Source organism: Pristiophorus japonicus, chromosome 22 (genome assembly GCF_044704955.1).
Source record: "Pristiophorus japonicus isolate sPriJap1 chromosome 22, sPriJap1.hap1, whole genome shotgun sequence".
NCBI lineage: Eukaryota > Metazoa > Chordata > Chondrichthyes > Pristiophoridae > Pristiophorus > Pristiophorus japonicus.
In genome coordinates this window covers 34,025,054-34,138,510 of record NC_091998.1, presented here as the reverse complement: position 1 = coordinate 34,138,510, position 113,457 = coordinate 34,025,054, and the positions used below count along the sequence as shown (strand labels likewise).

General features: G+C 45.5%; 2 protein-coding genes and 1 non-coding gene across 7 annotated transcripts in view; 2 read left to right on the top strand and 1 right to left on the bottom strand.

Moving 5' to 3' along the window:
- The first annotated feature begins 1,318 nt into the window (after positions 1-1,318).
- LOC139234942 (serine/threonine-protein phosphatase 2B catalytic subunit beta isoform) lies at positions 1,319-84,846 on the top strand. 4 transcript variants are annotated; one of them, XR_011588368.1, is made up of 14 exons: positions 1,319-1,576; positions 37,125-37,325; positions 41,567-41,691; positions 48,049-48,160; positions 49,933-50,078; positions 51,266-51,405; positions 51,505-51,582; positions 58,690-58,784; positions 60,072-60,197; positions 60,317-60,394; positions 61,902-61,983; positions 64,167-64,264; positions 81,816-82,000; positions 83,259-83,345. XR_011588368.1 is itself a non-coding variant. In XM_070865913.1 (14 exons), the coding sequence occupies exons 1-14, from the start codon at positions 1,528-1,530 to the stop codon at positions 83,435-83,437; spliced, it is 1,539 nt and encodes a 512-aa protein (XP_070722014.1). In that variant the 5' UTR covers positions 1,320-1,527; the 3' UTR covers positions 83,438-84,846. The 4 variants fall into 4 exon arrangements, 3 of the variants coding, with proteins under 3 accessions (XP_070722014.1, XP_070722015.1, XP_070722016.1); XM_070865913.1 differs by lacking the exon at positions 81,816-82,000 and adding an exon at positions 81,001-81,030 and having other exon boundaries at positions 1,320-1,576; positions 83,259-84,846; XM_070865915.1 differs by lacking the exons at positions 1,319-1,576; positions 81,816-82,000 and adding exons at positions 40,991-41,101; positions 81,001-81,030 and having other exon boundaries at positions 37,238-37,325; positions 83,259-84,846.
- On the top strand, positions 48,276-48,413 carry LOC139235223 (small nucleolar RNA SNORA84). The gene has a single exon (XR_011588439.1). It is a non-coding gene; the product is annotated as a small nucleolar RNA SNORA84 (small nucleolar RNA).
- Positions 84,847-106,921: 22,075 nt separating the features above from the next.
- LOC139234941 (annexin A7-like) overlaps positions 106,922-113,457 on the bottom strand; it is a 64,083-nt gene continuing 57,547 nt past the window's right edge. For both annotated transcript variants that reach the window (XM_070865911.1, XM_070865912.1), the window contains exons 12-13: positions 112,395-112,507; positions 106,922-110,119 (exon numbers count right to left, since the gene is read on the bottom strand). In XM_070865911.1, coding sequence (XP_070722012.1) covers positions 109,997-110,119; positions 112,395-112,507 — 236 coding nt within the window. In that variant the 3' untranslated portion in view covers positions 106,922-109,996. The remainder of the gene's footprint in view (positions 110,120-112,394; positions 112,508-113,457) is intronic.

Here is a 113,457-nt window from a genome sequence, read left to right as displayed (position 1 = left end):
CCTCCCTCTCTCCCCCATCACGCCTCCTCACCCCTATACCTGTCCCTCTCTCCCCCATACCCCTCCCTCTCTCCTTTCATATCCCTCCCCCTCATCTTGCCCCCATACCACTCCCCTTCTCCCAGCCAGAGGCCCCTCCCCAGTTACTGAGGCCCCACTCCTCATCACTGAGGCCCCTCCCCCAGTCATTCAGAACCCTCCCTCGTCACTGACGCTCCTCCACAGTACCTGAGGCCACTCCACCAGTCCCTGAGACCCCTCCCCAGTCACAGGCCCCTCCCGCAGCAACTAAGGCCCCTCCCCCAGTCACAGGCCCCTCCCCCAGCCACTGAGGCCCTCCCCCCAGTCATTCAGGCCTTACACCCAGTCACTGAGGCCCCTCACCCTCAGTCACTCAGGCCCCTCCCCCGTCACTGAGGCCCTCCCCTCAGTCACTCAGCCCCCTCCCCCCAGTCCCTGTGGCCCCTCCCCAGTCCCTGAGGCCCCTCCCCCAGTGCCTGTGGCCTCTCTCCCTCAGTCACTCATGCCCCTCCACGTCACTGAGGCCCTCCCCGTCAGTCACTCAGCCCCCTCCCCCAGTCCCTGTGGCCCCACCCCCAGTCACTGAGGCCCCTCCCCTCCACTCAGGCCCTCCCCTAGTCACTTAGGTCCCGCCCCCAATCCCTCCCCCCAGTCACTCAGGTCCCTCCCTCAGTCAGAGTCTCTTCTCCCAGTCACTGAGGCCGCTCCCCCAATCACTGAGGCCCCTCCCCCAGTCACTGAGTCTCCTCTCCGAGTCACTGAGGCCCCTCCCCCAGTCGCTGAGGCCCCTTCCCTCCAGTCACTGAGGCCCCTCCCCCAGTCACAGGGCCCTCCCCCCAGTCACTCAGGCCCCTCCCCACTCACTGAGGCCCCTCCCCTCCAGTCACTGAGGCCCCTCCCGCAGTCACAGGCCCTGCCCCAGTCAGGCCACGCCCCAGTCACTCAGGCCTCCCAGTCACTGAGGCCACGCCCCCAGTCGCTTGCCCCATCCCCTAGTCACTGAGGCCACTCCTCCCAGTCGCTGAGGCCCCTCCCCACTCACTGAGACCCTTCCCCCCAGTCACTCAGGCCCCTCCCCCGCAGGCGCTGAGGTCCCTCCCCTCACTCAGGCCCCTCCCCAGTCAGTCCCCTCTCCAAGTCACAGGCCGCTCCCCTCGGCACTGAGGTCCCGCCCCTCACTGAGGCCCCTCCCTCAGTCAGTCCCCGCCCCCAGTCACAGACCCCTCCCCCAGGCACTGAGGCCCCTCCCTCAGTCAGTCCCCGCCCCCAGGCACTCAGGCCCCGCCCCGGGCGGGCGAGCGAGCGCGGTGCAGGTTGGGCCGGGCCGGGCGCCATGTTGCGGGGAGCGCGCTGCCGCCGCCGTCAGTAGGAGCCGAGTCGGCGGGTAGTGAGCGAGCGGGAGCGCGGGCCTGAGCTCCACACTCGGACAGCCGGAGCCGGAGCCGGAGCCCGAGCGCAGAGCGGGCCTGGGCCTGACCCAGCGGCCCGGACACTTGGAGTGGCGCCATGGCGGATCGGGACGGGAAGCTGCCGACCGCCGAGCGGGTGGTGAAGTGTGAGTACCCCGGGCGGTGGCTGAGGGAGCGGGGAACCCCGGGGGCAGTCTGTAGGGGGGAGACCCGAGGCTGCGGGCCCAAGCTATGAGTGTGCTGCCTCCTGCAGCTCCCGAGGCCGGCCTGTGGTGCCGCTGCCGGGGCCTCGTCCTCTCCTGTCACCGCCGTGCCCTGAGCTTGGGGATCCCGCGGGAGGGAGAGCTGTCGCCCGGTGCCCTGTGGGTGCGACGCCTCCCATAGTCAAATAGTCCCTTTAGTAAGGTACCCTGGGGGTTAGAATTGTCCAGGGCATGGTGAGTGGTTTAGGGGAGCAATTTAAACCCAGAGATACTCTTAGTGCATCATATTCTATTCGGTGTTCTCCTCAAGTTAATGTTTTTGAGGGTGCAAGAGTCAGGCAATTAAAGAGTTCACTTGACCTTAACACTCAAGGTTCCTCATCCAACAGTAGGATGATTTTTTCTGACATTACAACATAGAAACATAGAAAATAGGTGCAGGAGCAGGCCATTCAGTTTATAAGTCCTTCATTGGTTGGGTTTGGGGGGGCAATTTTATCCCGGAGATTATCTCAGTGAAACATTATCTGTTTGGTTTTATCCTCGGGTTAATGTTTTTGGGATGCAAGGGTCAGACAATTAAAAAGTTCACTTGACCTTAACTCGATTCCTCATCCCACAGTGGGATGATTTTTTTTCCTGGTTCAGAAGTCCTTCATTAACCTGGGGATAAAACCGAATAGAATATGTTGCACTGAGAATGGTTGTACAGTGTTTGTTTATCCTGTGTCTGTGAAAAGCGCTGTTAAGTTCTTTTTAATTCACTGGCAGCCATTTGGTTTCTCACTGAGCACCGAGTTACATTATCCCATGAAAATCAGCACCCAAGGGCAGAGGAGGTGTGTAAGGGTCGGTGTGTACAGTGGAGCCTCCAGGCCACGGAAAAACGTTGTGACAACTTGGCTCAGTGCGAAGCACACTTGTGTCTCCGCCAGAAGTTGCCTACTTATATTGCTGGCTGGCACTGCAGTGTAGTACTTGGAGTGTTAGGTTGTCGGATGTGCCTGTCTTTTAGCTGAGATGTCCCCTCGGGTGGATCGAAAAGAATCCATGGCACAGGTGTTTTCTTTTGATGTCCTGGCCAACATTTATCCGTCAATCACAAAACAGATTGCTTATTAATCTTACTGCTGATTGTGGAGCCTTGCTGTATGTAAAATTGGCTGCTGTGCTTACCTACATTACACAGTGACTACATATCAGAAGTACTTCATTGTCTGAAGTATTTTGGCATACACACTATATAAGTATATGTAAACGCTTTATTTCAATCCTTGTTTCCATTAATCTGCATTTCGAGTTGCTGGTAATAACATATCTTGGATGTTCTGATTGAGGTTTCCCCACCATTGAGTGAACAACACTAACTACAGCCTTTCCAAACCTCAAATCCACAAAATTCAAGGAGTAAACCCGAAGAATAAGAAATATAAATGGGGGAAAGTGTTTTTATGGGCTGAATGCGGGGTTGATGCAATGTCCTCGCTCAGGCCAATATCCCCAGCATCAAAATGCTGACCACGCTCAATCAGCTCCGCTGGACGTGGCACGTCGCCCGCATGCCTGACACGAGACTCCCAAAACAAGCGCTCTACTCGGAGCTCCGACACAGCAAGCGAGCCCCAGGTGGACAGAAGAAAACCTCAACGCCTCCTTGAAAAAAATGTAACATCCCCACCGACACCTGGGAAATCCCTGGCTCAAGACCGCCTAAAGTGGAGGAAAAGCATCTGGGAAGGCGCTGAACACCTTGAGTCTCTTCGCCGAGAGCAAGCTGAAGCCAAGCGTCGACAGCGGAAGGAGCGCACGGCAATCCAGGCTCCCCACCCACCCGTTCCTTCAACCACCATTTGCCCCACTGTGACAGAGACTGTAGGTTCCAAATTGGACTCTATAGTCACCTGAGAACTCATTTCTAGTGTGGAAGCAAGTTATCCTTGACTCCGAGGGACTGCCAATGATGATGATGATTAGTGTCCGGAAATGGTCACTGGAAATTACATGGACCTCTGCCTTGAGACCTTGAAGAAAAGGGATGAAATTTGCAGCAGTTGTGTTGAACATGGAGAGCTTCTGTAGCAGGCGCACATGCTTTAAGAATCTGTTTACTTTTAATTCTATAATTATAGTTTGGTAATGCTGCTCCTGTCGTACAACATTTGTAGTGAATTACACGTGCTGAGCGCTGAAGCAGAGCTCTTGTTTACGAAGCACCAAATGATCACAATGGCCCCATGCTTGTGGGTCTGTTGTGGGACTATGCCATAGACTTGAAAGTTAATGAATATTTGATCGCAGCATTCCAAGTGGTTTTCAGCTTTGACCAGTTCTTACTCGTTTATTTTACAGATTAGGAAAATCTGGAGGGCATGAGGCTCGGATGTTTTCACACAAGAAAATAATACTCCTTTAAAACTGATCTTGTTTTGCTAAAATTGCTAGTTCTGTAGCCCAGAATGGAGCCCCTTTGTTCAGCTGTCCCCCTTGCTAGGCTGGCACTGGAAAGGCCTTGGAGCAGCTTCTAACTGGATTCAGAACACCCCCAGAGCGGTGCAGATCGTGCCGTTGCCTGGGAGATTTGCATGTTAATTCTGTCGAGTGGCTCTCGGTCGGGTTTGGAGTCACGGCCTGTGCTTCCCGACGAGAAGCTGCAGAACCCTTCCCATAAGTGACACTTGAGGACAGGCCAACGATGAGGAAGCCATGTTTGATGGCCTCTGTCCCGGCAATTTACGGCTCCAAATTGAGGGAGAGTCCGTTACTTTTATTCCATACAAAGAGGGAGTCGTTTGAAACCTTTTATCACCTACAGATTGTCCGTGCTTTGGTCGACTGTAGTGAAAGCACTTGTGATCCTGAAAATATCATTGAGCTAGTAGAGGCATACCTGAGCGAGGGTCTGTACTTTCAGGAGAGATAGGATGATTTTAGAGGGAGGAGGGATAATACTGAGAATATATGATTATGTATTTCCAGAAACGTAGACTGCAAACATTTTAATCCCTCAATTTTAAGTTTCTGCAAAACTCGCATACCCCAGACACCCGCAGTACTGTATTCAGTGCCCAAATGTTTTGCATTACTTCACATAAATGGTCTGTCGATATTATGTATTTTTCCTTTCGTACATACTAAATGCTGACTCCAATTTTCGAATATCTTCTTGTGCTTGTTTCAGAGAAGCAAGTATATCACACGCCAACTGTGCTTAAAATATAAAGTGGGCGGCTCATAATTGCTGTAATGGGAGGCAGATGAACCACTGGATCTTGCACGCCTACACAGTTTAGTATTTTTTTTCTGAATTTCACTCATCCATCATCTATAACTTTTTTTTCAAAGTCACTTTGCTGTGCTCTCAAACAGTTTAAATTCGAATTTGAGATATTTCATAGTTTGACATATTTGAAACTTTCTTGTCTGTGTCCCTGAAGTCATTCAAATTAAGCCCCAGCAGGCGGCAAGAAATGCTGTGGGCTTCCCGGTGAAGTTCACGGCACTAAGCCACAAAGGCCAGACATTCCCGAGTCTGATTCGAGCCCTGCTGAGTTAGCTAATCACAAGCTGGGGCAGCAGGTGAGACGCTACTATTAGCCTCCACATCCCTGGGCCAGGAAAGGGGCAAATGACGTAGCGTTGCAGCTTCTCCTGGCTGTCCAGTGACCCTGCTGGAAAATCTGTGTTGCCACAGGATTAGGTTTTGCTGTAATCGATTGGCTTTGCTAATTGTCCATGATCAGAGGTTGTCTAGCACCCATGGCGGAGCACCGGAACCAGAACTCGCAGGTTCGCAGGCAATTCATTTGTTAAAAAACAAAGGAGTTTACCTAAGTCGACTGTCGGACATGCATTTCCTGCCCATCACTTCAGTTGTCTGTCACGCTGCCTGATGCAAGTTTTGGTGTCTCTCTTGCCAAATGTGATCTGGGATCCGATTGTAAACCGAGGCTCCCTCTGTTCAGGATGATTTAAAAGATCCCATGGGCACTATCCACAAAAGAGTAGTGAGTTCTCGTGTTGTCCTGGCCAATATTCCTCCCTCAACCAGCACCTAAACAGATTTACCTGCTTTTCAACACGTCTCTGGGATCTTGCTGTGTACAGATTGCCCGCCATGTTGCCCGCATAACAATTCAAAAGTTCCCCATTGGCTGAAAAGTGCTTTGGAACATCATGAAGCCATGAATGATCCTTACCAAATGTCTGCCTGTCTTCTCAATTCAAATTTGTTCCACTGATATGAAAATATATCTAATGATTTGAATTTATGAATTGAAATGCAATCATATGCAAATCATTCAGAAAGGAGAAAGAAGATTAATCAAATAGTGCACTTTTTGGGGGAAAAATAAGGTTGCCATCTTATTCTGGGCTTACTAGCAAAAGGTTTGTGGCAAGATAAAAACAATGTAATATACAAGAACATAAGAAATAGGAACAGGAGTCGGCCATTCGGCCTCTCGAGCCTGCTCCACCATTCAATAAGATCATGGCTGATCTGATCTTGGCCTCAATTCCACTTCCCTGCCCACTCCCCATAACCCTTGACTCCCTTATCACTCAAAATCTGTCTATCTTCACCTTAACTATATTCAATGACCCAGCCTCCACAGCTCTCTAGGGCAGAGAATTCCACAGATTCACAACCCTCAGAGAAGAAATTCCTCCTCATTTCCATTTTAAATGGGCGACCCCTTATTCTGAAACTATGGCCCCTAGTTCTAGATTCCCCCACAAGGGGAAACATCCTCTCTGCATCTACCCTCAGAATCTTATATTTCAATAAGATCACCTCTCATTCTTCTAAACACCCAATGAGTGTAGGCCCAACCTGCTCAACCTTTCCTCATAAGACAACCGCGTCATCTCAGGAATCAACCGTGTGGACATGACTGAACTTGACCATAACATTGTGATTTTGAATGCCTTCATTGATGTACTTAGCTGAAGGCCTTATCCTCTCTTCAACCCTGGACTTGCCTTGATCGTCCCCCCGTCCCCCCCGAGTCATTCAGCTGAAGGGAGATACAACCGTGACTTGCGGAAGGGTGCACCTCGTCTGGGTGTAAAAGGATTTCTTTATTTAGCTACAAATTGAATTACTCGGCTGTTAATTTCTCATTAATTTTTAGTTCACAGTGACAGAATAAGTTAGAGATGGGAAAAAATGATTTCTGAGCTGTTTGTCCCAACACAAAGCTAACTGCAATAGCATTCTGAAAGATAAACATTACACAAAGACACAGGATAATTACAGACAACAAAGTGTTCTTTGTTTATACCTTGTTTAAACATGTAATTAATACAGCCCTGTGAGTAAGGGCTTGCAGTTTTCACACAAAGAATGGACAGAATTGTGAAACCTAATGTTGGGTGGGGTGGGGAGCAGGAACCTCTGCTTGGAAGAGTTAACACCCCAAACGGGTGTCCTTGTGGTTTAAAAGATCATCTCGCTCTCGGAGTTGTGTTGCCTTGGTAACTTGTTGCTGTTCTTTGTATTCTTTCCAGAGCACGCTCACAGAATAGCTTTGAGGGAAGTTATTTGACAACAGTCCCTCAATCACACACACCAACAATACCAGTTAGATTGACAGATCTTTGCAATTTTTCCAAATAAGTAATCGATATCATAAATCAGAATAATAGCAATTTACAGCACAGAAGCAGGTCATTCGGCCCATTGTGTCTGCGCATATACAAATGATTGCACAAAGAAAAGCATTAAGATAAGTACTACAGCCATATGGGTGACCAAATTGCAAGAGCCATTAAGAACATAAGAAATGGGAGTAGGAGTCGGCCATTTGGCCCCTCGAGCCTGTTCCACCATTCAATAAGATCATGGCTGATCTGATCTTCGCCTCAACTTCATTTCACTACCCGCTCCCCATAACCCTTGACTGCTTCACGTTTCCAAGAAATAAATCTATATTTTCTTTCCACTCCCTTCAGGTTTCTAGCATGACTGCTTGCGCTGGATGCAATGTGGGCTGGGAGTTGAGACAGCTTGTCGGGTCTTCGCTTCTGAGGACTAGTTAGTCTCAGAGACCAGAGGAGGTCCTTCGGGCTGGTGGTCATGTTGGTTGGGGACGTTGTCCTTCATGGTCAGTGGATTTGTTGGGGGCCCGGGGCAGTTTGTGCTGAGTGAATCTCCCAGGACTGGAGGCTGATTGCCCACTGTTCTGATGAGCTTCAGCTGCATGCTCTCTGTGGGAAGGGCCACACTTTGGCTGCTTCACGTCATTAAAGACCTAAAGTCCGATGGGTGGGGCGTTACTCCACAGTATGCAGTGGAGGGATGTGCAGAATGTCAGACAGTTGCCGATCAGTATTGTACAAATCAGTTCAATGGAAATGCTGGAAGGAGGTGAAGATAAGTATATTCAGTTTGAGGTAATCCTTCCATGAATGTGGTAGAAACAAAATGATTTAAATTTTCCCCAATCTGTAAGGTTAACTTCACCCTCAGCAACTTCCTGCCTGCGGAGTCCTGAACGTTTCTGATTGAGTGGGGATTGGCTTAGTTTTCCGCACTCGCTGCCAATCCCAACTCTCCGAACCAGTTAAAAATGTCATTACATGTTAGGGGATAGAGTCTCTCTCATTTTGTGTATGTCTGTGTGTGTGTGTGTGTGACAGGAGCAGGTTTGTACAGACTCGGCGTGCGTTTGGAAGAGCTGCAATTCAGTCTGGAGTTGGCAAGTCATTAAAGTCGCCTTGAAGCTGGACACTCCCTTTCTCAGTCCTTGCATAGTGCTTTAGTCTTGGCCTTTAATCCCTCCCGCAGTCAAGAGGCAGGAGAACAGTGGCAAACAATATGGGAGTGATTACTGTCTTCGTAGCTTCTGGCTTCCCCCAGAATGACGATGGGAGATTACTATCTACCCACTTAGCTTTCCAAATATACCTTTCAGATTTGTTTCAGGACCTCTATCAGCGAAGTGTATCAGTGCTTGGGATGATGTTTGAATTTTGTGGAGGTTGTGACAGATTCTGACCCTCTAGTGTTGTACCCCACATCCTGCAGCGGACAGCTTTGTGAGATGTATGTGTGACTGCTCAGAAAAGTTATGAAAATATTAGTTTTGTTCAGATATTTATTGAAGGGATGAAAGAATTCGTATTTACACGGGACCTCCCATGTTCTTGAAGCCTCGAAGCACTCACTGGTTTAGTTTTTGAAGTGCAGTCACTGTTCTGTAGGCGAACGTGGCGGCCCATGTACAAACCTCAGGGTCACACAAACAACAGATGAGATGAATGGCCAGTTAATCTGTTTTTGGCAGTGCTGGTTGAGGAAGGAATATTGGCCAGGGCACTGGGAGTACTCCCTGCTCCTGAGGCTTGAGCCCATAAACTTGTGACTCGGTGACTCAGCAGCGAGCCCCGAGCCAAGCTAACACTTGTAAAGGAGCTTTGTGTATTTTGGATGCCTGTGGTATTTCAGTCCTCTACGCATTATATATGATGGACTGCATTATCCCTGCGTCTCAATTAAAGTTTAATATATAACCGGCTCCATTGATTTCAATGGCCTTCAAAAGGGAATTGGATAAGTACCTGAAGGAAAATAAATTTGCAAGGCTATGGGAGAGTGGGATTCGCTGAAGTGCTCTTCCAGAGAGCTGGCATGGGCTAAATGGCCGCCTATGATATGATTTGATTTGATTGGTTCGTGTTGAGCTCAAATTAATTCTTTCAGTATCAGATCTTTAGTCTTAGTATTGTGGGATTTGAGATGATTAATCTTTAAGGTTTGCTTTACTCAGTTTTTCTTATTCCTGTTACGATGCAAGTTGTAACCTCTCCAACCTTTTTTGGTGTTTCCCCGAGTACAACTCCCCAATATCATTGAAGTATGTATGCTCCCCTAATTTCTCCTGGAGGGGATTCGCTCAGTCTGTTCCAGGTTTAGTGGATGAGAGGCGGGTTAAATGTTCGTGCAATTAGACACTTGATGTTGCTAGGAAAAAGCACAGTGGTGGGCGTGTGAATTTTTTGAAATTCTATCTACTTGAAGTATTAAAACAACACCCACTGTTAGAATTCTAGATTTTGTTCTGTCAAATGTAGGTTGTGCCCGGAGGGAGCACTTTTGCATTGTGTGACACTGTCACAGTACTGGTGCATACAGTTTGCCAGTCGCATTGGTACTGATGGGAGCAATTTGAGGCAGTGAATACAGAGCATCAACCAAGGAACATATCCCACAGTATTGATTCCTGACATGAGGGCTGCCTTATGTTGAGAGATTGTGTAGAATGAGCCGATATTCTCTGGAGTTTAGAAGAATGAGAGGTGATATCGTTGAAACCTACAAGATTCTGAAGGGGATTGACAGGGTGTATGCTGAGAGGTTGTTTCCCCCTGGGCTGGAGAGTCTAGAACTAGGGGGCACAGTCTCAGGATAAGGGGGTCGGCCATTTAAGACAGAGATGAGGAGGAATTTCTTCACTGAGGGTTGTGAATCTTTGGAATTCTCTGCCACAGAGAGTTATTGATGCCAGTTCATTGGATATATTCAAGAGGGAGTTAGACATGGCCCTTACGGCTAAAGGGATTAAGGGGTATGGAGAGAAAGCAGGAAAGGGGTACTGAAGGAATTATCATATTGAATGGTGGTGCAGGCTTGAAGGGCCGAATGGCCTACTCCTGCACCTACTTTCTATGTTTCTATCGAGCGGGAAAGTGGAGTTGAGGTCAATGATCAGCCATGATCTTATTGAATGTTGGAGCAAGCTCGAGGGGCCGTAGGGCCTACTCCTGCTCCTGCTCCTATTTCTTATGTTCTTGTGTATTAACATGTATTTGTTGCAGTGAGACTTAGCCCAGACCTTGCCTGCCCGAATCTCAATACTGTGTGCAGGAATTTACAAGCCGGTACTCCCTAGTCAGCTCCATTTCTATTTCTGTTCCTATTGCACAGGCTTGCCATCTTGAAATTGCTGGGACTGGCAGGCTAGAAAGGCGTGCTGTCACGGTGCTGCTTCCTCATTGGTGGATACATCTTCAGTTCACCATCAATGAAGCAGCAGTGAGAGCAGACTTTCCAAACTGCCAGCCCTGCCACGCTCTCAACCCTGTGCATGTGAGCACCTTGCAATAGAAGACTGCAACGTTGGAAGAGTCACAGTCTCAGAATAAGGGGTCGGCCATTTAAGACTGAGATGAGGAGAAACTTCTTCACTCAGAGGGTGGTGAATCTTTGGAATTCTCTACCCCAGAGGGCTGTGGAGGTTCAGTCTTTGAGTATATTCAAGGCAGAGATCAATAGATTTTTGGACATTAAGGGAATCGAGGGATATGGGAACAGTGCAGGAAAGTGGAGTTGAGGGAGATCAGCCATGGTCTTATTGAATGGTGGAACAGGCTCAAGGGGCTGAATGGCCGACTCCTCCTAATTATGTTCTTATGTTAACTAGGTTTCCAGTCCCCTGAGCCACACTCCACACAAGGCAACAGAAATATTTCAGATTGAGGGTGCATTGTAACTTAAATGCTAACTTTGGGGTGAAGCTGCCTTTCGGCCTCATCACCACCTACGAACGGCACAATTCCCCGGAGTTTTACTCCCACTGGGGAGTCTCAAAACATTACTAAATGCACTTTATGCTGTGCAGTTTGGGAGTTTTTTCTTCGTCAGTAGCAGCAGCAGAATATTCTGTCGATCTGTAGTAATTAAAGCACGTGCCGATAACGTAAACACCACGGCAGCAGTTAAGTCTTCATCCTTGTTCTGATGTGCAACCTTGCATTTCTGATGTCGCGACAAGTGACTTTCATAGGTGGTCCCTCGAGCGAGGATGACTTGCTTCCACAAGAGTTCACAGATGTTTCAATGAAGGACCTGATGTTCCAATCTTGAACTCCAATTGAGGGGCTGGAAGATGCCTGTGCGTGGATTTTTTTAGCACATCAGCCACCACATGGGCTTGACAGAGCTAGGCCTTTATCCAGTGGCAAGGGTTAACCAGGACGACTGGAGACCTGCTCTGCTGCACGGACCTAGTGCGCACACATATCGCAGTGTGGGCTGGCCCGTGCTGCCCCTGGGCCCTCAGCTGTTATGGGCCCTGTACCCTCATTCGCCGCACCTTCACCCACGATGTTCCAGGGCCCAGCACATAGCAGTAACCTCACAGCCCTGCCTGATCCTGTCCTCCCCTGATGTCTACACATGCACTCACTTTCCAGGGAGGCCCATTAAATAGCAGTCAGCAGTGTGAGTCTTGCCTGATCTCTGACCCTTTTGGGGTTTGCGCTAGTATTCTCGGGTGCAGCATCACGAATCACTAAACAGAATGCATGCCTGTTGCAATCTGGATTGACATTTATTGCCCCATAATAGTGACCCAGAGATTGTAACATTATCCTTATTGCACATACCCTTACTGCCAATCCTACCGCACTCTCAAACCTGTGCAATAGAAGACTAACTGTAGCTTTCCAGTCCCCGAGCCACACAAGGCAACGGAAATATTTTAGATTGAGGATGCATTGTAACTTAAATGCTAACTTTGGGGTGAAGTACCCTTATTGCGCATACAGCGATTGTAATTTTGCATATCCCATCACAGGCATTCTCCTGTCTTTATGGAAGGTAGACTGAAAAGCATTTGTGAAACAAGGCAGAATTGTAAATCAACAAATGGGTTTATTTTACTTGACCATATTCTGTTCCTTCATGTATTTTATCACAGAGACCCGTCCTTGAAAGTAATAAAAGCTCACATTCAACCGACACTTTCAGGGAGGCTAATTTTGAAGTTAAGCAGCACTGGTTCACTTTACCATTGTAGCGTCTGAGAAACGAGCCCTATTAGAATGGGGTGAGGGGTTGGTCCACGAAGCAGTCAGTCAAAATGACCACCTTGATTGAAATGCCTGCCCTTTGATATAGGAACCACAGACATCCAAATGTCTATTAAGCTAAGCCCCCTGCTAGGTACATTGAATGAACCAATGCATGACTGTTGGGTGCCATGAGGAAATCATTGCCACAATTATGCGAAATGCTTACACTGATACTGAATCATTCCCATTGTTTGGATTCATGTCTGGTTTAATATTAAAATAAAATGCCGTTTTTAGTATTCTAAGAAGCACTATAAGCTGAGGCCCAAAATATTACAGTGGAGTTACCCTCCATTATGATCGACAAGGGAGATCCCGCTTTGTTCCGAAATTAGTTACACTTAAATAACTCTCAGGTCTCTGCATGTTACTAAGTTTACATTTTGTGCTAGTTTTGGTTCTGATGGTAGAAAATAAAATTTACTAGTGACCAGTGTTCGACGTAATTTTATTTTGGGCCGGGTGGCCCCTTCAAAAGTCCACACATGCACGTTTTTTCAATTTAAAAGCTGGCTTGCCGGCTCCACGGAGCCTCCTAGTGTGCTGTGCAGCTTAAAGGGAACAAACATTACTAGTTAAAAATTGTGGGCCTTGAATAAATGGGGATCCCTCAATTTTTGCTTACATTAATGTAAAAAGAATTGTGCCTATAATTTAAGTGCTTTTTAGTCACTTTTCTCCCATTTGGAAGACATTGACTTCAGTTGCATGGCACCCTCACAAAGCCTTTCTTCATAGAATTTTACAGCACAGAACAAGGCTTTTGATCTATTACACCTCAGAAACAACTATCTACTTAGTCCCTTTCCAGTTCTCCTATTTATTCACTTCCCTGTTTAAAAAAACCTGTTACTGATGCTGCTTCTACAATTTCCATGAACCACTACACTGTTCTCTGTCCTTTAACCAACTTCCTATCCATGCCCCCGGACTCCGCTTAATATTATGTACCTTAATTTTATCAATAGGCCTTCGATGCGGCATATTATCAAACACTGCTGAAAATCCAGACACAATATCCATGGTATTTCCTGAAAGAACCCCATTAACATTTTTTTAGACATAATTTGCCTTTTATAAATCTGTTGATTTTCCTTGCTTAAACCAGGTCTTTCTAAGTGAGTATTAATTTTATTGTTTATTATGCTCTCTGGAAACTTACCCACTACTGATATTGGGCTGTCTGGTTTGCAGTTGCTTGATTTGGCAATTTGTATGTCAGCCGTGGCTCAGTGGGCAGCACACGCACCTCTGAGCCAAAAGGTTGTGGGCTCAAGTCCCACTCCAGGGACTTGAGCACAAAAATCTAGGCTACTACTCCAGTGCAGTACTGAGGGCGCGCTGCACTGTTGGAGGTGCCGTCTTTCAGATGAGACATTAAACCGAGGCCCTGTCTGCCCCCTCGGGTGGATGTAAAAGATCCCATGGCACTGTTTTGAAGAAGAGCAGGGGATCTTATTGTCTTGGCCAATATTTATCCCTCAATCAACATCACTAAAAAAACTGGTCATCATCACATTATTGTTTGTGGGAGCTTGCTGTGCGCAAATTGGCTGCCGCGTTTCCTCCATTGCAACAGTGGCTTCACTCTTTTTTTTTTTAAGTACTTCATTGGCTGTAAAGCGCTTTGGTATGTTTGGTGGTCATGAAAGGCGCTATATAAATGCAAGTCTTTACTTTCTAGTCCTGTATAACTTTCAAACCTCCTTGGAAGATAATGGAAGATTGTAGTCAGAGCACGTGCTATTTCCCCTCCTGCTTCCCTCAGCATTCTAGGTTGCATGTCATTAAGGTCCATTGTCATTCCACTAAAGTCTATCAAATTTTTGTACACAACTTCCTTATGTATGCTTAGCTGGTTGAACTACTGCACTTCATCCTTTTGTACTCTTTCATTCCCACAACCACAAAGCTCTGTGGAAAATGAGCAAGGCTGGACTTTGACTGTCAGCAGGCTCTTGTACTGTGGGGTCTGCATCCTGCACGATCTTGTTGTCACCTGATGCTTGTGTGCACCTGCTCATGCTTTCTCTTTCACCCAAGCATGCAGCCCAGTTAGGATCATCGGATAGCTCCAGGGGTTAGCTAATGGCCTCCCCTGGGCTGGGGAGAGGAAATCAGCCAGGCTTCCTGCTCCGTATCACAAACCAATTTGTGTAGCTTAAAGACTCTTTTTCTGTTTAATCTTGAGCTCCCCGTGTGCTCGTCCTCGTCTCTCCCCACCGCCCTCCTTTCAGAGGTGATTCTCATCCTTATTTTCAAATCCCTCCATGGCCTCGCCCCTCCCTATCTCTGTAATCTCCACCAACCCCAGAACAGAACACCACTACCCCCCCCCCCCCCTCCTCCTGAGCACCCCTGATTATAATCACTCAACCATTGGTGGCCGTGCCTTCAGCTGCCTGGGCCCCAAGCTCTGGAACTCCCTGCCCAGACCTCGCTGCCTCTCTACCTCTTTTTCCTCCTTCAAGACGTTCCTTAAAACCTACCTCTTTGACCAAGCTTTTGGTCACCTGCACTAATTTCTTATGTGACTTGGAGTCAAATTTTTATCACACCATATTCTTGTGAAACGCGTTGGGATGATTCACTACGTTAAAGGCACTATATAAACACAAGTTGTTGCTGCTGCAGTCACACGTCACAGCAGTAACCTAGCTGGCAGCAATTTTCCCTTTAAGCAGCGTGACAACGCAGTGGTCTGGAACTCCTGCGCAGCCGGCTCAATGGTTTTTAAATGCAAAATAACGCACATGCGCAGCTTTTTGAATGGGCCGCGCAGATCATCGCATTCATTGCACAGTTTGGTGGGAAAGGGTTAACCATTGGGAAATAGCTCTCAACAGACTGGACTGGGAGAACGTCAATTATGTAATAAACTGGTAATGCAGCAAATTAAATATTCAGATGTTGCAGAAACTTTCCAGTAACCCACTCCGTTTTCCAGGACAAACTCTTCTGATTACCTTTTTTGGGAGTTAATTATTGTGCTCGTCAAGGTGAACAATGTCCGTGCTGAGGAATAGAATATTGACAGTACTAAAGTAGTACATTGCCAGTTTATTCTGCCATTGGGGCTTCCCCAGTCTATTTCTGGATTCGATACAAAATAGATGCAGCCACTTCGACTTTGCTTAACAATGATTGTAGGGCACTTTGGCATTACGGGCCCTTGCTCAATAGGAGCTGAACTACTACCCTGATTTGTCCGAACAACCAATTTATAGCATAGACTTTCACCCAGTGGTCCCTCTAATTTTTGGGGGGTTGTACAGCCCCTTTTACAGGCTGCGCGGCCCATTCAAAAAGCTGCGCATGCGCGTTTTTTGCATTTAAAAGCCAGTGAGCTGGCTGCGCGGGAGCTCCAGACCACTGCGTTGTCACGCCGCTTAAAGAGAAAATTGTTTTCACCCCCGTCCGGCTGGCCTGGATTTTGAACCCATAGGTGAAAGGCCAATGCCTTGTTCATTCTATTGTCTGGTTCCCCTGGACAAATACTTAAGTTATACAAATAAACTTGTTGGTACTGGGTTCCCTGATCTCAGCTGGTTCAGGATTAGACCGTTATAGTTTTCTTCAGTGCTTTGTCTCTCCCTCACCAGCCCAATCATCCAGGGTTCCTTTCGTGCTTGACCACTATCCAGTGACCTATACATGCACTTTGCCCCCTGCCCCCATCCAGTTCTCCTGCATGAGAAGAATAGAGGTGTTATTGGGCTGCATGAAGGTGTAGATGAGGAATGGAGTGGTAAAAGCTGTAATAGGTTAGAGGGAGCAGCGTGCGGCGGTAGCATACCACTGCAGGAGGGTGACGGCTGTGAAGCCAGGTCGCTGATTGCAGTGCAGGCAGACACAGCAGGAGGGGCGAAGGAGTGACGAGAGTTTGTAGAAGGAAGTGACCGGGGCCCAGGAGAGGAGTGAGTCTGGGGCCCAGAAAAGGCGAGGGCCCAGGGGCAGCACAGGCCAGCCGACACTGCGATATGTGTGCGCACGAGATCCGTGCAGCAGAACAGGTCTCCAGTTGTCTTGGGTAATCCTTGCCACTGGACCAAGACCGAGCTCTGTCAAGCCCGTGTGGTGGCTGGTGTACAACGGCCACCACACGTTTAAAAAAAAATCCACGCACAGATGTAGTTTGGGATCATTGAAATACCTGTGAACTCATTCCTTTTTGGCGTGGAAGCAAGTCATCCTCGTTTCGAGGGACTGCCTATGATGATGATGATGATGATGAATTGGCCTCAAATAATCAAATATAAGATGAAGAACACAAGCTCGTTAGGATCGATGTAAGTGCTTTACCACTGGGCTCTTTTAATATGTTGATGCCAATAAGCTACAGGAAAACAATTGTACTTCAGCAAAAGTGCTTTAATGTTGTATGCACTTTTGGGATCTCTTGATTCTTTACCTCAAGTTGCTCGTACCACTAGTGACAGACCTATAACTTCTATTGCTTCACCGGAGTATCGGAGCTGTAATACACTACCACCATGGCTTTCAAACTTTTCTGTGTGGAGGACGCCTTGTAAATGTTGCCGCACACCATCTGATCCTCCTGTCCTAAATTCTGAAAGACTGTTAACTATCTAAAGGAAACAGTGTCATTGTTGCAGGATGCACTTTATAATTAGTCTACAGCAATAGGAAATAGTGTGGTTGTACTCCACAAATACTAAAAAAAAATAGATAGATTTGACACATTTGATGGCCTTGGAAACCTCCCTGGGATCCTCTCTGACTGCAGGATCTAGAGCCCCCAATCAAAGGGTGGCGTACTAGTGGGCAATGCTCCCTTTAATATTTCTGGGGGTGGGGGAGGGCCGCGGCCCTTTTAAGGGGCTGCCTGGGAGCTGCAGAGCGCTGCTCGGCCACACAGCTTAAAGGGAAGATTGCTAGTGGGTCGCTCAAATTCAGTGTGCAGTTGCAACCCAATATTGCAAAGACAAAATCTGTAATTATTCTCCTGGATGTTTCATTTCAAGTAGACATATAGCAGGAAAATTTTGCACATCAACTATTGCACTTCACTGAAATCTTGGTGATAATACTGGATATGATTTATACACCAGTGGAAGTGTTTAGGCTTGTGTAAGTGATCACTTGTGGCTTGCAATGTAGGCACCAATGACATGCCCAGGCTAAACATTTGTAATTAAAAAAAAAATCCCACTTCTGTCGGCACATGCACGAAGTTGAACTTGTATCATTTTCACTCTGACCTTGGTCCTTCCCTGATATGTGGGGTAGGCTGCCGTGTGAAATTCACACTGCTGTGCTGAAAGCTCGGCTCATGCAGGGCTAGAATAGAATGGTCCCTTGAAGACACTGCCAGCTCAGACACTTGGCTTTGTCAGAGGTTGTGTTCTGCATCTTGAGGCAGGGAATCACCACTTGAGGGAACGGGGGGTGGGGGGGCGCGATGGACATGTAGGTTTCAGCATTCATATTGCAGCACTGCAATGTAAATCGGGACTATATGCATAAGTGTGATGAGAAAACTGAGTAGAGTCCCATGTTCTCGCTCTGCTTATGCCAGGGTTGACAGAACAGAGTCTGCACCATCGAAACTGGCCATTCGGCCCAACTGGACCATTCTATTCTAGCCCTGGTTGAGCCAAGCTTTCAGCCCAGCAGTGTGAATTTCGCTCTGCAGCCTGCCCTGACCTCCCCCAGATACCAGGGAAGGACCACGGTCAGAGAAAATGATGCAGGTTCGACTTTGTGCATGTGCCGACAGAAGTGGGATTTTATTTTCAATTGGGCCGTTAGCGTTTATGCTCCACATGAGCCTCCTCACACTCCTTCATCTGTAGCCCAGTGGGTAGCACACTCGCCTCTGAGTCAGAAGGTTGTGGGCTCAGTGGATGTGGTGTATTTGGATTTCCAGAAGGCATTCGATAAGGTGCCACATAAAAAGTTATAGCACAAGATAAAAGTTCATGGGGTTGGCGGTAATATATTAGTTAGCCAATCCTCTATCCATGCTAACAGAAAACAGCGAGTCGGGATAAATGGGTCATTTTCCGGTTGGCAAACAGTAACTAGTGGGATGCCGCAGGGATCGGTGCTGGGGCCTCAACTATTTACAATCAATATTAATGACTTGGATGAACAGACAGAGTGTAATGTAGTCAAGTTTGCTGATGATACAAAAATGGGTGGGAAAGCAAATTGTGAGGTGGACACAAAGAATCTGCAAAGAAATATAGACAGGCTAAGTGAGTGGGCAAAAATCTGGCAGATGGAGTATAATGTGGGAAAGTGAGGTTATCCACTTTGGCAGAAAAAAATAGAAAAACAAATTATAATTTAAATGGAGAAAAATTGCAAAGTGCTGCAGTCCAGAGAGACCTGGGAGCCCTTGTGCATGAAACACAAAAGGTTAGTATGCAGTTAATCAGGAAGACAAGTGGAATCTTTATTGTAAGGAGGATAGAGTATGAAAGCAGAGAAGTCCTGTATTGGTGAGGCCACACCTGGAGTACTACATACAGTTTTGGTCTCCGTATTTAAGGAAGGATATATTTGCATTGGAGGTTGTTCAGAGAAGGTTCACTAGATTGATTCCGGAGATGAGGGGGTTGACTTATGAAGATAGTTTGGGCCTATACGCATTGGAGTTCAGAAAAATGAGAGGTGATCTTATCGAAACATATAAGATAATGAGGGGGCTCGACAAGGTGGATGCAGAGAGGATAGTTTCACTCCTAGGAGAAACTAAAACTAGGGGGCAAGGTCTTAGAGTAAGGGGCTGCCCATTTAAACCAGATGAGGAGGAATTTCTTCTGAGGGTTGTAAATTTGTGGAATTCTCTGCCCCAGAGAGCTGTGGAGGCTGGGTCATTGAATATATTTAAGGCGGAGATGGACAGATTTTTGAGCGATAAGGGAATAAAGGGTTATGGGGAGCGGGCAGGAAAGTGGAGCTGAGTCCATGATCAGATCAGCCATGATATTAAATGGCGGAGTTGGCTCGAGGGGCCAAATGGCCTACTCCTGCTCCTATATCTTGTTATATTCAAAACCCACTCCAGAGACTTGAGCACATAAATCTAGTCTAGGCTGACAGTCCAGCGCAGTGCTGAGGGAGTGCTGCGCTGTCGGAGGTGCGGTCTTTCGGGTCAGACATTAAACTGAGGCCCCGTCTGCTCTGAGGTGAATGTAAAAGATCCCATGGCACTATTTTAAAGAAGCGCAGGGGAGTTTTCCCTGTTGTCCTGGCCAATACTTATCCCTCAATCAAAACAAAAATAGATTATCTGGTCATTGCTATTTGTGGGAGCTTGCTGTGCGCATATTGGCTGTCATGTTTCCCACATTACAACAGTGACTACACTCCAAAAGTAATTCATTGGCTATAAAGCGATTTGAAACGTCCGGTGGTTGTGAAAGATGCAAGTCTTTCTTTAACCCTATCAGCATATCCTTCTATTCCTTTCATCCTCACGTGCTTATCGAGCTTCCCCTTAAATGGATCTACTATTCACCTCAACCACTCCCTGTGGTAGCATGTTCCCCATTCTCACCACTATCTGGGTGAAGACGTTTCTCCTGAATTTCCGATTGGATTTATTAGTCTTATGACTTAATGATTCCAAACTGTGTGTCAGAAAAATAATTCTGGAAGAGCTAGCAATAATAGTGTGAAAATACACTTGGGAGATGTTGACAGTCGCATCCTTGAGTTTTGAAAGCATCAAAATGGTGAATAGCAACACAACAGCATTTCCCTGTTAGCAATTTACACACAACACTGAAGTCCCATGAGCAAGTTTGGCACCAAACACATTCAATCTGGACAGGTCAGAGTTTGATAGTGTGCAGTACTGTATTACCACTACATTGTTTTGTGCTTTAGATGGGTACAATGTGTAACAGAGACTTAGACAAAGTGCAGGCTTGGGAGTAGGTTGGCAAGGATCCAACTTGTGACTTTTCCAGAATCGATCGTGCATTGCAGCTTAAACTTGCCGTCCTGCGTATAGCCATGGCAGCGCGTTCGAATTAGATTTTACTTTCATTGTACCGACTTTGTATGTATAGATTATTTTGCAGGGGTGGGTGGGGTGTTTTGTTTAGGAAGGTGCTTTTGTTTAGGAATTGCTGATATTAGCACCAGCTAATTGTCTTTGTCTGCTAGCCATTAATGTCCTTCATGAATCGAGTTTGGGCAGTCTCGATCCAGTTGCTAGTGAATAGCATGAGCCCAAAGTCCAAACCGTAATTCACTAATTCACACTGGGAATGGAAAAGTGTCGTCCTGGTGCAGTCAGTGCTCGACTGAACTTGGGGCTGAGAAAGGAAGAAAGACTTGCATTTATATAGCACCTTTCACGACCACTGGATGTCTCAAAGCACTTTACAGCCAATTAAGTACTTTGGAGTGTAGTCACTGTTGTAATGTGGGAAATGTGGCAGCCAATTTGTGCACAGCAAATTCCTACAAACAGCAATGTAATAATGACCAGATAATCTGTTTTTATTATGTTGACTGAGGGATAAATATTGGCCAGGACACTGGGGACAAATTTGCTGGAATTCTTTGAGGATGTAGCGAGCAGGGTGGATAAAGGGGAACCAATGGATGTGGTGTATTTGGACTTCCAGAAGGCATTTGACAAGGTGCCACATAAAAGGTTACTGCACAAGATAAAAGTTCACGGGGTTGGGGGTAATATATTAGCATGGATAGAGGATTGGCTAACTAACAGAAAACAGAGAGTCGGGATAAATGGTTCATTCTCTAGTTGGCAATCAATAACTAGTGGGGTGCCTCAGGGATCAGTGCTGGGGACCCCAACTATTTACAATCTATATTAACGACTTGGAAGAAGGGACTGAGTGTAACGTAGCCAAGTTTGCCGCTGATACAAAGATGGGAGGAAAAGCAATGTATGAGGACGACACAAAAAATCTGCAAAAGGACATAGACAGGGCAAAAATTTGGCAGATGGAGTATAATGTTGGAAAGTGTGAGGTCATGCACTTCGGCAAAAAAAAATCAAAGAGCAAGTTATTAATTAAATGGAGAAAGATTGCAAAGTGCTACTGTACAGCGGGACCTGGGGGTACTTGTGCATGAAACACAAAAGGTTAGTATGCAGGTACAGCAAGTGATCAGGCAGGCCAATGGAATCTTCGCCTTTATTGCAAAGGGAATGGAGTATAAAAGCAAGGAAGTCTTGCTACAGTTATGTAGGGTATTGGTGAGGCCACATCTGGAATACTGCATGCAGTTTTGGTTTCCATATTTACGAAAGGATATACGGGTTGAGCGTCCGAAATCCGGAGTTCCAAAATTCGGAATGTTCCGGAATCCAGGCACCAGGCCGATCCGTGGTGGGGTCATCCGGAAAATGTTATGAAAGGATATATTTCCTTTGGAGGCAGTTCAGAGAAGGTTCACTAGGTCGATCCTGGGGATGAGGGGTTTGACCTATGAGGAAAGGTTGAGTCGGTTGAGCCTCTACTCATTTGATAAGATCACCTCTCATTCTTCTGAATTCCAAACGTATAAGAGAGGGAGTTTGACAAGGTGGATGCAGAGAAAATGTTTCCACTAATGTGGGAGACTAGAACTAGGGGGCATAATCTTAGAATAATGGGACACCCATTTAAAACTGAGATGAGGAGGAATTTCTTCTGAATATTGTAAATCTGTGGAATTCGCTGCCTCAGAGAGCTGTGGAAGCTGGAACATTGACTAAATTTAAGACAGAAATAAATAGTTTCTCAACCGATAAGGGATTATGGGGAGTGGGCGGGGAAGTGGACCTGTGTCCATGATTGGATCAGCCAAGATCGTATAAAATGGCGGGGCAGGCTCGAGGGGCCGTATGACCTACTCGTGCTTCTATTTCTTATGTTCTTATATAATTCCCCTGCTCTTTTTGAAATAGTGCCGTGGGATCTTTTACGTCCACCTGAGAGAGCAAACGGGGCCTCAGCTTAACTTCTCATCTGAAAGGAGGCATGTTATTGGGATGAGGCAGATTTACCCTGCTACACCTAATCCAGGAGTGCATTCCATTTATTAGCACAAATATCCTGCACCTTGATCAGCTCAAAACTCTTATTTTTTTAAATCGTGATACCCATTAACAGAACAGGTTCAGATTGAATTCTTTCACCAGATAGAGGACCAATCAAGAGCGTAGCTGGGAGAAACATTTTTCTGCAGCATTCAGCATGAATTTTACATTTAAAAACTCAGATACACGCATGCCCTGTTGGATAGATGGACCAAAGTAGGGTGTGCAGTTTGCCAGCTCGTAACTCTGTCCTTTTATGTTGCCATCTAAAGTTTTCAGTCAACTCTGAAATATAGCAAACTTTTTGAAAGCTTGCACATAAGCTTTTAATAGGATTAGCATCAGATTTTGTGTTTACAGTACTTTAGGCAGACTAGTGCATTAATCTCCTGGCCAACCTTCATCCCTCAACTAATACACATCACTGGTCATTGCTCTTGTTTGCTACTTGTGTTTTGGTCAAATTGGTTCCCATGTTTGCCTGCAAAAACAGCAGCAACTGCACTTCAAAACTGAGTAGTTCGCCGTGAAGCGCTTTGCGATATCTTGAAGGCGCAAGAGATGCTACATAAATACCATTTTTTTCTCTCTCTCTTCACCTTGGGACCAGCCTCTCTGCCGGTCGTGAGCAATCAGGACTGGCTTCAGTGTAAAGTTTAGTGCATGCGCAAAACCGCAAATGGGCCACGCAGCATCTTAAAGGGGTTAAAGGGGCCGCACCCCCCCCCCCCCCCCCCCCGGCCAAAAATGTAAGAGGGAACATTGCTTGGGACACTAAGTGGTGCAGTACATTAGACACTGGCATGAAACTCTCCAACTCCTGTATGTGCAGGTCCCATGCAAAATCAATTGCTCAAGTGCCCACAGCGCAAGACAGCTCCAAATCCAGGACTAAATTGTCACCATAATGCGGGAGGTCATAAAATGGCTCGTCTAAGAAATGGAAATAAGTGTCCCAGCGATGGATTGGGGTTCAGGTACATCATTGTTGGAGGATAATAAGTGGGTGGAGAACTTTACCCTACATCTCACCATTCTATATTTGACATTGACATCAAAATTAACTGCTTTCTCCCCAGTGCATACATCCCTCACCTTGATGAAAGCAACAAAAAGTCTAAAAGAAATCTTTCAGCTGGCAAGAAATGTTTTCCCTAAAGATCCCAGCCATTTTGGCTCACCTAACTCTGTGGGCAACTACAAAAGCAAAATACTGCAGATGCTGGAATCTGAAATAAAAACAGAAAATGCTGGCAATATTCAGCAGGTCAGGCCTCTCGACCTTTGAGCGGGGTCCACGTGGGGTATGAATGGGCTGAGAAGAATCAGGCTGAGCTGTATCCGAAACAGTCTAAAGATAAGGGGTAAGCCATATAGGACCGAGATGAGGAGAAACTTTTTCACTCAGAGAATTGTGAACCTGTGGAATTCTCTGCCACAGAAAGTTGTTGAGTCCAGTTCGTTGGATATATTCAAAAGGGAGTTAGATGTGGCCCTTTATGGTTAAAGGGATCAGGGGGTATGGAGAGAAGGCAGGGGTGGGGTACTGAGGTTGCATGATCAGCCATGATATTGAATGGTGATGCAGGCTCGAAGGGCCGAATGGCCTGCTCCTGCACCTATTTTCTATGTGTGCCAACCCTCGCTACACAAGCTCCTGTGTGAGGGAAGGTCAGTTGAGAGGGTGCCAGAGGGCTCCTGCTGCCAGTGAAAACGATCCCCAGTGAGAGGGTGTAAATGGGAAAGGAAAAAAGATACTTGCTTCCCATCGCCCCGTCCCAACACCCACCTCCACACTTTGGGCCCAAGTTTCCACATGATAAAAAACGGGCGCCCCTCCGAGTTGGGCGCCCGTTTTTCGCGCCAGAAACGAGCGATTCTGGAGCGTTCTGCAGCTCCATGTCTGCTTGGTGCGGCGCCCAGGGGGGCGGAGCCTACACTCGCACCGATTTTGTAAGTGGGAGGGGGCCGGTACGATTTAAATTAGTTTTTTTCCTGCCGGCAACGCTGCACGTGCACATTGGAGCGTTTGCGCATGCTCAGTGTGAAAAAAACATTGGCACTCGGCCATTTTTGTAGTTCTTTGTAGCTGTTTAGTTTTTGAACATTTTTTAATAAAAGTACATTTCCATCAGCACTGAGGCTTCTTGTACCAGTGAGAAGGCTGCAGGAAGCCTCAAAGTTGAGGCAGCCGTTTCCCAACGACCTCCCCCTTTTCCCGTCGGGAAATGGCTCATCAATTTCTGAGGCTTCCTGCAGCCTTCTCTCTTTCCCGCCAGCCGTCTGGAACGGCTCCATTCCCTTCCCCCTCCCTCCACGTTCGGTCGGCTCCCTCCCTCCCTCTCCCCCCCCCCCCCCCCCCCCCGCGTTCTGTAGGCTCCCTCCCGCCCGTGTTCGGTCGGCTCCCTCCTCCCCCCCCCCCCCCCCCCGCGTTCTGTAGGCTCCCTCCCGCCCGTGTTCGGTCGGCTCCCTCCTCCCCCCCCCCCCCCCTCCCGCGCCCACGTTCGGTTGGCTCCCTCCTCCCCGGCCCGCGTTCGGTCGGCTCCCTCCTCCCCCCTCCCCCCCCAGGCCCGCGTTCGGTCGGCTCCCTCCTCCTCCTCCCTCCTCCCCCCTCCCCCCCGGCCCGCGTTCGGTCGGCTCCCTCCTCCTCCTCCCCCCTCCCCCCCCAGGCCCGCGTTCGGTCGGCTCCCTCCTCCTCCTCCCCCCTCCCCCCCAGGCCCGCGTTCGGTCGGCTCCCTCCTCCTCCTCCTCCTCCCCCCCTCCCCCCCGGCCCGCGTTCGGTCGGCTCCCTCCTCCTCCCCCGCCCGCGTTTGGTCGGCTCCCTCGTTTTGTGAGGCTTGCTGCACCATTCTTCCTGGCTGAAGCACTTTCACACAGGTAGGAAGATGGTTTATTTAATCTTTTCTTTGCTTATAAATGTTTATTCAGGTTGGATTTATTTGTATAATATTTGTATAAGTATAAATAAGGATTTATTGTTGAATTTAATGAGTTCCCTAGCCCCCCCCCACCTCGTTCTGGACGCCTGATTTGTAACCTGCGCCTGATTTTTTAATGTGTAGAACAGGTTTTTTCAGTTCTACAAAAATCTTCACTTGCTCCATTCTACTTTAGTTTGGAGTACATTTTCACTGTGGAAACTTTCAAATCAGGAGTCAGTGGCCGGACACGCTCCCTTTTGAAGAAAAAATTCTGTTCCAAAGTAGAACTGTTCTACCTGACTAGAACTGCAGAAAAAAAAATGTGGAGAATTGCAAATTCTAAGATAGTCCGTTCTCCACCAGTTGCTCCTAAAAATCAGGCGCAAATCATGTGGAATCTTGGGCCCCATGCTTCTCATTTCGAAACTAGCAGTGTTCGGGTTGTGGCATGTGATTGTGCTAATCTGAGCTCATTTATGACTCAAACTGCGTATAAATAAGGAAAATCAAAATATCATATCTTCATATAAAAAAAGCATGCTTATGTAAAATATGAAAGTGTCACTGAAGCTGGTCTAAGCTGTGCTTGTAAAATTTAGTATTTACTGTATATCTCCTAAATTGTACAATAAATACAGCTAAGACCAGCAGATTCCTGCCATTCATTGCCATCTTGGATACTGAAATGTTGCGGTAACTTATTTTGTTTGCAACTCTGCCCTTGTATTCAGAATTCTAATGGTGATGACTTTTTTTTTCCCCCCAGGATCTTGTATTTTTTTCAGTTGCAGGAAGGGCAAGGCCCATGGGTCAGGCTAGCACCAAAATTGAACAGTGAGAGTTAGAACACGAGAATCGGGAGCCAGTCACTAGGTGGCACGAAGGGGAGGGAGTAAGGAATTCCACAGGGTCAAGGACAAGGGGCCATAGACACAAAATTAAATGCGAGAGATTTAGGCCAGAGGGCAGGACAAGCTCCTCACGCCCAGAGTTGTGAGCAATGTTCCTGGTAAGCTGCACAGCTGCCTGGCGATCCAGCACAGGCCGCTTGCCAGCTTCACAAATAGGGGGAAAAACCGCACGCGTGTGGAAATCTGAATGAGCCGCGCAGCCAAAAAATTTTTTTAAATATTGGTTGTGGGGCTGTTTTAATTCACTTCCAGGGTTAGGGGTTGAGGCAGAAAATCTGCCAACATTCGAGATTAGATTGGATAGGGGATGAAGGAAAAGGGATTGAAGGGATACGAGAACAGGGCGGGTAAATGTGATTAGAACTATTTGCTCGCGTGGAGGGTAAACGCTGGCACGGACTGGTTGGGCCGAATGGTTGTAACTTCTACATATTTTTATGCATTAGTTTGAAGATCATGAGAAAAAAATCAGTTGGAATAAGAGTGCAGTGAGTTTAGAGTTCAACACAGATCCAAATCCGTCTGTAGCTCTGCTTACTCCTAAATCTACCGACGTGAGGCCCCTGCCTCATTAGCCTTTAGTTGACTTGTGACGGAACCTAACATGCAGAATTGGGATTGTGAGAATAAGCAGCAGATGCCTGGTTAGAGAGAGCTGTGCAGCTTCAAGCCTGGCTTCCCCTTGTGTATGTGCCCACACACGCCCTATTCTAAAGTGAATGAGAGGGGGTATAGCAATCCATATGGTGATTATTGTCACTGCTGTGTCATTTTATATCCTGCAAATACAGACTCTTGACATCTAACCAAAGCTAAACAGCAGTCCTGTATTGAATTACATGAAGAGTATCTGAACTGGTTCCATTTAATTCTGCTGATAGCAGTGTGAGCAGGAAGTATGCCATTTGCTATCTACAAATTCAGTTTGGAAATGATGCAGCATTGACTGACATAAAACTCTGCCCACATGGTAAAATGCATGTAGAGGCAGTCCGCACTGATGCTAGAGAAATTAATTTATACAGTGATCGATGGAGCAGATGGATGCCATTACTATTTTTGTACCGTGGGCGCAGGACAAGCCACCTAAAAGGAACTCCACTGATGGTGAAGGTACCAGTGAGCTTACACCAAATGCAGCTAACAGTGAAAGCAATGATGGGCATACCTGGGATTGAATCGCTGACCCATGGGCTCTTAGTAACACAAACTCCATGAGGTGTCCAAGGTAGTCTGATCCTCTGAGTGCTGAGAGGTGGGTAGAGGGTTGCACCATCCATCCCAGCATCTCCTAATACAAACACAGAGGTCTAGTTTAAGACTAGCCATTCTGCTCCAGTCATGATCATGTGGAGCACCTACAGCCCAGTCACAGGTCTCTGATGTCGGAGGGGGTAAATTTAAGAACATAAGAAATAGCGCAGGAGTAGGCCCAACAGCCCTTCAAGCCTGCTCCGCCATTCAATAAGATTATGGCTCATCATCGACCTCGACTCCACTTTCCCGCCCAATCTCCATATCCCTTAATTTCCTCGACTCCAAAAATCTATCTATCTCAGCCTTGAATATATTCAGAGACTCAGCATCCACAGCCCTGGGGCAGAGAATTCCAAAGATTCACAATCTGAGTTAAGAAATTCCTCCTCATAAGAACATAAGAAATAGGAACGGGAGTAGGCCATACAGCCCCTCGAGCCTGCTACGCCATTCAGTAAGATCAATGCTGATCTGATCATGGACTCAGCTCCACTGCCTTGCCCGCTCCCCAAAACCCCTTATCCCCTTATCCTTTAAGAAACTGTCTATTTCTGTCTTAAATTTATTCAATGTCCCAGCTTCCACAGCTCTCTGAGGCAGCGAATTCCACAGATTTGCAACCCTCAGAGAAGAAATTTCTCCTCGTCTCAGTTTCAAATAGGCGGCCCCTTATTCTAAGATTATGCCCTCTAGTTCTAGTCTTCCCCCATCAGTGGAAACATCTTCTCTGCATCCACCTTGTCAAGCCCCCCATAATCGTATATGTTTTGATAAGATCATCTCTCATCTTTCTGAATTCCAATGAGTAGAGGCTCAACCTTTCCTCATACGTCAACCCCCTCACCTCCGGAATCAACCCAGTGAACCTTCTCTGAACTGCCTCTAAAGCAAGTATATCCTTTCGTAAATATGGAAACCAAAACGGCACGCAGTATTCCAGGTGTGGCTTCTCCAATACCCTGTATAACTATAGCAAGACTTCCCTGCTTTTATACTCCATCCCCTTTGCAATAAAGGCGAAGATTCCATTGGCCTTCCTGATCACTTGCTGTATCTGCATACTATCCTTTTGTGTTTCATGCACAAGTACCCCCAGGTCTCTCTGTACTGCAGCACTTTGCAATCTTTCTCCATTTAAATAATAACTTGCTCTTTGATTTTTTTTCTGCCAAAGTGGATGACCTCACACTTTCCAAGATTATACTCCATCTGCCAAATTTTTGCCCACTCACTTAGCCTGTCTATGTCCTTTTGCAGATTTATTGTGTCCTCCTCACACATTGCTTTTCCTTCCATCTTTGTATCGTCAGCAAACCTGGCTGCGTTACACTCAGTCCCTTCTTCCAAGTCGTTAATATAGATTGTAAATAGTTGGGATCCCAGCACTGAACCCTGCAGCACCCCACTAGTTACTGATTGCCAACTAGAGAATGAACCATTTATCCCAACTCTCTGTTTTCTGTTAGCCAATCCTCTATCCATGCTAATATCTTACACCCAATCCCGTGAACTTTTATCTTGTGCAGTAACCTTTTATGTGGCACCTTGTCAAATGCCTTCTGAAAGTCCAAATACACCACATCCATTGATTCCCCTTTATCCACCCTGTTCGTTACATCCTCAGAGAATTCCAGCAAATTTGTCATAACATGATTTCCCCTTCATAAATCATCAGTCTGAAATGGGCGATCCCTTATCCTGAGACTGTGCCCCCTAGTTCTAGACACTCCGCCCAGGGGAAACAGCCTCTCAGCATCTACCCTGTCAATCCCCTTCAGAATCTTGTATGTTCCATAGAAACATAGAAAATAGGTGCACTAGTAGCCCTTTGTGAGCCTGCATCACCATTCAATAAAATCATGGCTGATCATTCACCTCAGTACCGCTTTCCTGCTTTCTCTCCATACCCCTTGATCCCTTTAGCTGTAAGGGCCATATCTAACTCCCCCTTGAATATATCCAACAAACTGGCATCAACAACTCTCTGCGGTAGGGGATTCCACAGTTAACAACTCTTGAGTGAAGAAGTTTCTCCTCATCTCAGTCCTAAATGGCTTATCCCTTATCCTTCGACTATGTCCCCGGTTCTGGACTTCCCCAACATCGGGGACATTCTTCCCGCATCTAACCTGTCCAGTCCTGTCAGAATTTTATATGTTTCTGAGATCCCCTTTCATCCTTCTAAACTCCAGTGAATACAGGCCCAGTCGATCCAGTCTCTCCTCATGTCAGTCCTGCCATTCCGGGAATCAGTCTGATGAACCTTCGTTGCACTCCCTCAATAACAAGAACGTCCTTCCTCAGATTAGAACTGAACACAATATTCCAGGTGAGGCAGTAAGACCTCCCTGCTCCTATACTCAAATCCCCTAGCCATGAAGACCAACATACCATTTGCCTTCTTCACTGCCTGCTGATCCTGCATGCCAACTTTCAATGACTGATGTACCATGACACCCAGGTCTCTCGGCACCTCCCCTTTTCCTAATTTGCCGCCATTCAGATAATAATCTGCCTTCATGTTTTTGCCACCAAAGTGGATAACCTCACATTTATCCACATTATACTGCATCTGCCACGCATTTGCCCACTCACCTAACCTGTCCAAGTCACCCTGCAGCCTTTTAGCGTCCTCCTCACAGCACACACTGCCACCCAGCTTAGTGTCATCTGCAAACTTGGAGATATTACACTCAATTCCCTCATCCAAATCATTAAAGTATATTGTAAATAGCTGGAGTCCCAGCACTGAGCCCTGCGATACCCCACTAGTCACTGCCTGCCGTTCTGAAAAGAACCCCTTTATCCTGACTCTCTGCTTCCTGTCTGCCAACCAGTTCTCTATCCACATCAGTACATTACCCCCAATACCATGTGCTTTAATTTTGCACATTAATCTCTTGTGTGGGACCTTGTCAAAAGCCTTTTGAAAGTCCAAATACACTACATCCACTGGTTTTCCCTTATTCACTCTACCCGTTACATCCCAAAAAAATTCCAGATTTGTCAAGCAGGATTTCCCTTTCATAAATCCATGCTGACTTGGGCCGATCCTGTCGCTTTCCAAATGTGCTGCTATTTCATCTTTAATAATTGATTCCAACATTTTCCCCACTACTGATGTCAGGCTAACCGGTCTATAATTACCCGTTTTCTTTCTCCCTCCTTTCTTAAAAAGTGGTGTTACATTAGCTACCCTCTAGTCCATAGGAACTGATCCAGAGACGATCGACTGTTGGAAAATGATCACCAATGCATTCACTATTTCTCGGGCTACTTCCTTAAATACTCTGGAATGCAGACTATCAGGCCCTGGGGATTTATCGGCCTTCAATCCCATCAATTTCCCGAACACCATTTCCCGTTCCAATGAGATCACCTCTCATTCTTCTAAACTCCAGAGAGTATCCGCCCATTCTACACAATCTCTCGTCATAAGACCGCCCTCTCATCCCAGGAATCAATCTAGTGAACCTCCGTTATTCTGCCTCCAAGGCAAGTATATCCTTCCTTAGATAAGGAGATCAAAACTCTAGGTGTGGTCTCACCAAGGCCCTGTACAATTGTAGCAAGACTTCCTTACCCCTATACTCTGACCCACTTGCAAAAAAGGACAACATGCCATTTGCCTTCCTTATTGCTTGCTGTACGTGCATTCTGTTTCTTGCATGAGGGCACCCAAATCTCTCTGCACACCAACATTTCAAAGTTTCTCACCATTTAAAAAATATTCTGTTTTTCTATTCTTCCTACCAAAGTGAATAACCTCACATTTCCCCACATTATACTCCATCTGCCATCTCACTGCCCACTCACTAAGTTGTGTGTTATGTCCCCCGTTCTGCAATATTTGTCAAATAAAACGTGCAGCTTTTTAGTGCGTCGCTGTTTATATTATTTTTTGCTAAATCTATGTACTGCTTCTCCCCAAAAAGATTGGGTAAATTGTTGGAGGCTGTGCTTATTAAAGCATTTGCTTGTACCTCGTGAATCCAGCCCTTATTCCAGGATAAAGCCTGTTGGAATGTTCATTCTAACCATAGTAACACATGTGTAAAGATTTTGGTCACATCAGTGCTCAAGTACTTTATATTATAAACGTAACCCCAAGATTGTCGGTCTGTAACAGAATTCCCAGACATCTGTTTTATATAAAGTACTTTTTCTTACTCGCTGTCACCACCTCCTGTGTTCTTGTTCTGGTTCTCTTCAGCTGCTTTTATGTTGGTGCTGAATCACTGAGGGAATGGCCTTGAGGTGGGGAGCCTTCACATTCAAGCACCACTCTCTGGTTATTTACCAGTAAGCTGATCTCGAATGGTCCAGGAGGAAGGAACCCTGCTGTTTCTGACGCCACTGGCTCTACTCGGGCTTCAGGAAATTTCAGGCCCTGGAAACTGCTGGATGTGCAATGTTTGGCTCCATTACATGACAGTGTGTCATCGTTGGCAAGAGTGTTGGCCATCTGCTTTTGAAAGCACACTGTGAATGTAACAGAAACTTCTGTACTCCACCCCAAACAAAGCAACATTGCACTTGCTAGCTATATCATTGAGCACGTCACTTGTAATAAATAATTCACTTAAGTTCTTAGCTCTTTTTTTAAAAAAAAGTTGTGAACACTACCATGGCTAGAAGTCGACGCAAACTCACCTACTAACCCCCTCAAAAGCCTGTGCATTATCTACAAGGTTCGAGTCAGGAGTTCGATGGAATGCGCACCACTCGTCTGGGCGGGTGCAACGCAACAGCACTCAAAGCTCAGCACCATCCTGAGAAATCTGCTCCCCCCTGTCACGTTTCTCAATATCCACCCTCCATCACCGTTGCATTATTATGTACAATCTGCAGGACCCACTGCACTCACCATTGTTTCTTCGCTAGCACCTGTCTCCTTGTGACCACCATCACCAAGAAGGACAAGAGAAGCAATGTTTTGCGAATACCCATCATCTCCAAGTTCCCTTGTACACCGTGACTGGAGATGGGCCAATAAATGCAATCCTGCCAGGATCGCTCACATCCCAAGAACAAATGTCAAAATACTTGGTCCTTCCATGATCAATTAGCCTTCTGGCACTAACTATTCTAGGAGTTTGAATTTTTTGTCCCATGTAAAGTTTAAATGAATGTTTTTAATAATTTGCATATATCTTGAGCTGCTGATGCTAACACATGCTGTTAAAGTGTTCAGTATTTACTCACTCAATTTTTGATACCTCTGCGTGCTTTAATGCACTGCTGCCTCACTACACATTCCCAAGTATCTGATGTGTTATGTTAGTATTCATTTCTAGTTACTATTTGCTTTTCCAAGTCGAGAATTAATTCTCTAGCTTGGTTTTCAGGATCAATATCTTTCTAACTAGTTACTCATAACCCACCTAGAATTCTTTTGCTTCTTACAAGGTAAAGCAATCACTGGAAGCTTATCTGGTCTGTATCGGTAAGATTAACCTCCAAAACAAACAATAGACACAACTTTGAAGTCTGTAGCGTAAATGAAGCACAAGTGTGATTATTTCATTTGCTTTTGGATTCTGCTGTCACATCTCATCCGAAAGGTGGCATCTCCGACAGCGCAGCACTCCCTCAGTACTGCAGTGGAGTGTCCGCCTAGGTTTTTGTGCTTAAGACTCTGGAGTGGGACTCTAAGCAGCAGTAGAGTTTTGTCCTCTTAGTTTTAACTCCTTGTGTGCATGGAGCTGCACTCCTCGGTGTACAGCTGCTTGCCACGTATTTGCCTGCATTGTAAGGCACTTGCATTAAACATTTGGTTATCCACCAATGAGAAAAAACTCCAGACGCTTCAACCTCAGACAGGAGAAGCCTGTGGAGCGAGCAATAAATGCAAGCAGGAACTTGATTTGCTAGGGCTTCATGGGCGAAGCAACCCAGGGTTAGTGGGGCACAGTTCGGATACTCCAGGCCTCGACTTGCACAGAAAGATTGATCACCTGGGTAAGCTGTTGGAGAGCTCTGCCATCTGTGGAACTATATCCCAGAAGGAACCAGTGCCTTCAGAAGAGGGGAAAATGGGAGAAAAGGGAACTTGTAATGTATGGAAGAGGCGTTTGTTGCACAGGGAAATTCCACAGTAATCCGCTGTCGAGTGCTCTTCTCAAATAGCAGTAATGTGAACAGCTATATTCAGCACGCTCTCGGGCTGCTTCTGCTGTTTCCCAAGTTGACTTCATGTTTCTAACGTTCTGTCTTCAGACTCGTCTGTATTGCATACTTCCTCATAAAGACAACTTTTTCTTCAATTTTGTTCCAGCTTGCCCCCGTCCCCATCTGAGTCTGTAACACAAAATACCTGACTGTGATCTTTCCCAGTAATGTGATTAGAAACACTATATTCTAAATGTTATACGATACAGTAAACAATCTGCCTTCCGATTAGTTTGTATTTTTGGCTGCGATGATTCCACCTCTAGAGGTTGTGATTGATGTAACCCAGCAAGGGTTCCCCAGTAAGAGTGTCCTCGGTTTCCCTGCGCTGCTTCTCCTGGGATTGATTTCCCACCAGCAGTTTTGCTGAGTAGGTTGTGTGGCAGAGGCGTTAGAGCTCAGGAAAGGCTTAACGTGAAGAGAGCAATTAGGTTCTAGTGCAGCGTTCCACATGGCCATAAAGGAAAATCGATTACAGTCTGCTCCTGATCATTCAAATTATTGATTTAATTTTTTTAATTTAATATAATTTAACAGATACAACAAAGTGGGAATATATTGCCATTCCTTCATTGTCATTGGGTCAAAATCCTGAAACTCACTATTCTACAGCACTGTGGGAACACCTTCATCATATGGACTGCAGCAGTTCAAGAAGATAGCCCACCACCCCTTCTCGGGTCTCAGTCAGCCACATCCCGAAAACTGATTTAAAAATAAATTTGTGCTTAAAATTGAATTTTCAGATCGTTTTAATTTGACAGCTTTGAATTAAGAGTTGGCACTTTGTACAGCCCTGCTGTAAGGGCTGCTCATTTGAGGCTGAGGGACATTGTCGAGGTTCAGGAAAGGAATCTTTACTTCGCATTTATCCATACTGTACCTACCTGGGAGTGTTTGGTGCTGATACTGGGTAGCCAATTAACACTCTGAACTTGATGAACCCACAAATTCACAAGAAAAAATACCCCAAGAATTACAGCACGTGGTGGTGAACTTTAATTACCCAGCTCCGGGCATTTGAAAGGCAAATGACTGTCCTTCCCTTTCTCTGACACCCCAGTGCAGTGCTGAGGGAGTGCTGCACTGTCAGAGGTGCCGTCTTTCGGATGAGATGTTAAACCGTCTGTCCCCTCAGGTGGGCATAAAATATCCCATTGCACCATTTAGAAGAAGAGCAGGGGAGTTATCCCCGGTGTCCTGGCCAATATTTATCCCTCAATCAGCATTTAAAAAACCTGATGATTTGGTCATTATCACATTGCTGTTTGTGGGAGCTTGCTGTGTGCAAATTGGCTGCCGCGTTTCCCACATTACAACAGTGACTGCACTTTATTGGCTGTAAAGCGCTTTGATATGTCCGGTAGTTGTGAAAAGCACTATATAAATCCAAGTCTTTTTCTTTCCACAGTTGAAGGCAGGGTGGCTGTTGAGATTTTTACTCTGTGGTACCTGTTGTAGAAATTTCTAATCTAGTTATGTAACAGCCATTTTACAGGTTTTTATGCTGATATAATCCTCCCCCGTGCTCAACACACAAAGAAACTAGGCTGGATGAGGGTTTTGCTAAGCACTGTACATGTGAGCACTAACCTGTTACTGCAACAACTGCTGGGGCGGTGGGGGGGGGGGGGGGGGGAAGTGAAGTGTGTACAAATGCAAGCGCTTTCCAGTTACCTCCTTGCCTTGACCCCTGTTGAAAATGGGCATGTATCACTTATCAATAAGGATGATGTTTCCCATAACTACTTGCCACTTGCCCTTCCCATCCTTTTTGGTAAATAAACACATTGGATGTGGGCGCCATGTGTTCAGAAATGTTGAAGAGCAACTTGGTATTCCTGTAGTAGGCCTGTAACTTTATTTTGTAATGGTCAGAATATCTGTCCTAACAATATTAATGCAGATCTTGCCATATCTATAACGGAGAAACTGTAATTTATACAGCATCTTGTCGCATCCTCGGGATGTTCCAAGGCACATCACAACCAATGAATTACTCTTTGAAGCGCAATCACGGTTATGTAGGTAAACATAAGACAATGTGTGCATAGCAAGATCCCAAAGCAGCACATGAGATAAATGACCAGTTAATCTGTTTTTGGTGGTGTTGGTTGAGAGTGTAATGCTGGCCAGGCCTCTGGGTGAACTCCCTGCTGCTCTTCAAATAATAGCACGTGATGTTTTGCATCCACTGAACAGGGCAATCAGTGCCTTGGTTTAATGGCTCATCTGAAAGATGGCACTTTCACTGATGCAATACTCACTCAGTACTGCACTGAAGTGTCAGCCTGGGATATGTGTCGAAGTAGGGCTTAATCCGTAACCTTCTGACTGAGGCGCGTGTGCTACCCACTGAGCCACGACTAACCTTGCACCACAGCTTGTTATCTTTGGAAAGGCAGAGACTTCAAAATGAACCAATTTAATAATTAAGGTTTGAAAATATATTTTGTGGTGATTCTTTTTATTATTCTTTCTACATGTCTGCATTTTGAATGATTTTTTTAAAAAGCATTGAAACTACCAATGAAGACTTTGGAGAGCTTTTAATTTAGCTGGAAGTTTGCTAAGACATATGACTGATTTAACAGGTCATGCATATCACCAGCTTCACAAGATGTTTTCTCTCTTTTTGTTATTACCCTCCCCCCTCCCAGTTAAACCCTCAAATAATGTCTCTTGCTGGGTATTTGTCTATGGGTGGCAGTAGATTTACAGCGCATCACCCATGTATCGACCCGAATGGTGAGAGTTGATGGTTATTCAACTACGTAGGGCATCACAGCTGAACTCGATCTTGTCCTCCTCCATATAATCGGCCATTTTCCAACAGGGGCTGATTGGTGCTGCCCGAGTTGGGAGAAGCTCGCTGATTTTTATTGCTTTCCTTAGCCCAGGAGCCCCGCGGCCAGCTGTAGTGCCCTATCACTGAAATCAGCTTCGCCCATGCTACGGATTAAGCCTGGACCTTCTGGTCTGTGTGGCTTAGAGCTACACGGGGCAGCTTCTTTATCCGCTAAACCATCGGGGCTTAGCGGGATAACATCACAATTGAGAACAGATGGCAGAACGAGGGCAGAAACTTTTCACTGTGCCGATCACTGGAACTACCAGGGGCTCTTACAGTTCTTTCAAATTTGACACTGAAGTCTGTTGTGTTTATATTTCTGTCTCTCTCCTTCCCCTCTCCCACATTGCCAGCTCGAGCGGTGTTGGAACTATGCAATACCTCAGTGTTGATTTTTGATTTTTTGATCAATATATTTTTTGTTCATCAGTGATGCCACTCGTGTGCGTTTTTATTCTGAAACAATTGACCCGTCTGTGTGTCTCTCCTGCAGCTGTCCCCCTTCCACCGACCCATCGCTTGACATTTGAGGAGGTCTTCGACGTCGATGGCAAACCTAGGGTGGACATTTTAAAAAATCATTTAATTAAAGAAGGTCGGGTAGATGAAGAAATTGCACTTAGAATTATTAATGACGGAGCTGAAATCCTGCGGAGGGAAAAGACCATGATTGAAGTGGAGGCCCCAATAACGGGTAAGGTGCTGAGAGCTGCGTGTTACGCTGGAATAACCCCTCGCTGATCGAATGTTAAAGTTCTTCTCTCATATTCCCACCCCCAGTGGAAACCTAGCTGAGGCAAAACTCAGTTGAAATAGCTGATCTATTTTTATATGCTGCCCAGTGCAATTTCTTGAGGCGGTGTGGCACTGGTGTGTGTGTGTGTGTGTGAGGCGTTCTCTTCAGCCCCGAGGAATGCTAAGCTGGAATTTGGCACCTTTTCTAAAGTAAATCATTAAACTTAAGAATTTACTGTTTCAATGTGTTTTTAGCACTTGCCAGATGGCCCAGCGGGTGTCAGAGTTAGACTGATGTAGCCAGAAGCTCCCAGTATTGGTTCTCGGTCAGTGTGGAATTAGCTGATGTCAGCCAGGGCAGCAGTTGGCCTCTGTCCCCTGTGTGCGGTAGCGAAAAATTCAGTCCCATCTTCTCCTGATCCGTTATCCCCATCAGAAAGTGCTCTTGACTGAAGATCAGTTGCGATCCGGATCAGACTTGGCTTTGATTTCCATGGTCGAATAGCTTGCTAGCACTGACCATCAAAAACCATGCCTACGTGAAAAGGGAAAATTTGTACAGCTATGGGGATAGTGGGCGGAGTGGGCATAGTTGGGTAGCTCTTTCCAAGAGCTGGCACAGTGGGCAGAATGGCATGCATTTATCACTGATGTAATCCGGCTGCTAATTCTGATTCATAGGAGAGTTGTAACATTTCGAACATGTTCGCATCTGTGTACCATGCTCAGCAAGACTGAATGTTGTCCTGGTCGTGATCTGGCCTGAAAAGATGTTGATGGGGACAGAAAATCTCTCTCCCTTTTCTTAACAATCATAGCAGCGGGAACACACACAGTAGTATGCCCCAATAAACATGACATTACAGTTTTGATTTGTGAGTTTTTCAAAAAAATAATCAGATTCCTGAAGAAATAATACATTTCCTTCCTGTTTTGGTTTCTACAACCTGTATTCCACAAATATCTTGTATCATAAGTATTGTGTGAGCTAGGGAACAAAATTCCCTGGATTCTGGGGAGGTCCCAGCAGATTGGGAAAACTGCAAATGTAACGCCCCAATTTAAAAAAAAAAGGAGGCAGACAAAAAGCAGGAAACTATAGACCAGTTAGCCTAATATCTGTGGTTGGGAAAATGTTGGAGTCCATTATTAAAGAAGCAGTAGCAGGACATTTTGAAAAGCAAAATTCGGTCAGGCAGAGTCAGCATGGATTTATGAAGGGGAAGTCATGTTTGACAAATTTGCTGGAATTCTTTGAGAATGTAACGCGCAGGGTGGATAAAGGGGAACCAGTGGATGTGGTGTATTTGGACTTCCAGAAGGCATTTGAGAAGGTGCCACATAAAACGTTACTGCACAAGATAAATGTTCACGGGGTTGGGGGTAATATATTAGCATTGTTAGAGGATTGGCTAACTAACAGAGAACAGAGAGTCGGGATAAATGGATCATTCTCTGATTGGCAACCAGTAACTAGTGGATTGCCGCAGGGATCAGTGCTGGGACCCCAACTATTTACAATCTATATTAACGACTTGGAAGAAAGGACTGTGTGTAACGTAGCTAAGTTTGCTGCCGATACAAAGAATTGGAGGAAAAGCAATGTGTGAGGAAGACACAAAAAATCTGCAAAAGGACATAAATAGGCTAAGTGAGTGGGCAAAAATTTGACAGATGGAGTATAATGTCAGAAAGTGAGGGGTTTGGCAGAAAAAAAATCAAAGAGCAAGTTATTATTTAAATGGAGAAAGTGCAGCTGTACAGTGGGACCTGGGAGTCCTGGTGCATGAAACACAAAAGGTCAGTATGCAGGTACAGCAAGTGATCAGGAAGGCCAATGGAATCTTGGTCTTTATTGCAAAGGGGATGGAGTCTAAAAGCAGGGAAGTCTTGCTACAGCTATATAAGGTATTGGTGAGGCCACATCTGGAATACTGCGTGGAGTTTTGGTTTCCATATTTAAGAAAGGATATACTTGCTTTGGAGGCAGTTCAGATAAGGTTAACTAGGTTGATTCCAGGGATGAGGGGGTTGGCTTATGAGGAAAGGTTGAGTAGGTTGGGCCTCTACTCATTGGAATTCAGAAGAATGAGAGATGATCTTATCGAAATGTGTAAGATTATGAGGGGTCTTGACAAGGTGGCTGCAGAGAGGATGTTTCCACTGATGGGGGAGACTAGAACTAGAGGGCATGATCTTAGAATAAGGGGCTGCCCATTTAAAACCGAGATGAGGAGAAATTTCTTCTGAGGGTTGGAAATCTGTGGAATTCGCTGCCTCAGAGAACAGTGGAAGCTGTGACCTTGAATAAATTTAAGACAGAACTAGACAGTTTCTTAAACGATAAGGGGATAAGGGATTATGGGGAGCGGGCGGGGAAGTGGAGCTGAGTCCATGATCGGATCAGCCATGATCTTATTGAATGGCGGAGCAGGCTCGAGGGGCCATATGGCCTACTCCTGTTCCTATTTCTTATGTTCTTATACACAGCCGCTGTACACTGCTTTCCATCGGATGCTTGTACAGTATGGTTTAAATATTTCTTGCTAAGTGACCTCTGAAGCAAATTTAATTGAGCTGAATTGTCAAAAATTGGACTCCCAGGCTGCTCAGAACTGTTGATGCGTGCAGCTGACTTGTCCCAATTCACCTTTGAGTGCCAATTCTGTTTCGCCCTCCATGGATAATCACCAAAGGTGGAGTTTAAAAAGATAAATGATGTATGTTGGAAACTTCAAAATAAAACCAGAAACTACTCCAGTATGGAGCAAGTCAGCCAGCACTGAGAAAAGTAATTAACATTGTGGGTGGGAGCCGAGACTTGGGTCGAAATTCGGTGCGGGGGCTACCTTTAGCACCGAGCGGTGTCTACTTCCTCAAAGTGCAATATTCAGTTGTCGCCCCAAGTGGAGAGTGGAGTGCTAAGAGAAGTGTTCCCCACTACTCTTGGGGCACGAACGGAGCGATAGCGCAGGAGGCCTACTCAATGTTTTGGTTCTAGGATGCCGGAACCTGTCTCCTGAAGATGAAAAAAAAATCGATAAATTTCAATGAACTACACCCACACTTCCCCACTGTTGCAACAAATAAATAGAAGTTTAAAAACTTACATTTCAGCACTTGCCTTGCTCTCCGGATGATACCGTCCCGCGGTCGTCGCTATACCACTGCTTTTCCTTGCCAGGTGCTACGGCGGGCGAAAGAGTGAAGTTAGCAAATGTGGGACTACGGTGGCATTGCACACTCGGTGACGTCACCAAGTGGGTGGTGCTAGTGAGCGTAGCGCAATCGGTCAGTGTCGCCGCTAAACCGTCCCTGAAGTTCGCGGCAGGTGTTTAGCGGCCCCTAACGGATGGCACTAAACAGCCGAATTTCTACCCCTTAATGTTTTAAATGAGTTTACAAAGGATGGTTGGCTCTATATTTTGCATACTTGTGTCGAGCCTGGCATTGTGGCAGTTCAGTCAGGTTAGCAGACTGATTATCTGTTTTTGCAAGAAGTTCGACTCTTGGCGAAGTAAGAGCTCATAAAGCTGGAGAGATACATGGTACTGCAGAAACAAAAAGTCAAGTTTAACCTGTGTGTTGACACTTTTTTTCTAATCTTTTTCTTCTTGCTCCCAGCTTAGTTGAGAAGTTAGTCAGCAAGATCGATCGCAGCCAGGAGCTACAGCAGGTGCTGCATCAGCCGCTATGCACTAGAGAAAGTTCAGCTAATTGACCTTTTATTTTACGGTAGCTAAACAGTTAACTGTTAGTATAAGTGATTTGTGTAATTGTTCTTTTATCTCACTGTCGCACACACAGACTCCAGATTAAGCCTCTTTACCTTATGGTAAGCAATCATTGACTGATGCCTGGTTAAGCAACATTATAATTTTACAGTAAAACAGTTCAACAGGCACGGCTGTGTTTTCAAGTTTTGAAGTTTGCCGTTTGAAAACGGTGATGCCATAAGTAAAAACAAAAATCTCAAATGATTCTATTTAAACTTTGGAATTAGCAGTGCTGCTGTTGGGATTTAAACTCTTGTGTCTATCTGTGTGCAATGTTTTTATGGCATTTTAACTCCATTGTTATTTAAGCCACAAAATGAGTGGAGTAAATTTCTGAGTAGTATTTGTTCTGGGTGAGTATCTATTGGTGTTTTGATGATTAATGTTGGTCTGAGTCTAAAGCGCAGCTGTTGTCTTCCTCTAGTGTGTGGTGATATTCACGGGCAGTTCTTTGACCTGATGAAGCTATTTGAAGTGGGAGGATCACCAGCCAGCACCAGATACCTCTTCCTTGGCGATTATGTGGACCGAGGGTATTTCAGCATAGAGGTAAGCTGGACTATGAAATCCAGTTGTCAGCAGACGACCCAAGAAGGGAGGTAGGATAGAGAGATGTTAACCCAAGTGCTTGAATGTTCATCAGTGAATTTGGGCATGTATCCGTCTCCCTCGTTCTCATTCCCTTTCCAAAATATATTAAGTTATCACATTACCTTAGACATTATCAAATATTAACCACATTGTTTTGTTAAAACAAGCTGGCTTTGCACTACGGTTCAGCGGCAGAAAAGGCCCAGCTTCTAATCAAGATACTATATTGGGTGGGGTGGCGTCAAATAAAAGTATGTGTGACTTTAAATAAATCTGTAGGTCACATTAATTTCTGGTCTGCAGTGAATGAGCTAATCAGAGCCCAGATAGCTGTGGGTTATGGTAACCCTGGGTTAGGATTCCTGCTGCTGATTTGCTGTTTAGTGACCCCTACAGGTGTGCATGTCAGACAACAACGGCGATTGAGCCTGCCAGTTATGCCCGCAGCAGTTGAATAGTCTGTCCAGGCTCACGCGTGAAAAGTGACCAGTTGGTCAGGAAAGCAGTTTATTGCGACTACCTGTGAATCCTGAACCGTGGCAAGAGTCCGCACTTTCTGGGCCATTAGCTGTATATATCCAAGAGTGGAGCAGGAGAACTGACTTTTCAGCCACTTCTGGCTTTTCCGAGGTACGGGAACTCATTCAGATGAGGGCTGTCAGCATGTGTCAAAGCTGGTATTGCCTGCAGAGTAAGAATTCTGGCCCAAACAGCAATAACGCTTGCTTTAGTACAGTTCTGCAGACTGTGAACGGTCAACCTCCTATTCTCACATGTGTTCAAGAGTGGGAGCCCTCCTGCTAACTTCCCCCCGCCTCCAGAGCTAGTTGTAAAACCCCAACCGCTGCCTTAATCAGATCAGCTGACGCAACTGAATTGAACCTGAGGCTTTTTGGGTCAGTTTCCCAGATTGAGCAACGCCTCTGTTCTTGGCCAACTAATGTACTGCTTGAGCAAGTAGTCCTGTGCACATTTTAGTAATTCCATTTCTTTTTTCTGTTTGCTCCCTCTGTGTCCCAATTAATAAGTGGATAATTAAAAAATATATATTTGTTCACGGGATGTGGGCATCGCTGGCACGGCTGGCATTAATTGCCCATCCCTAATTGCCCCTGAGAAGGTGATGGTGAGCCACTGCCTTGGGAGGGAGTTCTGGGATTTTGACCCAGTGACTGAAGGAACGGCGATATAAATCACCCAGAACGATAATTTTATTTCAACTCTTCCCCTCTACTCAGTGTCAGCTGCGGCTCAGTGGGTAGCATCCTCGCCTCTGGATCAGAAGGTTGTGGGTTCAAGCCCCACTCCAGGAACTTGAGCACATAAAATCTAGGCTGACACTCCAGTACAGTGCTGAGGGAGTGCTGCACTGTCGGAGATGGTGTCTTTCGGATGAGACAGTAAACCGAGTCTGTCCTCTGGTGGATGTAAAATATCCCATGGCATGATTTCAAATGAGCAGAGGAGTTATCCCTGGTGTCCTGGCCAATATTTATCTCCCAATCAACACAATAAAAAAACAATTATCTGGTCATTATCACATTGCTGTGTGTGGGAGTTTGCTGTGTGCAAATTGGCTGCCACGTTTCCCACATTACGACAGTGACTACACTCCAAAAGTACTTCATTGGCTGTAAAGTGCTTTGGGACATCTGGTGGTTGTGAAGGCGCTATATAAATGAATGTCTGTCTTTCTAATCTGACTGCAGATTTCCTTTTCGATTTCCTTTCTGCAATTTGGAGGTTTGTAATAAATCCCATCAATGTAACAAGCCATTTTTTTAAATCTTTGAGGTCCAGCTATATTGACTCTGTACACCAGCCCTCTACAGCATATGTTCCCTCTTTTACCAGTGTTGCCACTCCCATCTTTATCTTTTCCATCTCTTCTAAATGGATTCTCTGCTAATATTTATTTTCCTTTCTTGTCCAGTTTGCAGCCAGGTTTGTGTTAAGTCTACCAATAAACTAATTGCATCCAGTTTCCCCAGTTTATTTCATGCAATACATCCATTTTAACTTTTTTTTACACTTTTTTAAGCACTGCTCCTTTTATGATTTGGTTTATGGTAGTCCCTTCTTTTCAATCCATTCCCTGTTTATAATTAGTCCATTCTATTTAATTCCTCTACATATCCCTTTTGCTAAATTGTTTCTGCATGAATATTATTCTATCTCTTTCTCCCTTCACTGTTAGCTGTTCCTGGTTGGTTTTAATTTCCTGGCCCCCCGCCATCCCAGTTTAAATACCTCATTGCTTCCTTTCAGATGTAACCCTTCTTTTGCAGAAGAGTTCCCATCTGTCCCAGAACTGGTGCCAATGCCTAACTGAGTGGAACTCCTCTTCCTGACACACAGCTTTAGCCATGCATTGGTTTCCCTAATCTTTCCCTCCTTCCCTGTTCGAACACACGGCTGTGGAAGTAAAGCTGAGATCGCCACCTGTGAAATTCTGATCCTCTGCTTTTCTCCGAATCTCTTGCCTTCATCCTGCAGGACTTCAGACCTTTCTCTACCTCCCTTATTAATGGTTCCCACTTGGACAACGTAACTGATGGCTCTCCCTCCTTTTGTGCAATCTTTTTCTGTCAGTACTAGATGTCAATATACCCTAGTACCTGGGAGCCAACAAAGCACCAGGGATGTCAGTCTGGATTATCATTGACGGGCAGTTAAGTGCCAACTGACCTAGTGTTATATAAATTAAAATCTGATGCGCAGCATCAACGAGGAGGATTACGCAGACTGTTTGCCGTTCTTCCAAGTCCTTGTGTGAGCCTGGGGATCACCACGATCGGCGGACACTGCTGGGCATACCGTGCCTTGTCGATATAGATAACCACTTCCTGCTTCAAAGAGTATGCATTTTTAGCTTAACTGGACCCACCTCCTTGAGCGAGGCACTTACAGAATCATACAGCACAGAAGGAGGCCTGTGCTGGTTTTTGAATGCTATCCAAATAGACCCACTCCCCTGCTTTTACATTACTCTGCAATTGTTTTTATTTTCCCGTATAGATCTAATTCCCTTTTGAAAGTTTCTATTGAATCTGCCTCCACCACCCTTTCAGGCAGCGCGTTCCCGATCACAACAACTTGCTGCGTAGAACATCCCCCCCACCATCTCCTTTATGGTTCCTTTGCCAATTATCTTCAATCTATGTCGTCTGGTTACCAACCCTCCCACAAGTGGAACCAGATTCTCCCATATTTATTAAAACCCTTCACTATTTTAAACACTGCTGTTAAATCTCCCTTTAGCCTTTTCTGCTCTAAGGCAAACAACCGCATCTTCTCTAATCTCTACATAACTGAAGTTGGTCAGTGCTGTTGTTAGTTTGTTGGTCACCTTTTTGTCCAGGTGATGTTGAGCTCTTACCCAGTGCCACTCTATTAATAGGCCCAGACAAAAGAAGCAGAAGTTAAAATCGAAGTTTAAATTTCAATTCAATAAATAATACAATTGCTGTAGTACTTCTCCACAGCTTATCTCCTACTGACCAATAAATTCCCACTCTCTGGTGTCAGCCGTGCTTCTCACATCGGAGTCAGAACGTTGTGCGTAAGCCCCACTCCAGGGACTTGGGCATGTAATCCAGGCTGAAACTTCAGTGCAGTACTGACGGCGTGCTGCACTGTCGGAGGTGCCGTCTTTTGGATGAGGCGCTAAACCAAGGCCCTGTCTGCCCCCTCAGGCGGACGGAAAAGATCCCATGGCACTATTTTGAAGAGCAGGAGAGTTATCCCAGGTGTCCTGGCCAATATTTATCACTCAACCAACATCACAAACAGATTATCTGGTCATTATCACATTGCTGTCTGTGGGACCTTGCTGTGTGCATATTGGCTGCTGCATTACAACATCGACTACACTTTACAGCCAGTGAAGTATTTTTTTTTTTTTTTTTTATAAAGTGCTTTGGGACATCCTGAGGTCATAAAACACGCTATATAAATGCAAATCTTTTTCTCTCACCAAATTCCCATTTTCAAACTTGTTACTCACTATTCTCACCTTGCTCTGATATCAGCACACTTTGTTTTGTGCTCACGGCTTACTAGAGGGAGCTTTACTCTGTATCTAACCCTGTGCTGTACCTGCCCTGGGAGTGTTTGATGGGACAGTGTAGAGGGAGCTTTACTCTGCATCTAAGCCATGTTGTACCTGTCCTGGAAGTAATGTAGGTCCCTTGCAGTCAGAATCAGTTGAATTTATAATGGAGTACAAAGAAATGGCAGACCAATTGAACAAATACTTTGGTTCTGTCTTCACTAAGGAAGACACGAATAACCTCCTGAAAATACTAGGGGACCGAGGGTTTAGCGAGGAGGAGGAACTGAAGGAAATTCTTATTAGTCAGGAAATGGTGTTGGGGAAATTGATGGGATTGAAGGCCGATAAATCCCCATGACCTGATGGTCTGCATCCCAGAGTACTTAAGGAAGTGGCCCTAGAAATAGTGGATGCATTGGTGGTCATTTTCCAACATTCCATGGACTCTGGATCAGTTCCAATGGATTGGAGGGTAGCTATTGTAACCCCACTTTTTAAAAAAGGAGGGAGAGAGAAAACAGGGAATTATAGACCGGTTAACCTGACATCGGTAGTGGGGAAAATGCTGGAATCAGTTATTAAAGATGTAATAGCGCATTTGGAAAGCAGTGACCGGATCGGTCCAAATCAGCATGGATTATGAAAGGAAAATCATGCTTGACAAATCTAGAGTTTTTTGAGGCTGTAACTAATAGTGGACAAGATAGAACCAGTAAATGTGGTGTATTTGGACTTTCAAAAGGCTTTTGACAAGGTCCCACACAAGAGATTAGTGTGCAAAATTATGGCACATGGTATTGGGGGTAATGTATTGACTTGGATAGAGAACTGGTTGGCAGACAGGAAGCAAAGAGTGGAAATAAACGGGTCCTTTTCAGTATGGCAGGCAGTGACTAGTGGGATACCGCAAAGTTCTGTGCTGGGACCCCAGCTATTTACAAAATATATTAATGATTTAGACGAAGGAATTGAATGTAATATCTCCAAGTTTGCAGATGACACTAAGCTGGGTGGCGGTGTGAGCTGTGAGGAGGATGCTACAAGCTGCAGGGTGACTTGGCCAGGTTAGGTAAGTGGGCAAATGCAGTGTAATTTGGATAAGTGTGAGGTTATGCACTTTGGCAAAAACAGGAAGGCAGATTATTATCTGAATGGTGACAGGTTAGTAAAAAGGGGAGGTGCAACGAGACCTGAGTGCCATGGTACATCAGTCATTGAAAGTAGGCATGCAGGTACAGCAGGCAGTAAAGAAAGCAAATGGCATGTTGGCCTTCATAGCAAGAGGATTTGAGTACAGCGGCAGGGAGGTCTTGCTGCAGTTGTACAGGGCCTTGGTGAGACCACACCTTGAGTATTGTGTGCAGTTTTGGTCTCCTAATCTGAGGAAGGACATTCTTGCTATTGAGGAAGTGTAGCGAAGGTTCACCAGACTGATTCCCGGGATGGCAGGATTGACATATGAAAGACTGGATCGACTAGGCTTATATTCACTGGAATTTAGAAGAATGAGAGGGGATCTCATAAAAGCATATAAAATTCTGACGGGATTGGACAGGTTAGATGCAGGAAGAATGTTCCCGATGTTGAAGTCCAGAACCAGGGGTCACAGTCTAAGGATAAGGGGTAAGCCATCTAGGATTGAGATGAGTAGAAACCTTTTCATTGTGAACCTATAGAATTCTCTACCACAGAAAGTTGAGTCCAGTTTGTTTGATATATTCAAAAGGGAGTTAGATGTGGCCCTTACGGCTAAAGGGATCAGGGAATATGGAGAGAAGGCAGGAGTGGGGTACTGAAGTTGCATGATCAGCCATGATCATATTGAACGGTGGTACAGGCTCGAAGGCCTGCTCCTCCACCTATTTTCTATGTTGCTATGTTTGATGGGACAGTGTAGAGCGAGCTTTACTCTGTATCTAACCAGTGCTGTGTTTGACATGGGAGTGTTTGATACTGGCATTGATTACCTGAAATAGAAAGTCTTTCCCATTGGCCAGTACTAATGTCTATCGCCCAGATTTAAAAGAAATTGTGGATTTAAAAGAAATCACCCAAGATGTTTGGCACAAAGGAAGTGTATGCTGTCCCAATCAGTGAATTATTGAAAATAAACTATAGCCTGCCAAACTCATGTTAACCTTTTCAGTATTTCACTGCTTTCTGGGGAGGGTTGCCTGCCTATGTGTGTGTGTGTGTGTGTGTGTGTGTGTGTGTGTGTGTGTGTGACTAGAATCCTAATTATGTTTTTTTTTGTGAAACAGTGTGTACTCTACTTGTGGACTCTTAAGATTATATACCCAAATACATTGTTCCTTTTACGAGGGAATCATGAATGCAGACACCTCACAGAATATTTCACGTTTAAACAAGAATGTAAGTAACTGCTAGCTCATGCTGCATAGAGTAAGAATGAGCTCCTTGACTTGTATCTTGTAGCTCTATAGTGTTCTGGATGATTGATAGTTACTAGACCATGATTCTGCGGTTTGCCCTGTGGTTACTGTAGACTGGGATGACCGTACAGTTTTGCAGTTATTAAGGATGGGCAAAGAGTAATCCTGTGATTTTTGCATGGAGCCTGTAATGGTTAATCTTCAGCCTCCGTAGCCCGGTCACAGAGACATTCGATGCTGAATTGTCGATGTTAGTTTTAATTGTGATCTAACTTTAACTTTGAGTTTACAGGGAAGGTTTCTGCTATAACCTCAAGTTGGTAACATTTCCCTTAGCAGAGAGGTCAACACGAGACGGCATTGATTTAAAGTAACAGGCAAAAGTATTAGTGGTGAGTTGAGATACTTTTCACCTGGACGGTGGTGGAGATTTGGAACTCACTGCTTGAAAGGGTGGTAGAGGCAGAAACCCTCATCGCATTTAAAAAGTACTTGGATGTACACTTGAAGTGCCGTAATCAAGAAGGCTATGGCCCAAATTCTGGACAGTGAGATTAGGTGGCCTGTGCCGTAGATTTCTATGATTCTGGTTGTACAGCTGTTCAGCACTTGCGCATCCCAATCAAACCGTTTCAGGGACGCCTTTTATTCTGATCTTGGTGGCACAGTGTGGAGCAGCTGTTACTGGAATTGAGTGTCCCTGAAGGCAGAATGTCTTGCAGCAGCGGAGTATTATTCCTTATGGGATGGGAAAATAATTGCTCGTGCGACACTGCATGGCTGACCTGATGTACGGCAGTGAGTACCTGTGCCGCACAGACCAGGAAGGCGACAGTTTCAACCCCAGTCTGTGCTGAGTTTACTGATCTCTGTCACGGTAGCAGTAGTGACACTACACAAGAGAGGAGGGAGGATTCTGCTGGGCTCTCTCACTCCTGGAACGTGCGTGTGGACTTCCTGCGAGGACAGAACTGAGCTCGGCTGCGAGGTGCCTTGCAGTTGAATGGCCGGCCCACTCCCACTGTCCAGCTGCTATGGAGGACAGAACCTGGGGTGTGGTATCGCCACAATGAATGAAAGCCATGAGAAAGAGGAAAGGAAAAGCTGCACAGACTGTCGTCCAGTCATGGGGTTACAATAACTGTGGCAGCCTTTGCCCAGCTAAATGACTACTCAGAAGCAAGCAAGCCCTATGGATAAATATTACAGAAGGGGTTGTGGGGGAGGGGAAGAATCTTAGAATCATAGAAATTTGCAGCACGGAAGGAGGCCATTTCGGCCCATCATGTCCACGCCGGCCAACAAAAAACTATCCAGCCTAATCCCACTTTCCAGCTCTTGGTCCGTAGCCCTGTAGGTTACGGCACTTCAAGTGCACATCGAAGTACCCTTTAAATGTGGTGAGGGTTTCTGCCTCTATCACCCTTTCAGGCAGTGAGTTCCAGACCCCCGCCACCCTCTGGGTGAAGAAATTTCCCCTCAAATCCCCTCTAAACCTCCCCCCAATTACTTTAAATCTATGCCCCCTGGTTGTTGACCTTTCTGCTAAGGGAAACGGGTCCTTCCTATCCACTCTATCCGGGCCCCTCATAATTTTATACACCTCAATCAGGTCTTCTATAAGAAGGATGAAAGTAAATGCTGCCAATGGTACTGTAGATAAATATGAATAATTAATTGCAATAGTTATTTGGTGTTGCAAGAAACAAATACAATACCAGAATATTAATCCTCATTATTTTTTCTAAATAGGTAAAATCAAGTATTCGGAAAGAGTGTACGATGCGTGCATGAACGCATTTGACTACCTTCCTCTTGCTGCTCTTCTAAACCAGCAGTTTCTTTGTGTTCATGGGGGGCTTTCACCAGAAATTCATAGTTTAGAAGATATTAGAAGAGTAAGTATTTTATGCGATGTTTAAATCCATACTGCAAATTGCCATTGCAACACTTGAAGAAGGGGATACGAAGAAATGATGTGAAATCTACAGAATTTTACAGCCTGAGTTTGTAGCTTTGATCACTGTTTCCCGATCCTTCCCGTGGACTTGTGATAATTAAAATACAAAACTACGTTCTTTGTTATTTGTTCAGCATCCTCGCGTGAGTGGAGTACAGTCTCCATCCTACAGGAGAGCAAAAACACCAGAGGACATTGCCCCTTTAAGAAATTCCTGCCTGCACAGTTCTTTGATCTCCAACTGATCAATGGCTGCTTCCTAATCCTTTCACTCGGTGTCTGTAGTAAATCTGATGTATTTCCCATGCCAGGAATGATTTGTAATGGGTTTTCTTTTTGTTTTGTGCTCAAGAGTTTGTCGACACTGGAGTAGAAATTCCTGCTTATCCCAGTGCTTACTGCCATTGTAACCGGCTCCCTTTGCACAGGCACCATTTCCCTCATTCAAAACTGCTTCATCGCCACCCTCCTCAACAAGCCCATGCTGGATACCTCCATCCTCTTAAACTTGTGCCCCATCTCTAAACACCTTTTTCGCGAGCTCCTTGAGTTGTTGCCACCTAGTTCTAAATTGAATCTCGAGTCCAGTTCTCATCCTCCCCACACCACTTGATCACAGTCACCACAGACACCCTTTGACTCTGACCATGGTGCATTATTCCCTCCTGTATACTCCTTAACCTCAGTGGTTGACCTCTTCATTATTTTTGATTGTCTCTGGTCTGCCTCCATGGACTTGCCCTAGTGTACTCCCACCCCTATCTGCCCCAATGTTACCAGCACATCTCCAGTAATGGCGTCTGCTCCTGTCCACGTATCCTGAGCCTCCACCCTTGACCGCTGCCTTTTCCTTGTTTGCATGCTGTTGATGACACCCAGCTGACTCTTGGACACATCAAACCCCAGCAGGAAGTGGATCAGACCACTGAACTGACTGACCAACACCACCAGAGCACGGGACAGCGCAAGAGTAAGACACTGAATTGAGGGGTTCCTTTAAGGACGACTTTAGTGTTATGCCTTCAGCCATTTAAATCCTATCCCAACATATTTTGTTGAGCTGTCTTGGTATGATCATGGGGATTGTGTTTGACTCTCTCGTTTTCCTGACGTGTCTCTTCACAGTTAGATAGGTTTAAGGAGCCACCTGCGTTTGGGCCAATGTGTGACTTGTTGTGGTCAGATCCTTCGGAGGATTTTGGAAATGAGAAAACACAAGAACACTTCAGTCATAATACAGTGCGGGGATGCTCTTACTTCTACAGGTACGGTTTGTGCGCAGGTGCAAAGCTTTGTCGATGTGCATTCAATTTCAGTTTTTTGACATTTTAAGTGGATATTAATTGGCCACTTCTGTGTTTCAGTTACCCAGCTGTTTGTGAATTTTTACAAAACAATAATTTGCTATCAATAATTCGAGCTCATGAAGCCCAGGATGCCGGGTAAGAACACCATGAAACCATTTACAGTGCAATGATTTTTTTAAAAACACACATTTTGATTAAGGTTTAGCTGTAAAATATGATTTCCAAAGAAAAAGTGAACACTAATGAGAATCGTTGAGCTGTGGATCTGTAATTGACGGTATGACAGTGATGGGTTGGAGAGTCAATATATGGCTGGACAGGTCTGAGATGATGCTGATTTAACAAATTCCTCAATAACCTGCCCAGCTGAAAGCAATGCACTGTATGGCGTAATACAGACCAGAAGATCCACTGCTCAGTCCCCAGTCTCTGCTCATTTCCCCGATATCAGCCCACTTGAGAAGAAATGGGGCTGCATTTCACCTCTGCACTGATGGGCGAGGGAGGGGTTAAAATCAGGCCGGATTCGCACTACTGATTGCTATCTGGTGACCTGCGGGATATATCCTTGGATGTCACGTGGGCTGGATCGGGGCTAGACTGAGATACCTTTTATAGTGGAATAACCTGCTAACACTTAGTATAAAGGCTCACACATGAAAGCGGCCACTTGGGTTTCTCACAGCAGTGGAGCTTACACAATTGTTGGAATGTTTGATTTTCAGGCCTAAGCCCACATTATTATTGGAAAATTCGTATCACAGACTCGAGCACCCAAACGCTAGCGATGATTAGCTTGAAAATTCTGACCAAACAGCGCGCACAACTGATGTAGGGAATATGTCAGAATGACCTTTGTATGTTATGTTTAATCTTCAAGTTGTCCTATATTAAACCAACAGCTTGAGTAAACTTCAGCGTTGGTTGAAATTCTTAGCTTACCATAGATGGTGACATTAACACCAGCTCAAGGTTGTAGCTCCGAGCACTATTTCTGTTTTCCTAACTAAACATGCAAAGATAACCTCGTGATTGGAGTAATAATCCAAACTCGTAGTCACTGGGTTTCAGACCTATAACAGCACAGGGTGAGCTGGGTTCAGGTTAATATAACAAAGCTCGGTTATGAATTGCAGTCTCTCAGCCTTGACTGGGTTTAGTTTAATATAGCATCTCTTAGTTCAGCAATTGGTTTGGAGGATTACATTGCATATAGTTTGGATAGCAGTATAACTGGTAGCAGTCATATGTTCTTCAAGCCTTGGGCATTAGTAAAAGGTATGCAACTTCTGCTGTTTAGGCTGTTCAGGGTGCTAGGCTGATGACTGCATCTGGATTACATCTAAGTCTTGTACAATCCTTTCATTCCTGGTTCATCGGGCACCGTCTCTGCTCTGTTTTACTGTTACTCTATACTTGCCCTTTAAAAGCTTCTATTACTAAGATCGTCACGACTGCCAGACCACAGATGAACTGAACTCAATCTTTCCTAGCTTTTTAATGCTTTCCAGTGCCCTCTTTTCTTCTGTTAGTCTTATTTCTGTATCTTTTCTCTATCACTGGAAGACCAGGATGAATTGGATTTTCTCATACCTAAACTTCAGGCAGTCTGGCCTGACGATCATTCCTTCATCAAGTCCAGAATACTTTTCCTGCTTATCCATCTATCAACAAGGTTGTTGTGAGCTATTTTGGCTCCAGAATCCATTGAAGTTGACCACTACCTTCAGGGTTGAAACATAGAAACACAGAAAATAGGTGCAGGAGCAGGCCATTTGGCCCTTCGAGCCTGCACCACCATTCAATAAGATCATGGCTGATCATTCCCTCAGTACCCATTCCTGCTTTCTCTCCATACCCCTTGATCCCTTTAGCCGTAAGGGCCACATCTAACTCCCTTTTGAATATATCTAACGAACTGGCCTCGACAACCTTCTGTGATAGAGAATTCCACAGGTTAACAATTCTCTGAGTGACGAAGTTTCTCCTTATCTCGATCCTAAATGGCTTGCCCCTTATCCTTAGACTGTGACCTCTGGTTCTGGACTTCCCCAACATCGGGAACATTCTTCCTGCATCTAACCTGTCCAATCCCGTCAGAATTTTATGTTTCTATGAGATCCCCTCTCATTCTTCTAAATTCCAGTGAATACAGGCCCAGTCGATCCAGTCTGAAGAAGGGGAAGCTTTACTATTCCAATACGTCCCTAAGCTGTTGACACTGTGAATCAGAAATTTCCACAGAGTGTTATTACAGGTGTCACTGGAGCTCAAGTGATCAGTGAACTCTACTCGGAACTCCTTCGGCAAATGAGCCAAAGATGGGCAGAGGAAACGTTTCAAGGACATCCTCAAAGCCTCCCTGATAAAATGCAACATCTCCACTGACACCTGGGAGTCCCTGGCCAAAGACCGCCCTAAGTGGAGGAAGTGCATCCGGGAGGGCGCTGAGCACCTCGAGTCTCGTCGCCGAGAGCATGCAGAAACCAAGCGCAGGCAGCGCAAGGAGCGTGCGGCAAACCAGTCCCACCCACCCTTTCCCTCAACCACTGTCTGTCCCACCTGTGACAGAGACTGCAATTCCCGTATTGGACTGTTCAGTCACCTAAGAACTAATTTTTAGAGTGGAAGCAAGTCTTCCTCGATTTCGAGGGACTGCCTATGACGAAGATGATCAGTGGCCCAGAGTGGGAACAGAGTAACTGTGTGATGGCTGCTTCTCTGATTATCCTTGGCTCTGTTCCATCTGCTGTTACGGCGCTTCACAGCAGAGGTTTATATGGTACGGGCTGCCGTTCTGGAACTGATCTTTGGGATTCAAGACCCTGCACATAACCACATAGGGGGTCCACTAACTTCAGAGAAGAACCGCAGAAATCCTAGGAAGCAACATAAACAGCATTTTCATTTTCCTGGAGTTTCTGCAGCTCTTGTGCCGAAATGACGGTAACGGAGCAGGGGAACCTACACGGATTTTCAACCTAGAAGGTCCTTTTTATATCCACTTAGGGTTGGTAAGGTTTGGCCATTTGCCTGTATTCTTAAACCCACAGTAGCCACCTGTTTTAAGATTCTGCATTAGGATGTAGAATGAAACAGTTAATTCAGAGACCATGGTCCAGAACTTAAAGAAGGGTAACTTTGAAGGTATGAGGCGTGAATTGGCTAGGATAGATTGGCGAATGATACTTAAGGGGTTGACTGTGGATGGGCAATGGCAGACATTTAGAGACCGCATGGATGAATTACAACAATTGTACATTCCTGTCTGGCGTAAAAATAAAAAAGGGAAGGTGGCTCAACCGTGGCTATCAAGGGAAACCAGGGATAGTATTAAAGCCAAGGAAGTGGCATACAAATTGGCCAGAAATAGCAGCGAACCCGGGGACTGGGAGAAATTTAGAACTCAGCAGAGGAGGACAAAGGGTTTGATTAGGGCAGGGAAAATGGAGTACGAGAAGAAGCTCGCAGGGAACATTAAGACGGATTGCAAAAGTTTCTATAGATATGTAAAGAGAAAAAGGTTAGTAAAGACAAACGTAGGTCCCCTGCAGTCAGAAGTCATTACGGGGAACAAAGAAATGGCAGACCAATTGAACAAGTACTTTGTTTCGGTATTCACTAAGGAGGACACAAACAACCTTCCGGATATAAAAGGGGTCAGAGGGTCTAGTAAGGAGGAGGAACTGAGGGAAATCCTTATTAGTCGGGAAATTGTGTTGGGGAAATTGATGGGATTGAAGGCCAATAAATCCCCAGGGCCTGATGGACTGCATCCCAGAATACTTAAGGAGGTGGCCTTGGAAATAGCGGATGCATTGACAGTCATGTTCCAACATTCCATTGACTGGATCAATTCCTATCGTGTGGAGGGTAGCCAATGTAACCCCACTTTTTAAAAAAAGGAGGGAGAGAGAAAACAGGGAATTATAGACCGGTCAGCCTGACCTCAGTAGTGGGTAAAATGATGGAATCAATTATTAAGGATGTCATAGCAGCGCATTTGGAAAGAGGTGATATGATAGGTCCAAGTCAGCATGGATTTGTGAAAGGGAAATCATGCTTGACAAATCTTCTGGAATTTTTTGAGGATGTTTCCAGCAGCGTGGACAAGGGAGAACCAGTTGATGTGGTATATTTGGACTTTCAGAAGGCTTTCGACAAGGTCCCACACAAGAGATTAATTGCAAAGTTATAGCACATGGGATTGGGGGTAGTGTGCTGACATGGATTGAGAACTGGTTGTCAGACAGGAAGCAAAGAGTAGGAGTAAATGGGTACTTTTCAGAATGGCAGGCAGTGACTAGTGGGGTACCGTAAGGTTCTGTGCTGGGGCCCAGCTGTTTACACTGTACATTAATGATTTAGATGAGGGGATTAAATGTAGTATCTCCAAATTTGCAGATGACACTAAGTTGGGTGGCAGTGTGAGTTGCGAGGAGGATGCTATGAGGCTGCAGAGTGACTTGGATAGGTTAGGTGAGTGGGCAAATGCACGGCAGATGAAGTATAATGTGGATAAATGTGAGGTTATCCACTTTGGTGGTAAAAACAGAGAGACAGACTATTATCTGAATGGTGACAGATTAGGAAAAGGGGAGGTGCAACGAGACCTGGGTGTCATGGTCCATCAGTCATTGAAGGTTGGCATGCAGGTACAGCAGGCGGTTAAGAAAGCAAATGGCATGTTGGCCTTCATAGCGAGGGGATTTGAGTACAGGGGCAGGGAGGTGTTGCTACAGTTGTACAGGGCCTTGGTGAGGCCACACCTGGAGTATTGTGTACAGTTTTGGTCTCCTAACCTGAGGAAGGACATTCTTGTTATTGAGGGAGTGCAGCGAAGGTTCACCAGACTGATTCCCAGGAGGGCGGGACTGACACATCAAGAAAGACTGGATCAACTGGGCTTGTATTCACTGGAGTTCAGAAGAATGAGAGGGGATCTCATAGAAACGTTTAAAATTCTGATGGGATGAGACAGGTTAGATGCAGGAAGAATGTTCCCAATGTTGGGGAAGTCCAGAACCAGGGGTCACAGTCTAAGGATAAGGGGTAAGCCATTTAGGACCGAGATGAGGAGAAACTTCTTCACCGAGAGAGTGGTGAACCTGTGGAATTCTCTACCACAGAAAGTTGTTGAGGCCAATTCACTAAATATATTCAAAAGGGAGTTAGATGAAGTCCTTACTACTAGGGGGATAAAGGGGTATGGCGAGAAAGCAGGAATGGGGTACTGAAGTTGCATGTTCAGCCATGAACTCATTGAATGGCGGTGCAGGCTCGAAGGGCCGAATGGCCTACTCCTGCACCTATTTTCTATGTTTCTATTTCCCAAATATTGGGCAAAATGGAATTTTAACCCTATCCTAGCTGACTCAATTTTATTACTGTAGTAATAGTGAATACGATTGGAGAATAATTATGTAATTTGATTCCATAGCACATTGAAGTAGGAGGAATGAAAGACTCAGCAATTGCAAGGGATTCAGATGCATTTTTCATTTTGCAAACAGCAGTGTAATTTCAGTCTCCTGGAGTGCCTAATACTGCAGCTCCGTCATTAAGTATATTGAAAATGCTGTGTTTTACTCCATTTATTTAGCAAAGTATCCTTCCTTCAATTTTCACTATTTTCAATACTTGTTTTTGATGTGATGTGCACGTGTGTGTCACTCGGCCAAACTACAACAGTGCATGCACTTCCTGAGGCTTATAGTATGCACAATCTCTTGGTGTACACAATCCTGGGGCCCATAGTGTGTGCAGTCCTGTAGTATACACAATCTTGGGGCTCATAGTACACACAGTCCTATAATATGCACAATCCCTTCATGTGTATATTTAATCCTGGGGCCCCACAGTAAACGACGTCCCAAAGTATTCACAATCCCGGGGCCCATCATGTGTGCAGTCCTGTCGTATACGCAGTCCCGGGGCCCATAGTATGTGCAGTCACGTAGTATACGCAATCCTGGGGCCTGCAGTATACTCAGTCCTGCAGTATACGCAGTCCTGGGGCCCATAGTATGTGCAGTCATGTAGTATACGTAATCCTGGGGCCCATAGTATATGCAGTCCTGTAGTATACACAGTCCCAGGGCCCATAGTATGTGCAGTCATGTAGTATACGCAGTCCTGGGGCCCATAGTGTGCACAGTCCCAGCTGATCAGCATTATCTGCGGCAAACGGCTTTCATTCAGTGCTGCAGCATTCAGTTGGTCAGGCTTAAAAAGATTTAGTGCAGCGAAAAGTAAGCATTTACAAATGAAAATGAAATCAACCTTCCTTGCTGGCTCAGTGGGTTTATTCTGAGTGGCTGAGCCTCACTACCAAAATGTTGGGTCCCTACTCTGTCCTGAAGTAGCTGAGTGCTTGCTGTCAGAGGAGCAGGAAGAATATTTCAGATGGCTCCAGTGCACCACAGATGCAGCCTCGGAGGCACCCATCGACTTGAAATACATGTTCCCATTAATTTGAGTTTAGGGTTTATCCTCCAAAGAAGCAAAGTTGAAAATGGCTCTATTCAGAGATCGAGGTCACAACATTCAAACCAGACAAACCACCTCGTATATAAGAGCAAACAGGGTTGGGCTGCTAGGACCACAAGTGTCTGAGTTGGGCAGTTCTGCCCCAATGTGTGTGTGTGGAATTTTTCCATTTCCCACATCAGCCATCCTGGAGGATCATGCCCATTATGACACGTTGTTGGGCCGCATTTCAAATAGAACCCTTCCACCAGACTGCGCTGGGTTTGCTGGAGCTGACCCACTGCAGTAGCACTCATTCTGAGGCAGAAGGTCGTGGGTTGAAGCCTCACCCCAGCTATTTGAGCACACAATCTAAGTTAACGACTGAGGGAGTGCTGAATTGTTCAAGGTGCTGCCATTTGGATGAAATGATTAAGGAGGTGGGGCCTTAGTTTATTACGTGATGTAAGAGATCCCGTGGCACTGTGAAGAAAGCTTTGGGAATTCTCCCGGAGTCCTGGCAAACATGTATCCCTTAACCAACATCACTAAAACAGATTATCTGATCATTTATCTCATTGCTGTGTGGGAGCTTGCTGTACATAAATTGGCTGCCACCATTCCTTACATAATAATTGACTGCACTTCAAAAGTACTTTGCCTGTAAAGTGCTTTCAGACATTTTGAAGTGGTAATAAGTACCAGGGGGATGGTTTCAGTATTGATTTTAAATTCATTATGTAATCAAAAAATATAATTGTTTTGTTTCTACAGCTACAGAATGTACAGGAAAAGCCAAACCACTGGGTTCCCATCATTAATTACAATCTTTTCTGCACCAAACTATTTAGATGTCTATAATAATAAAGGTAAGTTCTTTGAAGCTTTTTTCATAGGATTACACTCCCAGTATTCAAGTTCCTTTTTATTCTTCCCTTTTATCCGAAATACTGACAGTAGCTCATGTACTGATGTGCATTGGATGCTCGCAGAGTACATTGTAATCTATACACCCAGAACACGAGTATCCATAGAATATTGGACTGTAGGGATCGCCATGGTCGACTGTCTGTGCACGTCCTCGTTTTCTCTCGCTCGCTTGCTCTCGTGCACTCTCTCTTGTGTGCCACATTAATTTGCAGCAGGGTACACTGGATAGTAATCTCCTTCAGCCTCACAACCCCCCCCCCCCCCCCCCCCCCCCCAATGAGATGTCTGCGCTCCTCAAATTCTGTCTTGAGCATTCCTGATTATAATTGCTCAATCATTGGTGGCCGTGCTCTCAGCTGCCTGGGCCCCAAGCTCTGGAACTCCCTGCCTAAACCTCTCCACCTCTCTACCTCTCTTTCCTCCTTTAAGTCGTTCCTTAAAGTCGTTCTTTGACCTCATTTTTTATGTGGCTCGGTGTCATATTTATTTATTTTGTCTTAAAACACTCCTGTGAACATATGAAATAGTAAATAGGAGCATGCCATACGTCCCCTCGAGCCTGCTCCACCATTTAATACAATCATGGCTGATCCATGACTCAGGTCCACTTCCCTGCCCGCTCCCCATAACCCCTTATTCCCTTATCGGTTAAGAAACTGTCTATCTCTGTTAAATTTATTCAATGGCCCAGCTTCCACAGCTCTCTGGGGCAGCGAATTTCACAGATTTACAATCCTCAGAGAAGAAATTCCTCCTCATCTCTGTTTTAAATGGGCAGCCCCTTATTCTAAGATCATGCCCCCTAGTTCTAGTCTCCCCTATCAGTGGAAACATCCTCTCTGCATCCACCTTGTCAAGCCCCCTCATAATCTTGTACGTGAAGCGCCTTAGGAAGTTTTACTACGTTAAAGGCGCTATATAAATACAAGTTGTAGCGATCAGCTGATTTTCATTTTCTTTTCCGTGCCTCTGAGCCATTGAGGCCAATTATTGCTGCGTTTAGGCCACCTCTGTGTATGAGCTAATTCAGCAACCACCCAGGGAATGCCAGGCCAGTGTAGCTCTGTTTAACCTTGCACAGTACATTCACTAACTCAGCCCTCCTACAGTTGAATTCAGTATTTTATTAGAAACAGCCGAAACTTCTTTTTTTCTTTTTGAAACCTCTCTCCCTACTTTCCACAGCAATGTTTAGTACATCACTGCGAAACCGTCTTTCATTTCAGCTGCTGTGTTGAAGTATGAAAACAATGTGATGAATATTCGACAGTTCAACTGTTCTCCTCATCCCTACTGGCTGCCTAACTTCATGGACGTCTTTACGTGGTCGCTGCCGTTTGTCGGGGAAAAAGGTATAGCTATTGAACACTCATTTTACTAAAGGTAAATTTAAAATATTGGCAAGGTAAAAATTGAAATGTGGTAATGAATGGTAAACCCAAATTAAAGACACTTTATTTCTATCATACAGTAACAGAGATGCTAGTTAACGTCCTCAATATCTGCTCTGATGATGAGCTCATGTCTGAGGGAGACGACGCATTTGACGGTAAGAGAACATTTTGTACTTAATCAGTGGGTCGCTTGATCCGTTAAACAATGGATATTGGGGCTGTAAGAGTTTGGAGAACGTGTTAAATCCATAATAAAAATAGAGAATGCTGGAAATCTTAGCGGGTCAGGCAGCATCTGTGGAGAGAGAAACAGTTAACGTTTCAGTTCTGTGACCTCTCGTCAGAACTGGAAAAGTTTGAGAGTAACAGATTCTTGAAGTGCAGGGGCAGTGAAAGGACAAAAGGGAAGGTCTGTGATAGGGTGGAAGGCAGGAGAGATTCGAGCGACAAAAGGGATGATGGGCAAAAATGAGATGGTAATGGCACAAGTTAGGAAACAAAAGATGAGTCTAGATGGGGTGAGTGGTGGAATCATCACCTGCCATGGGAAAGAGGGGGGAGTGTAAAAAAAAACAAAGGAGGAAAGGGAAAAAAAATATAGGCAGAGGTTATCTAAAATTGTTGAACTCGATGTTGAGTCCAGAAGGCTGTAAAATGCCTAAACAAAAGATGAGGTGCTGTTCCTCGAGCTTGCGTGGAGCTTCTTTGGAACAGTGTAGGAGGTCGAGGACAGAGAGGTCAGAGTGGGGGTGGAGAGGGGAATTAAAGTGACAGGCGACCGGAAGCTCGGGGTCACGCTTATGGGCTGAACGGAGGTGTTCTGCAAAGCGGTCACCCAATCTTCGCTTGGTGTCCCCAATGTAAAGGAGACCACATCGTGAGCAGCAAATACAGTATACTAAATTGAAAGAAGTGCAAGTAAATCAATGTTTCACCTAGGAGGAGTGTTTGGGGCCCTGGACAGTGGGAAGGGAGGAGGTAAAAGGGCAGTGGTTGCATCTCCTGCGCTTGCACGGGAAGGTGCCGTGGAAAGGGGCGGGCGTCCTGGGGGGTGACTGCGGAATGGACCAGGGTGCCGCGGAGGGAACGGTCCCTTCGGAATGCTGAGAGGGGAGGGGAGGGGGAGATGTGATTGGTGGTGGGATCACGCTGGAGGCGGCAGACCATGATCCGTTGAATGTGGAGGCTCATGGGGTGAAAGGTGAGGACAAGGAAAAATCCGTACAAGCCTTTGTTTTCAGGCACCATTATCACAAACACTGCTTTTGTTGTTTGCAGAGGTCTCTGTAATGTGCCAAACACACTGCCAGAATTTCCGGGAAGGTAAATAGTCGCTTGAAGAAACGCATTGCTTTGTGTAATGCAGGCCAACTTATTCAACCCCACCCACCCAAAGATTTCAGAAACTTTTTATAGAGAGTTCCTCCGCCCACCCCTGAACTATCTGGCCACCAGTCTCAGTTTGTCCCCAAGTCTTGCTGCAGCAGTATTCCTCCCATGATGGAGGCCAGAATCTCATTGGCACATTAGTGCCCTCTGAATGGGTTGGAATCCATTTCCATTAGCTCTTTGGATGGGAGAGAGATGTATAAGCAAAGAATGCAATGTGGAAACATTATTACAAAGAAGCTTGAAGCATTTTTAATTTTTTTTTTTAAATAGGCACAGCTGCAGCTCGGAAAGAGATCATTAGGAACAAGATTCGAGCGATTGGCAAAATGGCCAGAGTCTTCTCGGTGCTCAGGTGAGGGTTCCTCCGGTTCACACCTTGTCATTGGCAGAGTGATCGAATGTGGGTTTCTTTTTTAATAATATTGGGTTTCTCTCCTTTTAAGACGCTCCTTAAAACCTACCTCTTTGACCAAGCTTTTGGTCACCTGTCCTAATCTCTCCTTAATGTGGCTTGGTGTCAAATTTTGTTTGATTGATCCTGTGAAACGCCTTGGAACGTTAAAGGTGCTATATAAATGCAAGTTGTTAACAAATGTAAAGTTGAGCCCGAGTTGATCCATGCATTGTGTCCTCCATGCTAGTTCTTGATCTGTCTCTAGACGCTACAGTGGCTCCAATTTGCTAAACTCTTTTCTAAATCAAAATAAAATAAAAGCATGGCTTTACAAGGCAAAAATTGCTCCCCCATTCCCATCATAGCTCGGTGAGTAAGGTGTGGTGCTGAACGGGATTGTCCGAAATTCAATCCCCTGACCTGAGATAGCTGATCTCATTCCTGATCACAACTCCGTAACCCCACTCCACCCCCACAAAGTGCACAGAGGACTGCTAATGTGGTACCTTTGTTTAAAAAGAGAAAGGGATAGACCAAGTAATTACAGGCCAGTCAGCCTAACCTCGGCGGTGGAAAAATTATTGAAAAAAATTCTGAAGGACAGGATAAATCTTCATTTAGAAAGACAGATTAATCAAGGACAGTCAGCACGGATTTGTTAAGGGACGGTTGTGTCTGACTAACTTGATTAAATTTTTTGAGGAGGTAACAAGGAGAGTCGATGAGGATGGTGCATTTGATGTAGTGCATGTGGATTTCAGCAAGGCTTTTGATAAGGTCCCACATGGCAGACTGGTCACGAAAGTAAAAGCCAATGGGATCCAGGGCAAAGTGGCAAATTGGATCCTAAATTGGCTCACGGGCAGGAAGCCGAGGTTGATGGGTGTTTTTGTGAATGGAAGGCTGTTTCCAGTGGGGTTCTGCAGGGCTCAATATTAGGTCCCTTGCTTTTTGTGGGATACATCAATGACTTAGTCTTGAATGTAGGGGCTATGATTGAGAAGTTTGCAGATGACACTAAAATCGGCTGTGTGGTTGATAATGAAGAAGAAAGCTATAGACTGCAGGAAGATATCAATGAACTGATCAGGTGGGCAGAACAGTGGCAAATGGAATTCAATCCGGAGAAGTGTAAGGTAATGCATTTGGGGAGGACTAACAAGGCAAGGGAATACACATTAAATGGTAGGACACTGAAGTGTAGAGGAACAAAGGGATCTTGGAGTGCATGTCCACAGGTTCCTGAAGGTAGCAGGTCAGGTGGATAAGGTGGTTAAGAAGGCATAAGGAATGCTTGCCTTTATTAGCCAAGACATAGAATACAAGAGCAGGGGGGGTTGAACTGTCTAAAACATTAGTTAGGCCACAGCTGGATTACTGCGTGCACTTCTGGTTACCGCATTACAGGAAGGACGTGATTGCACTGGAGAGGCTACAGAGGAGATTTACGAGGATGTTGTCGGGAGTGGAGAATCTTGGCTATGAGTACAGATTGGATAGGCTGGGTTTGCTTTCCTTGGAATAGAGGAGGCTGAGGGGAGACCTCATTGAGGTGTATTTAAAATTATGAGGGCCCTAGATATAGTGGATAGGACGGACCTATTTCCCTAAGCAGAGGGGTCATCACCAAGTGGGCATAAATTTAAAGTAATTGGTAGAAGGTTTAGAGGGGATTTGAGGGGAAATTTCTTCACCCAGAGGGTTGGAACTCACTGCCTGAAAGGGTGGTAGAGGCAGAAACCCTCACCACATTTAAAAAGTACTTGGATGTGCACTTGAAGTGCAGTAACCTGCAGGGCTACGGACCAAGAGCTGGAAAGTGGGATTAGGCTGGATAGCCTCTTGGCCAGCACGGACACGATGGGCCGAAATGGCCGCCTTCCGTGCTGTAAATTTCAATGCTTCTATGGTGTCTGATGAGTATAGGGGTGGACTTGACAGAATACTGAATGACATTCAGATGAAAACTGTCCACTTCGATGAGGGATTGCCCCAGCATGAGTCAGAATCTTCAGGAGCAGGGGGAATGTAAATAGCAATTTCTCTTCAATTGATAAAGCATGTTCAGTATGCATTATGTAGGAATTTTATTTCCCTTATGCAATAGTTCTGAATACGTTCTCAATGATCCACATTTACAGAGAGGAGAGTGAGAGTGTGCTGACGCTGAAGGGATTAACTCCCACTGGGATGCTACCAAGTGGAGTCTTGGCAGGAGGACGACAGACCCTACAAAGTGGTAATGATGCATTGCCTCTTCCTGTGCCTCAGGCAGATTGGGGCACATCTCGTTGTTTCACTAGCACCGCACATAATGCATGTTGGGAATTCGCAATGCTTTTTAGCTCCTGTCTCGGTGGCTGATCAAAGTGTAATGTTCCATGTAACCCGGGCGATTTGAATGCACGCTAACCAGGGTATAGATGTGATAGCCAAGTATTGGTCATGTTTTCTCATAGAAATGAATTCTTTTATTTTTCTTGGATTTTAATTTTGTTTAGAAGCTGCTTCAGGGCTGGAGTACCCTGTATTGATATTTTCAGAGAAGCTGATTATTTTCGCAGAGTTGTCTTATGTTGTGAATTCAGACATTCAAATATTTTAAATCTTGTAAACTGCAATCCTTAGTGGCTTTAGCTAAACAGACAGTGCATAACATGTCCACTTCAGTTGACCATGATCATACATGCCAAGTCTTGTGTTAAGAACACAAACATTTACAAGCCTCATCCCATACTATAACCCATTGCTATTTGTGTATTCTATTGCAGTCTTTACTTGGGATGGGGAATAAATAAGGAGGGGTACATGGAGTACTGGAGTACATCTGTAAAGCAGTGCTATCACACATACCCGCTGAAATGACACCCAAGTATTTGTCCTCTTTGTTCATGTTTGTGTATACTGTGTATCTTGTACTGGTGTCTCTCCGCTGCCAGCCTGCCTGAATTGTCTTCAGAACTTGTAACATGCCTTTCCTTCTCCACAGATACACACAGTCTTATGTGACTGTCAGTGTTAGGTGTAGATATATGTCTGTAACTGTGTCAGAAGTGTCTTTGGAGGGTATATTGTACCGTCTGTATGTTAATAACCTATATTGGCACTTTAGATGGTTGCTTGCGCAAGTGTGTGTGTTTGAAATTGTGATCAAATCTTTTGAGGCTCTGTCAATGGAATGGGAAAAAACTTTTATCCCAGTATTAGCTCGTGATTAAGCTTCATTTAAATGTGCACACTTGTTTTTATTCCAAATAAAAATGGTCTGTGGAATTCCAACTGTAAACTGGTTTGATTTAAATACTTTGCAACACTGGGAGGGGGAGAGCTGCTTTTCAAAATATTTCACAAATTCAGTTGGAACATATTTCAATGTTTGCGAGTGTATGAGTGTGTGCGCATAGCATCATAGAAAGAGGCCTGTGCTGATACTAGTTGTTGAACCGAAGCTATCTACCCTAAATCCCATTTCCTTGTTCTTGCACACATCTTTTTATTGTCTTCCTGGTAAAATGCTTATCCAGTTCCCCTTGAAATGATGTTACAGTCTCTGCTTCATTAGCCACTTATAAACGTTCCATTGTAACAACCCTCTGTGAAACACAATTATTCCGACTTCTCATGTTTTAGAAACATAGAGTTATTGATCCCTTCTGTGCCCCCTCGTCACTGATTCACCAACCAGTGATTTAACAGTCTGACATTATTTGTCATCTTATTTTTCAAACTTTTATTGGATTTTTTCCCATAACCACCTTTGTTCAAGGGGAAGGGAAAGTTTTTAGAACCTTTCTTCACAATGATGACCTTTCATTCCTGGTATCGTTTTACGAACATACAAAAAATGACGGACAGATAAAGACTCTCTGGTCCGTCGAGCCTGTTCCACACAATTGCGATACCTTGTGTATCACAACATATACACACCACCCCACCCCAAACCACGTGATCTCCTGGGAGAGGCAAAAAACAGATGATAAACCCAGGCCAATTTGGGAGGGGAAAGATCTGGGAAATTCCTCTCCCATTTAGGCGATCTAAACTAGTCCAGGAGATCACTCTGGCCATTAAATTCCTTACAGTACCTACCTTCTGTAAGAGTTAATCTCTGCCGCAGCCAGAAACACATTCAGCTTTTGCTGGAAGGAATTCAGTGAGTCTGCATCCACCACATGGAACGGCAGCTTGTTCCATAGGTGGTCTATTCTCACTGGACCCCATCAATGGCTCTCATATCCTGCCCACTACTACACAGTACTGTGTGGTCTAACGAATGTCTTGCTTTTACACACGAACACTAAAAATAAAAGCTATTTAGTTTTTTTTCTACCACCTTTAGCTCTGGATCTCCCTGTCTAAAACTCTCAACCTCTCTACCTCTCTTTCCTCCTTCGACACTCCTTAAAACCTCCCTCTTTAACCAAGCCCTGCGCTAATTTCTACTTATGCGGCTCAGTGTCAAATTTTTATCGTATAATACCTCTGAAGTGCCTTGTGATGTTAAAGGTGTCATATAAACAAAAGTTGTTTCAAGATGTGTATATGTACTCTGCTACATCTGTCTGTTCCTGCAATCTGTTCAGGACCTTACTGTATTGCATATATGTCCATTCACTCTTCCTTTTTCCGAAAATGTATTCGTTCACGTTTCGCTGCATTGAGCTGCATCTACCATTGTATGAATGGCACAGGTCCCTGCTGCCCAATGAGGTCTGCATCCCACCAATCTGATAAACAACCCGTTACCTCAACTTTGTCCTCTTGCCAGCTTTCTATCCATGTAGCCATACGCCCTGTAATACAAAAGGCCTTAAAATTATAGCAAGTCTCTTATGTGGCATGTTATCAAATGCTTTCTGGGAATCTATATACACAACAACCATCACATTAATTTTATCTATACACCTTGATTTCCTTAAAAAATTCAATTCAATTAATTGAGCACAATCTATCTTTCACAAACCATTGCCAACTTCCCCTGCTTAGTCCTTGCCTTTTTAACTGTTTACTAGTGTCATCCCTGATTTTGGGCTTTGAAAGTTCACCCACAACTGGGGTAGGATTAGCTGCATAATATACTTCCTTGCCTGATCTCTTTCCTTACAGATTATTGGCAGCGTCAGATTGCTGTAATATCTCCTCAGTTGGTTGCATCTGAGTAAAGTCACTCCATGATATGTAAGCACAAATATTTCATCCCAGTGTTACCCAAATTAAAATGATTTCTCTCACTCATCTGATTTTTCAGAGTTGTTAAAAATGTTAAATGTTCACGTTACACTTTGCTGAAATCCTAATGATTTATAATTTGCACTTGCAGTGGAAAATTATATGTGCCACCATTACATTACTAAAATCCTGGTGACCAGACTGGTACTGCTTCATAAATGCACATTCCAAGCTTTTCTAGACATAAAATAGTGAAATTTTGGTTTTACTGACAATATAGTGATCATTCAGCTTTACAGATCAAATCTTTCTTGTGCCAGTGTTTTGCCCTCTTATATAATGATTGGTGAACTTTTATTTGTAAGAATCAAAATTAATTTCTTGAATGTTTTGAGAAGCAGAGAAAAGTGTTGCACCTTGTTAAGCACAACTCAGCGTCAGGGACCGTATCAAACTGCTTGTAGGCATCCCATTTAGAACTGATTTGACCTGTCTTTACAATAAGGCAAGTCCATTACAAATTCATATCAGTTATGGGTACTTTCTCTGGTTCAGTGGGGTCAGATGCTCCAGTAAGCAGACTGCATGCACATGGAGTTGACCCACACTATACACTATCTATTTGTATGATAGTTGCATAGGATTACATTACATAGAATATATGGCACAGAAACAGGCCATTCGGCCCAACCAGTCCATGTCTGTATTTATGCTGCACTTGAGCCTCCTCCAGTCTTTCCTCATCTAAATCTATCCACATAACCCTCTATTCCTTTCTCCCTCATATGCTTGTCGAGTTTCCCTTTAAATACATCTATTTGTTTCAACCATTCCCTATGGTAGTGAGTTCCACATTCTCACCAATCTCTGGGTAAAGAATTTTCTTCAGAATTCCCAATTAGATTTTTTGATGACTATCTTATATTGATGGCCTCGAGTTATGCTCTTCCGCACAAATGGAAACATTCTCTATCCACCATCAAAACCTTTGATAATTTTAGATGTCTATTAGGTCACACCTCAGTATTTTTTTCAAGAGAAGAGACCTGGCCTGTTCATCCTTTCCTGATATGTCTACTCTCGCATTTCTGGTATCATCCTTGTAAATCTACTCTGCACCCTCTCCAGTGCCTCTTTCATTTTTATAATATGGCGACCAGAACTGTACGCAGTACTCCAAGTGTGGTCTAAGCAAGGTTCGATACAGGTTTAGCATAACCTCCCTACTTTTAAATTCTATATGGGGCCCAAATTTCCCCAGGAGCTGCTCTTTTTTTGGAGCAACTGAACTTTTCTGGACTATCTTTTCAGTTGCAATTCTGGCCATTTAATTTGCATCAGTATAAGTGAGTTAGGTTTTTTTTTCCAAAGGGGGCGTTCCCAGCCACTTACCCCTGTTTTAGGCGTTTGGCTAGCAAATAGTTGCTCCAAACTAACTTGGGGCAACACATGTTGCCACTTCTGTCCGCACAGAAAAACCTTACCTAGAGTTAAGGAACTGGCGCAAGTAACTACATTTAAAGCGCCACTAAGTACCAAACAAAGCACAAAAAGTAATCAGCAATTAATTAAAGAAAGTAGAAGGAACCCTGCACCTAAAGCATCAAAATCAATCAGTAAATAACAAATAAAAGATAGAAGTCCTATCTTGGGGAACACAGTGGGCCGCCAATGAGGGGAACCCATTCGGCCAGGGCGAGGGACAGCGTGCTTCGGGCCCCTCCCACACAGCTTGCAGCGGGCATTTGCAGAAACAGCCTGCCAGGAGCTGCTGCACATGCGCGCAGACTCTAGCGCGCATGTGCAGAGGTCCCAGCACTGTTTTCAGCACCGGGACCTGGCTCCGCCCCCAATCCATTGGGCCACGCTGCGCCACGACCGAAGAGAGGTTGGGGAGCGGCCAGAATACTGACGTCTTTTTTCGGCGGGCTTGGAGGCAGACAAAAACGATGCACCTTGGGTGAGGACGCCAGAAAAACAGATTAGGGAAACTCTAACCCTATATCTCTAGAAATAAACCCGAGTGCTTGGTTTGCTTTTTTTATGGCCTTGCTGACCTGTGTCACAACATTGTGATTTGTGTATTTGTACTCCGAGATCCCTTTGTTCCTCTACCCCACCTAAATACTCACCCTCCAGTAATGTGACCTCCCTAGTCTTGCAACCGAAATGTAATACCTCACACTTATCTGTGTTGAACTTAATTTGCTAATTATATGCCCATTCTGCAAGTTTATTAATGTCCTCCTGTAATTTGTTGCAGTCCTCCTCAGTGTTGACTATCACCCAATTTGTTGTCGTCCGCAAATTTAGAAAGTATTTTTGATTCCAAAGTGTAAATCATTAATATAAATTGTGAACAACAATGGTTCCAGCACTGATCCTTGTGGAACACCACTACCCACCACCTGCTACTTTTACCCCGACTCTCTGCTTTCTGTCTTGAAGCCAGCTAGCTATCCATTCTGTTACTTGTCCTCTGACTCTGCATTCGCTGACCTTGTATATCAGTCTATTATGGAGTAGCTTATCAAAGGCCTTTTGAAAATATAGATAAACTACATTTACTGCATTACCATTGTCTACTCGCTCTGTTACCTCTTCAGAAAATTCAACATAACCAGGAGGTGTAAAAATGAGTGTTACACCTCCTGGTTACAATGTGTCCCCCTCGTGGGGGTGAAATTGATCTTTGCCAGTCGGGTGAAATGCGCTAGTCATGAATGGGCAGCCTGATTTACACCTTGCCTGGTTTTCAATGAAAAAGAAAATTAAGTGTTTTATAGAACGGGCTGCTGATTCACGGAGGGTGAAGACCAATTTCGCTCCCCATGTCTTTTGCATGTGCCCTTGCATATGCTTTATCAATCTTTTTGATGATGGACTAAGAAATCACTTTATGGGGCCATGTACTTATTGTTGAAGCTATTTAACACACAGCAAGTGAACATATTAATTCAATCAGTACAATTTGTCTTCATGCAATAATACAAAATATTACACTTCCTCCCAGCAGTGGGTCATTGTACTTGACAAACGAAATGAGTGCTAACTACTGTCCTGCATTCTCATCTTTTCGGCCTTTACTGGAGCCCCCTGTCCTCAATTAAAAACAATGCCTATGTACCTTTTTCTTAATGTCTGTCTTTATGTTTGCAACCCCTGCTGAGCATGTGGGGCCAGTGTTCCTGTTAAGCTGCGCGGCTGGTCAGCGGTCTGGAGGTCCTGCGCCAGCTGTTCACTGGCTTTACAATGGAACTGCGCATGTGCGGAGATTTGAGTGGGCTGCGCAGTCAGTTAAAGGGGCCTTGCACCCCCCAAAAAATTAGAGGGAACATTGCCTGGGGCCAGGCACCTCCCAATGCAATGAGCGTGACGGGTTTATCAATTGTCAAGACAGGCTAACGAGTTGTGTTCATAATCTTGGGGAGGAAACAACATCTTGGCTTAGCCCATTAATGGTACAATTTTAAAGGGGGTCCAAGAACAAAGAGACCAGGAGAGGCACATACACAAAGATTGAAGATAGCGGGTCAAGGAGATAAAACTGTTTGAAAAGCATACGGGATCTTTGGCTTTATAAACATAAACATAAGCATACAGTATAAAAGCAAGGAGCTTATGCAAAACCTTCATTAATTACTGGTTAGGCCCCAGCTGGAGTATTGTGTTCAGTTCTGGACTTCAGGAAGGATGTCAAGGCCTTGGAGAGGGTGCAGGGGAGATTTACTAGAATGATGCCAGGGATGAGGGACTTTAGTATGTGGAGAGACGAGAGAAACTGTGATTGTTCTCCTTGGAGCCAAGAAAGTTAAGGGGAGTTTTAGTAGAGGAGTAAATAAGGAGAAATTGTTTCTGGTGGCAGGTGGGTCGAGAACCGGAGGACACATGGGCCAAATGGCCCCCTTATGTGCCACATCATTCTGTAATTCCGAATCCCACCATGGCAGCTTGAGAATTTTAATTCCGTTTTTTTTAATCTGTAAATAAGCTGGTACAGGGTATCAGTAACTGTGACCATGAAGCTGTTGGATTGTTGTAAAAACACAACTGATTCACTAACCACCTTTAGAGAAGGAAACCCAGCATCCTGACCTGGTTTGGCATGTATGTGACTGCAGCCTACCCTCTGAAATGGCCGAGCGAGCCACTCCAGGGCATCTAGAGATGGGCAATAAATGCCGGCCTTGCCAGCGACGCCCACATCCCGAGACTGTTCTCAAACCTTATCGCAAATGTGGTCCTGATAAAGGCCCAGATGTTGAAAATTAACTTCTAAGCCTCAACACTTCAGGCAGAAATTCTTGTCTCTCGTGTTTGTTGTGTCTCTTGCTTGCAGCACTGTAATGCTGTTTCCCAGCAAATAAAATCTCTTGTGCCAAATGAAGAACATTGGCGCTGCACACTGATCCACGGGACATGTTGCAGATACCAGATTTTCTGCTATTTGCCATTTATTTCAATTAGAGTTGGCAATCTCCTAAACCAGGCATTCAGGAGCCTTACAAAAAGAAAGACTTGCATTTATATAGCGTCTTTCACGACCACTGGACGTCTCAAAGTGCTTTACAGCCAATGAACTACTTTTGGAATGTATTCACTGTTGTAATGTGCGAAATGCAGCAGCCAACTTGCGTACAGCAAGTTCCCACAGACAGCAATGTGATAATGACCAGATAAACTGTTTTTATTATGTTGATTGAGGGATAAATATTGGTCAGGACACCAGGAATAACTACCCTGCTCTTCATCGAAATAGTGCCAAGGGATCCTTTACGTCCACCTGAGAGAGCAGACGGGGCCTCGGTTTAACAGCTCATCTGAAAGACGGCAGCTCTGACAGTGCGACGCTCCCTCAGTACTACACTGGAGTGTCAGCCGAGATTTTGGTGCTCAAGTCCCTGGAGTGGGACTTGAACCCACAACCTTCTGACTCAGAGGTGAGTGTGCTACCCACTGAGCCACAGCTGACACTATATGCATTACCCGTAGGAATTCTAAATATATATACATATTTTTTTTCCCCTCCCAATTTTTCAAGGGAGTAAATCTAAAAGTTTTTTTTGTCATCTGTTGCACTGTTGTTTCATTGTCTTTTTAAGAAGAGATTGAGTAAACCAACAAGTTCTTGATGGGGAGAAAGAAACTATTTTGTGTTTAAGTTAATACCTTAAGCGTAGACCTCTCCATGCTGGCCTCTACAAAATAACAACTTTCCCTGAATGCCTGGGTCTATGTCCTCCCCTACGTTAAGCCCTAAACTACTATCACTCCTATTCCAAAACTGTGCTGTCTCCCCGTGCCCCAGTGGAATTCATTTTAAGATCCTGACCCCCGCCTTCAAATCCATCCACAGCTCCGCCCAACCGTCCTCAGTGATCTGTAACCACGTGTCGCGACCTCCACTTCCAATCCTCCCTATTTACTCCCTATTTCCCCACTCCTGCACAAGTGACTGCTCTTTCACGCATTGCTCCCGCGCCCTCTGGCATTCCCTCGTCAAATCCTTCTGTCTTCCCACTTCCTTGCCATTTTCAGAATCCTAAAAATGTTTTTATTCCACTGCACGTTCATAGCTTTTTTTCCCCCTACCTGTTCAGTGCTCATTTGTGGTATGTGAGGAGTGCTATGTGGGAGGTTGTCAAGATCATGGGTTATGATTTGGGCTCTTGACACCAATGATTTAAGAAGACTTGTACTGAGATCCGAATCTCAGCGGTTGCATTTTCAGTATCTAATTAGTCCGACTGTCTCGCCTAACTGTGCGTCTGTAATAGTTATCTTTAAATTGATCCTGTTTTAAGACATAGCTGCTAAACAATTAGTTTGCCTAATCCAAAGAATTAAAATTCATCATTTGGGGATTTAATGAAAGCTTGCTTTTCCAAATCAATGCGTGGGGTTTGAAACAAACCTCATGTGACCCACTGTACTTTCCTTTTAATACTGGCTTATTAACTTTTGGATTGCAAGGAGTCCAGTCGTTGCACGGAAAGCTGGTTTTAAACCACAGAGGACACAAATGAAGCCAAAACGCTGAACTGTATGCTTTAGAATAGGACAGTAACCTGTGGTACCTCCCTTCAAGTACAGCTGCTAATGGCAGCCCAGAGGTGGTGATGCTGCCTGCAGGTGCACCGGGACCCACCTGGTGAGGTATTTTGGAGGTTGTAGGTTACCTTGTGTGCTGGCCCACGAGCAGGCCAGCCCAGGCGGCTATCACCCACCTTCCCTATCGGTCAAGGAAAGGCCCACTGTAGCAAAAGCCCTTTTTCTGCTGTTCACTGGATTCCGCCCTGCGGTATAAAGGAGGTGGACCCCCCATCGTGTCTCTGTTCTATTGCAGAGCTGCTTTGACCATTAAAAGGCCTATATAGTCAAGTGCCTTTTCAGGCAAGAAGTTCAGAAATCCAGCTGCTATTGAACATGCCTCTTGTTTGGACCATAATGGAGTGCATTAATGGTGTTTGACTGTAATGGAGTGTGTTTTAATGGTGTTTGACTGTAATGGAGTATGTTTTAATGGTGTTTGACTGTAATGGAGTGTGTATTAATGTTGTTTGACTATAATGGAGTGTGTATTAATGGTGTTTACAAGTGCCTTTTAAAGTAACACTACATTCACAAAAAAGTATTTGACAAATCACCTACTCTTCTGCTCCCCTCCCAACCTTCCACCAACTTACGAAGGGAGAAGAGCCAAGCCATGAAAAATCTGGAACAGAAAGGTGTGACTGGTTCAGCGAGAATTGCTTCATTGTATCGCATGTCTGTAAATTAATGACTATATGGCTTGTGTCAGTGGTTTAAATGAAGGTACTGTGCCTTTAAGTAAGCCCCTCATTTTTCTGTCTAAATGTAGGTTTTCTTCAAAATTCCTCTAGCTTTACCCAGGGACTATGTTAGCCGTACACCTGGATTGCCCAGGTTCAATATCCGGTCCATGCTGAGCATGTAGGGGTGGTGCAATAGATCTGATGCCCCTCGTTCTGCTCGGGAAAGATTAGACCACAATCTCAACTCCTGATTGTTGTCTGGAAGTGTGAAAGATGGTGGTCAGGATTGGCTGTGATTCCTCCCCTCCCCATAGTCCCATAGTCTGTCGAGGCTTGTTGTCTGGGCTCACCCACGAGCTATGACAACTTGGGTGAGGGATCTCGGGGCCATCACTGACGGAACTGATCCTGAGCAAAGAGTCGATGCCTTCAGAAAATTGGCTGGGAAAGGAGCACAAAAAAATGTAATTGAAACCAGGCCTCAAAATGGTTGTTGATTTCATTGAGGTGTAGTTGCTTAGAATATTGTTGGGGAGCACCAAGCTGCCTAGTTTCAGCATCCCAATAATCCCTGCGGTGAGGGAGACATAGAGTTTCAGATTGGTGTTCTGACAAAATGTGATCAACCTAAAACGTGAACGCTGTTTCTCTCTCCGCAGATGCTGCCTGACCTGAATGTTGTCAGCATTTTCTGTTTTTATTCCAGATTTCCAGAATCCCGCAGTATTTTGCTTTTTCCCCAATAATCCCCCGCCCCCCTTTGCTTTGCTGCCAATCTTCGATTCTGCTCAGCGGAAAGAAAATTTGCTCTGTCACTTAAGTTTTAGTTTTAGGAAATGCACAGAAACCCCCTTTAAAGGGGGGGGCATGGGGACCCTGGGGGAGGGGGTAGACGGGGACCCTGGGGGAGGGGGCGTACGTGGGGACCCCGGGGGGGGGGGGGGAAGGGAGCCCTGCAAGAATTATGGGAAAACCCTAAAGACAAACAGTTGGTTTAAAATAAATGTGGTAAAATGCCTGTCTGTGTTACCCAGTCTATCACTGTCTCCTGTGCTACAAGCACACCCATCTTTCTTCGTTTGGGACCTCGCTTTCTGGAATATTTTCTGAAGTGCTGTCTGTCGCATTTGTATTTCAAAAATGAAGATTATTTTTAAAATGATGAGCATAAATTTCTGACTTGAAAACTTGACCTTCACTGAACTAAAAGCACTGAATGGTAAGTAATTGTGAAATAATTACAGTAAATGGTGAAAGCACTCAGCAAGGCCGTCCGCAAGACCCCTTCTCTTACACCCAAAACATTAAGGTGCCTGTCGCTTTACAGATGCTGACTGATTTACTGTGTATTTCCAGCATTTTCCATTTTTATTCAGCATTTGCATTTACTTTTATTTTGGTAAATTGTCAATTGTAACTGACTAAATCCATTTTAATTAAGGCTTATTTAGCAATATTGCATTAAATGGTAATAAAAACTTCTCAGCTTGGGGCAATTCCCTGCTGACTTCTCTAAATGAGCTCACTGTTTCACTATGTGAAAACTTAAAACAACTTTCTTTGTATCAAAGCATTAGTTGCATAAATCTGCCCTGTTTGGTCCCATCGGTTTTTGTGCCAGTGCTTTCATCTTTAAAACAGTTGCTGCAGTATCGCTCATAACAGACCTTTATTTGACCCTTATTTATAATTAACTCTCTTGCCTGTAAGAAACAGAACTTTTATTTTAAGAGAACTGAACTCGTGTATCCTTATATGTATAAGATTGAGAGGGGCTGTCAGGGTAGATGCTGAGGCTGTCTTTTCGCTGGCTGGAGAGTTTAGAACTAGGGAGTCATAGGGCGAGAAATTAGCCAGCCTAACGCACGTTTTAACACAATTTCTTTGCGTTAAAACTGCTTTTTTCTTGAAACGAGGTGCACAAAGTTCCCCAAAGAATGGCGTTTTCAAAATATCGCCGAAAAGCAGCTTGCCCTGGTGCAACGTGAAAAAATATCGCACCGCCTAAATTTGGTCATTCGACGAACCCATACTCGGGTAAAAAAAAAACACGCGAAAAGCGGGCGTTGCGGCATAAGAAACGTCGGTAAGTATGAAGACCTGCAAAAAGTTTTTATTAATTCTTTCGCAGCGATTACTTAGTTTAGGGTCTTGTAAATGATTTGTGATCAAAAGAAAGTTAGATATGGCCCTTACGGCCTAAGGGATCAAGGGGTATGGAGAGAAAGCAGGAAAGAGGTACTTATGATCTTATTGAATGGTGGTGCAGGCTCGAAGGGTCGAATGGCCTTCTCCTGCACCTAATTTCTATGTTTTGTTTTTTGCATTTTTTTTTGTGTTTTCTCTCCTCCCAGGGCCTGTACTTTTGGCGTTGATAGGCCTCGGGCTAAAGTTGGCGAGATTGCGTTTTCAGCCGCAAATCTTTGTTCAATGCCGGTTTTTAACGACGGGCGTATTTTGTGGCCAAATTTACCCCGTTAAGAAATGGCGCAATTTTTATTATTTCTTCACAAAAATGACGTTATTTATCCAAAAACGACAGGCTGATGAATTTCTAGCCCATAGTCTCAGGAAAAGGGGTCGGCCATTTAGGACAGAGATGAGAAATTTCTTCACTCAGAGGGTGGTGATCTTTGGAATTCTCTACCCCACAGGGCTGTGGAGGCTGAGAGTATATTCAAGGCTGAGGTAGATAGAGCTTTGGACTCTTGGGGAATCAAGGGATATTGGGATCAGGTGGGAAATGGAGTTAAGGTCGAAGACCAGCCATAATCTTATTGAATGACGGAGCAGGCTCGAGGGACCCTATGGCTGACTCCTGCTCCTATTTCTTCTATTATGTTGTGTTGAGGCAAAGGTGTACTTTGGGAGGACCAGTATGGAAAGACAGTACACTGCAAATGGTGTGATTTTGAAAAGTGTAGAGGATTTGTCCATATCCACAAATCCTTGAAGGTGGCAGGGCAAGTTGATTTGGTGGTCATAAAAGCATATGGGTTACTTGGGTTTATAAATAGAATATAAAAGCAAAGAGATCATGTTCGAACTTTATAAATCGCTGGTTAGGCCTCAGCTGGGAGTATTGTGGATCATTCTGGGTACCACACTCCAGGAAAGATGTAAAGGCCTTCGAAAGGGTACTGAGGAGGTTTACCGGGATGTTACCAGGGATGAGAGACTTCAGTTATGAGGAGAAGTTGGAAAAGTTAGAACAGTTCTCCTTGGAACAGAGAAGATTAAGAGGTGACCCAATAGAGGTTTTACATCGGATTACATCGGATATATGACGCAGAAACAGGCCATTCGGCCCAACCAGTCCATGCCGGCGTTTATGCTCCACTTGTGTCTCCTCCATCTTTCCTCATCTAAATCTATCGGCATAACCCTCTATTCCCTTCTCCCTCATATACTTGTCTAGCCTCCCCTTAAATGCATGAATACTATTCGCCTCAACCACTCCCTGTGGTAGCGAGTTCCATTCTCATCACTCTTTGGGCAAATAGGTTTATTCTGAATTCTCCATTGATTTTCTTGGTGACTATCTTCTATTGATGGCCTCTAGTTATGCTCTTCCCCACAAGTGGAAACATTCTCTCTCTGTCCACTCTATCAAAACCTTTCATAATTTTAAAGACCTCTTGGGTCACCCCTCAGCCTTTTTTCAAGAGAAAAGAGACCCTTTCCTGTTATGTATACTCCCACATTTCTGATAAAATCCTTGTAAATCTCTGCACCCTCTCCAGTGCCTCTTGCATCCTTTTTATAATATGACGACCAGAACTGTACGCAGTACTGTAAGTGGTCTAAACAAGGTTCGATACAGGGTTTAGCATAATTTCCCTTCTTTTCAATTCTATCCCTCTACAAATAAACCCTAGTGCTTGGTTTGCTTTTTTTATGGCCTTGCTAACCTGTGACACAACGTTGTGCATTTGCACTCCGAGATCCCTTTGTTCCTCTACCCCATCTAGACTCTCACCCTCCCAGTAATAAGTGACCTCCCTGTTCTTGCTACCACAATTTAATCCCTCACATTTGCCAAGTATATGCCCCTGCTGCAAGTTTATTACTGTCCTCATGTAATGTGTTGCAGTCCTCCTCAGTATTAACTCACCCCTAATTTGGTGTCATCTGCAAATTTACAAATCTAGGCTGACAATCCCAGTGCAGTGCTGAGGGAGAGCTGTACTGTCGGAGGTGCCGTCTTTCGGATGCGATGTTAAACCGAGGCCCCGTCTGCTCTCTCAGGTGGACTTTCTTTTTTTCTCTCTCTCCCTTTCTCTCTACAGTCAGTCCTCCTTGGACTGCAGGACCAGAACTGGACACAGTATTGCAAATGAGGTCCTACCAAAGCCTTATAAAACCCTCATAGAACCCAAATGAATGGTTATATTTAGATGGAGGAAATATTGTGCCTCGCCGTGTCTCAATGGGTAGCATTCTTGCCTCTTGAGTCAAAAGATTGTGGGTTTAAGTCCTACTCCAGAGACTGAGCACAAAATCCATGCCGACAATCCCAGTGCAGTACTGAGGGAGTGCTGCACTGTCAGGTGTTAGGTGGATGTAAAAGATCCCACGGCACTATTTTGAAGAGTCGGGGAGTTCTCTCCGGTGTCCTGGCCAATATTTATCCCTCAGCCAACATCAGTAAAAACTGATTACCTGGTGATGTATCTCATTGCCTTTTGTGGAACCTTGCTGTGCGGAAATTGGCTGCCGCGTTTTCCTACATTATGGCATTTTATTACCTGGACTCCAAAATGACTTCATTGGCTGTAAAGCACTCTGGGCTGTCCTGGGGTCATGAAAGGTGCTATATCGATGCAATTCCTTTCCTTTCTAGAGTGGCAAGTTACAGGTTAAAAGTTAGTGATAACATTGATGGGAGGTGTTAGGTAATCCCCTGGGCACCAGTAGATGGCGTGTATTTGCATTCAACGGGCAACAGACCCGGGTATCTGAAGCTGAATAATGCTGGAGGGAGTTAACTGGCTCAAAAGACTTGTGGCGAAAAACAGAATTTGATTTCCTATACCATTTCAGTCAGCGTACATATGCATTCTAAAACAGATGGCTGTGTTGTGATGTGCTTAATCATACAACTTTTACCCATTGTTCCAGGACACACATTTTTATATTTTTTGAACAGTACTGCAAGTGGCTGCCAAATTTAAAACTATCTCCTCTTTGAAAGCTGCTGACGTTTCCTGTGTTTACTGATGCAGATTAGAATCCCTCTCCTGGGTTTCCCAATACATGGACACTGCCCAGTATAGTACTAAACTATTCACATAGAAAGATCACGGATTAAATTGGTGCTCTGCAGTGAACTAGCTGATCTCGCCAGAGCTGCAGAATGCCTCGGTATCCTCTAGGGGAGGGGGAAAAATCCAGGGTTCCTGCTCCTGATTGCTTTCCAACTGAGAAGTGCAAGCCTGTGAGCACCAATTGAGAACATCACCGATTGTGGTGCCTGCACAGAGGAATAGCCTACCAACATTGATGGTCTGAGCTTGCACATGCAGAATGGCCAATTGAGTGAGGTACCGGAAAGCTATGTGAGACCAGAAATAAATAAATTGGGCTTGAGATAGAAGGATTACACAGTAAGTTTGGAGCTTTTGCTCGGAAATTAAAAGGGACTTTTTGAGCCTACGAGCTTGGCTATGAGCTGACTGAATCGTATCTGATCGATTAATAAGGTATTTGAACTCTGCTGAAATGTCGAGCATCAGCGTCCTCTTTTACTGCCTTAACTGCAGAGAATGCAGTATTGATATTCACACTATATGAAACCTTTGATTGATGAATTGATTTATTTCAGCATTACCTATTTATCTTTCGGGCTATTGAATCCCAATTCTGAATCTAGCATCATAGTTTGACTACTCCAGCTCTGAGGTTGGGATAGCAGGACAGGGCTGAAATTGAGCCTCAAAATCGGTAATTCTGGATGGATTTGGTACAGTTGCAGCCAGTGTTCCCTCTAAGCTGTGTGCATGTACGGTCCCGTGCAGGCCGCTCACAGGCTTTTACATTGGAAATGCCGTGTATGCGCAGGAATGTAAAGGTACCACGCATTGAAAGTAACAGTCCGCGCAGTACAAAGCGCAACTTCCAGAGAACAATGGGGTAGAGTAAAGGGAGCTTTACTCTGTCTATGGGAATGCTTGGCACTGGGTGCCTGAAATGGAGACTCTTCTATTCCCCAGCACTAACATCCCTCACATTAATGAACATAAAAATGATTCAAAATGTTTTCAAAAAGGAATGTATCAATAGTGATGGAGACAGAATTGACCAAAGCTCAAGAGACAAGCTATTTGGCCCATCTGTTACAGTCCTACACTCCTTATACTTAATTGACCTTTCACCTTGTGGATTTGTATACCATGGAGCCACATAATAATTGACACCTTTGCCCAAATCAACGCCGCACAAAGCTGCCCCACAGACCTGTCCCCATTTTCTTTTTAACTAACATTCCGAGTTGTCACTTGTTCCCCCGTCAAGTGAAAAAGTTCTGCCCATTCTGATGCAGATTCCGGTTTGTGAAAATGTGATTGTTTGTTCATTCTGAAGGATGGTTTGGGATGAGCGATCCATGTATAATAGCTGATCACCAGTCTGTTCTGCTGACTCTAATAAAGTGCTTTGGTACATGTCTGTTACAGAATAAAATTATGCCTGAACTATTGATTTTTTTTCATTGAGGCCACGATAATGTCAAAGAAACTAAAGTAATATAAGAGCTAAAATGATTTATTTTCATATTGTTTTGCATAAACGTTTCAGTATTATGGTTTGAACAAATAGTAAATGGTGCAATGTTTGGGTTGAAACTTCTATTTGCTCTGTTGTGTATTAACGCTCTTGTATATTAAAGCTGCTGTTCTGAATCTGGAGTTCATTACGGTTCTGTCTGGGGATTGTGTGTTATGCTGCTATTTGGTTCCTTGCTATTTCTGTGAAATACTACGCTACTCATCTCTCTCATTCATTTTGCATGCAACTGCTCACTTCTGTACAGCCACAGTTGAAGCAATTGAGGCTGATGAAGGTACGCCCAGTGCGTCGGCATCAGAGATATATGGTGCAGAGTTGGGAGGGTGCAAATGATCTAGATTTTGGGTGTATCTAACTTGCACAAGCAGGAATTCAACTGGTCTATCACTCATTTTTGTTGTGACTATAGAATATTCTTGAGGAATATTTGTGTGTGTGTTTTTTGCTTTGCAAAGGTGAGTTAGGTTTAATGGTCTCGCTGTCTATATTACCTTATGAGGTAATATTGTAGAAGTGTGTTGGTATCTTAGTGCAGTATTCATTAACAGCTTGGTCGACTTATATGGAGCATGCTTCGTTAAAGTTTGGTTTCTGCATGTCAGAGTGAAATCTTTCCAGTGTTTGAAGTTACTGCATGTAAGTGCATGTTTCTGCTTAACTCTTAAAGTTGGGTACACCACCATCTTGATCGTAAGTGAGCTGAGCGAGTTCCCATTACAGCGCCTTGTCTTTCCCTCTGAAATAACCTGGGTGAGGTTGGGCTTTCTTTGAGCTGTGCCTTTTGTACTGCTTTCAGGAGTAGGTGGTTAAAAAAAATAAGGGCCATGCTCCCCCGCCCCGCCCCCCCGGCCACTGATGATCCAGTGAGTGGCTGAGTTGAACCACGCTAGGGGGCAACGTTGGGCGTTGCAACATCTGTGGAGTCAGCGCGCAGCACTCTGTCAATATGAGAGAGCGGGAAAGATCGGGTTATTTCTATTCACAAAAGGTGGTTCAGTTTTTGCATTTGCTTAACTTTTGTGAATGTACAGTTGAATATATGGTGATTTCTTCTTGAAGAAATTGGTGCATCAGAACTCGTCCGTTTGAGGAAATCAGGCAGATCAACTCAAGTGTAAAATGCCAGTAGATATCCATCCGAAATAAACTGCCAACAGGCCTCGCCAAATGAACGCTGTAATGAATTGGGCCTTCAGCTTACTTACAATCTGTGAAAGATAAGGTTGCTCCTTGTCTTTATATAGGTTAGTGTTTGTAGATTGTTCGCAACACATCAATCTGCCTGGTTGTGCAAGATTAACAGTAATAGATTTAAAACTGTAAATGTGATGGAGCCCTCGAATTGGTGTGTTGACTTAGTTAACTGTAAGGTATCAGGACTACACAAGATAGATGCTTTCTTCCTCTGATAAACTACTTTGGTTTTGTAATAAACTATTTTTAATTGTTAAACGTGATGTTTCTTTAGATTTTACATGGATGTTAGTAGATTTATCAAATAGCTAAGTATCTTTGAAAAACTGTTCAAATCTGCTAACACCATATTCTTCTCGTGTACCAGTCCGTAAGCTCCACAAACACATCCTTAGACAGCAGTCATGCAACCATGGAGTCCGTCACTTTGCATGATTGCACTCCCTAACCTTTTAAAACTCAATTTTTTTTTGTCTCTTTCAAGTAGCGTTATTTGAAATCAAACTCACCAACATAGTTCCCTGCGTTGAAGTCTTTTGCTGGGGCTAGTGAGCTTCCACTCCTTCACCCTTCCATTCCTGCGGACAGTTCTGTCCCATAGTGGCGGGAAATTGTGGCGAGGCTCCCAGTCATTGCCGCATATTTGGAAATTCGGTCCCAAAGACCGGCTCAGAGTTCTGGTTGCAAAATGGAGGACCCAAACAAAACTAATTAAAAATGGCAAAAAAAAATAATTTCCACACACTTAGTTTTTTTCCCCCTTTTTAAAACCAAGCCTTTCCAGTGATTGTTCATAGCTGGTTTTAATCACACGGTCTTGTCCTCTTCCACCATTCAATGCACTGTGGACACGGGAGGTGAATACAGTGGCAATTTTCAGATATTGGGGTAACTTTGTTTCTCAGCCAAACTTCACCACATTATTCCACTGTATTGGAACACTACGTCACAGGGAAATCTCCCGCCCGCGCAGGCAGTCTTCTCCCCCCGCACAGGCAGTCTCCCCCCCGCCCGCGCACAGCAGGGGGATCTAGCCCTCGAGCAGTGTGCTACGATGGGACTGGTAAGCTCACTAGTTTCTCCATCAGGTGTTCAGTGCTCTATTTCTCCAGTGGAGCAGTGATTGGTGACTGACTGTTAACTTTGGTGAGCATGGCACTGAAATGTTTCACTTAATGTTAAGCAAGACATTCTTGCAAATGTCCAATACCTCCGTTTTTGGGAGCAGGCATTTTATTGTTTCTAAGTACATTTACTTTCCGTTGTGCCATTTCCATCATTTACTCATTGATTCTGCATTTCATTCAGCAATCCGAGGGTTCTCTCCACAACACAAAATCTGCAGCTTTGAAGAAGCCAAGGGGCTGGACAGGATTAATGAGCGCATGCCTCCACGGAAAGATGCTCCCCAGCAAGACGGTATCAATTCAGTGAACACAACAAATACTAACGAGAACAATGGAACTGGCAACAGCAGCGTGCAGTGACCGTGCCCCCCTCACCTACGCACATTGTCCGAGATCTTCCCGAATCACAGCTTCTGAAATGGCTTCAGTTTCTTGGCCAAGGCGATCTATCCATAATTTTGAATGGCTGAATAAATTTGGTGAACTTTAAATGATCTGATACTGTAAAGCCATCCTGCTTTTGAGAGAGCGGCCTGTGGTAGATGAAGGTTCATGTACATGCAGCAAATATTCAAGATTCCTGGACCCTTGGAAAGTCATTACTGTTTTCACTAAATCACATCTAGAATAGCAGCTCACGCCCATCGACTTCAACACCTGTTAGGTTTACAAGCAGAATCGTTCCTGAATAGCTTTAGTCGATTTCCATCCGAATTTGAACAGAAACCCTAATTAATGCCGAAGAGCTGACTATTTATTGATGAACATTTGGTGTCTACTAAAGACACGTTTTTAAATGGCAGAATGGTCTTAAAAAGTAATTCTGAGGCTGCAAAAAATGTATTTTAAATTTAGAAAATGCCAAAATAAATGTATTGGATGGCAGGGCCTTGGAAACATGCTGACCTCCGGTTTATTCCTTCCATCGGATGTTATTAATCCTGTGTTCGAATTGCTGCATCGTAGTTTGTAGGGATGTTTCTTACTATGAAAGAAGCCAACTCTGTTTAACCCGGAAAGACACAGGCCCAGAGAGCCCCAGCTTCTGTTCAATTGACATCTGGCCCCCTTTTAAGTTTTAACTTGTATTTTGAATTAATAGCCCACACACAATATTAATTGGAAGGTACTTTTAATTGCATTTTGTACATTATGGAAAGACATTCGATTCATATCAATCTGTAAAGCTTAGCTGTGTAATTTGTGTATGCATGTTTTTATCATTTTTGCAGATATTTAATATATAGATCTATAATGTACAGGACAGCATCTATAGGGTTACATAAATGTAATGGATACCTTTTAGTGCATTGAGTATTGGCCTGGCTTGTACTGCGAGCCCCCCCAGGGCGGAAGAGCTTCAGGCTTTTTAACATGTTTCCGTCTACGCAATGCAAGCGATGGCCCTGTTTAAAAACTGGACCGTGGCGGCAGTGTTAAATCAAGGTTGCATGTTAAATTTTTATAAGATTGCTTTGTTCAAATACATCATGTCAAAAAGGTAGTGTTTTATTTGATTGATTAACGGTACTGATTTGTCACCGTACTTGGTTGCATTTTTAAACACTTACTACCTGATTCATTTCTCATCCCATCCCCTGACCCGAACACAACTTGAAACATAAATCACAGAAGAAAAAAAAAATCATCTCCCTGTTTTGTTTGCCATGAGCACATGTACATAACTCTGTCTCTGCTGGAAGGTGCATGCCTGCTCTGAAATATTTAAATATTTTATAAGATGGTACACAATAAATGTTGTGTATGGGCCACTGCTTTTATTGGACGGTGTGGATTCATTCTTTCTCCTCTGTTGAAAATGATAATGTTCCTGACTATCATCGCTGAAGACACGGGAATATTTGGTGTCTCGCTGAGGTAACTGGTCAGCTTCCTTGTGCTGATTTGATCAGAGCACATCTAATTACACTATATGCTGGCTTTTTCACTTGAGTGCTAAATGTTATGCCTATTTCTGTCGTTTTGTACTCTGTTTCCGGTTCTGAGGTGGCAGAGGTTGTAAATACTGGGATAGGGCAGATTTTCTCTTCTGTTCTTCCTTTCCTGAAAGTTTTCACTCAACTTCAAAATTTCTAGCTTTACACTTATTATAATGGTGTTTTGATTTAGCTCCTTACAACCGCTTTTCTTTCAATTGACTAACTGGCAAACAAACATTGAAATAGTTTCTGTCAGCACTCGCTCTTCATTCAGCATCCTCCACGCGAGCCTTGGCCCACGGTGCGAATATCACTGCATCTCCTTCAAAATATTATGACATAGGGACGTCCCACCCCTGATCTTCCTTTCCCAAGGTATATAAAGTGCCAACCTTGGCGCAGTTGATGAGCACTCTCGCCACTGCGTCAAGTCATGGGTTCAAATCTCACTCCGGAGTCTTCAGTGCAACATCTAGGCTGACATTCCAGTGCTGTACTGAGGGAGTGCTGCAGGGTCTGAGATGCTGCCTATCGGCTGGGACGTTAAACCAAAGTCCATGTATGCCCCCTCAGGTGGATTCCTAAGGTCCCATGGAACAGCAGGGAAGTTCTCTGATGTCCTGGCCAATATTTATCCCTCAACCAACACCTAAACCAGATTATAGGGTTATCACATTGCTGTTTGTGGGACCTTGCTGTGTGCAAATTGGTTGCCACGTTTCCTACATTACAACAGTGACTACACTTCAAAAAGTACTTACATTGGCTGTAAACCACCTTGGAACGTCCTGAGGTCGTGCAAGGTGCTATATAAATGTAAGTTCTTCATTCTTTAAAGATACCTCCTCTTGGCTGATGCCTTGGTTTTGCCCCATTGGGAGGTTTTTTGGAGAAGCAGTCATTGACCCAAGATCCCATCATCATCGTCCATGCTAAAAAGGGATGAGTTCACAGGTGTTTCAATGAAGGATCTAATATTCCAGATCCCAAACTACATCCTAAAGGGTGGAAGATGCCTGTGCGTGGATTTTTTTTAACACATGGCCCTTGCACACCAGCCACCACACGGGCTTGACAGAGCTAAGTCTTGGTCCAGTGGCAAGGATTACCCAAGACTAACTGGAGACCAGCTCTGCTGCAACGACCAAATCTGCACACATATCACAGTGTGGGCTGTTGCTGCCCCTGGGCCCCAAACTCGCGCTTCTCCTGGGCCCCGTCACATCCCTCTATGGACTTTTGTCACTCCTTCGCCCCTCCTGCTCTGCCTGCCCGCACTGCAATCAGCGACCTGGCTTCACAGCCATCGCCCTCCTGCAGCAGCACGCGCTGCTCCCTGCAGTGGCATGCCACCGCACGCTGCTCCCTCTAATGGCCCCGGCCTGCTGATGGTCTTACAGGCCGGGACCACGGCGATCCCACAGTGCAGAACGCTCTTTAAACTTAAAGGAGTAAATTAAAGGACAAGGTAAATCGAGATGTTTGATTAGGTGATGCCATGCTTGGATTCCGAAGACGTAAGGAGGAGAAACTGGGAGGCATATACGGAGTTCCACAGTTTGGGTCTAGGAACACAGTGAGGATGTGGAGAGGTAGAGAGTGCATAAAATGAACAGAAAAGGTTCCGAGGATCACTAGCGATTACATCAGAAAACATTTAGGCTTTTTCCCCCCCTCCAATCTACCTTGGGGTTTGCTGCAAAGTCAGGATAATATTTACCTGCAGGATTGGGAAACTGTTTCTGCCCTAATTTCCTCCCTGCTCCCCCTTGCTGGAGTATGTTGAATTGCTGGCAGCTTGCCATGTTAAGGTGCCTGAACAAACCTACCACCATTAGCTGGTGACCAGGAGAAAAGGCAGCTACCAGTCCTGGCAACCTGCTCTCTGTTTTACAAGAGGAGAAAGTGCTCAATCAGTTCAGGTGCTAATGCTGACCAGATGTTGGAGGGCTTTACATATCCCCATCTCCCTAATGAGCTTTTCAGTTAATCATTCCCATCTCATCCAGCTGTGGGCTAAAGCATGCACAATAGCCTTCTCATCTCTTCCCCTGGTAGTCTTCAATCTATTGCTGTCCTCCATGACTTCTGGTGTCACGTGATGTGAATGATCATCGCACATGATCGAATGTGGAGAAGCTGGGATTGTTCTCTGTAGAGCAGCGATGGTTATGGGAGATTTAATACAGGTGTTCAAAATGACATGGGGTATTGATGGAGAACTTGTTACCACTGGCAGAATGGTTGGTAACCAGAGGACGCAAGTTGATAATTTGCAGCAGAACAAGAGGTGCGACGAAAAAAATGTTTACGCAGTGAGTTGTGATCTGGAACGCACTGTCTGAAAGAGTGGTGGAAGCAAATTCAATAGTAACTTTCAGAAGGTAATTGGATAAATACTTGCAGGGGGAAATTTTGCATGATTATGGGGAAAGAGCAGGGGAATGGGACTAATTGGATAGCTCTTTCAAAGAGCAGACACTGGACACGATCAGCCAATTGGCCTCCTTCTGTGCTGTATAGAAACAGAAAATAGGAGCAATAGTAGGCCATTCGGCCCTTTGAGTCTGCACCGCCATTCAATATGATCGTGGCTGATCCTCTAGCTCAACACCATTTTCCTGCTTTTTCCCCATACCCCTTGATGCCTTTTGTTTCTAGAAATCTATCTATCTCCCTCTTAAATATATTCAGTGGCTTGGCCTCCACAGCCTTCTGTGGTAGAGAATTCCACAGGTTCACCACCCTCAGTGAAAATATTTCTCCTCATCTCGGTCCTAAATTTTCTATCCCGTAGCCTGAGACTGTGACCTCTTGTTCTAGACTTCCCAGCCCGGGGAAACATCCTCCCTGTCTATCCAACCCAGTCAGAATTTTATACAGTTCAATGAGATCCCCTCTCATTCTTCTAAACTCTAGTGAATACAGGCCTACTCGACCCAATCTCTCATACGACAGTCCTGCCATCCCATGGCAGATCAATTAAATAAATACTTCGGTTCTGTCTTCACAGATGAGGACTCAAATAACGTCCACAAATGCAAGGGAACTAAGGGTCTAGTGAGCAAGAGTAATTAAAGGAAATGATTATTAGTAAGAAAATAGTGCTGGAGAAACTAATGGGACTGAAGGCCGATAAATCCCCAGGGCCTGATGATCTGCATCCCAGAGTACTAAAAGAGGTAGCCATGGAACTAGTAGATGCATTTGTTGACATCTTCCAAAATTCTATAGATTATGGAACAGTTCCTGCAGATTGGAGGGTGGCAAATATAACCCCACTTAAAAAAGGAGGGAGAGAGAAAATGGGGAACTACAGACCGGTTAGCCTAACATCAGTAGTAGGGAAAATGCTGGAGTCTATTATAAAAGGATGTGATAATGGTACACTTAAATATCAACAGGATTAAATAAAGTTAAATGGATTTATCATGTTTGACAAACCTACTGGAGTTTTTTGAGGATGTAACTGATAGAATAGATGAGGGAGAGCCAGTGGATGTGGTGTATTTGGATTTTCAGAGGACCTTTGATAAAGTCCCACATAAAAGAGGTTATTGTGCAATATTAAAGCACATGGGATTGGGGGTAATGTATTAACATGGATTGAAAATTAGTTAACTGACAGGAATTCTATGGTTCTTATTGCAATTGATGAACACAACAAAAGTATTGTAGCTACCTTTTCTCAGTTATCAACCAGTTGTTCCTCTATCGATTTGTTTGCAATCTCAATCATACCATACAGTACAGAAGGGGGCCAATCTTACCTGACAGCTCTTTGGTAGAGCTGTCTGTTTATATCCAATATCTTCCACAAGTTCTGAAATGGGGAATCTTTCATTGATCCACTTTCACTATCTCATGTCATAAAGGATGGCTGGGGCAAAAAAGGATTGGCTCCAATTTCACTTTGGATGTGTGCATGTCTCTTCCACCTCCCCAGGTAGATAAAACAGTTTAGCTGCTTTCATTTGGCAATGCAATATAATCCAATCTCTTTTCAACTATAAGTCTATTTTTTCCTACTGATACAGAATCGAAGTTTATGCCCCCGCACCTACTGCTCACCAGATCTACAATCAATGTGATATTGTTTGTAAATTAAACACATTGCAAGCTATTTTTCCTGTGATCGTTGGAGACTAGCCCAAATTTTCCAGATTTGCATCGATCTCACTGTTGATTACTTCCTCCATATTTTCCTGAATTTCTAATTAGAATATGCCACAGCAAATCATAAGAGGCAAAGCCGATGGTCAACGTATCGACCCCAGCACTCACGGTGTGATATCTTTGTTGTGGAAGTAAATCGCTAAAATTTATATCTGTGACAACTGTAAATGAGCAGGGCATTGCACCTCAGGAAGGATCTACTGACCACGGAGGGGAAGCAGCGCAGATTCACCAGAACGCTACAAGGACACCCTCAAAGCCTCCCTGATAAAGTGCAACATCCTCACTGACACTTGGGAGTCCCTAGCCAAAGACCGCCCTAAGTGGAGGAAGTGCATCCGGGAGGGCGCTGAGCACCTCGAGTTTCATCGGCGAGAGCATGCAGAAATCAAACACAGCAGCAGAAGGAGTGTGCGGCAAACCTGTCTCACCCACCCCTTCCCTCAACCACTGTCTGACCCACCTGTGACAGAGTCTGTGGCTCTCGTATTGCACTGTACAGCCACCAAAGAACTCATTTCAGGAGTGGAAGCAAGACTTCCTCAATTCTGAGGGACTGCCTATGATGATGACCGGGGCTTAAAGAGTTAAATTATGAGGACAAGCTACATAAACTCATCCTGTATTCTCTTGAGTTAAGATCAGGTCGAGGTGTTTAAAATGCTAAAAGGATTCAAAAGTGTAGATACAGAGAAACTTTCCTCTGATGGGGGAGTTGAGAACAAGGTGGTATAACATTAAAATTAGCCGGGCCGTTCAGGGTGCTGTCAGGAAACATTCTTTCACGCAAAGGGTGGTGGAAATCTGAAACACACCCAAAAGGCACTGGATGCTGGGACAATTAAAGCTTTCAAGACTGTGATCGATAGATTTTTATTGGGTATGGGGATCAAGGGATATGGAGTTGAGTTACAGCTCAGCCATGATCTTTGAATGGCGGAACAGACCCGAGGGGCAGAATGGCCTCCTCCTGTTCGAATGGGTTCCGCCAATTTGAGATGAGGAATTGGCTTTTCCAGGTTTGTTTTTAAAAGTTCTATTTCTGTAAAACGAATGAAATCTAGATGTGTCCATAAAATGGATTAGTACAGTGAAATCCAATTCTTCTTTACCTTATTTTAGTTGATCATATGATCTGGTTGGGTGGGCTCTTGTATTATCATTAACCTTACAGGAAGTTATACATTGATCTGATTTCCCCCCCATTTTAAACATGGTTATTATTAAACTTATGTAAAAAGGTTAGTGGGCATGGACATTTACTGGTCGGGTAGATTTCAGCAAGGTTTGTTTGAACTCGTGAACTCGTGGTTAGTCAGAGATCTGTGTCCTGTTAGCTATTGATCCAAATATTTATACAATTGACCCAAGCAATCTGATTCCTCCATGCCGCAGGGAAGGTCATAGATACAGAAGAGAGGAAGGCACATGACCTGTCTAATCTTCATATAGCTGATGTGACACTGATGGCCAATTCCTAGTTATAAGAATCAGACTTAAATTGTTATTTTTCTGTAGTGATGATGACTGATTGATTTAGATGTACTTACTATGGATTTGAAGAATAATTATCAACAAATTAATCAACTAGTTAAGATGAATTCCATGTGTTTTAAGGATAATTGACAAAATTAATGTTTCAAGTTGGGATGGGTTGCATTCATGTATTTGGAATACACATCCAGAGCTTGAATATCACTGGCTGGATGTAATTGCTGCATTAGCATCTATTATCTATCATACACCAGTTGAATCCTGATAAAGGCTTGATTTGTTTGCCAGGAACTGTTGTGCCAGGATTGTTCTGTTGATGATGATCATTGCAGCTGAAGTTCTTCTGATAGTTTCTTGATCAGTATGTTTGTGGCCCAACGAGGAAGATGACATTGCTGGATCTGGTTCTGGGGAATGAGGTGGGTCAACTTTCAGTCGGGGAACATTTAGGGAACAGTGATCATAGTATCATAAGGTTTAGGTTAGCTATGGCAAAGGACACAGAGCAATCTGGAGTCAAAATACTTAATTGGAGGAGGGCCAATTTCAGTGGGTTGAGAACGGACCTGGCCCGGGTAAATTGGAATCGAAGATTGGCAGGCAAAACTGTAAGCGAACAATGGGCTGCCTTTAAAGAGGAGATGGTTCAGGTATATTCCCACGAGGGGGAAAGGTAGGGCAAACAAAGAAAGAGCTCTCTGGGTGACAAAAGAAATAGAGTAAGATAAGGCATAAAAAAGTGACATATGACAAATGTCAGGCTGAGAATACAGAACGTTCAGAGGGGAAGAGAAAAAGGAAATTAGAGGGGCAAAGGGACTAGAATGGCAGCTAACATAAAAGAGGCATATAAATAGTAAACGGGTAGTAAGAGGATTAGGAGACCTGCGCATGGAGGCTGAGGTACTAAATGAGTACTTTGGCAGTATCTTCCTCCTTGGTAAAGACAGATGCAAAGTCACAGTGAACGAGGAGGTAGTTGAGATATTGGATAGGATAAAAATTGCTAAGGAGGAAGTACTAGAAAGGCTGGCTGTACTTAAAGTAGATAAGTCACCAGGACCAGTTAGGATGTTGAGGGAAGTAAAGGTGGAAATTGTGGAGGTACTGGCCATAATCTTCCAATCTACCTGAGATACAGGGGTGTTGCCACAGGACTGGAGAATTGCAAATGGTACACCCTTGTTCAAAAAAGGGTGTAAGGATAAACCCACCAACTACAGACCGGTCAGATTAACCTCGGTGGTGGAGATGATGGTAATGCGGTTGATGTGGTGTACATGAACTTCCAAAAGGCATCTGATAAAGTGCCACATAAAAGGCTTGTCAGGAACATTGAAGCCCATGGAATAAAAGGGACAGTGGGAGCATGGATACAAAGTTGGCTAAGTGAAAGGAAACAAAGCGTAGTGATGAATGGTTGTTGTTCAGACTCGAAGGAGGTATACAGTGGTGTTCCCCAAGGGCTGGTACTAACACCACTGCTTTTCTTGATGTAAATATTAATGATTTAGACTTGGGTGTACAGGGCACTATTTCAAACTTTTCAGATGACACAAAACTTGGAAGTATAATGAATAGTGAGGAGGATAGTGATAGACTTCAAGAGGACATAGACAGGCTGGTGGAATGGGTTGACACGTGGCAGATGAAGTTTTAACGCAGAAAAGTGCAAAGTGATACATGGTAACAAATGAATTGGAAGAAATTGTGAATTGTAAAGAAATAATAGTCTTATAATAAAATGTGGGTTTCCCTGGCTCAGCAGTTTGCCTGAGTTGATGACACAGAACAATTTTAATCATGTCAGATAAAGATTTTCACACACAGCTCAGGTACAAGAACATAACGCAAAAACAGGCCTTCATACAGGCATGACTAGGCCTGATTAGAGGTCAAGCGAGGGGCCTTATGATAAACTGTCCAAGAGAAGGTAACCAAATGTTCAAATAAGACATAAGCAAAGGAAGGATTTCATGGGACGGGGAAGGGTTTTCTTCTGAAAGTTGAGACCAAGAACTCAACATGCCACTGGGCACCTTGGTTTAGGAAGAACCTTTACAGGTTAGCTAGTCCTGTCCATATTGTACCAGCTGCTTGTCACGGTCGTATGTCTATGTCTATCCTGATTGCTTGCATGTTGTATTTGATTATATTTGAACCACCATTCCTTAATAAAACGACATATGATTCCTAAGACCCTAATGACCTATAACTTCTAAGACCCATTTGGGTAATCTGTGTGTGATCTGTGATCCAAATCTTACAACATTTTGGTAGGAAGAACGAGGGGAGGCAATATAAACTAAAGGGTACAATTCTAAAGGGGGTGCAGGAACAGAGACACCCGGGGTATGTGTGTACAAATCATTGAAGGTGGCAGGGCAGGTTGAGAAACTGTTTAAACAAAGCATATGGGATCCTGGGCTTTATAAATAGAGCCATAGAGTACAAAAGCAAGGAAGTTATGATGAACCTGTATAAAACACTGGTTCGGCCTCAACTGGAGGATTGTGACCAATTCTGGGCACCACACTTTAGGAAGGATGTGAAGGCCTTAGAGAGGGTGCAGAAAAGATTTACAAGAATGGTTCCAGGGATGAGGGACTTCAGTTACATGGATAGTCCGGAGAAGCTGGGGTTGTTCTCCTTAGAGCAGAGAAGGTTGAGAGGAGATTCAATCGAGGTGTTCAAAATCATGAGGGGTGTAGACAGAGTAGATAGAGAGAAAGTGTTCCCATTGGAGGAAAGGTCGAGAACCAGAGGACACAGATTTAAGGTGCTTGGCAGAACATCCAAAGGCGACATGAGGAAAAGCTCTTTTACGCAGCGAGTGGTTAGGATCTGGAATGCGCTGCCTGAAAGGGTGGTGGAGGCAGATTCAATCGTGGCTTTCAAAGCGGAATTGGATAAGTATCTGAAATAAATAAATTTACAGGGCTACGGGGAAAGGACGGGGGAGTGGGACTGGCTGAGAGCCGGCACGGGCTCGACGGGCTGAATGGCCTCCTTCCCTGCTGTAACCATTCTATGATTCTATGAACCCATACATCTATGGGAAGGGGGACGGGGGCTTGTTGGTGGAGAAGGTCATGAATCCAGAAGGGGAGGAACTTGAGCAGGGGCTGAAGGTCAAGAACCTGGGGTGGGGTCGGGAGGGGCGGGGGTGGGGGAAGGAACTTGGGCACGAGAAGGGAGGTCGTCAGGAACTCGAGCGTTGTGAGGGAGGAGGTCGTAAACTTGGGCCAGGAGGTGGGGGTGTGGGGTGTGGGGGGCTGTGGGAGGGGGGTGGTGGGGAGGTCAGGAACTTGGACGGTGGGAGATGGGGGCAGGAATATGTTTGAGGGGGGGAGAAGGTGTACCCCGTGAGAATGAGCCCTGTCTGTTCCAAGTGAGCTCTGGTCTGGCTGGAGTCGGTAGTCAGGGTGGCTGGAATTACACTTTGCAAAGTCACTGATTATGTGGGCAGGGCGATTCTAATTACACATTCCAGAGAAACGGCTGGGTGTGTCTTGTCCTCCAAGGGGACCAATCAGCAATCAGGACTTGTCATCCAAGGGGACCAATCATAGCTTTTGATATTGCCAATAAACACGTCCTTAAATGTTAGCCCAGATTATGTCCTTCATTGTGCAGTGGACTTTGAACCCTTAACCTTCCAGCTCAGAGTAATACCAACTGTGCTAAACTGACACTTCACTGGGTTGCTTAGCAAACTGTTTACAGACCTTTCCCCCTAAAGTCATCTCATAGATGATGTGAGAATTTCACTTACAGCAGGACATTACCATTTCCTCTTTTATTCTCCAGATAACCCAGAATTAGGACACATATTCTATGGAGAAGATGGTTTTACCTCACGGACAAATCAAAATCGTTCTGTAAGTCCTGTCCACTCAACTTCCAGTTATCAATGAGACCAATTTGCTAGAAAACCAGTTGATGCTGGCCCTCTTCTTCCTCCCCTTTCCCAAACTACAATTCACAAGGTCCTGCCCCTTTCCCTCTCCCTTATGATCACCATTTATTTGCATCGTTTTCCCCTTTCCTCTCCCCTTCAGTGTTCTTCCTCCCTGCCCTCTTTCACTGCCAGCTACTCTCTCTCTCCTATCCTTTTACCCTCTCCCTTCCCGCTCATTTCTCCCTTTGCCACATATTCTGCCCCTTTTCCCGTGTATTCTCCTTCCCCTTGTATTCATTCCCTCTTTACGTTCTCCCTCCTCCATAAAACAAGTGGCCAAGGAGCTGAACAAGTCCCACTCCTTTCACCACCCCCTCTCTACACGGAGGAGTGGGGAACGGAGTCCCATTCACGTCAGCATTCCAGTCCCCAGTATACAGAGACAGTAGTCGGGGCTATTAACACTGGAACCACTCGACATGGAGGAGCCTGTTCAGTGTGTCACCAACCAGACTCGGTGGGAGAGTGACTGGGGCCATCGCCAAGCCAATGGGTAGCATGTATGGTTCCGTGACTTGGTTGCAAATACAACCCAAACTATGGAGATGGAAGACTCTTTCTTATTCGCTCCTGGGATGTGGGCATCGCTGGCAAGGCCGGCATTTATTGCCCATCCCCAATTGCCGCTTGAGCCGCCTTCTTGAACCGCTGCAGTCCGTGTGGTGAAGGTACTATTAGGGACGGAGTTCCAGGATTTTGACCCAGTGACGATGACGAAACGATGACATATTTCCAAGTTAGGATGGTTTGCAACTTAAACAAAGACTTGCATTTATATAGCGCCTTTCACGACCACCAGACATCTCAAAGCACTTTACAGCCAATGAAGTACTTTTGAGTGTAGTCACTGTTGTAATGTTGTGGCAGCTAATTTGTGCACTGCAAGATCCCACAAACAGCAATGTGATAATGACCAGACAATCTGTTTTTGTTATGTTGATTGAAGGATAAATATTGGCCCCAGGATACCAGGGATAATTCCCCTGCTCTTCTTCGAAATAGTGCCATGGAATCTTTTACGTCCACTTGAGGGGGCTGACAGGGCCTCGGTTTAATGTCTCATTCGGCAGACGGTACCTCCGACAGTGCAGCACTCCCTCAGCACTACACTGGGAGTGTCAGCCTAGATTTTTGTGCTCAAGTCCCTGGAGTGGGATTTGAACCCACAACCTCCTGACTCAGAGGTGAATGTGCTACCCACTGAGCCACAGCTGATGCACTTAGAGGGAAACGTGGAGGTGGTGGTGTTCCCATGCGTCTGCTGCCCTTGTCCTTTTAGATGGTACAGGTCGCAGGTTTGGGAGGTGCTGCCGAAGAGGCCTTGGCGAGTTGCAGTGCATCATGTAGATGGTGCACACATACTGTGGGTGACAGGGGAAGAGCTATAACCTGCTGCACTGCAGTAGTGAGCTGGTACTGGGGTCAGGCTGGCAGTGTTTGTGACTGCCCAAAGCTTCAAACGCTGAGCAAAATGCAATAATACAGTCGTGATCACTGTCACAGTCTAAGCACAAGTCTTAAGTGATTTGCCTAATTTAGCTCAGGTTGACTAAAGGATCCAGCACATTTGCTGCACTGTCCAGAACAGAATCTGCCCAGTGTTGTCAACGTGCTTTGGCCTTTGATGCCAGGAGCTCATTGGCACCCACTGAGAAATTACCTGCACCGAGATGTTACCAGGACCCAATAGCATATAAACGAAATGCTGTTTACACTCCTTCCTTCTTGAAGTGAGGGACACTGAATCCCTTCAGACAAGTGACCCTTCCCTCACCATTGCTGAAGAAACATTTGGATTCTCGCCTCTTCTGTAGAATCAAAACAAAGTGCAAATATCAACGATGGGACACTGGGAGATTCCCAAAATGTAATTGGAGAAAGGATTCGAAAAGAGAAGCAGACTTTGCTCTCGGGCCTCTCCCATGCCAGCTCGATTTACAGGGGTATAATTCCCCATCAATACTTTCCCCACTGGGGCCTCCTGTCATCCATCAAGATCCACTATGTTGAGCATCAGAGCAACAGTGGGATCTTACTCTGTGACAGTGGTGCCAATATTAAAGCACAATTGATACTGGAACACTGTGTGCTCAGTAAGTATGGGAATGGCCATATGTATCCAGCAACACCCAAACCCTGTCAACACTTTTGCCACAAGTTACTATCAGCATCCCTGTGTGTGATTGTAATTTTCACTGCATTCCTCCCTCAGCCTCTGCACCAAGCGACTTCTCATCCTCGGTGATTTCAACCTCCATTGCAACTCATCATGCTCTCTCTCCTCTGAGTTCACTACCCTCCTATAATCCCTCCCTCCGTGTAAGCTCCCCAACCCATATTCACAGCCACCCGCTTGACCTTGCCATCTCACATGGCCTTGCTATTCCCATCATGTCAATCACAGATAAGGCCATCTCTGAGCACATCTTTGTATCGCTCTCCACTCATATCCCCGCCCCCCCACCCCACTTCCTTCTGTGTCCGCCCCTGGAAAAAACTCTCCCCCAAGTAACTTACAACGGCACTTTCAAATTCACAACTGTCCAGTTTGTGGCCTTCCATTCACCACAACACTTCTGCAGCTACTGATCTGCTCAATCACACCCTCACCTCCACCTTTGAAGCCTTAGTCCCCACGAAAACTCCTGCTCACATCCTGGCCCTCATCGCCACTCCCTTAAGTCCAATGGATGCAAACTTGAACATTTATGAGTACAACTAGCTCAGCCATTCACCGCTAGGTCTGGCTGAACCATGTAAAGCACTATCAGGTCCTGCTCTCCTCTGCCAAAACTGCTCACTATTCCAGGATCCCGGAGTGCAAAGATAAACCCTGCCTTCTCTTCTCCACTACTGTCTTCTTAAAGCCCTCTCCCCTGCCCCCTCCACCCTCACCTCCAACAAGTTATATTGAGAACATCCATTAAGCTGCCTCATTCACGTCCCTCCCTTCCTCTAGCAAACCTGCCAAAAGTCCCCCTGCCCTATCCCTGAACTCGCATCTTTCTCTCCCATCTCCCCTCATGCCCATCTTTTCCACGTGACCCACCTCCTGCTCTCTATATCCTCTGTCCAGCAAACTACGGACTAGCCTTCCTGGGCCCCATGTTAGCTGATATTGTTAATGTTTCCCCTTTTCTCAGGTTCGGTCCCTCTCCCGTTCAAATTAGCCGTAATCACCCCCACATCAAAAACCCATCTTTGACCCCTCTCTGTCCTTGCAAACTACCAGCCCATCTCCAACCTCCCTTTCCTCTCCAAAGACCTTGAACACGTTGTCACCTCCCAAATCCATCTTTCCCGCAACTCCATCATTGAAACCCTCCAATCAAGTCCCCCCTATTCCCCCAGCACCACAATAAAACAGCCCTTATCAATGTCAATAATTACATCCACTGTGACAGTTACCATGGCAAACTATCCCTCCTTGTCCTTCTTGACCTGTCTGCAGCCTTTGACACGGTTGACCACCCTATCCTTCTCCAAGGCCTCTCCACCATCGTCCAACTGGGTGGGACTGCACTCACCTGGTTCCATTCTTATCTATCTAATCGTAGCCAGAGAATCACCTGCAACAGCTTCTCTTACCGCCCCCGCATCATTACCTCTGGTGTCCCCCAAGGGTCTATCCTTGGGCCCCTCCTATTTCTCAGCTACATGATGGTCCTTGGTGACATCATCTGAAAACACAGCGTCAGTTTCCACATGTACGCTTACGGCAGTTCTATCTCACGGCCACCTCTCTCGACCCCTCTGCCAACGCTGATTTGTCACGCTGCTAGTCCAACTCAAATCCTGCTTGAGCAGAGTTTTTTTCCAATGAAAGCCATTGTCTTTGGTCTCCACTACAAACTCCATTCCCTAACTCCTGACACCATCCCTCTCCCTGGACCGTTCATACCCTTGGCATCCTATTCAACCCTGATATGAGCTTGCGACCCCATATCCTCTCCATCACTGAGACCACCTACTTCCACCTCTGTAACATCACCCGTCACCGCCCCTCCCAGCTAATCTTCTGAAACCCTCATCCACGCCTTTGTTACCTCGAGACTTGTCTATTCTGCCCTCCTGGCTGGCCTCCCATCCTCCATACACTTCAGCTCATCCAAAACACGGCTGCCCATATCCTAATTCACACCAAGTCCCGCTCACCCATCACCCCTGTTATGTATGTAAACCTGTAAATACCATGTCTAACCACCAGAGGGCTTATCCCCTGGAGTCCCAAGGGATCCCACAATCCCTTGGGAACACCTGTATATAAGGAGGCCTCACAGGTTGGAGAGGCACTCTGAGATCTGTATTAAAGGACTACGGTCACACTTACTTTGAGCTTGCAGTATCTAGTCTGACTCTTTATCCAAGGCTTAACAACTCCTGTGCTCACTGACCTACATTGGCTCCCAGTCCGGTAACACCTCCATTTTAAAATTGTCACACTTGTTTTCAAATTCCTCCATGGCCTCGCCCTTCCCTATCTCTGTATTGTCCTCTGCTACAATCCTCCAGGATATCTGCTCCTCCAGTTCTGGCCTCTTACGCAGCCTCGATTTCCATCGCTCCACCATTTATGGTCGTGCCTTCTGCTGCCAAGGCCCCAAGCCCTGGAATTCCCTCCACCTTTCCAGCTCTTCTCCTTTAAGGCGCTCCTCGATACCTACCTCTTTGATGAAGCTTTTGCTCACCTTACCAAATATCTCCTTTCGTGGCTCGGTGTCAAACTTTGTTTGATAACGCTCCTGTGAAGCACCTTGGGACGATTTACTACATTAAAGGCGCTATATAAATGCAAGTTGTTGTTTCTCCGGGGTTTTCCACCAATCTTCGGCTGAGGTTAAGTTGAAAGATCAACAGAAGTCAAGGTGAACATTCTTAGGACCATCGGTGGCTGTGCTTTCTGTTGCCTGGGCCCCAATCTCTGGAACTCCCTGCCTAAACCTCTCCGCCTCTCTTTCCTCCTTCAAGACGCTCCTTAAAACATATCACTGTGACCAAGCTTTTGGTCACCTGCGCTAATTTCTACTTATGCGGCTCTGTGTCAAAGTTTTTATCTTGTAACACTCCTGGATCTTATTGAATGGCGGAGCAGGCTCGAGGGTATGGCCTACTCCTGCTCCTATTTCTTATGTTCTTATTACCTGGGGGGCAGCTGTCCCTGGGGCTTGGCCTTTGTCCTCCGGTGATCATCACACCGTGCCCAGGGGAGAGATCCAGTCGATATTTACCGGTGATGGAGGACCACGAGCTGAAGCAGGCTTGGAAGAAGTCGAGTGTTGGCAACTACAAAGATAGTCGCGACCACCAGATCTAAACTTCTTAAATAAACTTTTCTTTGTGACTGGGTTCTCTGTCAACTACAACAACAACTTGTATTTATATAGCGCCTTTAACATAGTGAATACAAGTTGTTGTTGGAGTAGGCCATACGGCCCCTCGAGCCTGCTCCGCCATTCAATAAGATCATGGCTGATCTGATCTTGGACTCAACTCCACTTCCCTGCCCGCTCCCCATAACCCTTTACTCCCTTATCACTCAAAAATCTGTCTATCTTCGCCTTAAATACATTCAATGACCCAGCCTCCACAGCTCTCTGGGGCAGAGAATTCCACAGATTTACAACCCTCAGAGAAGAAATTCTTCGTCAGTAGTAATGGTGGTAACTGCTGCAATGAGGTGTCTGGATTCAAGGGCTCACTCATTGATTGGAACTAAGTGGAGGATATTTCGAGCATCGCACAGAACAGTGGGTGTGTGTCTGATCCAACACAAAACTCCACATCAACACCTCCCACCAACTTTTAAGTTGTAAGCCAATTCGGGTTGCCAACCCTCCAGGATTGCCCTGGAGTATCCAGGAATTGAAGATGTTGGGCAACACTCGGGAGAGATGTCAGAGAGGCTTTAAAAATAATTGGCATTTTTTATTTTAAACACCTTCATTTATTAGTTATAATAATAGTGGAGAGGGGGTGGGTAAAGGTTGCTTGACCAGGCGGGGCCATTGGAGGCAGGGGGTCATGTGATAAAACCTCCAGTAATACGTTCAACCAGAGTTGGCAACACTAAAGCTAATTGTACAGATATCAGAGTCTGGGTCAGAACGTTATTTGGGTTTAACATTAAAGGCAGCAGCAAACCCTTTCAATTGTCTCAGTTACTCCTCCCAGGGAAAGGTTTACCCATTAGCCCCCATGGTTGGATTTATCCATCTCCTCCCCCCCCCCCCCCCACCACGGACGGATTTACCCATTCCCCCCTCCCCCGGGGACGGATTTACCCATTCCCCCCTCCCCCGGGGACGGATTTACCCATTCCCCCCTCCCCCGGGGACGGATTTACCCATTTCCCCCCTCCCCCGGGGACGGATTTACCCATTCCCCCCTCCCCCGGGGACGGATTTACCCATTCCCCCCTCCCCCGGGGACGGATTTACCCATTCCCCCCTCCCCCGGGGACGGATTTACCCATTCCCCCCTCCCCCGGGGACGGATTTACCCATTCCCCCCTCCCCCGGGGACGGATTTACCCATTCTCCGCCCCCCCCCCCCCCCCCCAGGGATGGACTTACCTGTCTTCCCTGCCCCCCAGGGGAAGAGTTACCTGTGGAGTTTGGGACAGGGACTGGTTGGCCTTTTGAGGCCTCAAACTGCAGCAGCCTTGAATCCCTTACCTGAGGTTTTTACTGCCACAGATTTCGCTCCTGCCTTCGAGTCCCCATGCTCTGCCCCAGCTGGTTCCACAACCAGCAGCGGATGAGTCAGTAATCTGTTTGGGAGAGGTTGAAGTTCCCGAGTGGGTTGCTAGGAGGGCCCCAGTGTGACGGATTGTGGGCAACCTGCTTCCTGGCAGATGCAGCATTTCAGTCCCCGGGCACACGTCAAACGCTGCTCTGTTGCCATAGTGAACCACTACCCTTACAGGCCGGGCTGGGGGTGGCCAGTTCTGTTATCGTGATGTTCATCCTGCTTTTGATGGACTGTCGCATTCAGTCTTCGATAGATTTTCACCCACTTTGAGTTCTTTCGTCACTGGGCGGGTCCCTTAGAAACACTTGTTTACTCACACATGGAGAGTGATCATAGAGTTCGATGCTGAGGCACGGCCAGCTCCTGCACCCAGGTACTCGGCAAGCTTCCCCAGCATAGAATCACACAGCACAGCAGGCCATTCAGCCCATCGTGCCTGTGCCAGCTCTTTGAAAGTTATCCAATTAGACGCACTCTTTCCGCACCACCGCCCTGCAAATATCTCCTTTTCAAGTATTTATCCAATTCCCTTTTGAAAATCACCATTGAATCTCCTTCCACAGCCCTTTTGGCAGCGCATTCCAGATCAACAACAGCTAGTTTTATTTATCTAGCACCTTTAATGTAGTTGTTATGTATGCAGACTATAGGCATACTCTCTATGTAGTCACTGTGTAGATGCATAAGATGGAGACTTGTTACCTGATGTACTACCAATAAGGTTTACGCTGTGTACATAATAATTGGCACCACTAGAGGGTGCAACTGGTGGAGACCGGGGTTGCTGCACCTGTGGCAGGGGCTGTCCACCAGAGGGCACTGCGGTGGGAGACCTGAGGGTCACCTGCATAGGTGTGCAGAGCCCAGTATAAAAGGCTGCCCACCACACTTATGCCTCACTCTGGAGTTATGAATAAAGGACCAAGGTCACTACAGTTTGAGTACAACACATTGCCTCATGGAGTCCTTCATAAGTCCTTTACAGACATAATGGGTAGGGGGGGGGGACAAGTGGGAGGATGAGGGTTTGTGTGTGGGGGACTGGGGTATGTGGGGGTTTGATTGCGGTTGGAGGAGGGGTCCCCGCATGTTCTTGGTGCCCCGAAATCTTAAGAATTCCCAATCAAGCTCTGCCTGGGAGGCGTCGCTGCTTTCAAGACAGAGGGAAAATACAGTATTGGTGGTTTCTGTCTCTAGGGAGAGCTTTTCTCAGCCACTTCGAACAAGATCTGCTTCCCATTTCCACTCTGAATGCAGTGGGATGGAGAGTTAATTCACACAACCCTCGGGCACTCACTTACGAGGTTTTCCACTATCCAACGCCAGATGGAGCCGAGATGATCAGAGTTCATTCGCACTTCCTGCTGACAGCAACACAGGGCGACAGGAGTCCAAGATTACAAACTCTCAAAAAAGGACAAGCTGCAAGAGTCCCGAGACTCCTCGAGAGGACAACGAAACTCGGGGGCTGGCGCTGCAGCTAAAGGTGAGATCCTGAAATGCTGCAGGTGGCAGTGCTGGGAGCTCACTCAATCACTGCCTGCCCTGGGCTCAGTGCCAGGATTTGAAGGTTAACAGCAGCAGACTGGCCAAGTCCCTCCCTGCAGTGCAGTCATGGGGGCGTGAGTGCAAGAGAAGCAATCGGAGTCTACATTTCATTGTTAACTACTTGGAAGCTGTTTGCTTTGCAATGATATAAGGGAATGGAGACGGGGAGATATGTTGATTCGCCCCAGTGATGGGGCTCTCTCAGTGCATGACAGCTCACTCAACAAACGAAAAATGCCAGTAACAGTGACCCACCTCGCCAGACTGGGACTGTGATAACTATAACTGCTCAACCATCGGTGACCGTGCCTTCTGTTGCCTCGGCCCCAAACTCTGGAACTCCCTCCCTAAACCTCTCTTTCCTCCTTTAAGACGCTCCTTAAGATTGGCTAAAGTAAATGTTGGTCCCCTAGAGGATGAGAATGGGGAATTAATAATGGTGAACAGGGAAATGGCAGAGACGTTGAACAAATATTTTGTATCGGTCTTCACGTAGAAGACACAAAAAACATCCCAATAGTGGATAATCAAGGGGCTATAGGGAGGGAGGAACTTAATACAATCACTATCACTAATGAAGTAGTACTAGGTAAAATAATGGGACTAAAGGCAGACAAGTCCCCTGGACCTGATGTCTGATATCCTAGGGTCTGATGAGAAGTGGCTGCAGGGATAGTGGATGCATTGGTTGTAATGTACCAAAATCCCCTGGATTCTGGGGCGGTCCCAGCAGATTGGAAAACCGCAAATGTAACTCCCCAATTAAAAAAGGAGGCAGACAAAAAGCAGGAAACTATAGACCAGTTAGCCTAACATCTGTGGTTGGGAAAATGCTGAAATCCATTAAGGAAGCAGTAGTGGGACATTTGGAAGAACATGATTCAATCAAGCAGAGTCAGCATGATTTTATGAAAGGGAAATCCTGTTTGACAAATTTGCTGGAGTTCTTTGAGGATGTAACGAACAGGGTGGATAAGGGGAAACCAGTGGATGTGGTGTATTTGGATTTCCAGAAGGCATTCGATAAGGTGCCACATAAAAGGTTACTGCACAAGATAAAGGCACACGGGGTTAGAGGTAATATATTAGTTAGCCTATCAATCCTCTATCCATGCTAACAGAAAACAGAGGTGGGATAAATGGGTCATTTTCCGGTTGGCGAACAGTAACTAGTGGGGTGCCACAGGGATTGATGCTGGGTCCTCAACTATTTACAATCCATACTAATGACTTGGATGAAGGAACCGAGTGTAATGTAGCCAAGTTTGCTGATGATACAAAGATGGATTGGAAAGCAAATTGTGAGGACACAAAAAAAATCTGCAAAACGATATAGACAGGCTAAGTGAGTGGGCAAAGATTTGGCAGATGGACTGTAATGTGGGAAAATGTGAGGTTATCCACTTTGGCAGAAATAATTTTAAAAAAAATTATAATTTAAATGGAGAAAAATTGCAGAGACCTGGGGGCCCTTGTGCATGAAACACAGAAAGTTAGTATGCAGGTACAGCAAGTAATCAAGAAGGCCAATGGAATGTTTGCCTTTATTGCAAGGGGGATGGAGTATAAAAGCAGAGAAGTCCTGCTCCAACTGTACAGGGTATTGGTGAGGCCACACCTGGAGCACTGCGTACAGTTTTGGTCTCCGTATTTAAGGAAGGATAAACTTGCATTGGAGGCTGTTCAGAGAAGGTTCACTAGGTTGATTCCGGAGATGAAGGGGTTGACCTATGAAGATAGGATGAGTAGTTGGGCCTATACACATTGGAGTTCAGAAGAATGAGAGGTGAAACTTATGATAATGAGGGGGCTTGACAAGGTGGATGCAGAGAGGATGTTTCCACTCATAGGGGAAACTAAAACTAGGGGGCATTGTCACAGAATAAGGAGCCGCCCATTTAAAACTGTATGAGGAGGAATTTTTTCTCTGAGGGTTGTAAATCTGTGGAATTCGCTGCCCCAGAGAGCTGTGGAGGCTGGGTCATTGAATATATTTAAGGCAGAAATAGAGATATTTTTGAGCGATAAGGGAGTAAAGGGATATAGGGATATGGGGAGCGGGCAGGGAAGTGGAGCTGAGTCCATGATCAGATCAGCCATGATCTTATTGAATGGCGGAGCAGGCTCGAGAGGCCAGGTGGACGACTCCTGCTCCTATTTCTTATGTTCTTAAAATCTACCTCTTTGACCAAGCTTTTGGTCATCTGCCGTAATTTCTTCTTATGTGGCTCAGTGTCAATTTATTTGTTTTGTCTTAAAACACTCGTGTGAAGCACCTCGAGACGTTTTACTACTTTAAATGTGCTGTATAAATACAAGTTGTTGTGATGGATAGCATTTCACTCCACTTTATGTTTCTCTTTTATCACAATGCTTGAGTCCATTTCCTGCCTTCCTCAATCACCAGCCAGCCCTGCAGTCCCTCAGCCGAGTTTGAGCCTGTACAGTGTGCGCTGGCGGGCCATTTGACTGCATGGGGCATTGCAGCACAATCCGTTCCCACTCTCACCAGACACGCGGCACCCACAACCAGAAAATCTGGCCAATTATTTTCCTCCCGGGGGAGCGGAGCCCATTTGAAAACCCCCCACCGCCCCCCCGACCACGATAGGATTCCGCTCGCTCTGCACAGACTGGGCACCAAACCTTACCTGTCTCAGATAACCAATAAACTGAGTGGTACAAAGCATAACTGGTAAACTGGGGGGCTGGATTCAGCTCTTCCACGAGTACAGTCAGCACCGAAAGTGAATTGGATTGAGAAACGACTTCCCCTCTGTGGCCGAAGCCTCTCACTGACTGTGCTCATATACGAGAGCGCCACGTGAACAGCCCCGGGGGCTGCACGCTGCCCACTGAACCCTGCTTATAGGGAGGGAGGGGAAAGAGAAAACAAAACCTTGCAGATTGGCAAATGAACTTCAATGCAGGTAAGTGAGCTGGTGCATTTTGTAGGAAGAATAAAAAGGGACAATATAAAAACATAAGAATTAGGAACAGGAGTAGGCCATCTAGCCTCTCGAGCCTGCTCCGCCATTCAACAAGATCATGGCTGGTCTGGCCGTGGACTCAGCTACACTTACCCGCCCGCTCCCCATAACCCTTAATTCCCTTATTGGTTAAAAATCTATCTATCTGTGATTTGAATACATTCAATGAGCTAGCCTCAACTGCTTCCTTGAGCAGAGAATTCCACAGATTCACAACCCTCTGGGAGAAGAAATTCCTTCTCAACTCGGTTTTAAATTGGCTCCCCCGTATTTTGAGGCTGTGCCCCATGAGTCTAATGGGGTAGAGGAGCACAATTCACTAAAAGCAAACCAAGCACTGGGGTTCATTAACAGAGGGATAGAATTGAAAAGCAGAGAAGTTATGTCAAACTTGTACAGAACCATAGTTAGACCACACTTGGAGCACCGTGAACCGTTTTGGTCCCTATTATAAAAAGGAGAGGGGCGCACTGGAGCGGGTGTAAAAACGATTTACGAGAATGATACCATCAGGGAAGACGGAACATGCAGAAGAGAGAAGGCTGAGGGGTGAGCGGAGAGAGGTCTTTAAAATGATGAAAGGGTTTCATGGTGTAAACGTACAGAAAATATTCCCACTTGTGGGGATAACTCGAGTAAACACAAGATGGTCACCTAAATCCAATGGGGAATTCAGGAAAAACGGCTTTACCCAGAGTGGTGAGAATGTCGAACCATACGGAGTAGTTGAGGCGAATAGCTTAGAAGCATTTAAGAGGAAGCTATATAAGTTATGTGGCAGAAAGGAATAGAAGGATACGGTGACAGGGGTGAGATGAAGAGGGGTGGGAGGAGGTTCGTGTGGAGCATAAACACCGGCATTGACCCATTGGGCCGAATGGCCTGTTCCTGTGCTGGACACTCGATGGAACGCTGTGGATCATCACATAGTTTCACTTGTGCACACAGATAAAGACACGATAGCAGAAGAGAACAAAACTAAATCTCCAGGTCACTGACGTTTTCTTTTTATTTCACTCATGTAACTATTGGCAAAACACAGAAGGAGAGTTGAACCATCAGGACAGAAGCCACAAATGTTGAGTGCTTCCCACTGCCAGAGCCTTTACAATCATCCCATTAAACCAAGATTGAATTTTCTCTAAATCACTTATAGATGTTGTTGCTGAGATAACAATTAGAAAGTAGCAAAAATGGTATTCCAACACAAATTTGAACAATGATAAATTGGGATCGCAGGTTATGCCCATTTAATGTGGCTCTCAGTTCAGGGCAGGTCAGAGCTGCAGCATCGCACACTCCACGGGGTAAAGCCACCTCCCCTCACCCTTGCTGCAGGCATTCGGCCCTAGTTCCTCAGCCTAGACAGCGTATGTTGGCACGTTATTCAACCATGGAGTACGTCACAGTCAAGCAAAATCCCACCGTTGCCCGATATCCGCGTACCTTCCAGCAGGGGTCACCGGAGAGCAAACCCTGAGCTCAGAGGGCAATTGCTGAGCCACGATTGCCCAGCAGCAGCCAGGCAAGCTCTGGACGGCTGAGAGTTTGACACCAAGCCATCACCAGCTATGAAGCTCTGGTTCCCCCCTCACCCCCCCCGCCACCCCGAGCAGTGTCTGCTTATTCAGTTTCTGTTGCAAACAATGCTTTGGGGGCGGGGGGAGGGGGAAAAGAGAGACACAAGGGAGCAGTTAGCAGTGGCACTGTGAGCTGGGAAAGATTACCAGCATGAACTGTGGTAGGGCAAGACTGCCCTTTAACTGAGGGAAGATAAATCCTGGCTTAGATGGGGAGGAGGGGGGGGGGGGGGGGGAGGTGTGAAGTTTTCACCACCTGAACCAGAGCTGGGGACAGAGCCCCAAGCAGGGGGGTGGGGGAGGCGAGAGACGTAGAGCCCCGGCAGGGTGTGGGAGAACGGCGGGGGGGGGGGGGGAAGAGAGGCGAGAGACATAGAACCCTGGGGGCGGGGTGTGGGAGAATGGCGGGTGGGTGGGGGGGAAGGCGAGAAACGTAGAGCCCTGGGGGCGGGGTGTGGGAGAATGGCGGGTGGGTGGGGGGGAGGCGAGAAACGTAGAGCCCTGGGGGCGGGGTGTGGGAGAACGGCGGGTGTGGGGGGGGGGGGGGGGGGGGGGGGAAGAGACGAGAGATGCGGAGCCCCGGCAGGGACAACACATTCCAGTTTTCACTATCAGCCGGATAAGGCTGCCCAGGACAGCGGGCTGAGCCGGGAGCTGCTGCTCGAGATGTCCAGGGGGAAGTGGGACGGAGATTTGTGACAACTGCTGATTATCACTCAGGCTGGGTGGTGGGGGCAGTGGAAATGTGGGGGGGGGGTGGCGGGGGGGCAGATTACTTCATGGACAGGACAAACCCACTCCAAATCAATGGCAGAAATTAAAACTAAGCAGAAGGCGGTTCACAAACATCACAGGCGAGTTTTAGCAAACTATAAATGTCCATCCGACTTAGAGAAAAATATCAATTTATGGCAAATTTGGTCAGGCCCAGTGGGGACCCCAGACACTGAGCTCACTTGACACGGACCCTCACTGTCAAAGGGCCACGTTTACAATCATATTCAAAGTGCAGGGACAAGGATTACATTGGTTTTCTATTCTACAAAATATAAAAATCTTAAGTTTGCATTTGGAATCCAAGGCACAAAGCACGAGTTTCACAAACTGGGACTACATTGCCCCAGAGGAATATATGGCTTTAATGTATCATTCATCTTATAGTCCAAATGCTAGCTTGGCAGCAGGAGGTGTGTGGAGTGGGAAGCAGTGGCTGGGTACATGGGGAGCAAGGCGATGTTTACCGGGAGACGTGCAAACACGTGCAGCCTGTGAAAGTCTCAGCAACCTGCCAACAGCGCTCACTGAAGTACGTCATCCCGTTGGGATTGGGATGGGGGGGCATGCTATTAGTATTGACACTGTGATGGGCCTCCCCATGTTTGGAAGGCAAACACATTTCATGTGTTAACTCTTGCGGTGAGTACAGCCGCAATCTTTTCAATATTCAAATTACGGGGCCGCATAGGATTATCAATGCAGAATAACAAAGTAGCGGCTGGGGACAACGCGCAGCAAACTCCTGGGGGGGTGGGGGGGAAGTCAGGATCAATGTTCCCTTTAAGCTGTGCGGCCGCTCTGGAACACCCTCATAGCCGTCTCACTGGCTATTGGAGAAAGCACACATGCACGGTATTTTAAATGGGCAGCGCAGCAAACGAAAATGTAAAGGGAACATTGGGCCAGGATCTCACCATTCCCAATTTTTAAACAGAGAATTCCGAGACAATATTTCTTCACATTAGACCCTTCAAAAACCATCTCACTTTCAACATAATCACCGATCAGATTGAGAAAACGCAGAGATTCTCTTGTGAAAGACAGCACGCATTGAGGTAGCATTGACAAAGTTACTCGATGGGGTCCAGACATCAACAGAACAAGATTAAAAAAGGGAGGGATAGGAATTCTGCAGATTCGGGAATGTTAAGGGCAGGTAATCCAGTTTCTGAGGGGTCATGGACGGTTTGTAGGACAATCAGAATGTGGGCCTCCAGAGAAGAAATCTGAAGCAGAATCGACAAAAACTTAATTCATTACAAAAAAAAAAAAGAGTAATTTTAGTGCAGTGGCACCAATCATTAATCAGCATTTGCCATTTGATCAGCAATATAGGGCCAACAGAGAGAGGGACCCCGACTTCAAGACAAGTTGCAGACTTATTTCAAAGGCTCGGATTTGTTTATCAAGAATAACGATTGCGGGTAGATTGTTCCCTTCAGTGCCAGGCCAAAACCCGATAGATCAGCACAGTGAGGGCTCTTAGCCACCCACATCCTACACCTGTGTCTGACAATGAAAATCTCACCAGCAAATGAATCAGCACTTTGTGTGCACATGAATGTTAACTACAATATAAATGTATAAAGTGTATGATGGTTAGAGAAGGAATATTGTCTCTTTCTCTCTCTCTTAATGAATTCACGATTGATGAAGTCTTTAAGAGACACTAATTAAGTCACCCAGAAGCTGCTGTTATAGATTTAGTTCCCAATAATCGACAGCAGCATGCGCTTGTAGTCCCCACTGGTGTCGCTCTCCACCATCGTACGCAAGCTCTTCTGGTACTTCTCCCAAAACGCCTGCTTGATCTGAACAAGGTCAATCTGTGGGCAGGTGAGGACAATAAATAAATAACACCGCAGGGAAAACACAAGGCACCTTTCTTGTGCTCTTATAACAATGTAAAAGAATTAAGTAACTCGGTGCTGACTGATTGTCCGTTGGCAGGGGGCGCAAAGCTGCATTCTTCTGGAGAGACACAAAGGGAGCAGACACAAGGACAGAATCTTCAGCACCGCAGTATGGAGCGTAACCCAGAAAGGATTATGGGCAGTAGGTCATACTTGGCCATTAGCTGAGGTCATGTGCACCTATAGGGGGACGGGGACAGGTGCCCCCGGGGTGGGGGATGGGGACCGGGCACCCCCAGGGGGTGGGGGGAGAGAAGGGGGACCGGGCACCCCCAGGGGGTGGGGGGAGAGAATGGAGACCGGGCACCCCAGTGGAGGGATGGAGGGAGGGAAGGAAGGAAGGAAGGAAGGAAGAGGATGGGGATCAGGCGCCCCCGGGGGGGGGGGGGGGGGGGGGGGGAAGAGGGACCGGGCACCCCCAGGGGAGGGATGGAGGGAGAGAGGGAGGAAGAGGATGGGGATCAGGCGCCCCCTGGGGGTGGGGGGGGACCGGGCACCCCCAGGGGGTGGGGGGAGAGAATGGGGACCGGGCACCCCCAGAGGAGGGAGGGAGGAAGAGGATGGGGATCAGGCGCCCCCAGAGGGGGGGCAGGTATAAGACGCAGAATGTCAGCACTGCTGCAGAATAGGACTGGACAACTAGTGAAATAAAATGCAACTTTAAGGAATCAAAATGTCACATTTGTGTAAAATGGAGTTCCCACCTGATCCAATATACGTGGGGAACGTCAGCAAGGGCTGGTCACTAACTGACACTTGCGTCCCCCTCAATTGGGACGGGGGAAGTTCAGTTTATACAGCCGAGGGTTCCTTCATATTATGTAAAGAGTGAGCCCAACAATGTAACTCTGAACACAGCACAGGGTGGGGACTGAGCCCAACAAGATCCGATTCCTGGTCTGTGCTGTTAGTTCAGCTCTGCGAATGTCCCAGCCAGAGTCACTGGACAGTGAGCAGGAGCAGGAGCCCCAGCCGATAACTCGTCCACTCTCTGGTCAAGGGGTGCGGACACCTGCTGCAGTGCCCCTATCACTGTCCCAGCCGAGCTCATAGAATCTCACAGCACAGGAGGAGGCCACTTGGCCCATCGTGCTTGTTTGAAGGTGCTACCCAAACACTCCCACTGCTCTGCTCTTGCACCACAGCCCTGCAGATTTTTCACCTTCAAGTATTTATCCAATTGCCTTTTGAAAGAGATTATTGTGTCTGCTCCCACCGCCCTTTCAGGCAGTGCATTCCAGATCACAACAATGTGATCAACAAACTCAGCACAGATCGGGGGTCGAACTGGAGAGGTTCCTGATCTGTACGAGGAAGTACCACCTCATAGAAGAATCATAGAAATTTACAGCACTGAAGGCGGCCACTTCGGCCCATCGTGTCTGCATCAGCCGACAAATATCTATCCAGCCTAATCCCAATTTCCAGCTCTCAGTCCGTAGCCCTGTAGGTTACGGCACTTCAGGTGCACATCCAAGCACTTTGTAAAATATGGTGAGGGTTTCTGCCTGAGTGAGTTCCAGACCCCCAACCACTCTCTGGGTGAGGAAATTTCCTCTCAAAACCTCCTCCCAATTACTTTAAATCTATGCCCCCTGGTTATTGACCTCTCTGCGAAAGGAAATAGGTCTTTCCTGTCCATTACATCTAGCACCCTCAATTTTATATAACTCAGTAAGGTCTCCTCTCAGCCTCCTCTGTTCCAAAGAAAACAAACACAGTCTATCCAATCGTTCCTCATAGCTAAAATTGTCCCGTCCAGACAAATTCTCATCTGCACCCTTTCCAGTGCAATCACATCTTTCCTGTAATGTGCTGAACAGAACTACACACAGTACTCCAGCTGCGGCCTAACCAGTGTTTTATACTGTTCAAGCATAATCCGCCTGCTCTTGTATTCTATTCCTCAGCTAATAAAGGCAAGTATTAACCACCTTATCTACCTGGTCTGCTACCTTCAGGGATCTGTGGACATACACTCCAAGGTCCCTTTGTTCCTCTGCACTTCAGTGTCCAATAATTCACCTGGTGAGGAACGACCACTGACCCAGGAAGCCGCTGTGGCTCCATAAGCATGTTTACAGATTGCAGAATATAAAACATGACACCAACAAAACTATTATTTAAACAAACGTATCAGGCCGTTCCAACTCTAAAGAACCTCTCCGAGCCGGAGGTGTATCTGTACCTCGCTGCGGGTGACTGTGACACGGATGAGTGTGGAATCACTGGTCCCAAGTCCTTTCATGCACTTGAAGAGTTTTTCAGCAAAGAATGCTGGGCGGTTCATCACACACTGCACTGTAAGAGAAAGGCGAGAGTCTCGATAAACCTTCATAAACAGCAACGGCACACGATACAAGCAAGTTGTGAGGACACACAGAATCTGCAAAGGGATATAGACAGGCTAAGTGAATGGGCAAACATTTGGCAGATGGAGTATAATGTGGGAAAGTGAGAGGTTATCCACTCTGGCAGGAAAAAAAAGCAAATTATTATTTAAATTGAGAAAAATTACAAAATGTTGCCAGAGAGAGAGACCTGGGGGTCCTTGTACATGAAACACAAAAAGTTAGTATGCAGATACAGCAAGTGATCAAGAAGGCAAATGGAATGTTGGTCTTTATTGCAAGGGGGATAGAGTATAAAAGCAGGGAAGTCCTGCTACAACTGTACAGGGTATTCATGAGGCCACACCTGGAGCACTGCGTACAGTTTTGGTCTCCATATTTAAGGGAGGATTCACTTGCCTTGGAGGCAGTTCAGAGAAGGTTCACTAGGTTGATTCTGGAGTTGGGCAGGGGGGTTTGACTTATGAAGAAAGGTTGAGTAGGTTGGGCCTATACTCATTGGAGTTCAGAAGAATGAGAGGGGATCTTATTGAAACATACAAGATATTGAGCGGGCTTGACAAAGTAAATGCAGAGAGGATATTTCCACTCGTGGGGAAATCTAGAATTAGGGGACACAGTTTAAGAATAAGAGGTTGCCCATTTGGAACGGAGATGAGGAGGAATTTTTTCTCTGAGGGTTGTAAATCTGTGGAATTCTCGACCCCAGAGAGCTGTGGAGGCTGGGTCATTGAATATATTTAAGGTGGAGATAGACAGATTTCTGAAAGATAAAGGAGTGAAGGGTTATGGGAAGTGGAGCTGAGCCCAAGATCAGATCAGCCATGATCTGAAAGAATAGCGGAGCAGGCTCGAGGGGCCGAATGGCCTACTCCTGCTCCTATTTTGTATGTTCCTATG

Coding starts and splice junctions, on each gene's coding strand:
- LOC139234942 (XM_070865913.1), top strand. CDS start 1,528: ATGGCGGATCGGGACGGGAAGCTGCCGACCGCCGAGCGGGTGGTGAAG. Junction 60,395..61,901: donor GGGAGACGACGCATTTGACG/GTAAGAGAACAT, acceptor TTTTTTAAATAG/GCACAGCTGCAGCTCGGAAA. Junction 64,265..81,000: donor ACGACAGACCCTACAAAGTG/GTAATGATGCAT, acceptor ACTTCTGTACAG/CCACAGTTGAAGCAATTGAG.